Source organism: Lithobates pipiens, unplaced genomic scaffold, assembly GCF_037356315.1.
Source record: "Lithobates pipiens isolate NorthernLeopardFrog02 unplaced genomic scaffold, aLitPip1_a1.2 Scaffold_25, whole genome shotgun sequence".
Lineage (NCBI taxonomy): Eukaryota > Metazoa > Chordata > Amphibia > Anura > Ranidae > Lithobates > Lithobates pipiens.
This window is the reverse complement of record NW_027507787.1, coordinates 140482609-140626787: the sequence shown is the minus strand read 5'-3', so window position 1 is coordinate 140626787 and position 144179 is coordinate 140482609.

The following is a 144179-nucleotide window of genomic DNA, read 5'->3' as shown; positions in this document are numbered from 1 at the left end:
AGAAGGCGTTCTGCTAGTCTCTGCGTGATGGATTATGTTTATCAATCTCCTTGAAGCGTCATAAGTTTGTCTACCCTTCGTGAAGCCTGATTGGTCAGGGTGTATCAAAGTAGGCATAATTTGGACTAAACGATTGGCTATGAGTTTAGCGAAGATTTTGGTGTTGGTATTAAGAAGTGAAATTGGCCTAAAGTTTTGTGGTGTGTTGGGCTCTTTCCCTGGCTTCGGTAAAGTAATTATCAGAGCATTAAGCATTTCATTGGGAAGAGAAGAGGAGGAGGCAGCGTCATTACACACTTAGGATAGGTAGGGAGCCAAGGTAGTACTGAATTGTTTATAATACTCATTAGTTAAGCCGTCAGGCCCTGGTGATTTATTGGAAGGCAAAGTTGATACAATGTTTTGAACTTCTAATTGGGTGAAAGGGGTGTTCAGGTCAGACAAGTGTTGTTGTGATAATGTTGGCAGGTCGATCGTTTGCAGAAAGGTATTGATGTCAGCAAGAGAGGGTTGAGTTGTGTTGGGGTCGTCTTTCAAATTGTACAGAGTATGGTAGTAGTGGCTAAAGGCATCTGCAATAGCTTGAGGGTCAAAAAGTTTCTGCTTTGTGGTTGGGTGAAAGAGGTGATGTATTCTAGATTTAGCACAGTGACCCTTGATCCTAAGAGCAAGTGCTTTCCCCGCCTTGTTGCCTGTAGTATAATAGTGTGCTTTGAATTTCGTGTTAGTGCGAGTGTGATATTCTAGGAGTAAATTTCTAAGTTCATGTCTGAGGAGGACTAACTGGTCTTTTAATTTAGGGTCTGGTGTGGTTTGGTTTTGAACATCGAGTGCATGTATTTTGGCTATTAAGGTGTCTAGACGCTGTGATCTCCTCCTCTTCTTTTGTGCAGAGAGTTGCATTATAGTCCCTCTGACGAGTGCCTTATGTGCATTCCAGAGGACAGTATTACTGGAGACTGAGCCAGTATTTAGAGTAAAAAACTCTTCAAGCTGGGTACGTATGTACAAGGAGTGTTCTGAGGAGTGAATGATGTCCGCATTCGCTCTCCATACCGTATGCCGTGGAGAATTCAGATGATCGGTGACAGTGAGTGAGATTGGAGCGTGGTCCGACCAAGTGATCGTACCAATGTCTGATTCGGTGGATTTGGTCAGCGTCCATTTATCTACAAGGAAGTAGTCGATTCTCGTGTAGCAGTTATGCCTGTGGGAGAAAAAGGAGTAGTCTCTTTCGGTGGTATGTTGGCATCTCCAGATGTCGTATAAATTGTTGTTCCTTATGAAGGAAGTCATAGGGGAGGATAACCTGGAGGAACGTGAGGAGGCATCCGTTGAATTATCTGGAACTATATTAAAGTCCCCGCATATAATGAGGCACCCCTGTCGAAATTTGTTAAGCTTTTTCATCAGTCTGGAGAGGAATTTAATTTGGCCAGTATTGGGAGATTAGACGTTTACGATAGTGTATCTGGTTTTGTTGAGAGTACAGTCCAGGGCTAGATATCTTCCATCCTCGTCCCCCATGCTATCGTGGAGGGTGAAGGTGACAGTGTCTTTCACTGCTATCAGAACCCCATTACGTTTGTCTGGTCCTGAGGATTTAAAGATGTGGGGAAAGTGGCGATTGGAACAGCGGGGGCTGTCTAGCTTTTTGAAGTGGGTCTCCTGGAGACATAGGACATCACATTTGGATTGAAGAGCGGTCCTCCACATGGAGGACCTTTTCGCTGGGTGGTTAAGTCCTTTAGTGTTAAGGGAGAGGAATTTCGGCATTGTGTGGGTCAGGTGCGGATGTCAGGCGTGGTAGTAGGTACTTACAGTAAGCGAGAGTCTCTTTAAGATGTCAGATGGTTTCCGGATGCGGGATCCTGTAGCAGGAGCAGGTGCAGTGCTCAAGGTGGAGGCAAACCGGGGGAAGAGAAAAAGAAGGGAAGGTGGAAGGAAAGGGTAGAAATTAACACTTCATTAGTGGTAGGCAGAGCAATAAAGAGGTAAGTAATACGGTAGCGTAGAACAGCCGAAAAACACTAGGCTGTGTGAACTGAGCGGGGTAGAAGTTTATGGTTAACACAGCCCAAGCAGGGCACCAACCGGAGTGATGTGGTACTTAATATGAATTGAAGCAGATGAGCATCGCCTGTAGGAAGGTTTCAGCGGACATTAGGCGGTTGTTTGGGGTAGAGGGGCTGGGAAGGCCCTCTGCGGGTGTTGGACTGTGCGGTAGACTCTTCCGGGATAATATCCCATTGTTGTAGAAGCTTTATGCCTTCAGGGACTGATGTAATAATGTGTTTAGACCCATTCCTGGTGACAATGAGTTTAGTCGGATAACCCCACTGGTAGGGGATTTTGTGGTTGAACAGTGGTTTGGTAATCATTATCAGCTGTTTGCGCAGTTGTCTGGTGTGTTGAGACAGATCCGCAAATAGTTGGAGGTCAGAGAACGGTTCCGGTAATTTGTTCAGATGCCGGGACTTGAACATTAGTTGATCTTTAGCATGAAAAAAGTGCACCCTCATCAAGACATCCCTGAGTATGGTTGCTGCCAAGTGTGACGGCTTGGGGATGCGGTGTATGCGGTCAATAATGGTCTCCATCGGTGACAGGTCAGGTAGCAGTGTTGAGATCATTTTCCTGGCGTAAGTGTTAAGGTCATGAGGCAAGACCGATTCGGGGATACCCCTGATCTTGACGTTATTATGTCTAGAGCGGTCTTCGAGGTCCGCCATTTTGGATTTCATCCATTTTTGCTTGTCATGTGTGTGGTCTTGGGCATCCACAAGGTCATTAACCGTAATAGTTAGGTCACTCATATGGTGTTCAATACGCTGAATTTTTTGCCCCATATGCAGCATATGAGAGGAAAATTTAGTAAACATGGATGATAGTTCATTATGTATAGAGGATTGTAAGGAGATGAGCATCTCCTTCATAGTAGTGTCCAGGACGGGCTGGTCTGATGTGGGGAAGGCCGCAATAGCTGAGGGCTGGTGTGTGGGTAAGATGGATGCAGGGCTTACCTCTGAGTTAGGCCCCGCAGAATCCATTCGCATCCGCGCTTTGGCTGGGCTGTTACTGGCTGAGGAAGGAGAATTCTGTGGAGATGCGTCAGGAGAGTGCTGCTGGAAGGATATTGCAGATTCGTCCGCATCAGGGAGGTCAGTGTAAGCAGATGATTCTCTGACAGGGCCGCGGGCGCCATCTTGGATGTCTGTGTCTGGCGGTTGATTAAAATAGTCTGTCAGTTTCTTCGGCGGCCGGTAATCCTTTCGCTTGCGGTTTGTCTGGGGCATAGCTGGGCCCTGTGGTAGTCTCCCTGTGTGGTAACGAGTTTGTACGGGTACGCTGAGCGGCGATGCTCCGGGTGATAGTCCGGTCGGTGCGGGAGCTGAGGAGTCAGACGTCCATCCTGCTCGGCGGTTAGCCACGCCCCCCCTCAGTGGAGTTCTTTTTCATCCCGTATGTTCATCTCTGGGACTTTGACCTGTTCTGTGATCGGAGGATACTGGTTCTGTGTGTATTTTTGTCCTGGAAGAGATCTTCACTATTGGGTTCCAGGTTCCAGTGCTCGTTGGCTTGAGTGATCCAGAGTTGCCTCAGTCAAAGCGTGATTGACCCTTGGAATATATGTTCTTTTGGGTCAGAGATATTCGGTAAGCCTACATCCGTCTAAGGTGGTGGTACTGGCACGAAGGTGTTTGCACTATTTAACCCTGAGGATTGGAGGACATAAATACTTCTTTATTGCACCAAGGGGGATCTTGATCATTCTTTGTGAAAGAACTGTATTGAGTTCAATGAAGGACACTTATTTTCCTTTTTTTTCTTTTTTCATATACATGTTCACAATGAAATGGTTTAAGAATTATTTGTGTTATTTGTCAATAATTATGATAATTTATGTCACGTAAATTATACAGGACACATAAGTGACAGACAGATTTGGTTACGGATTTGTACACACATGTTTTTTTCATTTTAGCGCAACACTTTTCCATTATAGAAGGTTGCAGATTAGTATTCTCATGTGTTTCATAAACTGACAGGCGCTCAAGGGTTTGACAGGAAAAGGAAGAAGGGGGCTGGAGTCTGGTTGTTCGGGCAGTAGTGATAATAGTTGATTGAGTGGAGCAACTGGACATCAGCTATTACTGGTTCTGTAAAGATGGATGTCTATCCCTGAGCCCACTTGCTGGGTTTTAGAGACCGCTAGGTGCAGCATGAAGTGATCTATGTAGCAGACCATGTGGCGTTTACGTAGGCCTTGGCCTGAAGAGTTGTTGCATGTGAATTCTCCAGGTCGCAAGAACCCGTAGTAGGCCAAGTACATGGCTGCTTGTAGGACCATACTGGGGAGGAGACCAAATGTCTCCTGTTATGGGTGAGTATTTGGCAGTGACCACCGGTTGGAGTTTGTGAATGCCACGTAGAATGGCTCGTTTAGCATGGTATGAGAACAAGCAGGGTTTTGTGGGGTCCTGTAGGGACAAGAAATGTAAGCGAATAGTGTTGTGTGAAAGGGTCAGCTGGGTATGACAGTACGAAATGAAGGCCAGAATCTGTTTGATGCTTGAGATTTCCCTGGAGTGATGTGGCAGGAATTTGTTGAAGGCCCTCCAGGCTGTTTGGTAGGCCTTGAGGGTGTTGTGGGAGAGTGAGGTGTTGACGAGTTGAGTCGCTGTTTGCAGGTGTTGAGTTATTACAGGGTCAGTTGAGACCAGGCAGGGATAATAACTCATACTGGGTCGGCTCCGGGGCACCGGTTCAAAAAAGGAGGTGTAAATAAAATGGGAGAGCACATCTGCTGCAAGGTTGCGCTTGCTCAGAACAAATGAGCAATAAATGTTAAACTGAAATTGTAAAGATAGTTGTAGCAGCGTACGCAGGAAGGGACTGCAAGGGATTTGGACCTACCATTATTAATGATCTGCACTGTGGCTTGGTTGTTGGTGGTGAAGGCCACAGTTTGCCTAGTCCAGCAATGACCCCAAAGCTGTGCGGCTGGCACTATGGGATAAAGCTCAAAGAGGGAAGATGTTCTGGTGAAGCCGGGTATTGCTAGTATCTGTGGTGGCCAGAGTCCTGCAAACCAGAGATGGCCAAAAATTGCCACAAAGCCTGTGGATGCCATAGCATCTGTCACAACCTGGGGCGACAGGGAAGATACGGTGGGAATGAATAAGGATATGCCGTTCCAGGTGGAAAGGAACTCCTCTCACGTGGAGAGGTCTGCTACTGCTGCAGTGTCAAGACTGAGGACCTGGTCAGGATCTTGCGTATGGGAAGGGAACACCAGTAGGCAGGACACGAAGGAGCGGCCCTGTGGGATGATGCGCATGGCAAAGTTAAGCATCCCTAGGAGGGATCGCAGCTGCTTCTTGATGCACCCTCTGGTGTGGGTGAAGTCTTGGAGGACCGCCCTAATGCGGGTCAGTTTGTCTGGGGGGAGGCTGACCTGCATGGTGCAGGTGTCAAAATTGATTCCAAGGAATGTGATCATATGTGCTGGACCATCAACTTTGCATTCAGCGAATGGAACGTTAAGGTTTTTAAACACAACCCTTAGTCTGTCGAGGTCCCCTGGGGACAAGCCGGGCGGTTATTTTAGTAAAAAGTCATCCAGATAATGTATGACCTTCTGACACTGGGCAACAGAATCCAGAGACTGCACAAATGTATCAAATAGCCAGGGGCTACTCTTCGACCTGAAGGTCATCATGGTGGTGAAATAGTATGCCTCCTTCCATTTGATGCCATGCCAGCACCAAAGGGACGGGTGGATGGGTAGGAGTTTAAAGGCTTCCGAGGTATCGGCTTTGGAGAGCCAGGTACCTGTGCCTGCTGCAAGTATCGCTTGGATTGCCATATCCACGGAGGTGTACTTGAGGGAGAATTCTTCGGAGGGGATGAGGGAATTAAGACTGGGGATGGGGGAAAAATGAGGTGCAGACGAATCGTACACCAGACGTAGTTTATTGGAAATCTTTCCCTTGACAAGTCCAATATGGCTGATTCTCCAGATATTGAACGGGGGGTTGAGTGAAAGGGCCTATCATAATGTCCCAGTCTAATTCGGTCTGTAGGAGCTGGTCTATGGCCTGCGCATCGGTGGCCACTGAACGAAGATTCCTGCACTTGTAGGTAGTGTGGGGCAGAGAAATGAGGCCAGTGTGGAACCCTTCTGTGAAACCTTGGATAAGGTAGGTGGCCAGGGATGGGGTGGGGTGTGCGGAAAGGTAGAAGCCAAGCCATGTGACATTGACCCGGCTTAGTCATGCCTTTTTCAGCTGCTTGACTTCGCACAGGATGCTAGGATGTGCCCTCTGGCATAAGGTGCAGATGTGGAGCAGGCGACACTGGCTGAAATTGCAGGAACCATAATTGAAATTATTGCAGATGGCTGCTCCTCCCATGGTCCAGACTGGGCGTCCGAGTTTGTTCATCTGGGGCACACATGCAGGGGCCTGCTGGCCCTGAACTGCACCGGAGGTAGAGGGACTATCGAAAGGGCGACTGGTTGTCGCACCAAGTGGCAGTATGGGTAGCAGATTGGCAAGTTGCACACAACGGTGAGCTCAAGCCAGCAAAGTGGCAACAGAAGAGCTCCGTGTCCATCAGACTCCAATTTGTGGTCGTCTGAAACTGTAACCTTGCTGCTGCTTTGGCGGAGAAAGAGTGGTGGTAGTCATAAAAACCAAACCCTCCATACTTGTAGCCCAAGTCTACCACAGTATGGAGGTATTGATCCAGCTCTTCCCTTCTGCCGGGAGAGGCTGAACATATAACACCCCTCATCATGCCGAAGGCCAGTGTGAACTCCGGTACTGATAACTTCGGATCGAGCCTAGGGTTCTTGGCCTTAAGGACTACTGATACGTCTCCCCAAGTGTAGGCTATATTCTCTGCCAAATCTTGCACGGAAATGAGCAGGGAGACAAGGTTGAAATCCCTGCCGTCCAGGATGTCCTTCCTGATGTTGGCTGGAACCAAATGGGATGGGTACACAACAGGACTCCATCCTGTGGTACATGTAGACAGGTTGTTACAGCCTGGACTACGGTAGGGTCGGGGACAGCAATGGTCGGGCGGGTCTCCAGGAGTGCCACTCTGGTCTAAACCTCTGAAAGTGAAGTGGTCAAAGATGACACTAAGGTGTGCAGCTGAGATATGGCAGATGAAATGGAATCAAGGGACGCCTGCTGGGTCCTACTGGACTGGTGGAGTTATGAGAAGCTTGAAGAGCTCGGCTTCCCTAGCTGTAGCGGGAAAGGGCACCCCTCTACGCCTCAGCTCTGCGGTAAACTTTGAGATGATCCATCCCCTGAGCGACTGTACACTGTCACTCTCTACAACTGGAGAGGGGGACAGAGGGGCCGTGAGATCTTCACTGCGAGCCTGGGACATGGTCCTGGTGTTCTTATGCCCTAGGTGCGATGACTTGTCCTCGGAGTTGATTCTTGATTGACCGGAAACCCATTAAGGTTGACACGAATTTCAAGTTTCGCTTGCACTCCCTAACGGCATACTTACCTAAGCAGTGCATATACTTTTTTACCTGGGGGAACACCATCCAACCTGGTGCAGGGTGGACCTAATGAACCCGACTGACCTGAAGAAAGATGAGAGGTGAAAACTCGTGAAGGACTTTGTATACCGATCTTGACAGAGTGACTAGAATGGTGACTTTAACAAGCGGCAGGGAGTTGAAAGAAATTAAATTAATGAAAGGTTTGCCTTGATCGTAAATTAAATGAAAATATCTGCCATGACAGAGGCACGACTCGGTCATGCCGCAGTTGCAACTGACAGTGAAACGGACTCTGGAGCATGTACTGAAATGAGGCAAATCGGTGAAATGAGGCCAGATAGCTGGGGCACACCGGGACGAATCGGCGCATCACAGATGCAACTGGATTAGAATCGGAGCCCGGTATGTGACAGTGAAATGATTTGTATGCTATGAGAGAGGCACGAATTGACCAGGCTACTGTTGCGACTGACCCCGAATTGGACTTTGGAGCATGTACTGAGGCTATGTGGCTTAATACATGGGCACGCCGAGACAAATTAGTGCGTAGAAGTGACTAGATTCGTGTCGGAGCGTGATACGTGACAAGAAAAGATATGCCATGACAAAGACAAGACTCAGTGACTGAGCCCACGACTGACAAGTGAATCTGTCTCTGGAGCATGTACTGAAATGAGGCCGAAAAAAACTGGGCACACTGAAGCCAATCGGTGCATTAAAGATGCGTCTGGATTTGAATCGGAGCGCGATATGTGACGGAAATTAATGAAATGATTTGAAATGATTAAAAATAATTCAAAATGCTTTGAAATGGTTAGAAATTATTTGAAATGCTTTGAAATGGTTAGAACTAATTTGAAACTATTGAAAAGATTGAAATGTTTATGAAATGAATGCATAATGTGGCATCAACTGGTGTATCACAAGCGAGTGACAGCGATTTTTTTGTGACGCATGGTAACAACGTTATGCAAACACTATGGTGCAAAATGAAAAGTATAGGTTACGTTTTACACAAAATGTTGTGAGCAATTCGTGAGTTTCAATATCACAGTTTAGTGACATGGTAATTTGCAAAGCGCAAAAAGAAAATGTAAGCCCTACCTGCGACAGCCAAACCAGATACGATGTACAACAGCGTCTGGATAACGAATGTTTCGAAATCTCATAAGATGGCAACTTACGAACACGGAACTCATGGACACGGAACTTACAAATATAGAACTCAAGAACACAAAACTCACGAAGACGGGACTAACGAATACGGAACACACGAATACGGGAACTCACCAATGCTTAGTCTTGAATAGTCAGCCTAGTGACATAATAGATATCGCACACAGGAAACTGACACAGACCACAGGCGAGGGGGCTGGTTAAATAACCCCCCGGCTCCTCTCATAAATTCAGGGCACCATGCTGGCCTTCTTATGCATCTCCAAAAAAGTCCAGATATGGAAGAACTCATTAACTTGGCAAACAATTCCCCATCCAAATTCTCAGCCAATTGGGCCAATTGGTTTCACTATCACACAACTGATCAATACAAAAGCCTGATCAACCCCCAAGTCTAACCAGCAAATGGGCGAGCAATTTGTTTGCCCCATGGGCAACATTCATCTAAAAAGCAAGGCAGGTCTGAACAACCCCCACTGTCCCCACCAGAAAAATCTTGTGACAGACTACACATCTTCCCTTACTTCCTCCAACATGTCCTCCACCCCTCATCTTCTCTCTCCTGTTACATTGATATTTATTAACCTAAAGCGTCACAAACCCGATCATTCCTTACAGATTTTTTTTTTTTTAATTAAAAAAAAAAAAAATTATTTTTTTTCCCCCTTCAGCAAAATTTCCAGAGAGACTTATTTTAACTTTCCCCATTCAAATTTTAGTCGTGTCTCGTTTTTACATCATCGTGGGTTGAGTTTTTATACTTTAATATATTTACTTATCGGCATTTTTTTAAATCTACTTACAAAACAGGGGTCTTTCCTCCCTTATTTAACCCCCTGCCCCTCCCATCCCTTACCCTCCCCCCGCCCATCCCTGTTCGTTGTGTTCTCTCCTAAGTTACCTTCCTCTGCCTGCTATCTTCTCTATACACTTTTCTGAGGATTTGAATTTTTCCCAAATTTCCCATTTTTCAATGTAGGTCCGAGATCGTCCTTTATTTCTGTTCTCAAGCTGTGCCATTTTATTATGATACTCAAACCAGTCTCTCAAGTCTGGTTTTTCACTGTTTAACCAATTCTTCGGGATCAGCCCTTTTGCAGCATTAAGGAGTGTCAGAATAATTGTTTTCCTTATCTGGTTCCTTGGTTTTTTAAAGTCCTGAAACAGACACGTCTGATAATTATATTCTATGTTATCCTTTGTTATTTCTTTTATAGTGCTCACTATCTCTTGCCAATACTCCTTTAACTTCGGGCACTCCCACCAAATATGCACCATTGTTGCCCTTTGATTGCATTTCCTCCGGCATAATGGGGAGCTCTCCGTTTGATTTTGGTTTATTCTTAACGGTGTCCAGTACCATCTGGCCAGAAGTTTACAATTCATCTCGATAGTAATCATATCTCGAGCACTGTCGTGGACTGCTCTAATCATCCTCTTAACTTGTTCATCATTGAGTTTTGAGTCCAATTCCTTTTCCCATTGGTCTATATAGGCCGGTTTCTTCTTGTCCTAACTCTGAAAGTATTTTGTATACTTTGGATATTCCTTTCCATAATGGTTGTTGTGTGTAACAGAGCTTTTCCAAAGGCCTGTTTTCTCCTTCATCTCTTATTGGCTGTGGGAGTGTTTTTACAAAATGTGCCAATTGCAGTTGATTCCATTCATTTAGTTTCCATCCAGTACCTTTTTCCATTTCTTGTCGTGTTTTGATTTTTCCCTTCGTGACCACGTCTTTCAATTGTGGGTTTTTTATTTTCCGTGCGGTAACTATCTCGTTCCCTGGTACAAAAAAATTAGTTACCCGTAAGTGCCATTAACAGGGAATCGTGTTCCCAATTTTCTTTCCGACTTATTGGGTCCCAAATTTTAAACACATTTTTAGTCCGAGCATGTGTGTCTTGATCCAGTGTCCTGTATTTTTGTGATACCCATATGTGTTGTGTAGTGTACTCCTACTTAATGTGTTTTCTGTCAACCCATCAACCCATTTTTTTTCGCTATTTTATTTCGTCCATTCTATCAACCGTGTCAATATTACTGCTTTGTAGTATCTGTGTATATCTGGGGTTGCCAATCCACCATTTTCCCTTTTCCTAGTGATAAGTGCGTCATTTATTCTAGGCTTCCTATTCTGCCATATGAATTTTATCAACATTTTTTTAATATAATCTGGACCTCCTTTTCCTCCACTCCTATATTTAATATTTCTGTTTTGATAGGATTTATTTTAAAGTTTGAGAGTTCTCCACATTTTGTTATTTCTTTCAGTATGTTTGGCAAAGTCACCTTTGGGTTTGTCACATACAACACATCATCTGCGTATGCCGCTATTTTATATACCTTTCCTCCCACTCTCACCCCTCCTACATCCTGGTTGTTTCTTAGGGTCGCCAAAAAGGGTTCCATTGATAGAACATATAGGAGAGGTGAGAGTGGGCAGCCCTGGCGTGTACCATTACCCATCTCAAAGCCGGGAGATAAGGATGAGCCGAACACCCCCCTGTTCGTTTCGCACCAGAACCTGCGAACAGACCTAAACTTCGTGTGAACTTTAGAACCCTATTAAAGTCTATGGGACTCGGACGTTCAAACTCTAAAGTGCTAATTTTAAAGGCTAATATGCAAGTTACTGTCCTAAAAAGTGTTTGGGGACCCGGGCCCTGGGTCCCGGATCAATGCAAAAAAAGTTTTAAAAACGGCAGTTTTTTCAGGAGCAGTGATTTTAATAATGATTTAAGTGAAACAATAAAAGTGTAATATTCCTTTAAATTTCGTACCTGGGGGGTGTCTATAGTATGCCTGTGAAGGGGCGCATGTTTCCCATGCTTAGAACTGTCCCTGCACAAAGTGTCATTTCGCAAGGAAAAAAAGTCTTTTAAAATCACTTTGAATTGTCGGCTCCCGTAATACAGAGAACACTCAATGAGTATTCTCTGAATTTAGGGGAACCCCACGCTTTTTTTTTTTTATCAATGAATGAATTGTCCCGTAATACAATTACCAGGCCCTTCAGGTCTGGTATGGATATTAAGGGGAACCCCACGTCAAATTTAAAAAAAAAATTGATGTGGCGGTTTCCGAGCACGCAACCTGGCAGGTCACAGGAAAAGAGGGGGGGACAAGAGAGCGCCCCCCCTCCTGAACCATACCAGGCCACATGCCCTCAACAATGGGAGGATGTGGCCCCTCAAAGCACCATGTCCCCATGTTGATGGGGACAAGGGCCTCATCCCCACAACCCTGGTCGGTGGTTGTGGGGGTCTGCGGGCGTGGGTCTTATCAGGAATTGGAAGCCCCCTTTAACAAGGGGACCCCCAGATCCCCCCCCCCAGTTTGTGAAATGGTAGGGGTACTTTTGTACCCCCTTACCATTTCAAAGAAAGTGTAAAAAATGGTTAAATAAGACAAACACACTTTTGAAAAATTACTTCATTAAAAAAAAAAAAAAAAAAAAAAGATTCCAGCGGTGCTAGTCCACTCTTGCTATCCTGCGATGCGAAGAATGATCATCTCTCCGAGGTCCAGCGATGGGTGATTTTCAGTCCAGCGCAGTCCATGCACCTGTCTTCTGTCTTCATTGAGGAGACACTCCGGCGGATCCCAGCGCGGACGTTTCTTATATTAGGAGGGCGGGGCCACCCGTCACCTGACCCCGCCCACTCTGACGCTGGTGAGGGAAGCCAGGGGTTTCCCAATGATGTATGAGTGACCCCGCCCCCCTCTGATGTAATGCAGGTTTCCGTTACATCAGAGGGGGCGGGGTCACCCATACGTCATTGGGAAACCCCTGGCTTCCCTCACCAGCAACGGAGGGGGCGGGGTCAGGTGACGGGTGGCCCCACCCTTCTAATATAAGAAACGTCAACGCTGGGATCCCCGCAGTGTCTCCTCAGTGGACACACTAGACAGATGCATGGAATGCGCTGGACTGAAAATCACCCGTCGCTGGACCCCAGAGAGATTATCATCCATCGCTGGATAGCAAGAGTGGATTAGCACCGCTGGAATCTTTTTTTTTTATTATTTTTTTTTTTAATAAAGAAATTTTTCAAAAGGGTGTTTGTCTCATTTAACCATTTTTGACACTTTCTTTGTGAAATGGTAGGGGTAATTTTGTACCCCCTTACCATTTCAAACAGGGGGGCCAGGATCTGGGGGTCCCCTTGTTAAAGGGGGATTCCAGATTCTGATAAGCCCCCCACCCGCAGACCCCCACAACCCCGGCCAGGGTTGTGGGGATGAGGCCCTTGTCCCCATCAACATGGGGACATAGTGCTTTGAGGGGTCACAGACCCCCAAAGCATCCTCCCAATGTTGAGGGCATGTGGCCTGGTATGGTTCAGGAGGGGGGGCAGCTCTCTCGTCCCCCCTCTTTTCCTGCAGCCTGCCAGGTTGCGTGCTCGGATAAAGGGTCTGGTATGAATTTTTAGGGGGACCCCACGTCAATTTTTTTTTAATTTCAAGCAGGGTTCCCCTTAATATCCATGCCAGACCTGAAGGGCCTGGTAATTGAATTTAGGGTAACCCCACGCTTTTTTTTTTTTATCAATGAATGAATTGTCTCATTGAGTGTTCTCTGTAGTACGGGAGCCGACAATTCAAAGTGATTTTAAAAGACTTGTTTTCCTTGCGAAATGACACTTTGTGCAGGGACAGTCCTAAGCATGGGAACACATGCGCCCCTTCACAGGCATATTATAGACACCCCCCAGTACGAAATGTAATTACACTTTTATTGTTTCACTTTAATCATTATTAAAATCACTGCTCCTGAAAAAAACTGCAGTTTTTAAAACTTTTTTTTGCATTGATCCATGTCCCCTGGGGCAGGACCCAGGTCCCCAAACACTTTTTAGGACAGTAACTTGCATATTAGCCTTTAAAATTAGCACTTTAGATTTCTCCCACAGACTTGTACAGGGTGTTCCAGCTGCGAACAGCCAAAATTGTTTACTGTTCGCTGAACAGGCGAAAAGGCAATGTTCGAGTCGAACATGAGTTTGACTCGAACATGAAGCTCATCCCTATCGGGAGACAATCTCCCGCTGACCCTTACCATAGCAGTTGGACCATTGTAGAAGTTCTTTATCCATTGCATATACCTAGGTCCTATTGCCAGATATCTTAATGTTTCCATCATGAATCCCCAGTCTACCCCGTCAAATGCCTTTGCCACGTCTAATGACAGGAGTAGAAATGGGCACTCATTCATCCTTTGTTTCCCTAACATCAGGATTGTTTTTAAGCCATTGTCTATGCCCTCTCTTCCCGGAACAAACACGGTCTGATCTGGGTTTATACAATATGGTAATAACTTTTTTAATCTGGTAGCTAGAATCTTTGCGTAAATTTTTGTGTCCACATTTTGGAGGTCGATGGGTCTGTAGCTGGAGCAGTTTGTTTTAGCTTTCCCTTCTTTAGGTATTATTGTTATGTATGCCAGTAGTGATTCTTTTCTGTTTTTTTCCTTTTCCTTTCTCTCCCAAATTATTTAGATATTCACATAGTTTCGGAATCAGTAGCTCTTGAAATTTTTTATAATATTTAATTGTGAACCTGTCTGGTCATGGGCTCTTTCCAGATGGGGTATCTTTTATTTCTTGTTTAATCTCTTCCTCAGTTATTCTTTTTTCTAGTTCTGTTAGTTGCTCCATTTGAATTCTGGGTAATTTTGGTTCCTTCAAGTAGGCTTGGATCTTCCTTCTTCTGACTTCTTTTTCATGGGCCGATTCCTCCTTTTTTATTGAGTATAGTACACTATAATAGCAATGAAATGCTGCTGCAATCTCTGTGGTATTATTAGCTATTTCACCCTTTTCATTTTTAATCTTTTCTATAAAGTTTATTGACTTATTTTTTCTTACCAAGTTTGCTAAGTATTTTCCTGGTTTGTTACCCCACTTATATCTCTCCTCTGCTATTATGTAATAATTACTTTTTTCTTCTTCCTCCAAATCTATCTTCAGTTGTTCTCGTTTTTTAATCAGTTCCCGGTAAATATTTTTTTTTGCTTGCTTTTTGTGCTTTTGTTCCAGTTCATGAATTTCTTTGATAATTCTCGTCTTGGCCATTTTCCGGTCCCGTTTTTTCCTCGATCCTAAAGCAATCAATTTACCTCTGATTACAGACTCCCAAATAGTTACTTTTGCTAGATCCGGGGTATAATTTTCCTGGAAATATCTTTCGATCTCCTCCTTAATAATTTTTTGGTTTTCATCATCTTCCAGCAGAACTTCATTTATTCTCCATATCCCTCCGCCTGTGGGTTCTCCTTGCAGGTTCATCTTTAACATTACTGGTGCATTATCTGAGACAAGTGGGCGAGCGGTTTGTTTGCCCCATGGGCAACATTCATCTAAAAAGCAAGGCAGGTCTGAACAACCCCCACTGTCCCCACCAGAAAAATCTTGCGACAGACAACACATCTTCCCTCTCTTCCTTCAACATGTCCTCCACCCCTCATCTTCTCTCTCCCGTTACATTGATATTTATTAACCTAAAGCGTCACCAACCCTGAATATTCCTTACAGATTTAACCCTAATTAGGAGGGTTTCATTGGCCATTCTATAAAACTTATTTGCATTTGTTTCCCTCAACCAACCCTCCTAACCCAACCAAATATATTTTATGCTTATTCCAGAATGCCTTTTTCTCCCCCTCTTAGATTCCCTATTTTTTCCCCATTCTTCTGTCCTTTAAAATACTCTCTTTATTACTTACTGGTTTGGGTTTAACCCAATTATTTGATGTTCATTATCATTTGCTTGATACTTGCACCCTTCCTTGATGTTAGGCAGTGACAGCCCCTGGGTGGGCTAACTGTTTGTACTTCTTACATGTATCCAACAGTCTGTCACAGCACATTGCTTGCATAACAATATGCTTGACATATTTTACTTTTTGTACGGTATGTTTGAAAATTATATTCTAAAAAATCTTGTTTGGAAAAAAAATAAAAATAAAAATATATAGGCAATAAAAGTGTAAAATGCAGCTATAGGAGGCTGTTCACATGCTGTGGATAGGATGCCTTGACAAATTGAACAAGGTATTCTGAGTTGAGAGGTAGCCCCACCTGTCAAACTCAGCCATTCAATGGGGCCACACTGCTGGTGTGAGGCAAATGCTTAGCTCATGGTTGTGGTGCATTAGTCCTATCATATACTGCTGCTAGGCAAAAGGAAAAAAGGAAAAATTATTCAAAATTAATGAGTTCCCTCAGGAGAAAACAAGAAAAAGAGTCCAATAATTCCTTTAACTAATCTGTAGTGAATAATGCAACCAGAGAATTGAACTCAGTTTTTGCTGTAACCCTTAATACCCGTGAAATATGGAAACATTTTTGCTACAATTAATAGAAGGGAATAATCTGCTCATAAATCAAAGCTTCTTTAATAAACACATTTTTAATCTATATAGTACACTATCAATGACTGTTTCTCTTTCTATTTTTTTTGTTTGTTCTTGAAATAATTGTGATGCTGGGGTGAAGCAATAAGATGCATAAGAGGACTTTCTTACTTAAAAAGTTTGCACCTTCTCTGGTGCATTGTTTTAAGGAATGGGGAGCACAGTGATGGCAACCACAGTCACTGGAATTAATGAACTGGCACCAATGATTGATAGCACAAATGAGCTGATTCCACGGTTGCTTCTTTTTCCAAATGAAACTTCTCAAACTGTCAAAATTCATGACATCTCAGGTTCTAAACCACAGTACTTATCTTGACTGTTTCATGGGCCCTGACAATCTAATCAGTGACCTCAAGAATATTAACAGTTTACCTGTTTACCATGCAACCGGACTGTGGAAAACGTCTTTGTTTATTAAACCGCACAGTATGTGTTTAGCATTTCATGCTTACAAGCAGTTCAAAGAGCCTAGAAAAAATTATTGCAAGCATCAAAAACATAAGGACTGCTTGTGCAGTGAATCCACAATATTGCTAAAAATGTATCTGCTGACAAGATGAACCAGACCAACCCATGCACATACCGGATAGATGAAGTGGCTTTTAAAAAAAAAAAAAAGTATTATTTATTTTCTTAATACACCAGAACACCACATCATACACATTGTGTCAAAACATTAATGCAGATTCAAGATCCAATCACATTTCATAGTAGCCACCATATAAAAAATAGAGATTAAAAAGAGTAAAGTAATTTACAAAAAAATATTTTAACTGGGCTGTGGGCTTACTCTAAGCCACACTATTTGTCAAGTTAGATATCAATCCACACCTAGTATAGGAAAAATGTTAGTCCTTTCTATCCACAGTGGCTCTTAGTATCACATATATATATATATATATATATATATATATATATATATTTTTTTTTTTTTACTTGTTTATCTCAATAACCAATGATCGTTGTCTTTTTTTAATTGAACCTGTGACATGAATTTGCCTAGTTTGCAGGGTGTGGTTTAAATGCATCAACCATACTGCTACCCATCCCGGATGCGGCAAAAAATATACATATTTTAGACATACAGCGTTGTCAGAAAACGAAATGTAAAAATGTAAAGGCTTACTTTTTTAAAGTCCCCAGAGTCTGGCGTGACCTCAACAACATACAACCACAATCAAAAGAACAGCACTAAAAAGGCTACCACAGGAAACAAAAACAAACAAAAAAATTAAATTGAATTGGCTCCTCTTATTATAAAAAGAAATCAATAAAATTACCATGGTACATTAAAACTCAAGAAAACCATATCCAGGGGAATAAATAATGGAGGGGTCCAGGGCATCCAAATTCCCTCCAGAGCATTATGCCAAAATGCTGCATGTCCCTGCCCTGCTGTCACACACAGCTCCAACAACGCTCAAAGGACAGCAAAGCCGTCAGAATGAGTGGAAAAGTGATAACTGCAGGTGTAGGCAGGCAGTAAATAATGCTGCTGTACATGCCTGGGTGGAGCTGCCAGGTCACAGTGATATTCTCAGCACAGCAGGCAGTTTCTGAAATTCCACCCACTGTATTCTACACTAAGGTCTCTTTCACATGACCGATCCGTTCAGGTCTGCCAGTCAGTTTTTTAGGCAGAACTGAACGGATGCTCCATAGAGGTCTATGGAGCGTCGGATGTCAGCGGTGACATGTCCGCTGACATTCGACCTGCTCCGATCCGAAAAAGTGGGACGGAGGAAAAACCTACTTTTCCATCCATCATCGGATCGGGCGACAACAAATTCTGCGGTCCATCGTAATCCGATCTCCCATAGGGGAGAGTGGTGCTCTGACTGGTCCGTCCCTGCACAGTGTGCAGAGACAGGCCTGTCCTCTTCCTGCTCAGCGGGGATCAACGAAGCGATCCCCACTGAGCAAGCGGATGTCCACGGGGTGGATCAGCAAGGATCCGCCCCGTGTGAAAGAGCCCTAAATTTTCATGTAATCGCTTCATGCCTTTAGGAGAAGCCTGGTGGACAGAAAGATCAAGGTGGGTAGTCAATAGTGACGTGTGCCCACAAATTGCTGCTCAGCCTCTATGCCTCACGTTAGCCTTACTCATTGTCACTGTCAGAGACCACTTACCGCTGCTGTGTTAGCATATTTCTAAATAGATAAGCGAGACTGTGGGAAAGTTATTGACTGGCTTTTCCTCGGTTTGGTACATTACCCCTCAGCCTTGAAAAGGATTGTTTTGAGCTAAAACCATAATGGCCTTAAGGATACATTTAGATACAAGTCTAAATCTCCCCGGCCTCTGAAGCTTTATAAGTGTTCCGATTGCACTCCAGAGACTACTGACAGGTGGTGAAGAAGTGTTGCGATGTCTCCTCACCACTTGTTTTAATCCCGTTTTTGCCGACAAGTGCACTGCAACCCCATGCATTGCATGCAGTTGCGAGGTATTTGCTGTGCAAAGTATGTGTTTTTCTGTATGTATATACTCTGCACAGTATCACTTCTCTTGTCCTGTGTTCTGGGTGTAATTTTCAGTATTCTGTATGCATGGACTCTGCACAGTAGCACACACAACTGTAAAAAATACAGCATTTTTATTGACTGCGTGGCCAGGCTTGGACATCCATTCCTAACCACAGGTCATCACTTTGTGTGGCTTCATGCAAACAATGGTGGCCGCTATCAGCCTGTCATTAGTTTAGATCATCTGGCCACTGCTATTTGCATGCCCTGGTCATTCCAACCATAAGATTCTACTGCTTCTTGCCAGTGGAATCCAGTGGCTGCATCTAAATGGTGTTAAGGAGGCCTTAAAGCAGAGGTTCACACAAAAATGGAACCTCCACTTTTCGGACCCCCCCCCCCCCCGGTGTCATATTTGGCACCTTTCGGGGGGGGGGGGGGTACAGATACCTGTATAATATAGGTATTTGCACCCACTTCCAGGCATAGACTCCCACGGGAGTTTACACCTCTCCCCCCCCCCCCCCCGCGCTGTCTGCTGAGAAACACACGGGGCCCAGAGACAGCAGGGACCATCCACATTGTGCAGTGCAACTCGCGCATGCTCAGTGGGGAACCACGAGGCTTCAGTTCCTGATTCCCTTACCAAAGATGGCAGCGACAGCACCCTAGAGCCAAGTGACAGATCGGCTTAGGGGGTTCCGACATTGCGGGCTCCCTGGACAGGTAAGTGTCCATATTTTAAAAGTCATCAGCTGCAGTATTTGTATTTGTAAATAAAAATTGGCCGCCCTCCGCTTTAATTTGAATGTGTTATAAAAAGCTGTGAGTATATTGCGCGCTACAGTATGGCGGCCTTTGCAATGCTCAGATAAGATTGCACAGTAATGTGCTCACTAAGGAAAAAAAATTAACTGGACATGTCATTATAGCTTTGGTGAGAGATATATACAGTATATATATTAATATCCTCATGCTTTGTACTTTCTGTGCTGGTCCACATGCATAAAAACTGGGAGGAAGGAAAAACTTATTTTTGGCAATAGCAGCCAGATTCAGTTTTTAACCGCTTAAGGACCGCCTCCTGCACATGTACATCGGCGGAATGGCATGGCTGGGCACAATCACATACGTGTACGTTGCTCTTTAAGTGCCGCCAGAGGCGTGCTCGCGACCCGGTCCTGATCACCTTGGCCGCGGGACCCGTGGCCCTGATCTATGCTGGTGTCCCGTGATCTGAAGCTGAAGAACGAGGAGAGGTATGTGTAAAAAAACCTCTCCCCATGCTTCCTAGTGTGGCTGTTACTGATCGTCTGTTCCCTGTTATAGGGAAAGATGATCAGTGACGTCACATGTCAAGCCACACCCCCAACAGTAAAAAAAAAAACACATACACATCACACTTAACCCCTCCCCACCCCCTAGTGGTTAACTCCTGTACTGCCACTCATTTTCACCCCCTATCCCTAACTCACAATAGAGCACCCAGTCAATAACTCCATTGAAACGCTGTTACATCAAGGTTATGGGCTGACCAGAAAGAGTAAGGCTGGCAACAGATGGAACTGGCTGGCACTGGCAGTTGACACTGGTTTGGAACTGGCAGGTGACACTGGTTTGGAACTGGCAGGTGACACTGGTTTGGAACTGGCAGGTGGCACTGGCGGTGGCACCGATTGGCAGGTGGCACTGGTTTGGAAGTGGCAGGTGGCCCTGGTTGGTGATGGCAGGTGGCCCTGGTTGGTGGTGGCACTAGTTGTCACTGGCAGATGGAACTGATTGGCGGTGGAACTGGCAGGTGGCACTGATTGGTGGCACTGGCAGGTGGCACTGGTTGGTGGTGGCAGATTGCACTGGTTGGCGGTGTCACTGATTGGCGGTGGCAGGTGGCACTGATTGGCGGTGGCATATGGCACTGGCAGGTTGCACTGACGGTGACACTAGGCACTGGCAGGTGGCACTGACTGACGGTGGCACTGGCAGGTGGCACTGATTGGCACTGCTTGTCACTGGTAGGTGGCACTGATTGTCACTGGTAGGTGGCACCGATTGCCATTGGCACTGGTTGGTGGTGGCAGGTGCCACTGGTTGGTGGTTGCAGGTGGTATTGATTGGTAGTGGCACCGGTTGGCACTAGCAGGTGGCACTGGTGGTGGCAGGTGGCACTAATGGCGGTGGCAGGTGGCACTGATTGGTGGTGGCAGATGGCACTGATTGGCGGTGGCACTGGTTGGCATTGGCAGATGCCACTGGTTGGCGCTGGCAGGTGGCACTGGCAGGTTTCACACTGAGCACTCTGTTACTGAAATGTTACAGAGGAGCTGTCAGAATTGAGCTTAATGTCGGAATGGGCGGGACCCAGCCGGGGTGTGAAACTGACAAGTAACAGAGAGGCGGATATGTCAGATTTGAACTTGATGTCGGGGTGGGCGGGACTCAGCAGCTATCAAACCCCGGCCAACGATTGGGCTGCTTAAAAGGGGCGGGCCACATACACGTAGCTGCCCGCCCAGATTCCATTGGCTGGTGTTTGATAGCTGCTGGGTCCCACCCACCCCGGTCGGGTCCTGCCCACCCTGACATCAAGCTGAAATCTGACAGATCCTCCTCTCTCCATTGCTTGTCAGTTTCACACACTTAGCGCGGCATCGCTGAGTGTGGAGGAGGGAGGAGGACGGCAGTCACTGTTCATGCTGCTGCATGTCTGGGGCATCAATAGTGAGTGGGCTGGTGGCAGCTTAGGGGTTTGTCGAGCCCTGATGTAAAAGAATACATATCGGCCTAAACTCAGGAAAAATTGTTTTTTTATATATTTTTGGGGCATATTCTAGCAAAAAGTAAAAAATATTAAATTTTTTTCAAAATTGTCGCTCTATTTTTGTTTATAGCACAAATAATAAAAACCATAGGGGTAATCAAATACCACCAAAAGAAAGCTCTATTTGTGGGGAAAAAAAGGACACCAATTTTGTTAGGGAGCCACGTTGCACGACTGCACAATTGTCAGTTAAAGCGACGCAGTGCTGAATCGCAAAAAGGGGCCTGGTCCTTTGGCTGCAAATTGGTCCGGGGCTTAAGTGGTTAAGAGGACCTGAGAAAATAGAATTAAAAGAGGTTATTGAATTCTCTAAGCAAAACATAGTTTTTCCTTTTTTCCAGTGTTTGTGATTTGGCACAGAACAAAAAATATTTACAGCCCTGCCTATTTTTCACAGGAGACCCTCATAAATCGCACACGTCCAAAAGTCCTATCAAGATTAGTAGTAAGAATGTCAGTACTATCAATATATAATATTCATAGATTAAGCAAGTTGGAACAATCAACATAAACATCAATAAATGTCCAAGCATTTAGTGGTTTCCTATCACCTGCAAAGTTGTAATATATAGAATATTGTGATTTTTTTTTTTTTTTTTTACCAAAAATATGTTTTAGAATACATATAGGCCTAAACTGAGGAAGAAAGTTTTTTGGGGGTTTTGGGAGATATTTATTATAGCAAAACATAATATATGTTTTTTTTCAAAATTGTGTCTTTTTTTGTTTATAGCGCACAAAATAAAAACCGCAGGAGGTGATCAAATACCACCAAAAGAAATCTCTATTTGTGGGGAAAAAGGACATTTTGTTTGGGAACAATGGCGCACGACCACACAATTGTCAGTTGAAGCGGAGCTCCACCCTAAAGTGGAACTTCCGCTCATTGGAACCCCCCCCCCCCTCCCAGAATTGGCACCTTTCAAGGGGGAAGGGGGCGCAGATACCTGTATAATACAGGTATTTGCACCCACTTCCGGGCATAGAATCTGTGGGTATTTACGTCACTTCCTGTCCCTTCCCCGCTGTCTGCTGGGAAACACACGGGTCCCAGAGACAGCAGGGACCATCCATATTGCACAGCGTGACTCGTGCATGCGCAGTAGGAAACTGGGAAGTGAAGCCACAAGGCTTCCCTTCCCGATTCCCATACTGAAGATGGCAGCTGCAGCACCCGAGAGCCGAGCGACAGATCGGCTTCAGGTGCCGACATCGCGGGCGCGCTGGACAGGTGAGTGTCCACATTTTAAAAGTCAGCAGCTGCAGTATTTGTAGCTACTGACTTGGCTACCCTTTCAATGCTGGGACACATAGCATCCATATAAGGAGACTGATTTACTAAAGAAGTTAAGAAAAGCAATTTCCTATTAAGTACCCAATCACGTGTAGATGCTTTTTAAATCATTGGATAATTAAGCAAATTTTCACACACATTTTTGAGTTAAGATTCTTAACTCCTTTAGTTAATAAGGCCAATGATAAGTTAATAAGGCCAAATATGGATGGACTAGTTTTTCACATTTGGTACAAAAAGATGGAAGTTTTCTTTCTCATTTACATTAACACAGACATATCATGCTATGCATTTATGTTAACAACCAAATTAAAGTATTTAAGGCTGTTAGTTCCTTTGTGCCTGTTCAGCTATTTTGAAGTTCTGACCAAAAAGTGCTTTACTTCAGTCTTCAAACATATCAAGCAATTTAAAATTGTAAAGGAGGAAAATATGCATTCCAGACACAAGCAATTTTCTTCAAACACAAGTCTTCAAACAAAATACACTGTACTTCACAACAAGGTTTTCAAAAACAAAGTAATAAACAGAAATAAATTGAATTCTTATATGGTGGCAAATGTTAAGTATATAAGAAAATAATTTAAAAATACTTTTTGTTTTTATTAGTGTTACATATTGTACTGTTTACCATTGAGCTTGTGTTACATTGCTTGAAATAATTCTAAGAAGTCTTAACCACTTGAGCTCTGGTAGATTTTTCCTCTTTCATGACCAGGTCAGTTTTTGCTATTCAGCACTGCGCTACTTTAACTGGTGATTGTACGGTCATGCAACACTGTACCTAAAACAAAATGTATATATTTTATTCACCCAAATAGATCTTGCTTTTGGTGGTATTTGATCACCACTGTGTTTTACTTTCTTCGATATAAAATAAAAATGATGGCAACTTTTGAAAAATAATATAGTTTTCCTTTCTTTCTCCTACAAAACATATCCAATAAAATAAAAAATAAAAAAAATGGATTTCTTCATACATTTTGGCCTAAATGTATTCTGCTATATGTCTGATTTAAAGAGGAAGTAATGATGGGTTTTACTTCCTATTTGTTTCCCTGCAAAGGTAAAGCATAATGGGCTACTATGCATCCGATAGTAGCCCATTATGTGTCACTTACCTGACACAGGAGCCATCGATTTCACTGCTGTCCCCTCTTCCTCGAAGCGTCCATCTTCCTTCCGGGTATCGCGGCTCCAGCGCTGGAGCCACGATGACGTCCCTTCCACGCATGCGCGTGGGTGCTGCTGCTAACGCCATTATCGCAGTTAACAATGGCACACTCAGTGCACCTGCTCGCTGCTGTCTATGGCGCGGTGCCGGTCTTTTTCAAATACCTACTAAACCGTGTAGGTTTAGGATATATTTCTTGCACCTACAGGTAAGCCTCAATCTAGGCTTACCTATAGGTCAAAGTGGTCTGTAAGTGTTTACAACCACTTTAAAGACATGTAGCAGACATGATTGGTTTACATGAAAGTTATAGCACCTACAAACTATGATATATAGAATATATGCACACAGATTTTATTTATACTACTAATGGCAGTGATCAGCGACTTATAACAGGGCTATGAGAGTGCAGTAGACTATCTGACACTAACTGACGGGGGGGGGGGGGACTGACTAAGTGTTCCTGACATCACCAGTGAAATTAATTCAGTGATCAGCGATACTACCATCACTGTGTCAAAGACACTGGCTGTGAAAGAGTAAACATCTAGGGCAAAGGATTAAATGTGTGCCTAACTATGTGTAATGTGTGTAACATGTGCTGTTTTTACCAATAGATCTCTTTTCATTCCCTCTGTACAGATCTCTGTGTGGATTGTCAACACAGAGCTCTGGGCTGTGATTGTACACCGCCGATCAGCAGGCCCTGGCTGCAAATCATTAGCTGGGACCTGCTGACAGACTCCCGCTGTGTACAATCACAGCAGGTGCCGACGGCAGTGGGGGGACACTCATGTATGCTCCCTAAACCCGGAAGCAGGCAGCAACATACAAGTACATCGCTTTGCCTGTGCAGGCCACCCATCCACAGTACACTGCAGGCACAACTGGTCAGAACTGTGAGACGTTAGATGTGTAACTTAGAGTGTATCTGATGACAAAGTATTTATTTTAGTCTTGGAGAGACTATAGAGGGGTTAATATCCCTTCCAGATTATTATTGCCTTTGTTATAAATCTTTTCAGCACCAGACCTATAGGGTTCTGGAGTACCTGGTCCATGGTGACATCATCTACAGTCATTCAATAAAGACTGCAACACTCAGCCAATGCACTTCACAATTTTAATTATGTCAAAGTGCAAAAGCCATTTACAAAAGCAAAGTCAATAAAAAATATTGCCAATGTTTCGGGGCCACGAAGGACCCCACTCTCAAGGTAACAGGGAAAGACAGCAGCGGTAAATAAAAAGAAAAATCTATTTATACTAATGATTAATGAAAAAATCATTGCAACTGTGCGAATGCAGTTACCAGAAACACTCCTCAGGGCATGACAGGGCAGAACTTGTATAGCCAAATCTCCATACTGAAAATTTACGTTGAGCAGCTATAAATTAAAAATGAGCCTTGTATACTAGTCTCTGCAGCACCACATGATGAACCAACAGGGAAAGAGACAAAAGGAAGAGCTAACGTGAAATTACTTCTTGTACAGATGAAAAGCATTCCAAAACCACAAAGTGATCCTTCTCTTGTGTTCTAAAAAGACTGAGTGTCCCAAAGGCTCATCGATCCTAGCACCCTATTAAAAAAAAAACAAAAAAAAAAATATATATATATATGTTTGGTTTGCAGATCTCCGGAACGACGGAACCCCTAACCCGAACAACAAAATCCATTGGAGTCTATGGAAGCCGAGCAGAAAAAAAAAAAGTGTGTCCATTTTATGGCTGATTATACAGCCATAAAAGGAGTGTGGGGAATGGGTACTGCCCTGGAGGGCCACCCGGCCACTGCACATAACAGCCGAGTGGCCCTTTCCTCGTTCTGAGTGGACGTTCAGGAACATCCCTCAGAGCAAGCGCTCGCAGTGTGGCCACAAGGTGCGCTGCGGCTCAATCCTGTGATCAGAATGATCACAGGATCCAGCTGAACAGAGATTGGGATATGGGAACTGTGATTGGCCCTCCCAATCCCCTGACGCCTGTGTCCAATCACAGCCGTCACAATGTAAACAAAGACATGTGTCTCTGACAGGTCTCCCCGCTCCCCGCCGAGCTCAGAAAGAGCTCACTGGGGGGTGGGGGGGAGGGAAATTCTGCAGATCAGTGACAGCTCTCTGTGCGAGGACAATTTTACACAGACAGCTGTTACGGATCACCATACAAAAAGTGCACCAAGCACCATTGATATACCCCTGTCCCTATACACATTTATTGTCCCAATAAAAAAAGCGGTCAGTCCCCCATCACTGCCAACACCAAATAAAAACCAATTCAGGTTATTTTTACCAAATAAAGGGAGCAGCATAATTTTTGCTCAAAATTTATCAAGAGAAATTACTTATTTGCAAAATGTTATAACCAGAAAAATGCATTTTTATGGAAAATTTTCATTTTTTTTTGTAGCATGAAAAATACAAACCCCAGCACTGATTAAATACCACCAAAAAAGCTATATTTGTGTGAAAAAAGATACAAATTCAATCTGAGTGGAGGGTTACATGACCGCGCAATTGTCATTCAAAGTGTGACAGCTCTGAAAGCTGAAAATTGGTCTGGGAAGGAAGAGGGTGAAAGTGCCCAGTATTGATGTGGTTAATGATGCTTAAAGTGCAACAATAAAAATGAAAAAAAAATCCTTTAAATACAGTGCCTGGGGGATCCCGTTAGCTATCCTGTAAATTGGTACATCTGTAGCATGCATAGAGCATTCTGCAGCAAAAAAATGAATTTCTAAAGAAACAAAAAACAATTCAAATGACATTTAAAGTGGCTATAAAGCCGCATATTTAGCAAAATACAATCCTGTTTATTAATGATATGTGCCTCAGTATCTGTGCTATAGAAAAAAAATGACCATGTCTACTTTATATCAGAGCATCTCCCAGCACTCACGTGACTGTTCGGCTCTCTCCTTTCCCAGTCTGACAGCTACAGCGGGAGGGGCCAAGAAGTCCCGCTGACATCAGCCAGTAGGAGGGGATGAGAAGAGGAGAGAGCCAAGTAGTCAAGTGAGCACAAGGAAGCGCTGTGATAGAAGGAAGAAATCATATTTTTTTATATAGCACATACACTGGGGCACATATCCTTGTTAAAAAGATGGGATTGGATGATCATTTAATAATTATGATAGCAGCAAGAGGGGAAGAGGCAGGGAGTAGACGGAGCTGACAGCCAGAGGGGGGTTAGAGGAGGACAGAGGAGAGCAGAGGGACAGAGTGTACCACGGCCGACCGCTGAATGCCTCCTCTGCTGTTTGACAGTTCTTACATAGGTATTTTTGTTGAGAAGATGAGCGAAATGCTAGGAGAAAATTTTTAAGACTTCTTTGAATGTTTTAAAATATTGTAGCGGGAGACTGTCTGGACTGAGTGCTTTGCCTACTTTCATATCTTTGAGAGCCTTTTCAAATTCCTCCTTGGAGAAGGGGACTTCAAGTTTGTGGGAAACATCCAAAGAGATTGGTGCAGAGCAATATTTTGGAAGAAACTCTTGGATGATTTGGGCTCTTGTTTACGTACCATAGGGGCATTTGGGTTTTGGAAGGGATGTTGTATGGCTCTTGTCAATATTTTACAAATTGATTTGCTATCACTTCATTGGAGGAGCGTAAAGTCCCTTGGTTATCTTTTATGTGGTGGATTGTAGCGCTGCTCTTCTTATTTTGTATTGCCCTGGTGAGGAGCCCACCACGTGTTTCCTTGTTCATAATAAATTTTGTGTCATAGAATGTGTTGTCTTTTGGCTCTCATGTTTTGTTCCTGAAGGAGGAGATGCCTTGTTTGGGCAAGTTCTTGGTGAGTTGCAGATGCTATGTTTCATTTAGGAGACACTTCCAGTATATGGATACATGACATATGGTATGAAATTTTGGACTTTCCTTTTTGTTTTTGGAGGCAGTTTTTAGAAACTCTCCACATATGACACACTTGTGTGCTTCGCACTGGGTGTGGTGGGAAGTTTGTGTTATCGTTGAGTGAGAAGTAATCTTGAAATGTTGCGTGTCTACTGGATTTTTGAGAAGGAAGGTATTGAGTCTCCGTGGAAAACCAGCTGGATAGTAATTGGGTGATGGTCTGAGAGTGTCATTGGTTCTATTGTGTTTTTGTAAGTAGGGAACGTCTGGTTGGGATATAAAAAAAATAGTCAATTTGAGAGTATTTCTGATGTACGGATGAGAAGTATGTGTGGTCTTTATTTTAGGGATGTAATATTCATGTATCATGTGGCAAAAGTCCTTGGAGTTGCAATTTAATTTGTTTATAAGTTTAGAGATGACTCCCTTTGTTTTAAAATCTTTATTGCATGGAATGCCAGTGGAAATTCTTTGTCTGGAAGTATGGGAATTTTGTTTGCTGAATGCAGACAATATTATCTCTAATGCCGCATACAGATGACCAGACTTTGACATACTAGGCCTGACGGTCTACCCGATTGACTTTCAGCGGAGGTCCAATGGACTTTCCGAACTAATGAACTTGGAATACACACGAACGGACTAAGTCTGTTCAAAAGTCAGTTCGGTTTGAACGTGATGATGTAAGACAGGACTAAACAAGGAAGTTCAATAGCTAGTAGCCAATAGCTGTCCTTGAGTCGTATTTGGTCCTGTATGCTAGTTCGTATGAACTAGCATACATACGAGCGGATTTTTCAACCGAACTCAAGCCCGTCAGAAAGAATTGAAACATGTTTTATTTCTAGGTCCATCAGATTTTTTCCCCTGGTCTGCCAGGAAATCTGGTCGTGTGTACGTGGCATTCGTTTATGAGATTCACAAAGAAGTTCAGATCCTTTTTCAGGTATGTTCAAACCTTTGGCATTTATGGATACAATTTTTAATGAAAAAGGAGCAGACTGGGAGTGTTGCAGAGTCATGATAAGTATTGGTAAGTTGGTGAGCTTGGGGTGATAAGCAAGTATTCGAGTGTGTGATGTTCCTAGGGTACCAATATATGAGAGTATCGCTAGCTCTGTTCAGCTAAGAGAGATGAGCACCGGGTAGAGGGGAAAGAGGGGAAAGAGCAAGGAGGAGAGAAGGAAAACAAAACACAGAAAGGGGGGTTAGAAAGGTTTTTTGAGAAGAAATTTTGGGGTGGGGGGGGTTTATTGGGCAAGTTGAGGGAGGTGTAGTGGGAAGGAGTGTATGTGGTCCGGAGGCAGAAAATAGGCCAGCTAATCTACTTGGCTTAAGATGGGCAAGAAAAACTAAAGAGAAGGGTGGGATATCCGGATGGTTCACAGGAAATATTTAATCTCCTCTATATTGAGAACTCAGGAGGTATACTATATTGAGAGATGTATAGAGTATATAAGCCTCTTCCCTCATAGTATCAGATTGCATAATGCAGGGTCCAACATCCAGTCAAGATTTATTTTTTTCTTAACTTTATCAACAATTATTGGCCCATTTGAAGACAACGGATTCTGCAATATTGTAGGAATTTACAATTTTAGGATTTTGGTCAAGTGCGCTTAATAACACAGTGAGCCATCATTCTACTCTAAGCTTTGATTTAATTTTTAATTTTTTTGTTTTAAGAACAAAGCAAATAAGAAATTAAGAGCGATGTTTGAGGTAAACTGACTTTGCATGAGAGGTATTCCTCAAGCACTTTCTTTCCTCCCTTATGACTAGGCAACCCATTCAATCTGATAAGATATTGTGATTAAATGTTGATAAAGTACTCAACAAGTTGGTATACATGAAAAATAGGTTGAAGTGAGGTAAAAAGAGGATAAGTTGAATCATCTTGTCAGCATTGTTTGTGATGACCATAGGCATGGAGTCTATGATAGACCACAAGGTGTAAAAGAAACAAATGTCACATGCGAGTTGTATTCTGTAGCTAACATGAAATCTATTAGAACATAACAGTAAGTTCATATAGCATTATTGATAAAGGGCATTGAGAGTATGAATATGATATAACTATGTGGTAAATGGAAGTAAAACAAAAAAGGTATAAAGTGTATATGCTGTATATGATATGAACTCACTAATAGCCGTTTGATTTGATTAAGAGTTCTTCAAAACAAGACGGCTAGAATCCTTGTGTCTTTTTTGGAATGCAATCTTTGTGTTTTACTACAAAAAGAATAACTGGAGAAAAAAAAAATAATATCTGATATATGAAGAGGCTGGGAAAACAGTTTGACATGTCATCAGCTTGTTGATTGTAAGTTTGTAAGTAAAAGCTGAGAACTTTTATGTCTGTTGCAGTTGGTGGGGATTAGATTTGAGGATTGCAGAGGATTGTTGAGGGTCTTCAAGTGTCAATTCTCCTTGGCAGGGATAAACCTGGGCTGGGTGCATCAATTCTGCGGTATGGAGTGTGAACAGAAGATGAATTTCTGCGGCGTTGGTCACAGTGTCTTTGCATTCTTGGGGTGCAGTTGTAAGAAATTTCTATCCAGGCTTCTGAGATTAAGAAAGAGCTGTACCTATCCAGTACTTCTGTCAAGGGGAGGTTCATGGCATCGCAGAATGCTTGCAGGTCATCCGGGGTATGGAGAGGAGCTGTATGACCCCTCCACATGGCAGATAAGCAGAATGGAATTTCCAGTGATATGGAATTCCTCAGTATGAAGTTGGTCCAGCAGGGGTGCACTGCACATCTGTGCTGGAGGGTAATGGTGGATAGGTCTTGAAAAAGTTTAAATTCAGTCCCATTAAAGAGAACACGGTTCCACTCTCTTGCTTTTGTAAGAATTGCACCTTTTAGTTGGAAACTCACTAAGCAGCATAAAATGTCTCTTGGAGGGTCATTTTCGTGTCCCCTGGGTCGCAGTGCCCTATGTATTCTCCCCATCTCTATTGGAGAATCAGCAGGTCTTTCTAGCAGTTCATTAAATACCCCAGCAACTGTTTGCTCTATGAGCTGTTCTATAGAATCTAGGATCCCCCTAATATGCATGTTGTGGCAGCGGCCACAATTATCAAGATCCTTCAGGTGCCTATGGATCTCAAAGATATGCGAGAGATTCAGATTAGATGATCTATGTACTTGCCTGATGGCATCTGCATAGCGGGTGGTAGTCTGCTCCACTGTCCCCATCCGATTTGCGTTCGATTATTTGTCTGCCCACAAGTCTGTGATTGCTGCTGACAGGGTGGCTTTAATATTGGCTGCTACTGCTTGCAAGTCCGTGAGGCAAAGGGATTGTGTGGCCAAGGTAGGGTGTCCTCCATTTTCCTGGTGGGTCAGTGAGGATTTGTTTGTGGAGCATGGCTGCTCCGTCCCTGAGGCCGCATAGTCATCGCTGGATGCCATGCTAAACATCGCTGGTATGTTGCCCATGGAATGTGAGAGTGGGTCTTTGTGGCTGTGATAGGCAGGGGTGTTGTAGTCGATTTTCCCCATGGTTTTGGAGCTTGTTTTGTCCCATGTGTGCTAATAGCTCCATTGTGCAGAAGAGAACTATTTATGCAGCCATCACAGCCCAGCACTAGACCACGCTCCCTGATCACTGTGTTTTTATTTTTTGCTAAATAAACAAAGACTGAAAATTTAGAAAAAAAGACAAACTTTTTCATAATTGGTTATAAAATTTTGCAAACAGGTCATTTTTCTCCATTGATGTGCGCTGATGAGGCTGCACTGATGGGCACTGATGAGGTGGCACTGGTGGGCACTAATGAAGAAGAACTGATGTGGCTGCACTGATGGGCACTGATGGGTGGCATTGCTAGGCTGCACTAATGGGCACTGATAGACAGCACTGCTAGATGACACTGATGAGGAGGAACTCATGGGCACTGATTGGCAGCACTAGTGGAAAACGTTGAGACTGCACTAATCAGGCAACTGATAATTAGTGCCCTTATCAGTATACATGTCCCTTTTACATAACCTGGTTATCTGCTCTCTTCTCCTCACACTGTCAGCGTGAGGAAAGAAATGACGATAACTGCCTTCTGTTCACATCTGTAATCAGCTGTGTTTGGACACAGCGATTCATGTAGTGAAGAGCCGCTGATTGGCCCTTTACTTGAATTTGTGATCAGCATTGTCTGGAGGAGACTGATCACAGGACCTGTCAACCTCCCCACATCGGGATGCGGGAGGAAGGAAGCATGGGAGGCCATCATATTACAGCTTTCCATTAGCTGGCTGCGCTGTAGCCATCATTTGGCTATAGCGTGGTCAGCAAGTGGTTAAATAAATAAAATTGTGCCCTTAAATACCCACACTAAATAATATCTACTATATCAATGAAGTGAGGTAAAACAAAGATTCTTGAAGCATTGTCAAAGTTGGGCTTCTAGGCCTAAGGACACAATGTTGATGGACACTCTTCCACTTCTGTTGCTTTACTAGTGAAGATATTTACCAAAGGATATATATTAAAAGCCAGTCATAGAGAAATGATAGAATCATTGTAGCATTATTTTTAAACATAAATATAATATTCTGGTAACCATTTGTGATAATATTCAGCATATGACATTTAAAATTTTCCTTTCTTCCCATTTACATGAACATAAAGCTGTCAAACAAAAGTGACAGTTACAGGGCTTGAATCAAACCATATAACAATGCAAGAGCTGCTTACAACGGTCAGTTTTTTAAAAATAAAATGCTGGTGTAAATGCCTAAAAAGGTGGTCCCCTGTACTCATTTACCAAAAAAAGTGTCACTTAAAAAACAAAAAACACGAGGGGGGGCGTGGCGACCGAGCTCCAAGATGGACGCCTGAGCTAAGAGCTCCGCTCGGCCACCGGAGAGAACAACCCTATCGCAACTCCATCGGTGACATATACCTGCATAAAACTATCTGCGACGCAGCGCAGACACCGCCGCTTCCACTGAAGATGCCCAAAAATAAAAAGAATCCGCAGACGCCGCGGAAACTCCCGAACTTCTTCGGAGCGCGCGGGATCACACAAAATGGCGCCGGATCGCGCGAGACTGAGCATCAGGATAAGGCCTCGCAACAACACCACCTCCGGACGACTTCCCTCAGCGGATCCTCCTCGGGGACTGATAGCCCGACGACTAGAAGCCCAGCCAAACAAAGGCAGAGGATCTCTTCTCCGGACGCAAACCGAGCGGATCGGGACATGGAGGTAAGCGGATCCGCTCCTGTAGGCCATGCTCCACGTCCGCCAGCCTCTGACCTGATTGCGGCCTACCCCACCTCCGATCGACCGGTCTCAGATACGGTCCTTAAGGAGATGCTGATATCCCTCAAAGCCTCCATACAAGCTGACCTCACTGTGGAAGTCACTAACTGCCATAGAGAAGTATTGGCCCTGGGCAATAGAGTGGATCAAGTGGAACGCAGCATGGGGGAATGCACTACCTCCTTCAATGCTTTAGTAGAGGCCCACAAGTCCCATGATGAAGAGATAGCATGGCTAAAGAGTAAGGTAGCAGACCTCGAGGACCGCTCTAGGCGGTGCAATATTAAAATCAGAGGTGTTCCTGAAGCTGTACCTCCAAACCAATTGCTGCAGTATGTACACACGCTATTCTCCACCATTATCCCTACATTATCTTCTCAAGAACTGACCATTGACAGGATTCATAGAATCCCCAAGCCAGCATTCCTCCCTGAAGGTGCCCCTCGGGATGTTTTGCAATTGCGCCGAAACTTAGCGACCAGCACGAAGGCCTTGCGCAACCACAATATACCGCACAAGTGGCGTTACCCAGCAAAGTTGTCCATCTCACATGATGGTACCACGCACACAATTGCCACTTTAGCTGAAGGTATCGCACTCTTGCGACAATGGGGCATACTTCCACAACAAAGCCCTCTGGAACCACCCGCTACACAACTACGCTCCATTCCGGATGAGTGGCAAGTAGTTTCGCGCAGACGGGCCCCCAAAAATGTCACTGATGGTAGTATATGATCATACACCGCTAACCAATCTGTTCTCTCCCTGGACACAAGGGTTTCTTCATCTTTCCTTGTTCTTACCCCTGACATTTGTCATTTATGCAGCTTTGTCTGCATATGGATCGCTTCTATGATTCTATTTTTATTATTCTGTACGTTATTGTTTATTTTTGTGGTTACACCTTTTGTTTCAATAGCACCGGACCTACACATTATGGACCATCATCTCCTGCCCTACTGCATATCCAGCTACCACGGCAGTACTTCTTATACCGACCTTGTGGAGATCAGTTGACCCTAACAACTCTCAGAGGACACTGTAAGTACACTTACAAGTTTTCTCCTACCTGACAAATGACTATTACACTTGTTTCCATTAATGCCAGAGGCCTCAACCACCCCGTTAAACGCCACTCGCTGTGGACCGAAGCCCATAAACTAAAGGCGGATATTCTATGTGTGCAGGAAACCCATTTCCAAAAGGACAACCATCCCAAATGCGCACACAAGAATTACCCACATGTGTTTATAGCAACTACTCCAAACAAAAAAAGCGGAGGTGTTCTCCTTGCCGTCCGTGACACAGTCTCCTTCCACCTCAAGAACTCCGTCACAGCCGACAATGGTCGCTATATTATTGTCCAGGGTGATATCAACTCTAAACCTTACACCATTGTATCCATATATGCCCCAAACACCCGACAGGTCAGGTTTTTGAATAGACTACTCCGTAAAATACACTCGATCCAATACGGTAGTCTCATTATTGGTGGCGATTTCAACCTCATTGTCGATCCACAACTTGACACTTCTAATGTCACCCGTAGCAGCAACACCTACCTTAATAAGGTTCTACACTCAGAGAAACTGTACGACTCGTGGAGATGTACGCATGGCAACGAGAAAGACTTTACCTTCTTCTCCCATAGACATGGTTCTTATTCCAGAATAGACTTATTTTTAACAGATCAATGGACCCTACAAAATGTATCACCCTCTAAGATTTATGATATTACGTGGTCTGACCACGCCGCCATATCACTTTCTATTCATGAGAAGGGTGTCTCCCCCTCGTCACCCATCTGGCGCTGCAGTGTTAGATTACTACAAGACCCCGGCACTAGGGAACTGATCTCTCAAAACCTACAAACGTACTTCCAACAAAATGAACACTCAGTAGAGAGTCCTTTCACGCTCTGGAATGCCCATAAAGCGTTTATCAGAGGCATCCTTATCCAGCTAGAAGCTAGAGCTAAAAAGAAGTATACAGCAACCATAGACTCCATAACTTCCGACATCCACAACCTAGAAGCCATTAATAAGGCATCTCCCTCCCACTAGCGGACTACTCAACTAACTTCGCTTAGAGAAAAATTAAGAGATCACCTGGCCCAAAAATATGATTTTTACCTTTGTCGCTTGCAGCTGCGTACCTACACCAGTGCAAATAGAGCAGGCAAATATCTCACCAATAGGATCAGAGCAATACGCTCCAAAACTAGGATTTCCCATTTGATACACCCTACATCCCATCACAAAATCATTAATCCTCAGGACATCGCGAACCACTTTGCACAATACTACAGTGAGCTTTATAACCTCAACACTGACCCCCACACTACTCAACCCACTGTTCCTAAAATACAGCATTTCCTCAAAGATTTAGATCTCCCTAGACTCTCCGAAACACAGCTTGAATTGCTGAATTCACCCTTCACAACTCATGAGATAACATCAGTTATTACTTCACTTCCCCATGGGAAATCCCCCGGTCCTGATGGACTAAATAATGAATATTTCAAAACCTTCTCCACTACTCTCTCCCCATATCTCCAAAAAATGTTCACACAAGCAGCAGACTCAGCGTCCTTTCCAAGTGAAATGTTAAAAGCCTACGTGACCACCATACCCAAACCTGGCAAAGATCCCACTACCCCTAGTAATTTTAGACCTATTTCCCTCCTAAACACGGATATACAGATTTACGCCAAACTTATCACCCTTAGACTAGAGAGTTTATGCCTTCCTTAATTAAGAGCGACCAGATGGGCTTCATCAGGGGGGAGACAAACTTCTGATGCTACAAGACGTATTATCAATATTGTTCATTATGCTAGTATATCTAAAACGCCTTCTCTGCTGCTCTCCATAGACGCAGAGAAGGCGTTTGATAGGGTAGAATGGTGTTATATGAAAGAAGTCCTCCAGAGATTTGGCTTCCACGGTCTCATCTCCAACGCAATGTTAGCTTTATATTCCAGTCCATCTGCCCAAGTCTTGACAGCTGGTATGCTCTCCACACCCTTCCCTATCTCTAATGGCACCCGTCAGGGGTGTCCGCTATCCCCAACTATTTTTAACCTTATGATTGAACCCCTGGTGGAGGCCATTAGATCCCAGGTCGATATTACTGGACACGTGTTAGGATCCCGTAACCACGTTATCAATTTGTTCGCAGATGACGTTGTCCTGATGCTGACAAACCCATCCCGGTCTCTCCCCTTAGTTCATGAAACTTTGAAAAGCTTTGGTGAGATATCGTACTACAAAGTTAATTTTGCTAAATCCTTGATTTTAGATTTAGGAATTGACAAATGTATCAGACTCCAACTTCAAAATACCCTCCCGTATACATGGAAGGATGATAGCATACCCTACTTAGGTATAAGAATCACCAACTCCACAAAAACCCTGGTCTCTACCAACATTAAGCCACTGCTTCTAAAGGTAGACAAAACGCTTAAATGCATAGCCAAGACTGAACTGTCCTGGATGGGTAGATTGGCAGCATGTAAGATGTTGGTTCTCCCTCTCATATTGTATATGTTCAGATCCATACCTTTACCTATCCCGACCCATTTCCTTAAGACCTTGTCTACCACTCTGTGGAAATTCTTGTGGAATGGGAAAAAAGCTCGCTGCTCTCCTAGCAACCTGATCCTGCATAACCGAGTAGGTGGAGTAGGGCTAATTGACGTTTCTGATTACTTGTGGGCATCTAGACTAGACCAACTCCAACACTGGTTCAAAACTGTAGATATACCACTTTGGGTTGAGCTGGAAAAACATATGGCCCCAATGCCAGATCTAGTAGCACTACTCATGAGTGATGTCTGGAAGCCCTGGGCTCTCCACTCCATGGCCCCCACCCTCCTAGCCTCCCTACAAGCATGGAGGTTCTTCTTACATCATGCCCATAAATCTCAAAATGCCGTGGACTACAAATTTCCGCTTAGCCTACTCGAGACTAGAATTCCTATGCTGTCCCTAAGGCAGTTCCCCAACCACGGTATCCATACCATCCAGGACCTACTGTCTAATGGTACAGCTCTCACCAGCACACAGATCATGGCTCAATACGATCTCCCCAACAAATACCAATTTGCGTGCATCCAGGTGGCACACTTTCTGAAACACAACCCTCCCCCCACGCTAACAATGCCATCTAGTGCATGGAACTTCTTAACTCGCGAGCGCCCCACAAGGAAAGGCATCTCGCTTTTCTACTCCCTTCTACAGGATAAACAATCCTTTGTGAAGACAAAATCGATTAATAAATGGGAGGCAGATTTAGGGAAAACATTCACGGATGACCAGTGGACAACTGCATTCCGAGAAATCCAAAAAGCCTCACATTCTATTAATCACTGGGCAATGACCATTAGAATCATCAACAGATGGCAATACACACCGTGTAGACTGGCAACATTTTCCCCATCTGCCCAGAGTGCATGTTGGAGAAACTGTGGACAGCCAGGACACCTAATGCATATGTTTTGGGAGTGCCCCAATCTGGTTAGTTACTGGAACCAAGTGTTCCAACTAATAACATCACTCACGGGTATCGTCACCCACCCCAATCCATCCCTAGCGATCCTGCATATAGGTATTGAACAATTTCCACATGACATGAGGATTGTTATCTCCAACATCCTTCTTTCTGCTAGATCCATGATATTACAACACTGGAAAACTGCCATGACGGTAAACATCTCTGACCTGACCAGAAGAGTAAACCAACACCATACTGTAGAGCGTGCACTAGCCATGAATGCATTGAAGTGCGGTCTATTTGATACGCAATGGAAAATTTGGACCACCAAATATAAGAAATCTGTGACCTAGATCTTAATCCTGATAAGATAAATTCTGTGTAGTAACCAGTACTTGCATTGTTGTTTGTGTAACCACCTATTTATTTATTTCTTCCTCGTTCCTTTCTTTTTTGTTTTTGTTTTTCCCCTCTCTTTCTCTCCCCTCTTCCCTTCCTGAATTGCATCGACTATTGATTACTATTGTAAAATCAACATGTCATGTAACATCTACCTTTGTATCATCTTTGCAAAAACAATAAAAATCTATTGAAATAATAAAAAAAAAAAAAACACCACAACAGTTTTTGACAATTATTATTAAAAATGTAAAAATAATGTCCCCCGATGTAGATCCATCATCAACCATGCCGCTCGCCAGACCCAAAAAAATAAAATAAAAATAAAAGTGAGCGATGACAAAAGGAGGCGGGGTCACCAAATGTCACGGCAGCTGGCGGTTAGCCTTCAACAAGTGTGGGGCTTTTTTTGCTCGTTTTTTTTTTTCTTGATGGTGCTTTGGGGTGGGGGGGTGCATGCTTGGATATGGGTCTGGTATTGATTTGGGGGACCCCATGTCTTATTTTTATTTTGGTGTGGGGTCCCCCTCCAAATCCATACAGAATGGATTTTCAAATTTTTTTTTCACACTTTTTTTTTGTCGGGAAATCCGGGGAACCTTGCTGACAGCTGATGACTCATCAGTTAACCACTTGCTTACTGGGCACCTCTAAACCCCCCTCCTACCCAGACCAATTTTCAGCTTTCAGCTCTGTCACTCTGACAATTGCATGGTCATACAACACCGTACCCAAATTACATTTTTATAATTTTTTTCCCCACAAATAGAGCTTTTTTTGGTGGTATTTGATCACCTCTGGGTTTTTTATATTTTGTTAAGAAAAGTTAAAAAAATAATAAATAAAAAAAATACAAAACCGTATTTTGTTAATACATTTTATAAACCGGTCATTTTTCTCCTTCATTGATGTACGCTGATGAGGCTACACCGATGGGCACCGATAGGCTGCACTGGTGGGCACTGATAAGGCGGCAATCATGGGCACTAATAGGTGGAACTGGTGGGCACTGAGATGGCACTGAGAGGTGGCACTGAAGGGCACTAATAAGTAGCACTGATAGGTGGCATTGATGGGTGACAGTGATGAGCACTGGTAGGCTGCAATGATGGGCACCAATAGGCGGAACTGGTGAGCACTGATAGGTGGCATTGGTGGGCACTGAGGGGGGTGGCACTGATGGGCGGCACTGAAGGGCATTGATAGGTGGCACTGAAGGGCACTGTGATGGGCACTGATCAGCACTTGTGACACCGATAGGCAACACTGCTAGGTGTCACTAATGAAGCACCACTGGTGGGGACTGATAGGTGGCACTTGTGAGCACTGATAGGTGGCACTGACTGCTGGCACTTTTGTACTATGGGCACTGATTTGTGGCACCGTGGGCACCGATTTGTGGCACTAGCTATAATGGTGTGCACTTAACAGGCTGTTCCTCTTTGGGACTGATGTCCCTTCAAACAGAAGCCAATGTTTGTCTTTTTTTTCTCCTCACGCTGTCGGCACCAAGATTGGCCCCTTACTCAGATCTGTGATCACCAGAGTCTCATTGACTCGGGTGATCACATCACGGACCACGCACCACCTTCAGGCTGACAGACGATTTTCCGACCCTCTCCTTAGCAACCAGCTATATACAGTGTGTTTAACCACTTGCTTACTGGGCACATATACCACCTTCCTGCCCGGGCCAATTTTCAGCTTTCAGCTCTGTCACACTTTGAATGTCAATTGCACGGTCATTCTACACTGTACCCACATGACATTTTTATCATTTATTTCCACACAGAGATTTAGTTTGGTGGTATTTATTTACTGAAGTGTTTGGCAAAAAATAAAAAATGATAACGGCTTCTGTAACAACAAAAACACTTGTCCAGCATTATAACAGCATATAGGGGAGGGAATCCCTGCTGTCCTGGAGGACTCCTAGAAACAGAGTTACCAGTAAGTCTAACTGTAGTTTTCTCTAGTCTGTCCACGACAGCACTAGAGAGGATCAACGAGAACTTAGCAGATTAGGGAGAGGGGGGGGACGACTACCGCTTCAAGAACCTTTCTCCCAAACGCCTGGTCTTGAACTGAGATAAGGTCCAATCTGTAATGCTTTATAAACATTGAGTAGTTTGACCAAGTTGCTGCTCGACAAATTTGTTCTGGTGTCGCTCCAGCTCACTCTGCCCAAGAGGTTGATAGTGCCCGTATAGAGCGAGCCATGGGGGAAAAGGCACATTCCATTTTCATCACTTTGTAAGCTTCTACAATAGCTTGTTTGATCCGCCGTGCAATTGTATTCTTTGAAGCTTGTGACCCCAATTTTTTTACCCGCATGTAAAACAAATAATGCATTTGATTTTCTAATGCTTTTCAACATCTCCAGATACTTTAAGACACAGGCTCTCACATACAGTTGGTGAAACTCTACCTCCTTAGGATTAGTGAGGGACGCACAGAATGAAGCTAAAACCATTTCCTGTGTTCTGTGAAACTTTGTCACTACTTTGGATAAAAACCCAGGGTCCGTGTGCAACACCAGCCTGTCTTCAAAAATTTGTACAACACGGCTCTTTCACCGAAAGTGCCTGAAGCTAGCGAATGCGTCGAGCTGTGGAAATAGCCACTAGGAACACTGTTTTGAGCGTGATCCATTTCAAGGAGAGCTCTTCTTCCTGTGACCTTTTTACCCATCCCTGTAAAACAATTGACAGGTCCGATTTGGGTAAAATTTTGAAAGGAACAGGTTTAATCCTGGTCAACCCCTTAAAGAACCTGCTAACTAACGAGTCTGCTGCCAGAGGTTGCTCCAAAAAAAAACAGATAGGGCCGCAACTTGTACTTTTAAGGTACTAATGGCCAGTTCCTTATCCTCACTGTCTTGTAAAAACTCCAAGACTGTCGGGATACTTACAGACACCTTTTTAGTGTCTAACCATGAACAAAAAACCTTCCAAAACATAAATTGCTTGGGTTACCTTCTTTCTACTAGAAAGGAGTGTTCTAATCACCCTATCTTTAGACTTCAAGAGGCTCTCTTCAGATGCCAGGCCGATAACTTCGGGGTCTGTATTTCTGGCAACAGAACTGGGCCCTGGGACAGCAGATCCTCCCTCTCGGGCAGCATGAGGGGAGGCTCATCTGTCAGGCCTAGCAGCATTGAGAACCACGGTCTGTTCGGCCAATACGGAACCACCAATATTAATGTGGTCGGTTCCTGCAGAAATTTCCTCAGGACTAGAGGAATTGGCTTGAATGGAAGGGGGGGGGGGGGGGGCGTAGCAAGTGCAAAATGCCCAGTTTTGTGCCAAAGCGTCTATCCCTTTTGCCCCTGCCTCCCTCTCTAGGGAGAAGTATACTGGGACCTGGGTGTTCGCTTTCCTGGCGAACAGCTGTAAACTTTCCCTGTTCAGGGACCAATCTGATTTGTACACCCGGTGTCGACTCAGAAAATCTGCCAGGTGGTTGTCCACCCCCTTTAGATGGACTGCCGAAACTGACTCTAGGTTTTCCTCAGCCCAGTGCAGGATCGTCCTTGTTAGTCTGACCAAGGACGGGCATCTCATTCCTCCCTGTTTGTTTAGGTAGAAAACCGCCACCACGCTGTCCGAGAGGACCTGTACATGGTGGCCCCTCAGATCCCTGCCAAACGCCCTTAAGGCTTCCCAGATTGCCTGAAACTCTCTCCAATTGGCCGACCTCTGGGACTGTGCCTTCCCCCAGAGCCCTTGGGCTACTTTCGACCCCAAATGGGCCCCCAAGCACTGGCATCCATAGTGATGCGGACAGACACTGGAGGAGACCCCCATAGACCCGTACTAGGTTCTCCGCTCTCTTCCACCACCATAGAGACCTTCTGGTCTTTGAGGATAGATGGATAATCCCATCCAGGGATTCTTGTGCTCCGTCCCAGCTGCTCAGAATATTGGCCTGAAGGCACCTGAAATGAGCCCTTGCCCAAGGAACCGCAGGGATTGTTGCCACTAATAGGACCAATTCAGCCATAGCTGAGCAGAGGGAAATTGCCGGATTGTTGTGCAAAAAGGTTACTGTCGCCTTCACCTTTTCTACTTTTTCCTCTGTGTGGAAGACTTTCTGTTACACCGAGTCTACCAGGAAACCTAGTTACTGTATGGCCTGTATCAAGTGCGACTTTTCTTCGTTTATTAACCACCCCATTCTTTTTAGACAAGAGATGGCTACCCTCAGGTCTCCCTGCAGTCAGTTTTGAGGGGTGAAGAATAAAAGGTCATCCAAGAATGGTATGACAGCGACCCCTTTCAGTCTCAGGGAAGCCAATGCTTCCACCAGGACCTTGGTGAATATCCTGGGGGAGAAAGATAGACCGAATGGCAGAGCCCTGAATTGGAAATATTAGGTGTGCCTTGCCCATCGAATCACTATCCTCAAATACTTTTGAGAGTTCTCGTGAATGGGGATGTGTAGGTAAGCGTCCCTCAGATCGAGGAAGGCCATGAAACAATTTGGAGGGAGTATTGACCTCACTGTAAAAATTGTTTCCATCTGAATTTTTTCTAAGTTACCCACTTGTTTAGTAACTTTAGATTCAAAATTAACCGGAATTTGCCTGAGGTTTCTTCACTACAAACACATGCGAGTAGAAACCATAGTTTATTTCCTGTGTTGGAACTGGCACTGGAACCCTCTGGTCTATTAAATGGTCAGACACATCCTTGTAGGTGGGCTGTGTTTGAACTGTATTTTGTAACCCTCCCTGATGGTCTTCAGAATAAAAGTATTTGGGGTAGTTTTTTCCCATTGTGGGAGGAACTGCCCCAGTCTTCCTCCCACAGGAACCAAGTCACTGGGATTTAGAGGAAAAAAGATTGCTTTTCTGTTTTCCTCCCATGCACTGTTTTTTAAGGGTTGACTCCTTAGAGGTCTATCCTTGTGACTGTCCCTGCCTTTGGGAATGAAAAAAGCATTTACCTGTAGTCTTTTTGGTTTTAACAGGAAAGGCCTTCTTGTCTGCAGTACGGTCCAGGACATTCTCAAGATCCTGCTCGAACAAGAGGTCTCCTTCAAAGGGGATGCCACATGACCTCACTTTTGAGGCCGAGTCTCCTGACCAAGACTTCAACCAAAGTGCCCCGAGAGATGTATTAACGAGGACAGCGGTCCTAGCTGACAATTTGACCGACTCCGCAGAGGCGTCTGCAATGTAACCTGCTGCTTTATGTAGCATAGGAAGGGAATCCAGAATTTCCTTTCTGGAGGTTCCTCCTTCCAAATGGCCTTGCAATTGTTCCAGCCAGACCTCCAAATTGCGAGACACTATTGCTGTGGCCATTGCAGGTTTTAAATTAGTCATGGTTACTTCCCATGACCTCTTCAGCAGTACCTCCATCCTCATATCCATGGGTTCCTTAAGGACACCCATGTCCTCAAAGGTGAGGTCTGTTGATTTTGCACACTGGGAAAAAGCTGCGTCTACCTTAGGTACTTTGTTCCAGATGCAAGTGGGGTCCTCACTGAAGGGGAATCTCTGCTTTTTACTGGTAGGAAAAAAGAGCTTTTTCTCTGGCTCCTCCCACTCTCTTGATTGAATCTACCAGTGTGCTATGAACTGGAAAAACCCTGGCTAAATCCTCGTTTTTGATTCACTCACTTGGGCCACCCAGTGAATCAAATTCCTCTTCCCCGGATTCATCACCTTCTTCTGGGGTGGAAGCAGGGGGGGAACTAAGGCTGGTTTTGGGGGTCTCAAGGTTCGCTAGCATTGTCTTGATGGATTGCATTTCTTTCTGTACCCCAGAAATCAAATTCTTACAAGCCCCCGTAGCTTCCTTATAGACTAATTTGTTTATGCAGGGTTTACAAAGGGGTTTAACCCATCCATTGATTTTATTCATACACGAACGACATCTCTTCTTCCCCCCTGACCTCTCTGGTTCTTTGGGCAGAGACAAGAGAAGGAGAGAATAAAAGGAAGGGAAAACATAGACAAGCTAACATCAGCAAAACCTTAGCAAAAATAGAATGCCTTCACCAAACACCTATATGCACCAACCAACCGCTAACAAGATTCGCAAGACACTTGAGTCCGGATCCTGTTTGAGATAGGAAGGGAGGAGAAACACACCTGGACCATTTCATAATGCATTTGCATTGATTAGTCCATAACTCCCCCCTCTCTCCCAGTCCTGTAGGTACAAGACACCTCTGTGTTTGCCAAGGTTGCGATCGTCCACGCTTGCCACGTGACCCTGAACTAGAAGTGGATTGCCGGAAGTCCTCTGTCCTCCTCCTGCGTTCCACAGGCCAGAACTCGATGCCTGTGCCCACCCCCCCACCTGACTTCACTCCCAAATTCGAACCTATCATCAGGCGAGGGAACGCCAGCCCTCCCCGGGCTTCCAGAAGGAGAACGTCGGTTTGCAGCTGCTGTCAACCCGACTGGAGGACCTCAGATGTCTGCTACCTAAACAGCTCCTTCCCCATCTCTTATGGGCTCTCCCACCATCAGGGGAAGGAGAGCGCCTGATCCAGCCTCCTCCTCCGGTGGAGGAAACACAAAGACTGAAGGGGAAGGGACGGAGACCGCCCTTTAAAGATCTGGATTGTGTTTCCTGCCTCTGGAGGTGGAGCCCATCTCTCTAGTGCAGTCCTGGACAGACGACTAGAGAAAAAAAAAATAGATGACATTGATAGGCAACACCAAAGGGCTCTAAAAAGCAGAAATAAAAAACGACCTGCTTCCGTTTCGATCATGTGATCAGCTGTCATTGGCTGACAGCCGATAACGTGGTAAAGGGCAGTAATCGGCCCTTTACTCCGATCTGTGATCAGCCGAGTCCCAAGGACTTGGCAATCACAAAGCAGGGAGAGAAGGAAGCATGAGCACGGGAGGACTTCCATGTATGCCCTACTGCCATTTTAAGCCCACGTCGTTCGCCAATAGCACAGGCACAAAGTAGTCAAAGAGAAACAAAAACACAACATGCATTAAAACTACATGCAAAATGCATCAAAAACACAGGTTTTAAAAACACAAAAACTCACCTGAAAAACTAATCAACCACAACCGCATAGATTAAAAAGTCCCTGACCCTTTCCAAAAATGCACCGGCTGAAAAAACCCAGATGGAAACATGTACTATAAGAAACCATGTTAAATGGATTGTAGTGCAAACTACAAACCACACAAAAAAAAAAAAACACCTAGCATGAAGAAAAAAAAGCCTAAACAAAGAGAACAAATACAACCACCACAACTAAGAATTGGTAAGCTGAAATATAATACATATTCATGTTTCATTGAACATGCCTGTATGTAGTCAGTTAATGAAAGTTCCCTTCATCACATATATGAACGTGGGTTAAATCAATGACAAATTATTAACATGTCTTACAAAGGTTATTAGCTTGGTTGAGAGAGCAGATTTCACACTGTTCATTGTTTTGGTAAAAGGCTTGCTTATATATAGCTAGCCTTATCAGCAACATAGCAGAAAGCAAAAGATCCTTATCCAACACTGCTGTTAGAACTGTAATGCCACATACACACTATCGGATTATCCAGCGGAACAGAGTCTGACGGACAATCCGCCCATGTGTGGGGTCCGGCGGACTTTGTTCCCAAAAGTCAGACGGAGTTTTGGCTCAAAAAATTGTCTTTTCAAATGAACGGACTTGCCCACTCATGGAGAAAAGTCTGTTTGTTTTGAACACGGCTCCAGGTAGATGGGACTAGCGAAGGTCCAGATTGGTGAGATTGACACCTCATGAGCCCCGCCACCTGGTATGGATTTAAAGGGGAAGTTCTATGCCAGAAAAACAGCGTGGGGGTCCCCCAAAGTCCATAGCAGAACCTTTTCCGAGCACGCAGCCTGGCCGGTCAGGAAAGGGGGTGGGGACGAGCGAGTGCCCCCCCTCCTGAGCCATACCAGGCCACATGCCCTCAACATGGGGGTGCTTTGGGGAAGGGGGGCCCCAGATTACGGCCTCCCACCCTGGGGAAAAAAGTACATAAAAAAAACAAAAAAACACAACACTGGTTAAAATACTTTATTAGACAGCTCCGGGGGTCTTCTTCCATCTTCAGGGGTAATCTCGTCAGACTCCTCTGCTATCTTCTGCTAGCTCTTTTACTAGAGGAGGAGCCCGGTTTTCTCCTGCGTTGCCGCCGCCCGAGGGGCTTCTTCCGACTTCGGGGTCTTGTCCCGCTCTTCGGGGGTGTTGTCCCGCTCTTCGGTTCTTCTTGTCGGGCCTTCGCTTCCTTCTTACAGCTCTTTAACTAGCATTGGCCTGGTCTTCTATCACTGTTGCCGTCGCCGCCTTCTGCTTCTTTCTTCCGATGTTGACACGATGTTCTCTTCAGCCTTAATGGCAGGCACACGTTGTGCGGCGACTTATATAGGGACAAGAGGTGGGGTCAGCGGGTGATTTCACATGGTGACCCTGCCCCTTATGATGTCACAGTCCCAGTATCCTCCAATGTGATGATATAAAAAACTGCCAACAGAGACCTGTTAGTCCTGTTAATCCGGAACTCAGAAAAAAGAAAGCTCAAATCTTTGAAAATCTTGCTTCATTGTGAACATTAAATCAAGTGATTTTAGATTACCAATATCATTACCTCCCACATGAAGTATAATTATTGAAGGTGGAGGCCAGTGTACACAAAGCTGAGACAGCTGAAAAGATACCTGACACCAGCGCAAACCTATAATACCTTTCCTGTAAAGTGAAAGAGAGTCTGTGGGAAGAGATAGGTTTTTGCGTAGCAACGTTAAGATGCTCTCCTACGTGCTCAGAAAAGAATGGAGTGACATAGGATCCATGCGGTTCTGTGTAAACCTTAGAGAGTCAAAGAGAAAGGTTAGGCCGAACGTATACCTAAAATCTTTCACACTCCCACCTACCCATTTTTCTTATTACCTCATCTAGGCCCCTCCTAGCCACCTCTGTGACAGCACCGATGCAGAAAGAATGGGTTGAGAATAAGACATCAGATAAACCAATGACCCGTAAACACCGAGGAGAACTGATATTTGGCAAGTGGTAAACCTTCTGAATGTATTAAGAAATTACCCAACAAGGGAGGCCTGAGGGCCAGTTTATAGGATCCCTGCATGGATAAAGCTGAACCAAACACCTTTTTTCCCAGCTGATATGTCTCTGAGTGACAGATAAACAAACAATTGTTAAAACCTGAAACTGAAACATCCTTGAACCTCAACCCAACCTGACTTATTAAGGGGTAACAATTCTGACACTCGGAGTGCAGCAAAAAAGGCCAGACAAAAATCTGATTGAAACAGAAATGCCTCAAATCGATTATGGCACACTAGATGCCACACCATAGATAAGCAAAGCTTTTTGAGCTTTTCAATGGAGATGGGCCTATGCTTTTTAGGGGCAAAAGTGCTCTCTCTGTATCCTTTCAAGGCTTGCTTGACCAAATAGAATATATTCAGTTGAGGCAGGCTATGAAGTTTGAAAAAGAAAGAAATTCAATCCAAAATCTTAGTTATGTGGCTGTGGGATGGTTGTGCATTACAATGCATAAAAAAGACAAAACTGCACCCTCCGAGTGTTGGTAACAATGAAAATCGAAAGTTTTACAGAAGGCCAACAATCTATTCCAAGCAGCCGAATAGTCCAACCATGTGTGAGGGGAGAGAGAATTCCTAATCAACGTGGATAAGGCATTTATGTCAAATTCCACAGGTGGGCTGGACATCCCTCGCGATCAGCTTGAGGAAAAAGCTGCCGGAAAAGTGCAATCTGCAAACGGGATAAAGCATCTGCAATTATGTTAGATTTCCCAGGAATGTGCTGAGCTTTAACCCATATATGTTTTCTACACAGTAAAATGAAATACTGAATTAACTTAATTACAGAGAGGGACTTGGAAGATGAACAATTTATGGCAAAAAGCACTCCTTTGTTATCAGTTTGAACAATTGTTTGTTAGCAAAATGAGCACTCCAAGTTTAAAAGCCACAATAATAGGAAAAAATTCTAAAAAAACAATGTTCTTGGTAGCATTCTGAGGAATTTGGCGCACAGCCAAATGGTCGCAAACCCTTGTGAGCCAGCCACATCAGTGGAGAGCTCCAGGTTGACTGCGAAAACAGGGTCATCTTGAAAGATCCATCGCCTGTTAGATTGGTATACATTTTTTGACCAATCTGGGAAGTCTTCCTTCTGGTCTGACAAAAGGATGTGGGAAAAAGGCGATTTAAGCCCAGCCATCATCAGGGACAAGTGATGGGAGAAGACATGACCCTTGATGCAAAGGCTAGAAGACCAAGCAGGGATTGAAGTTGCCTCAACAACACTTTGCGCCTGCAAAGCATGACTTCAATCTAACAATCTTGGCTGCAGGCAGCCTGAACTCCATGGCTAAGGTGTCAATTGTGATGCCTAGAAATTCAAGAGAAATGGATGAAAGAATGGTCTTTTCAACTGCCAAGAGGATGCTAAAAAAACGCAGAGATACTAGAAAAGAGCTACAAAAAGATAAAAGCAAAAGGGGGAACTTGCCAAACCAATAAGAGGAAGTAGTCAAGGTAATGTATAATATTATCAAAGCCAGACTCAAAAGGACCCCACCCATTGTAGAAAGGATGCAAATGATTCAAAATAGGAGCATGATAAGGAACAACCCATAGGAAGACACATATCAAAAAAATAAAGATCACCAAAACAGAAAATCAAGCGAGTTAAAAGATAATGGGGAAATCAGCGGCAATCTAAACTAGGATTCAACATCTGCCTTAGACAGAAGAGCGCCTTTCCTAAGGCGCAGGATAAAATTAACTGCATCCTTAAAGGTCAAATAGGAAACCGAAGAGAGATTAGAGTCTAGATCATCATTCAAGGAGTTACCTTCGGGGAAAGACAATTGGTGTATTAATATGAAAGAATTGGGGGAAACTTGGAAATTATCAAAAGGCGGAGACAGGAAGGAGTCAGCCACCAGCCCTTCCCTAATCTTTTTGGATTTTTTCCCAGACAATATCTGAAAATCTATTTTTAGGGAAAACTGTCCCTAAAACCTTTAGCTAAGAGGCTGGCCATCTCCTTGTTTGGGTAGATTGATAGCCAACAGAGCATATTTTCCAGCCTCACTGGAGTGTATGCTCTTGGAAAAATAACCCTCTGTGAGCTATTGGGACTGGATTTTTTTTGGAGCACCTAGTCAAGGGGTGAGAGCCAGAACAAAAAGAGCATTCATGTTTGTAACGGCAAGAACTACCCCATTAAAAGCATAGCAATACCCTTTTTTGTAAGGTGATTGGAGGCCAGAAGCTGAAGGCGATTGCTTAGGAGGAAAAGATTTTTGAGGAACAATCAAGTTCAGCCAAAGGCCTACGTCTTTCATGCCCCACTGCAAGTTAGGGTAAACTGCTAATTTTTGCTGAAAGGATTCATAATAAACTCAAACCCCCCAAATTTTTATATGCCTCAAGGATGATTTCCAATTGCTGAAAAAGTAAATTACGCCGCCCAGCCCTAAACTACTGGAGAGCGGCTGGCAAAATATGCCTGGGGCTCCCAAAATGGCTCCAATCTGCAGCATGAGGAAGATGAATGGCCACCGCTACAGAGAGCTGACAATACCCAGCAATAGGTGTCTCCTCCACTGGAATGGGCGAGTCCCAAGCCACAGAGGGCTGAGGTGCTAAGAAGGGGAAGATGAGCCATCCTTGACACAGATCATGGCTGCAATACCGGGATGTCAGACTAAGCTGATTACTTTGATGAGCTCAAGGTGGAAATCTTTTAAGAAACATGACATGCAGAAGCTGAGGAAGAGGGCTCATGCTACAGACTGCCGAGTTGCTACCTTAGAGGACTTTGTCCGGCCGCTAACTACTGCTGTGCAGGTGACAAAGAAGACCCTGCTGAGCACACTTTAAAGATTGCTGACATGGAAGATTGCATGAGAAGAAATATAAGGCTGGTGGGGTTCCCAGAAGGGGTGGAAGGCAGACACCCAGAGAAATTTTTTGAAAAGTGGCTAAAAACATGGCTCCTGACACTTTTACAAGCCTGTTTGCCATTGAATACACATATTATATACACATACAGGGATTATGTGAGGATTCAGTGTTTGGCTTACCATCTTCCTTTGTCATTTATATTTATATTTATATTTGTATCCATTTGTGTATTTAGGTTCATTTTAATTTTTAAGTTTATATCTCTGTCTTTCATGTATTGCTTCTGGCGCAATGTTCGCTGTGCTTGTATGATGATTAGGTCGCTTCTAGTCCGGCGATCGTTTGTGCTCATACATGCATCTCTCCCCTGCACTGAGAATCAGGCTGATTGTGTCCGGTTACCATGGCGATGTGCAGCGTCATGTGGGCCGGACATTGCATTGTTGTACGATTGGCTGACAGGGTGTGAGATTGTTGAATATATATTGGCCGCTGGCATCGTGTAGCCATGCCCTCGGTTGAAGTCGGAAGTGACGAAACGCGTCAGGGCGTGGCCTACACTACACTACCGGAAGTGAGGTGTGCGCTCCACCACTATCCACAGACCAGGAAGTTATGCACAGTGTACACAGCGGAACACTGGTGGATGGCTTTGAGATCTGAAAATCCGGTGAAGTACACATTTTTGAAATGCTGACGATGTTTTAGACAATGTACGCAGATATTTAAATGGGGGATTTTATTGTTTTGTGTGAACCTTTTAAAAAATAAAACAGTATTATGCTATGTGCACACTTTGTTTTATTTTTATGATAAACTTGGAGGACTGCTTGGAACTGCAACGCTAAGGTGATATATAGGGATTTTGCTATACTCAAAGAAGTGACTACTCCTTAAGGCTTGTTTTATCAGCAGTGTCTGGTGAGTTTAACCCCCCAAAGGGGGTACGCATCGCATGTGGTGAAGCACTCCCGGTTTATGGTGGAAGAAAGGTTGACAGCACTTTGATCACCTTGCAACGCTGATTAGATCACTATAAACACCCTATCTGCACACTAAGAACTTTCTAGTGATTTCTCGTACATTGTTGCTTCTGTAAAGGACATTTTATAAAGCGCTGTTTTAATGCGGATATTCTCAGATATATATTGACGAATTGTTTGTATTACTTTTTTATATATTTTTGAATTTGGCGACAAGAATGGCAGTCTTCTGGCATATTTGGCGTGACCGGAATATGGACCGGTCTATATTAAGTCAGTATACGATAATTCCAGAGTTGAAGTATGGGACTCAGCAGACATCCTGAAAGTGTTTGCTCAATTCTATGAGGAACTGTATAGGTCTTGTGCTCCTATGGGGACAGAAGAATTAGGAAAATACATGGCAGACAGATTTACCTAGCTTGTCAGAGAAGGACAGTAATACTTTGGAAACAGGTATCACGGTGGAGGAGGTGGAGGAGAAGGTGATTGCCTCTTTTCCCCCTAGAAAATCTCCTGGTTTAGATGGCCTCCACTCGGAATGGTACAACACTTTTAGGTTTGATTTGGCCCCACGTCTACTGAAAGTATTCAATGCAGCCAGGTCGGATGGTAGACTTTCCCCCTCAATGAGGGAAGCTTTGGTTGTCATGATCCCTAAAGGGGGTAAAGACTCTCGAGAACGTGACTCCTATTGTCCAATCTCGCTTATGAATGTTGACACAAAAATTCTGGTAAAAATATTGTCAGGAAGGCTACAGATATCCTAAAATTAGTAGATGCTGATCAAACAGGTTTTATCAAAGGCAGATGTGCACAGATGATCATTAGGAAACTCTTTGTAAACCTCCAGACTACTCATGACAACTCTGGGACTAGAATAGTGGCCTCCTTGGATACAAAATAAGGCCTCCGACTCTGTTGAGTGGCCATTTTTGTTCCACCTTCTAGAGTCTTATGGATTTGGCCCTGTCTGTCACGTACCTGGTGATGGAGCCCGGAATGCAGGGAGCGGCCCCTCGTATCCCCTGGCTATTGAACCCCTGGAGATGGGAACAGGTACTTCAACAGTTCAGGGGGCACAAGTGCCTGGCAGGTGGTAAAGGTCCAGATGGTCAGCTGGCACAGACAACAGGCTGGAACAGAGAACGACACTTGACAGTAGCAGGTAAGCACTTGTGCGGAGACTGGCTGGTGAATAGACGTCCCGTAGAACAGGAACTCAGGTAGGTAGCAGGAACTGCGGTAGTCAGATACAGGCCGGGTCAGCAGGATACGATCAGCGTGGTACAGAGGGATAAGGCAAAAGCGTAGTCGAACAAGCAGGAGTCGTGGGCAGGCAGCAGTCAATCAGAATCAGAGAACAAGCCGGAAGTCAGGAATCAGGTAACAGGTTCAGGTTTACGAATAGTATGGATCACGGACACGCTGTAGACCGGACAGCACGGGTGGAAGGGAACTGGTGACTTAAATAGGCCTTAGGGCGCCAAGCGGACGTACGACGGGTCAGCGCGCCCTCACACGTAGACGTGCCCCCGTTCGAGACCTACGTGCGTGTGCGCGTGCGTTCGTGTTGACGCGGATGCGCTCGTTGGCTTTAGCGCGCGTCAACGGAAAACGACGAGTTCTCCACGACGGATCTCTACAGGTGAGTCCCTTGAATACGATCGGAGTGCCCGAGTGGTCGTGACATTGCCCCCCCCCAAGGGGCAGCCTCCGGATGCCTAAACGAGCCCACTTATTCGGATAGGACCTCTTGAAGGCGTGGATAAGTCTTTTGGCGTGGATATTGGTCTCCGGCTCCCAGGAGTTTTCCTCAGGTCCATACCCTTTCCATTTGACTAAGAATTGCGTCTGGTTTTGCCTCTTCCTGCAATCCAGGATAGCCTCTACCTCGAACTCCATTTCCCCATTGACCAGTACGGGTTCCGGAGGGTTAGAGATTCTGTCGGTGAAGAGGTCCGTGACGGTGGGTTTGAGGAGAGAGGCATGGAAAACTGGGTGGATTCGGAAGGACTCCGGGAGTTTGAGTTCGAAGGCCACATCGTTGAGTTTCCTCTTGATTGGAAAAGGACCTATGAACTTGGGGCCCAGCTTTTTAGAAGGGCAGGAGAGTTTAAGGTTCCGGGTAGACAGCCAGACCCGATCTCCAACCTTAAGGTCCAGCTCCCCTCTTCTTTTGCGATCAAATACAACCTTATTATGTTCCTGTGACTTGGCCAGGGTTTCCTGCAGAAGCTTATTGTTCTCCTCGAAGAAGTTCAGGTTTCTCTGGACCGCTGGTACGGAACACTCGGGAAGGTCACCAGACAGGAACAACGGGTGAAACCCAAAGTTCGCGTAGAACGGGGATTGCTGGGTAGCTGAATGAACAGTATTATTGTATGCGAACTCCGCCATTGGTAATAGAGAAGCCCAGTCGTCTTGGGAGAAGGACGAAAAGCAGCGAAGATATTGTTCCAATGTTTGGTTTGTTCGCTCAGTCTGACCGTTGGTCTGTGGGTGGTAGGCTGAGGATAGGCGGAGGTCAATCTTCAGAGCTTCGCAGAGTGCCTTCCAAAATCTTGAGGTAAACTGCACCCCCCTGTCGGAAGTGATGTTGGCAGGAATGCCGTGAAGCCTCACAATTTCTTTTATAAAAATGTTGGCTGTCTCCGCGGCTGAAGGGGTGCCCTTCATGGGCAAGAAGTGCGCCATCTTGGTGAGTCGGTCGACCACAACGAAAATCGTGGAATGGTTCTCTGAAGGGGGGAGTTCCACAATGAAGTCCATGGAGATCATTCTCCATGGTCTGTCGGGGACGGGTAGTGGTTTCAGAAGGCCCCAGGTCTTTAGTTTATCGCCCTTACTTCGGATGCAAGTGGTGCAGGCTTGTACGTACTTTTTACAGTCGTCCTTCATCCGCGGCCACCAGAAGGTGCGTCTAAGTAGTTCCAGGGTCTTGAATGATCCGAAGTGGCCAGCCAAGGGGTGGTCATGACAGGAGGCCAGAACCAGAGTTCGGGCTGTCTGGGGGACGAAAATCTTGCTTTCATGCCAAAGAAGGCCATCACTGGAAGATAACGGAATGCCAGCCGGAGGAATGGTGCCTAGGGACGCCTGCTTGAGCTGAGAGATCACATCTCCTTGAAGAAGAAGGAAGTTCCCCGCCGGGAGAATGGTGTCAGAAGAAGGTGAGTTCTCCGGTTGACTGAACATACGGGACAAAGCGTCCGGCTTAGTGTTTTTGGATCCTGGACGGTACGTTATGTGGAATACGAATCGGGAAAAGAAGAGTGCCCACCTGGCCTGACGAGGCTTGAGTCTCTTGGCTGACTTCAGATACTCCAGGTTTTTATGATCAGTGTAGATCAAAATTGGATGAGTAGCCCCTTCTAGTAAATAACGCCACTCTTCAAGGGCGGACTTGATAGCTAAGAGCTCACGGTCTCCAACATCATAGTTTCTCTCAGCCTCAGATAATTTGCGGGAGAAAAAGGCGACTGGGTGAAGTAAGGACTTGGGTCCCTGCCTTTGGGACAGTATTGCTCCTACTGCTATTTCCGAGGCGTCCACCTCAAGAGTATATGGCAGAGCAGGATCGGGATGTTTCAAGACCGGTGCAGAGACGAATAGGTCCTTCAGTGACTGGAAGGCTCTTTGTGCCTCAGGGGTCCACTGGAACCTTTGGTTCTGTTTAGTCAGTCCAGTGATGGGAGCAATGATGGCAGAAAAATCCTTAATGAATTTGCGGTAAAAATTAGCAAAGCCTATGAAACGCTGGACTCCCTTTTTATCTGAGGGGGCAGGCCAATCTTGGATGGCTGAGATCTTCTGGGAGTCCATCTCTACTCCCCTTACTGAGATGACCAAGCCAAGGAACTGAATGCTCTGCTGTTCAAAGGTACATTTTTCTGGTTTGGCATACAGACCGTGGAGACGGAGACGGGTCAGTACCTTCTTCACGTGTTCCCGATGAATGGCTAGAGTGGAGGAGAAAATTAGAATATCATCCAAGTAAATTATAACAAACAAATCTAGATAGTCCCTAAAAATATCATTAACGAAATGTTGGAAGGTGGCCGGGGCATTGCATAAACCAAAAGGCATCACCAAATATTCGTAATGCCCAAAGCGGGTACGGAAGGCAGTCTTCCACTCGTCACCCTTCCGGATGCGTACAAGATTATAGGCCCCCCGAAGATCTAACTTCGAGAAAAACCTAGCGGATCCCAGTCTTTGGAAGAGTTCAGGTACCAATGGCAGGGGATAGCGGTTTTTGATGGTAATCTTATTCAGAGCCCGGTAGTCCACACAAGGGCGTAGCGAGTGGTCTTTCTTTTCGACAAAGAAGATGCCAGCGCCTGCCGGAGAGGTGGAAGGCCGAATAAACCCCTTCTCCAAACTGTCATCTAGGTAAGATTTTAGGGCACTCAGCTCAGTCTCTGACAGAGGGAAGATTCTTCCGAAGGGGATCTCTGCCCCCGGGAGTAGTTCTATAGGACAATCATATGACCTATGAGGAGGAAGGGTCTCTGCACCCTTTTTACTGAAAACATCTAGGAAGGCGTGGTATTCCTTGGGTACCGCTAGTCGAATATCATCATCATCAGATTCGGAACAGAGGAGAATTGAGGAGTCCCCGACAGGATTCTGGCAGCAATGCAGATGACAGTAGTCCGAGAGGAACTCGATGGTCCCGGTGGTCCAATCAATCCGCGGATTGTGTGCCTTCAACCAGGGCATGCCGAGGATGATTGGAAATAGCGGGGACTGAATAACATCCAGGCACAGAAGTTCTTGATGAGTCCCGGCTATGACAGCAGATAGAGGACTAGTTTCCAAAGTCACTGGTCCTGAGCCTAAGGTAGATCCGTCAGCCAAGTATACGGAGAGTCCCTTTTCCCTTGGTCTGAGGGGAATCCTATGTCTTCGGGCGAAAGAAGAGTCGAGGAAGCCACTGCAAGCACCGGAATCAATAACCGCGTGGGTTTGGATAGTCCTTCCTGGGAGCTGCAAAAGGACGGGAACAGCTAGATGAGAAGTGTTATCAGGCAGCATGGGTGCGGGAACAGGAGGAACAGGAAGACACTTACGTATCTTGGCTGGGCAGGCATGAACAAAATGTCCTGGTTCTCCGCAATACAGGCACAGGTTATTGGTCCGGCGACGTTGGCGCTCTTCTGGTGTCAAAGACGGGCGCAGGAGGCCCAGTTGCATGGGCTCTGGGGTGTCCAACGTGGATGCAGATGGAACGGGAGGAGTAGGGTGACTAGGCACCCGTGGTAGCATCCAGATTGGACGGGTAGCCGAAGAAGAGCGTTCCTGGCGGCGTTCTCTCAGGCGTCTGTCGATCTGGATAGAGGTGTCTATTAGGGCTTCTAATGTCCCGGGGATGCCTACACGGGCCAACTCGTCTTTCAAGGCCTCGGAAAGGCCCAAGCGGAACTGAAAACGCAGGGCCGCGTTGTTCCATTCCGTGTCTGCACTCCAACGCCGGAATTCCGAGACGTAGTCCTCTACTGGTCTACGACCCTGCTGCAGGGCACGTAGGGCTGCTTCTGCGGTAGCAGCTAATTGGGGGTCCTCATAGAGCTTAGACATGGCCTGAAAGAAGGTGTCCATGGAGTCAAGAGAAGGGTCTTTACGCTCTAACAGACGGTGTGCCCAGGTCTGAGGTTCATCTGTCAGCAAGGAAATGATGAATCCCACCTTTGTCGCTTCCAGAGAAAAGGTCCGGGGTTGCAAAGCAAAATACAGCTCGCAGGAATTGCGGAAGGCCCTAAACTTGCTTCGGACTCCCGTAAATCGTTCCGGAGTTGGCACCCTGGGTTCCGGAGGTAACATAATTACCGAGGGCGAAGCATGGGCCCCTGGAGCGGCCGGTGCTGAAGCAGATAGTGCCTGGACTTGTTCCTCCAGTCTTCCGTAGCCCTCCTGCAAACTCTTAACTGCTTGCGTAAGGCCGGCCAGATGATGGCAGAGCTCGTCCATGGGGGAGGCTCCCTGCGCGGGCTCGGACATGGCTGTCCGGTACTGTCACGTACCTGGTGATGGAGCCCGGAATGCAGGGAGCGGCCCCTCGTATCCCCTGGCTATTGAACCCCTGGAGATGGGAACAGGTACTTCAACAGTTCAGGGGGCACAAGTGCCTGGCAGGTGGTAAAGGTCCAGATGGTCAGCTGGCACAGACAACAGGCTGGAACAGAGAACGACACTTGACAGTAGCAGGTAAGCACTTGTGCGGAGACTGGCTGGTGAATAGACGTCCCGTAGAACAGGAACTCAGGTAGGTAGCAGGAACTGCGGTAGTCAGATACAGGCCGGGTCAGCAGGATACGATCAGCGTGGTACAGAGGGATAAGGCAAAAGCGTAGTCGAACAAGCAGGAGTCGTGGGCAGGCAGCAGTCAATCAGAATCAGAGAACAAGCCGGAAGTCAGGAATCAGGTAACAGGTTCAGGTTTACGAATAGTATGGATCACGGACACGCTGTAGACCGGACAGCACGGGTGGAAGGGAACTGGTGACTTAAATAGGCCTTAGGGCGCCAAGCGGACGTACGACGGGTCAGCGCGCCCTCACACGTAGACGTGCCCCCGTTCGAGACCTACGTGCGTGTGCGCGTGCGTTCGTGTTGACGCGGATGCGCTCGTTGGCTTTAGCGCGCGTCAACGGAAAACGACGAGTTCTCCACGACGGATCTCTACAGGTGAGTCCCTTGAATACGATCGGAGTGCCCGAGTGGTCGTGACACTGTCTTTATCTCTTGGATGCGGCTTCTCTATACAGATCCGTTAGACTGAGGGTTAATGGCATTGTTTCAGATGCATTTCCTATATTTTGGGGCACCAGGCAGGGGTGCCCACTTTCACCCTTCCTGTTTGCCCTGGCTATAGAGCATCTAACGGTTAGGTTGAGGACTACTCCAGATCTGACGGGACTGCGACTTGGGAAATTTGAGGAGAGAGTGTCCTTATATGCAGACCATATGCTTTCATACTTGCAGGATCCGGGGCCCTCGCTGCTGGAGGCTTTTCGATTGATTCAGGAGTTTGGGGATTACTCCGCATTTCGAATTAATTGGACTAAATCTTCCCTCTTCCCTATTGATGAAGCTGTGGCAGTCTCGTCAGATTACCCTATTCCTCTGTCCACCTCTTTTAGGTATTTGGGGGTTGAGGTACAGCTCCCCATATCTACATTATTGACATAAACCTGGTACCAGTAATTGCGAACTTTAGAGAGGAGGCACAGAGGTGGCAGAATTTGCCGATTACCTTGATGAGACAGATAAATCTGTTTAAGATGATTTTTCTTCCTAAGTTCCTGTACATTCTCTTGAACTCGCCAGTCTTTGTAACTCTTAAAGTTTTTAAGCAACTTGACTCCATCATTGTGGGTTTTCTGTGGGGCTCCAGGGCGCCCAGGGTATCATTGGCAGTCCTGAAGATGCCAGTTAGGATGGATGGAATGGCCCTTACTGATTTGAGGTCCTACTTTATGGCCTTTCAGCTTATCTTTTTGCATTGGCGACTTTTTCCAAAAACACCCAATGCTACAACCCTGTTGGAGACAGCAGTTGCCACCTCACAGGAAACCCTGAAAAACATGCTATATAGGAAGGGGATCCCGGGGAGTAAGATGGGTACGGTCATGGCACTTACTGGGAAGGTGTTCCACATATGCTTTCAATGGAGGAAAGATGACCCTTTGTGGTTGTCCCCTAATAGTCCCCTGTGGTATAATAAAACCCTACAGGAATTCCTTAAACTACCTGATGGGCATAGCACCTGGGCTGAATATGGTATAAAGTATCTGCACCAAATCTACCAAAACAACCATCTTTGTACCTTTGATCAATTAAGAGAACAATTTGGAGTGCCCAGGACCTGGGTCTTCCGCTATGCGCAGCTGCGGCATGCAGCGACCACACAGTTTGGGAAGGGGGACATTTTGGTACAGAATACAGAGCTGGAGAAGGTTTTAATTGATCCGGATCCAGCTAAGCGAATTTCCAGATATTATGCGGCAGTGGGTCCGGGAGTGATGGTTACAACTTCTAGACCCATGGAGAGGTGGGTGAAGATTGTCCCCGAGCTCTCGAGAAAAATGCAGCAGGAGGTACTTGACATGCATTTGGGATCTGTTGTCTCCTCCACTGACAAAACGATCCAGTTCCGCTACTTACTTCAGCAATATTATACACCAGCTAGACTTAATCTAATGCAGCGGAGGGACTCAGCTAACTGCCATAAATGCAAAGGGGCGGAGAGTACTTTCCTACATAGGGTATGGGAATGTGAAAAAGTGCGGCCATTATGGTCCCAGGTGACTGAGTTTATTTTGGATAATTTTGATCTCCCCAACATTTGTTCTCCTCTGAGATGTCTCCTAGAAATCTTCGAGGAAGAAGAGATGAAGGCCCACACAAAACTATTTCTCAGAATCCTATTTTTTGGGGTAAGGAAACTCATTGCCAGGTGATGGATACACGATGAGCAGTTGACACTAGGGATGTGGATAAAAATTATAAATGCAGTTGTGTTGATGTATAGAATGACCTATGAGGCTAGGGGAGCCCCCAAGAAGTTTAGGAAAGTATGGTTTAGATGGGTTGATCCCGAAGAAACATTGGAGGAGGAGAGAGAATAGGGCGTTTGATTGCGTAGATTTTCTTAAAACTAAGACAGAGGGAAGAAAGTGTTTTTCTAGTATGAGCAGAGGTGGGATATTTTCATCCTATCTAAAGTGACACTGAAGGCGGACATCCCTTGGGCTGGGAGTTTCTTTTCCTATTCAACTAGTTTTAGGTTAAAAAAATGGAAAGCGCATATCTGGGAGAATGGCAGGGTTGGAAACATATTTGGTTCAGATATGCCATGGTTGATATGTACAATGTTACTATTCTTAAAGCATCTCAGTTGTGTTTTTTTTCTCTCTCCATTGTTGTGGATGTAACCCATGTCGGATGTATTGTCTGTAAAATACTTAAGTGCACATTAAAAAATATAGGCACTACTAGTTTGAGTCCCATAGACTTCCGTGGGGTTTGTTGATCAGCTCCAAACTTTTGCAATGTTTAAAAGTTCTGGTGCGAACTGAATAAGGGGGTGTTCAGCCCATCTCTAAGAGGTTGAATCTTTGTAGTTCTATAAAGCTGTAAATTGAAGCCCACATTCCAACACTAATACATACTCTATTCTCCATCTATTCTCCTGACCCAAATCCAGATGCTCTGCACTACTTTTTGGAAAACCTGAGAAATTGGAAGAGTGGGCTTTTGGTTGGTGTTATACAAGGCTTTTATATTATAAATTTATTTTTTGTATCCAAGTTCATTGATGGACACTAATCTTTTTTTCTGTCACTGCCCAAGTCAAGCCCTGAAGACCTTAAGACCCCTTTCACACTGGGGCTTTTTTCCAGGCGTTTTTCATGAGCTTTAGCGTTAAAAAAAGCGCCTGAAAGAAGCCGCAACTGCAATCCCAATGTAAAAGCCCAAGTGCTTTCACACCGAGATTCCTTTCACACTGGGGCATTTTTCATGCGCTTTAGCGTTTAAAAAAGCGCCTGAAAGAAGCTGCAACTGCAATCCCAATGTAAAAGCCTGAGTGCTTTCACACTGAGGCGTTGCGCTGGCAGGGCGTCAAAAAAAGTCCTGCAAGCAGCTTCTTTGAAGCGCTTTTGGAGCGGTGAATACAACGCTCCTAAAGCTCCCCTTCCCATTGAAATCAATGGGAAGCGCCTGTAAAACGCCTGAAAAACACTATTGGCAGCAGCGTTTTGTGGGAGCTTTTAACCCTTTATTTGGCCACTAGCGGGGGTTAAAAGCGCCCCAATAACGCTCGAAAAACGCTGGTAAAGCGCTGCTAGTTTAAGCGCCGCTTTACAATCGTTTTTCGGGCGCTGACATTGTGAAAGAGCTCTTAAAGCACTTGGGCTTTCACATTGGGACTGCAGATGAGGCTTCTTTCAGGCTCTTTTTTTAACGCTAAATCGCTTGAAAAACGCATAAAAAATGCCCCAGTGTGAAAGGGGTCTAAGAGAGGGGCTTAGAAAAAGAGAATCCCCCAGGGGACCCTTGAGAGGGTGCCTGCCATTATGGCAGTCACCATACAGGTTGCATCCAGAAAGTACCCCTAAAATCCTCAGCTGAGGCTGGTAGAAGTAATGAAAGTCCCTGAGGAACATGTGCTATGGCACATCTTCTATAGCAACTCAACATTGTACTAACAAGAGGGGGGAGCAAAACAAAGTTATATACATAGGTGATGGCTTACCTTTTTTTTGGGAGAGGAGGTTTGTTCATACAACTTCCCTGCAGCTGCCATTGTTGTGTGTGTTTTTTTAATAATTGACAAATTATGATTTTATTAGATAGTGGGTTTTGTATTGTTTACATATTTGTGTTAAATAAAGCTATTTTCTACGTTACTATGTGTGTCAGATTACTAGGTCCTTTTACATTATATTTGCTTATGGATACAGCACAGAGTATGTACATTTGAGGTTGAGGTCAGTCAGGTTTTTACATCTCCTTTTCTCTGATCTTACAATACCACTACCTTCAAAATACATATGTCCCGCATGGAAGAAGAGCAGAAAGTCACTTGTCCCAACTGGGGTGCTGCTCTTTCCTTACAGCATATCCAAAGGACAACAGGTCATAGGGATCTACTGGGAGTGAAACTCTGCAAGATGCCCTTGAGGTACTGCGCTAGCACAGTCAAAACTCCTCAGAGGAACTGCATGTGCTCAATAACTGTACTGAGGTAATTGCAAGCATCTATATTAATCCAGCCTGTCACCTTCAAGTAGAACTTCACTCTCTCAATTCACATGGACTGTTTTAAATCTTTATGCTGCTAGCATTAGTAAAATAGATAGGGAAAATATATAATAATATTTACTTGTTTTAAACTTTTTTCTTTAGTTACTTTCTAGTTTCAATGCCTAGGCAAATTATGTCATATATCCCAGGAGTCTTCATGAGGGGAGGAGGGGTTTTCTTGGCTAAGCATACCTTCCTCTTAGCATGCCCGAGCTGGGCAGATAGATTCCAGGATGTAATTTCTACATGAACCATCTGCCCTTACTGAAGATGGCCACCGCCAGGAATTCTAGGGGATGTTTTTGTAAGGGATCTCACAGCAAAATAATGCATGGAGACATGAATGGAGGGGTGAGATTTAATTGAAAGATAAAAAATAATTAAAATACAGTTTTTGTATTGTGGTTTGAGGATACAGTGTAGTTCCACTTAAAAGGTTCTTCTGAATGAAAAAAGGAACCTAAATACCAGTAAGAAAACTGAGGCACTAATTCCTTGATACTATAAGAAGAGGAGTTGTGTCTGTTAATGAACATAAGAGAAGGTACTTTTACGCACAGAACTCTTTTGTTATCTTAATCAGGTTTGGCTTTTACCATTATCTTGAAGTTCCCTACATGGGTGGGGTTTGAAACACATAGGCCAAGTAGCCAGGAACAGACTCTTTCTCCCTAGCAGAAACAGCACTGGACAAGAAATGGTGGGAGTAGAGAGCTACCATTTATAGTGGATACGATCACTATACTTTGGAAAGATTTATGAGTTTGTAAAAACATAACCTCAGCTATAACTCTAAAGTAACAAAGCCAGATATGGTTTTAATAAAAGTATCTTGTATTTATACAGTACACCTTAGTTTCAATAATTACATGTGAAATCTTTATTTAAATAACAATTAAATAAGAAGCAAAACTCCTACTTTAGTTTTCTCGCCTTTTCGTTTTTTACTGCGTTTCTCAGATTTTTTAGGATAAACAATAAAGACTGAATACCTCTGACATTTTGTACAGTTAAGATGTATGAAAAGGCTTAAATCTTTTGTAAGATTATTGAAAGGATCTTCTTTCCTTTGTGTTTCCTACCCAGAGGAAGACCTTAATTAGCTAAACTCACTGGCTTTTTTGTATCCTAGTACAATATGAATAATTACTATAAAATATATATAGTGTTATACCACGCTAATGTTCAAAAATGGTGAAATATGAATTGTAAAACAGCAGCCAGCACCACAATGGACAGCTTGTGCAAAAGTAACTGATAAAAAAAAAAACATTGCAGCACTAATCATGAATACATGGATGTGCAAAAATAGTGCTAGGAGGTGAATCATATAAACCATATATGGCACAAATACAAATCTGTACAGAAAATAAATAAATATCACAGTCATTAGTGAACTAAAAAAGTCCAAAAATAAAGTCCGTGAAGGCGTATATGATAATTGCGTGATCCAAATTGTGATGATCAGTCACCCAGAGAGGAAGAGTTACCACCATGAAGAAATTTGCACCCAAATGGAATATAAGGAAGCTTACCAGAACATATTCAACTTAGGCCAAATGGGTCAATAAAGACAATGGTGTCTCAACATCTGGATATAGATGCTCCACTCCAATCGTCTCCAAATTCACTGTATGTTGCTAGGTAGATTGACAACCATCACTGAAACCGATGTAGCAATATTTGTTAATATACAGGGCCTTTCAAATTCAGGAGGTGGGGTCCTCTCATTAGACATGTGCATTCGTTTTCGTCCGAAAGCATTTTCATCCGAATTTCAGGTATTTTCGTTTTGACAAACGATAATGAAAGCACAAAATCCGAAAAACGAAAGATCCAACATAAATAAATGCTTTATTTTCGTTTTCATTGTTACAACAGTTCGGTATAGAATAGGAGATTCGACGTGACTCTGACAATAACAATATGTGTGTATAAAACCTGTGGTTGAATGTGCCTAACCTTACCTCTATTAGTCCAAGATTATATAGAGAAAATATTCGACAGAGAAAAAAGATTTGACAGAGAAAAGATTCTGCAAGTTACTGTCCTAAAAAGTGTTTGGGGACCCGGGTCCTGCCCCAGGAGACATGTATTAATCCAAAAAAAAGTTTTAAAAACTGCAGTTTTTTCGGGAGCAGTGATTTTAATAATGATTAAAGTGAAACAATAAAAGTGTAATATTTCTCTAAATTTCGTACCTGGGGGGTGTCTAAAGTATGCCTGTGAAGGGGCACATGTTCCCCGTGTTTAGAACTGTCCCTGCACAAAGTGTCATTTATGCAGAAAAAAAAGTCCTAAAATCACTCGCAGCTAATATGAATTGTCGGCTCCATAATACAGAGAACACTCATTGAAAGTCATTGATAAAAATAAATAAATAAATAAATAAAAAAGCGTGGGGGTCCCCCAAATTCAATTACCAGGCCCTTCAGGTCTGGTATGGATATTAAGGGGAACCCTGCGTCAAATCTGAAATTTTTTTTTACGTGGTGGTCCCCCTAAAAATCCATACCAGACCCTTTATCCGAGCACGCAACCTGGCAGGCCGCAGGAAAAGAGGGGGGACGAGAGAGCGGCCCCCCTCCCTCCTGAACCGTACCAGGCCACATGCCCTCAACATTGGGAGGATGCTTTGGGGGTCTGTGACCTTGCATAAGGCGTTTATGCAGGGACTTTTTATTCAGCTTGGGGCTAGAGATAATAGGCAGAGGAGGCAGCGAATGGACACCCTTCCGATGCGCATCCAAAATTTTGATTTACTTAATATGCAACAACCCACCCAAGCACTTAGATCTGAATATCGCTAAGACTAGAACTTAGAGCTCTTCTACTAGAGAACCCCAACAAACTCCAAAGGAGACACAAAATTAAATTTTACGCTGCAGGTAACAAATCGGGAAAATTACTCTCCCACCAAATCAAGGGCCATGTCACTAAATCTCCCATCCCTTATATCCACCATCCTGACTGATTCCAAACTGACGAATCCGCAAGACATTGCAGATGCCTTTAGTGCATATTACGACAAACTGTATAATCTGAAAAACGTTCCACACCAAACCAAGCCCACTCATTTGCAGATACAAGCCTTCTTAGACTCAGTGCACCTTCCCCACCTGACCTCACAGCAACTGGAGGAACTCAATGCCCCATTCACACAAACAGAAATTCAGTCCGCTATCCAAACACTTCTCAATGGCAAGGCGCCTGGCCCAGGTGGTTTTGTGGGAGAGTACTATAAACAATTCAGCCCAATCCTCACTGAGCATATGATGCCTTTGTTCAATTCTGCTGCCTCCTCAGCCTCTTTCCCCCCCAAGAGATGTTAAAATCTTTAATTGTAACAATACCGAAGCCAGGTATCCCATCTCACTACTAAACCATGATGTGAAGCTCTACGCTAAGGTCATAGCAAGAAGATTGAATAACATATTGCCACTGTTGATCCATCCTGGCCAATCGGGTTTTGTCAAAGGACGCCAAACCTCAGACGCTACCTGGCGGATGATTAATCTTGTCCATCACGCGGTGACCCATCGAATGCCTTCTCTGTTTCTCTCATTGGACGTGGAGAAGGCATTTGATAGGGTTCACTGGCAGTATTTAAAATTGACCTTAGAGAAATTTGGATTTCAAGATCATATCCTCTCAGCTATTCTAGCCCTTTACTCTAACCCTTCGGCCCAGGTTTACTACTCGTCCATGTTATCGACTTCATTTAATATCACAAACTGCACACGCCAAGGCTGTCCCCTTTCACCCTTTATCTTTGATTTAATGATCGAACCCCTGGCTGCTAAAATCCCATTCCAACATTTTTGATATCAACATTGGCAATACAGACCACAAAATCAGCCTTTTTTGCTGATGATGTCATCTTTTCTTTGACTAACCCTACATCCTCCCTGGCTTCGGTACAACAGGTACTTAAGGAATTCAGTCTCGTTTCATATTACAAAGTGAATGTTTCTAAATCTTATGTACTTCCCCTAACTTTACCAGAACAATATCATCTGTCCCTGAAAGGTAATTACCAATATGCGTGGGCCGCAGAATCTCTGACCTATCTAGGTATCACTCTCACCTCTCATCCTAAAGATCTGTTCAAGGCCAATTTCACCCCTTTTCTAAATAATCTCCCTTTAGAACTAGACAAAATGTCCAAACTAATGCTGAAAAGCTCAGGTAGGCTAGCAGCATTTAAAATGCTCAAACGTCCCCAACTGCTGTATTTGTTTAGGGCAGTACCTATCCCCATACCCACACCCTTCTTTACGCAAACTCAAACGGTACTCAATATCCTCATAAAACATGGTATGGGATATGTTAATGTTAGAGACTACTACAACGTGGCCATATTAGCACAAATCAGAGCATGGTTCAACCCTGACCCTACCAACCATTGGAGCTCCATAGAAGCCTGCCAAATACTTGGTAAGAACCTACAAACGTGGCTCCTCTCTGTACATAAGATAAGAGTGAATGATACCCTTCTTTCCCCACCCATAAGAGCATCAGTGATGGCGTTCGCCTATTTGCTCAAACACACACACACAAACACCAATACCTGCAAGACTCCCCTCCCAATTGACATAATTAAGCTACTGATTCCTGACATGCATATACGTTCTTGGAAAGACAATGGAATTACACATATAGCAGACCTTTATGAGGACGGTTTCCTGAAACCCTTTACCTCCTTGCAGCGAGACTTTAAACTCCCCCCCCCCCACGACTACTTCAAATACTTTCAAATAACCCACTGCCTACTACAGAATCCCCATCTCCACATACATGTACCACTGGTAGCTTGGCAGCACATCACAGGTAACAACGTATTAGCCAAAAGGTATCTCTTTGTTTTATGCCACACTTAAAGACAAGAGGTCCTTTGCCAAACTACCCCCCATGGTGAAATGGGAACAAGATACAGGAACCTCGTACTCACCGCACCAATGGCTACTTGCCATAAAAGCTACTAACTCAGCGACCAAATCGCCTAATCTCTGGGAGCTCACATACAAAATTAATCTTAGGTAGTACCTCACCCCAACCCAACTCCACACATACTATAGAACTGCAGACTCTACCTGCTGGAGACAATGTGGCCTCCCAGGGACCCTTTACCACATCCTTTGGTCCTGTCCCAAACTGGCTCCTTTCTGGAAAGAGGTATTTAACCTCATATCAGAGATCACACACATTGTTACCCTACCAAACCCTGCTCTGGCTCTATTCAACATTGGAGTCGAGCACTTCCCAAACAGACTTAGATACAGTACATAGTAATGCACATTTGCCTAGCGGCAAGATTAACACTGACCCAAAATTGGAAATCCTTCACCTTGATTTCCTGTGCTGAAGTTATAAGAGTGACACCTACACGGAATGTATGAACGCATGTATGCCACGGCAGAAGGACACCTACCCAAAACTGCGAAACTGTGGGAAGCGTTGATAGAGTGGTTCAATAATTCCCAACCCTTACTCTGATAATTAAGATCTAGCATAGGCTCTCCTCCCCACCCCTACATCTGTCACTCTCCCATCTTCCAAACCCCCTCCCCCCCCCCTTTTTTTTTTCTGTCATCCACTACCATGACCGTAGCTCAAAGTATTTATTGCTCGCCCAGACCCGGGTGCAGTTAAGACATCTGTTGCCTGGTGTTGCGTTTTGCTCCACCCTCTGTGGTTGGAGCATTATATCTGTTTTTTTAAGTAATTTTTGTACGATTTGAAGCGTCAAACTATAACCTCAGAAAAAAATTTCACTACTACCCTCATAACTCTGTGATGACCAGGGACTGCTCCTCAGTCCAGGAAACAGTGAGATCCGGAATGGGGTGTCTGGAAGGAGGACAGTCCCTGAAGACTGATGTTAATTTTCTCTACTGTTGTGCCTTTGGAATATATCCAGTCCTAAACTTTGTCAGTCAGTAAACGTACCTACTATGGACTGTATAGCTACTGAATGTAGTGCTGTTATTGTTTTTTTTTTTTTTTTTTACTTTGTTCTTTTGTTTCTTTTATTTCTAAAAGCCTCAATAAAAACGATTGAAATATAAAAAAACATTACACGCAAAGATTATAATTCCAATATATCATATCAAGTAAACCAAGCATGTGAAATGGATCAGCCAGTAAGTAACATCAATCTGATTGCTTTTCCTAGCATGATAACACACTTTGCCTAAAGTGCATTTTTGGTTTCAAATTCTCAACAAAATAGATTGTCTCAGACAGTCAATTCTGCCAACTGTACTGCTGTGTGCCAAGCATTTGTTATACTATTACACACAAAACCCACTGCCAAAGCAACAAGTCCCATGGATAAAAAAAAAGAAAAAATAAAAAGAAATGATGTGTAGAGCTACCACCAGAAGAGCCACCAATGTTTTTTGTTATTTCTCTGCAGGTGACACTCCTTGCTCACCCAGCAGTTTCTGACACACCCTGAGGTACTTAATCCTTTTTTGAGGCCCAATAGAAAAAAGGATTAGCAAGTGTACTTATGCAATCAATAAAACAATAACACTACTTTGAGTCATGCGACTGAACACAGCAATATTCCGACCCTTGAGAAAAGCATGGTTTCCAGCAGACAACAGATTAATGTGTAAAAAATAGCTCAGAGCCGTGGGTGGGAGAAGACCACACAGGGAGAGATGACACCTGGAGAAAAGACGGCTCTGAGCTATTTTTTACACGTTAATCTGTTGTCTGCTGTTTTAGCGGGTAACCAGTGGCAAAGAAGGAGACAACACCAGGAGAGACAGTGGCGGGAGAAGACAGCTCGGGGAGAAGATGGCTCAGAGCTATTTTTAATAATAAATCAGCTCGTTTTTTTTTTTTACATTTCACTACTTTTTTGGTGAATGAGTAGCCGATATTCATTCACATGGGGGGGGGGGAGGGATCTAGGGGTCCCCCTGTTGAGGGCATGCGGCCTGGTATAGTTTAAGATGGGGAGGTTGCTTGCCTGTCCCCTCCTGTTCCTGACCTACTGGGCGCCATGCTCGGATAAGGAGTTTGGTATGGATTTGGGGGGGGGGGGGGCACGCCATTTCTTTTCCATGAATATTTTTAGCCCGTAATTATTTTGTTTTACATTAAGTTGTCAGCAGGAAACCCCACTGACCGCTGATAAATCATTGGTTGTTAAGGCCACCACGGCTGGCTTCCCGAGACCCGCTCCTTAGACAAGTTACAAAAATGCAGAAAGCACAGAAAAAAAAGCACTCTAGAAATGCTCAAAAGCAACATACATAGATGTGATTGAGCCTCAGTGAAGTTTAAATCCTCCTCGTCTTAGATGATGGAAGTATTGTCAGTCTATTGTGCCAAAATATTTGATTGGTGCCTTTACAAACTATTTAGCTGGTTGAAGGATCTAAGCCATGCAATATCAAATAGTGCCAGTGTTAACTTTGGCCCACGTACGCTGTACTTCAAACAGTAGACATATACTATAAAAGCAAAATTACCTAAAGAGTAGAGGAAGAACATCATTCCACTAACAGGATTACATAGGCAGGTATAGAACCTCCTTGAGACCTAGCCAGAAGAAAAATGGAATTGTGCGATTGTCAGTAGTCCAATGGCCCCTCTGAGAGGCATCTTACCCCTATTTATATGCGGTGTTAGTTGGGAAAAATTTTAATATTAAGCTAAAAGCTACAAATACTTACCATAAACCTGAAGCAGGGGCAGACTGACCATTCGTGCACGCATACCAAGGGGCCCCACCAGGGTTGCCAGCCTCAATAAAACCAGGGACAGTGTATAAAAATCTGTGTTTTTAAAAAAGTCCCAAGATTATAGGGTGTGTGCGTGTTCTATTCCCCGGGAGCCCCATGAGTTTTCAGTCAGCCCCTGACCTGAAGGCACTTGATTTGCCACTTCACGTGTCCAATTTGTTGCATGGGTGTGAGGTGGACACTTCCTATTGTCTGTCAGTGGCAGAGTTCCTTTAGGCTAACTTTAGACAAACTGGATAACCGGGCGGTCTTTAATTAGTACCAGCAAATGAGCACAGATGGTGCACTCAGGTAAGGGAAAAACAGTGTTGGATTATTTTCTTTGGTTTTAAAGGGGGGGGGGGGGGGGGTTCCTGCATGCTCACAGGTAGGCTTTAAAGGATAAGTATGAAAGCATTGCACCAGCGATCAGTAGATCCTGGATGCCATGCAGACTGTCATTGTATCTGTCTGATTATATTGTACAGGCAGGCAATTACACACCAACTAGAAGAATCAATGGACTACTAGAGCGCTCAACTGTGCCCTGGTAATGTATCTGGCAGCCGCAAAAGATGTGGGTACTTGTAATTTTCACAGAGCTCTTTTTTTTATTTCCCTACTTATGCTACCCCACTCGCTGTCACAGTGAAATGTTAACTTATCATTTAAAATGTGTGTAAACCCTAGCAGTGACTTAATTATTTGTTCAGTTTTGAATATACACTATTGAAAATGTCATGTTATATCTATTAGATAACTGCAATAAATGCTTTTGATCATGTCAGAAATCAAAGGCACTCATAACTTACTGTGCTTCTGCTGCACTAAAATCTCAAGCATCCCTGCCCAGTTCCTCTCTGTGAACTACAGACCCCCCCTCCCCATTTCATGGAAATAAGGAAAGGGGATGTGTTCTGTAGTCCATGTAAGTTGCAGACAGCCCTGGGTTACAATGCTGTTCTGGCAATAATGTCAGTCTGTCACCCTAGGGCAGAATGTTCTTCGGTCTAGATACACTGTAAGGCTCAACTCATATCTATGCATGTTGCTTTTGAGAGTTTCTGCAGTGCTTTTTTGGTGCTTGCCGCGTTTTTGGACACACATTTTTAGCGTGATTTAGCCACGATTTGCTTTTTGCATTTTTTTTTTTACATTGTATATAGCTGGTTGCTAAGGAGGGGCCGGAAAGCCAGCCTCTGCATCCTTTACAACCAATGAGTCATCAGTTGTCAGTGGGCTGAATGTAAAAAAAAATAAAAAATGGCGTAGGGTCACCCCCCCAGGTCCATACCAGGTTCTTGGGTCTAGTATGGATTCGGAGGGGACCCCCACGCCAAAAAAAAAGCCGCGGGGGTCCCCCCAAAATTCATGCCAGACCCTTATCCGAGCATGCAGCCTGGCAGGTCAGGAAAGGGAGGGGACAAGCGAGTGGCCTCCCCCCTCCTGAACCATACCAGGCCGCATGCCCTCAACATGGAGTATGGGTGCTTTGGGGCAGGGGGGGCTCTGCGCCCCCCCACCCCAAAGCACCTTGCCCCCATGTTGATGGGGACAAGGGCCTATTCCCGACAACCCTTGCCCGGTGGTTGTTGGGGTCTGCATGTGGGGGGGCTTATCGTTATCTGGAAGCCCCCTTCAACAAGGGAGCCCCCAGATCCCCCCCCCCCCATGTGAATGAGTATGGCTTACATTGTACCCCTACCCATTCCCCTGGAAAAAAGTTGTGTAGTGTTAAAAATTACCTGCCGAGGGGGCGTGGCTTGGCGCGCGACGGAGATGGCAGCTTAACAGAGGAGCTCCGTCGATAAAGTGGCCCAAGCCCGTCTGTTTTCACCGACGAACGCTGGAAAATGAACAGGCAGAACAGGCAACTGCTCCAGACTCGCTCGCGCCGTTCCCAGGCTACCAACACCGGGAGAAACATCTCGGATCTTTTCAAATCCCAGGCCTCAACATTGAAGGTGGTGGAGGGAGGCAAGATGGCGCCGGGCCATGCGGAGGAGGACTGCAGTGAGGATTCACAGTCGGCCGCGGAGGATAATGGTAGGAGAGACACCCGTTCCACCCATCCCCTTACCTATGAGGATATGTCGGGCTTCGCTGCAGATATTAAGGCTTCGTTTTCCGCTGCTATCACTGACCTAAAGACTAGCTTCCTTGTCCTACAGGAGAAGATGGCAGCCACAGAGGCTGCGGGAAAGCAGAGGGACAGATCCATTAACAGGCTAGACGAATCGGTAACCACACACTCCCTCCACTTCATTGAAATAAACAGGCATTTGGAGGACCTGGACAACAGGGGGAGACGTAACAATATTAGGGTACGCGGCATACCGGAATCGGTAATGGCGGATCAGATTACCTCAGTCCTGCAGAGGGTTTTTAATTCCCTCCTGGAGAGGCCAGAAGAGACTGCCATAGACTTTGTCAGAGCACACAGGGCACTCAGGATGAGAGGCCTGGACACTATGCCCCCTCGTGATATCGTATGCTGTCTCCAGAGCTTTGCCCTTAAAGAGGACATCATGTCACGGGCGAGCAGAGATGACCAGATCGTTTTCAATGGAGAAAGCATTAAACTTTTCCAGGACCTCTCCCAAATTACCCTGAAAAACCGCAGGGTGTTGCGGCCCTTGCTGGACAAATTAAGAGAGAAAGAGCTGCGTTATTCCTGGCGTTTCCCCTTCGCCCTTCTGGTCAATCATGGCGGCAAGCAGCTTATTCTACGCACACCTGCAGACCTCCCGGAGTTCTGCACGGCCCTCCAGATTGAATTGATTGCCTTACCTGACTGGTAACGGGAGTTCTCACTACCACCCAAGGATAGGACCCCACCTTTCTCCCCGCTGGCATCTCCTGAGAAACACTCCACCAAGAAGCGGAGACAAGGCCGTACCGACGCCTCACCGAGGGGCACCCCCCGAAGTCGCCCTCACTCCTCCAGGATTCTGATGGACGCTTAGGCACACTGTGGTATCTTTGGGTTTACGGTGGTTTTGTATATGACTTTTTTTTCCCACCCCTTTTTTTTTTTTTTTTTGCCCACACGTTCCCCCGTTTTCTTGCCTCTACTTGTGCATATGAAACATTCCCAGCTTCCTCACCATTCTATCTCGGACCTTCTCATTGACTGGGGGATGAGGTTGTTTGTTCATGCTTTTTCATTTTATTTGCTCCTTTGTTTTTCCCCCTCCCCATTATCCGAGAGGTCAGAGGAGGCCCGATCTGTTATAACTACACTGGAGCAAAAGACTGTTGGTTACATCCTGCCCTTTACTTACTAAGGACTCTTGGGATGCCTGTTTGGGTGACCCCAAGTACTTATCCATACACCCAACCTATGGCAAGGGCAGGGAGTGAAATGCCCTTCGGAGGCTCCTGTGTTTATCACCCACGTGCCCTGCTTTCCTGCTCCATTAACTGCTCATCTGATTTATTTTTATTTTTACTTTATCTTAACTTTTTGGTTATTGCAAGGGGACGTGGGGCGGTGGGGATGCTATGCTGGTAGAGTTCTGGGAGTCTACCTGCCCAGTATCCCGAGGGGTTGCTGATGTTAGGATGTTTTGCATGTACCTCACTTTGGCTGTTTATAGCTGTTTATTCAGATTCTTTGTTATAATTTCTTAGTTCGTTGGTGTACAACAGACTGTTCAGCACTTATCATAGATATGTATTGGGCCACGCTCGACGACCCCTACTTGGTTAATCGAGTATTAGCTCTAGCTTGGTTGATTGTTGTTATTTCTTTTTTCATTTTTTCCTCTGCACGGCGTGGACACCTGGACTTTTAGACTGGTGTGTTCTACGTGGTGGTTGCTGCCATCTCTGGGGTGGGCCTCCCTGACCCCCCCAATAGTGTCTAGTACGGACCCGGTTGCGGCCCGTCCTTACACACTAACTTAAACAGCCGGGACGGCTTAACCGTCTGAAGGGAGAGTAACCTGTACTTTATCTTCTTTATACTCCTCTTCTACTTTCTGCTACTTCTTTATTCTACTCCCTACCTTACCTTAGCCTATATCAATTTAGAGACTTTATACTGCCTTAAATATACTCATATAACTGCTGAGCTATTTTTACAGGTTCTGACATCCGAGCCTCCCTGAGTCTGGGCCATGGCATATTCTGATGTTGGTCGGGGTCCCACGGTCATCTCCCACAACATTAAGGGGCTCAACATCCCTGAGAAGAGAACCACTTTATTGAGGGAGCTTAGGAAAGGTAGGCCCGGTTTTGTATTCCTCCAGGAGACCCATTTTAAAATCGATCACATACCAAAACTTACTGACTCTTACTTTGTTGAGGCCCACCATGCTGCCAGTCCCGAGACCAAGTCCAAGGGGGTCTCGATACTGGTGAGCAGGGACGCTGCCTTTACGGTGACGGGCAAACTGGTAGACCCTGAGGGGAGATTTCTTTTCCTTACGGGGTTGTGCCGGGGAGTCCCCCTGACACTGGCGAACGTTTATTTCCCCAACTCGGCCCAGCTCGCTTTCTGCCGGAGGGTGGTTGATGAGCTGTTGAGCTTTACTTCCGGTAGACTGATACTGGGGGGAGATTTTAATATTCCTCTTATACCGACTGAGGACACATCCACTGGCAGATCAGCTATCTCATAGAAAGTCCTAAAGAGTATTAAGAAGCTTCTACATTCACTGAACCTAGTGGACACCTGGCGCCACTTAAATCCGGATGGTCGGGATTATTCCTTCTTCTCGGTCCCACACAATCGACACTCGAGAATCGATTACATTTTTATAGCCCAGAGAGACCTCCCATTGCTACATGATGCTCGCATCGGTCTACAAACCATTTCAGACCACGCACCTGTTTCCATCTCCTTAGATTTGTCAGATACCCCTACCAGACACAACACATGGAGACTAAACTCATCGCTGCTGACGGACCCGACGCTCCTACCTGACTTGGTCTCCTCACTGACTGAATATTTCCGGCTGAACGATACGCCTGGGATGAACCCCCTTACGCTTTGGGAAGCCCACAAATGCCACATTAGGGGCGAGCTGATCCGTATGGGGGCCAGAAAAAAAAGGGAGAGGGACAAAGCAATCTCTGACCTGACTGTCAAGATCCGTACCTTAGAATCCCTCCACAAACATTCCCTTACCGTTGACTCGGCGACTGAACTCCTTGAAGCAAGAAAGACCCTGAAACAAATTTTTGATAATACCGCCAGGAGATTTTTATATTTCAAAAAGAAAATATATTACGAACATGGGGATAAGACGGGCAAGCTCCTAGCAAGAGCCCTGAGGTCCCAGACAAATCACAACCACATTATGGGTATAAAAGGCAAAGGGGGGAAGGTTGATTGTGACACGGGGAACATTGCCCGACATTTCCATAATTACTATACAGCTCTTTACAATCTCCCATGTATGCATAAACCTCCCGACATGCAGAGCGACCGTGCCCAGGCGATACAGGCTTACTTAGAAGCAGCTAACCTCCCCACATTAAAAGTTGATGATCGTATCCAGCTGGATAGGCCTATAGGGGACGCGGAAATTAAAATTGCTGTTAGAGATCTGAAGCCAGGTAAATCCCCTGGTCCCGACGGTTTTAGTGCTATATACTATAAGACCTTCCTAGACGTTTTACTCACCCCCTTTAAGAACGCCATGAATTCCCTGACAACTCAGGGACTGGTCTCCAATGACTTCTTGTCGGCTTTTATCACAGTCCTACCCAAGGAGGGGAAAGATCCTCTAAACTGCTCCAGTTACAGGCCGATTTCCCTTTTAAATATTGATGTCAAACTTCTAACGAAGATCTTAGCCAATAGATTGAGGCCCTTGCTCCATGACTTGATAGGACCCACCCAGGCCGGATTTATGCCCGGTAGAGAGGCCAAAGATAATGTTACGAAGTCCCTGAACCTAATCCACCTGGCGCACCAGCGAAAGATCGAGGGCTTTCTCCTGTCGACCGATGCGGAGAAGGCCTTCGATCGAGTAGCTTGGGACTATATGCTACAGACATGTAAACATACAGGACTGGGACCGAATATGATGGCCTGGATTTCAGCAATGTACCAGAACCCCTCAGCCAGGCTCAGGGTGAATGGGACGTTGTCAGACACAGTGCATATCAAAAATGGTACCAGACAGGGTTGCCCTCTGTCGCCCCTGCTCTTCATTATTTCCCTTGAACCCTTTCTAAGACACGTACTCGCGAACCCAACCATTAGAGGATTCCACCTCAGTGGCCGAGACTACAAAATTGTGGCTTTTGCCGATGATTTGTTGTTTTTCCTGACAGACCCTCATGTTTCCATCCCCTCTCTTTTGAAAGAATTTGCTGGCTATGGATATTTATCTAATCTCAAAATAAATTATTCTAAATCGGAGGCGATGAATATCTCACTTCCCCAAAACTCAGTAACCAGAATTCAGGTTAATAGTCCCTTCCATTGGGTTGAGTCGGCCATTAAATACCTGGGAATCTGGCTAACACCAAGACTGTCAACGACGTTTGTGCAGAATTTTCCCCCCTCCTTAAGACTCTAACGCAGGACTTGCAGAGGTGGGTTTCGGGGTTCTTCTCATGGTTTGGCAGGGCTGCCATCTGTAAGATGGTCGTCCTGCCAAAGGTATTATATCTACTGCGAACTTTGCCAATTAAGATACCCTTGAGTTTCTTTAAAGCTCTTCACTCGCTTCAGATGAAATTTATATGGGGTCACAAACCGCCCCGACTGAAGATGACGCTACTGACCAGACCCAAGGACAGGGGGGGCCTAGGCGTTCCTGACTACAAAAAGTACTACTACGCCACACACATTGCATGCATTATCGACTGGCATTGTCATTCTCACCTCAAAGACTGGGTCCTCTTGGAGGAAAACTCTGGCACAAGCCCCCTCAGGTTTTTACCCTGGATCCCGTGTGCAAAATGCCCCGCAGCCATGTTGGCACATCCCATCATTGGAACTACCCTTTCCATATTTCATAAACTAACAAGGGATTCCAAGTTCTCCTCACCCTTGAGCCCACTTACCCCGATGCGAGACAACCCGGATTTTCCCCCGGGTTTGGGTAACCCCTTGCTCACACTGTCCAATCCGAGTAGGCCACTATTGGGGACTGATTGCTTCCTCAACAACAAGATGAAAGACTTTGCTCAACTTAAGTTGGACTGTGCTATCCCACATTTGCCTATGTGGACGTACTTTCAACTACGCAGCTATGTCAATGCCACTAGTCGTAAGCCTTATTTTTCGAGAGACCTAACAAACTTTGAATCAGTGTGTGCGAGGGGAGAACCAACTCCAAAGACCACATCGCTTTCCTATGCTTGGCTACAATCATTGGGTCCACGGGAAGACCTTAGACTCAGGGAGCGTTGGATCCAAGAACTGGGAATGTCGATCTCTGAAGATCAATGGTATAGGGCCTGTGTCCTTTCTCACAAATGTTCTCTGAGCACAAAAATGCAGGAAACGGCATACAAGGTCCTCACTCATTGGTATGCCACCCCAGTGAAAATCCACAAGTGGTCCCCGAGCTCATCAGATAGGTGCTGGAGGTGTGGCACTGAGAGGGGCTCTCTGTTTCACATATGGTGGAACTGTGAGTTGTTGAAGCCATTCTGGACAGGGGTTCGGAAACTGATAGTCCAGATCACGGAGACCAGACTTGGGTTGGACGCTGCTTGCTGTCTGCTTCATGTGTCCACTATGTCTTTTAAACGGTACAAACATTCTCTTACGAGGCACATGTTGAATGCAGCAAACTCTCTTATCCCAATTTTCTGGAAATCCACGGCCATCCCTACTCTGAAGGACTGGTTGGGTAGAGTCTCCTTCATCTGTGAGATGGAGGACATGGCTGCACAATCCAACGAAAGAGTGGAGCGCTACCATAAGACCTGGACTCCGTGGTTTGTCTTTAGATACTCCCAGACTTTTCGGGACATGATGACTTAGGTGGATCTGCCAGCATGGAGATCGGTCGCTTAAGTTAGTCCTGTGTCTCGACAGATTCCTCCAGACATATCTGTTCTGACCTAGGGATTACAGTTTGTGCATTATATCTACTACTTGATCAGTGATATGCTACCTTACGATTACTCTTGATATAGGTACCCTTCCCCCCCCCCCTCTCTCTCTTACTTCCTCTTTTCCCTTTCTCTGGATGTTGACTATATCCTGCTTCTTCTATAGTCTATTACTTTTCTTCCTTTGTTTTCTTTTCATTCCTCAGATATATGTGGGATTAGCTTACATCGAGGTGTTTCTTGATGAGCCAACCTCCAAGGGCTTTTTGGGTCCATTTTGGAGGCATTTGATTCTCCGAAGGCAATACCTCTGTGGTTGTTCATGTACACAATGTTGACATGTCTATGTTTTATCCTGGCTTGTAATAACTCATTGGTGTCAATTATGTGCCCACGTTTATGTTTTTGTATTTTGTTCATGCAAATAAACTTTCTCTTTAATGAAAAAAAAAAAAAAAATTACCTGCCGAACTGCATGCTCGGATAAGGGTCTGGTATGGATTTTGAGGGGACCTCCATGCCATTTGTTTGTTAAATGTTGGCGTGGACGTCCCCTCTGAATCCATACTAGACCCAAGGGCCTGGTATCGAACTGGGGGGACCCCACACAGTTTTCTTTCACAATTCTTTTTTTTTTAGCCAGCATTTTTTTTTTTTTTTACCATTCAGCGGGAAGCCAGCTGCCAGCTGATGACTCATCGGTTGTTGAGGAAGCGGCGGCCGGCTTCCCGGCCCCCTCCTTAGCAATCAGCTATATACAGTGTAAAAAAAAAAAGAGAAAAAAAAAAACGCACATCGCAAATTGCGGCAAAATCCCGTTAAAATTACAGTAAAAACGTTGTACTTGTGTTTTAGATGTAGGTCCGTTGAATTCTATTACATGCAAAACGCTGCATTTTGTGGGGAAAAAAAAGTCCCCGGACCTTTACAAAAACACAGAGGGACAAAAATGCATTGATGTGAACATTTTCATAGGAACCTATGTTAAAAAATTTCCCTGTATTTCTGCAAAATGCATAAAAAAAAACACATTAGTGTGAATTAAGCCTAAGGCTGGATTCACACCTACAGTATGCAGTTTTAGTGCTTTTTGCAGATTTGCACTGCAGTCCATTAAATATGGTTTCCTATGGAACACATTCTGTAGAGCAAATTTGCAAAATGCAAAAAGCACAAAAAATGCATAGGTGTGAATCCAGCCTAAAAGTGGAAATGCGTGTTGCGGTGCTGCCAAGTCTCCTCAACCACAGTTATTGTTTATACGCCTTGTAGAAATCTAGTATAACTACTTATCTTATAAAGTAGGCATAGGCCTGTAATGTACCATGTTCTATACTTTATCTGCAGCAACTACAGAGAGTCCACAACAATAAAGCTCCTTTTTAAAAGAATAATTAGACTTAGGCCGCGTACACACGGGCAGATTGTCTGTCCAACTTAGTCCACTGAACCGTGTTTCAGCGGACAATCCGCTCGTGTGTGGGCTTCAGCAGACTTTTTCAGCAGACAATCTGACGAACAAAGTCTTACGGAATTTCCGTAAGACAGTCCGTTCAAACTTGGTTTTGTCCGTCCAAACTTGGTTTCAGCGGACAATCCGCCCGTGTGTACGCGGCCTTAATTTACCAGTCATCTCTGGTACCATAAAATTGTAGTATATGTGCTTTACATTTCTGGTAAGGCCAGTATGTAATGTAATATTATATATATAAATATATATATATATATATATATATATATATATATATATATATATATATATATATATATATATATATTATCTCTTCAGATATTGCATATGATGAGAGTTGGTGAAATGCACTAGGACATGGGAAAGAGCCCTTTCACACTGCCGAACAATGCTGGTAAAGCGTGCTTAATCCAGCGCCACTTTACCAGCATTTTTGGAGCGTTAGCGGGGCGCTTTTAACCCCCGCTAGTGGCCATATAAAGGGTTAAAAGCACTGCTACCAAAAGCGCTTTGCAGGCGCTTCACATTGATTTCAATTGGAAGGGGAGCTTTAGGAGCGGTGTATTCATCGCTCCAAAAGCACTGCAAAGAAGCTGCTTGCAGGCCTTTTTTGACGCCCTGCCAGTGCAGCGCCTCAGTGTGAAAGCGCTCGGGCTTTCACATTGGGATTACAGATGAGGCTTCTTTCAGGCGCTTTTCTTAACGCTAAAGCGTCTGAAAAACGCCCCAGTGTGAAAGGGGTCTCAGTTTGAAAGCACTTGGGCTTTCACATTGGGATTGCAGATGAGGCTTTTTTCAAGCGCTTTACAGGCACTGTTTTTAACGCTAAAGCACTTGAAAAACGCCTGAAAAACGCCCCAGTGTGAAAGGGGTCTAAGCGGCGCTTTACCAGCATTTTGCAGGCGCTGGCAGTGTGAAATGGCTCTTAAAGCATGTGGGCTTTCACATTGGGATTGCAGATAAGGCTTCTTTAAATGCTAAAGTGCCTGAAAAATGCCCCAGTGCGAAAGGGGCCTAATGCTGCAATATCTCTGACACCCACAGATTCACCAACAGTGAACAGACATCCTGGTAAATATGCCAAAGCTGGTACGCTGTAAACATAGTAAATATCTTACCTTGCAACTGTGGATCATCTGCATTTTCTGAGTTACACTGCTTGAAATGTTCTTCCTTCTGTGTGTCTTTTTCATTGTATTTTTTTTTTTAAGACTGGTGTAGCCATAAACGTAAACTTTTAGAACTTCTCTCTTTTTGTTCAAATAAATCGGTTATTATTGTTGTTTGCAAAGTGACTCTCGATGTGGGCTTGTTCTAGCAGCTCTGTCTGGCTCATCTGTGTTCTAATTATCCTAAATAGAAACCAATAGAGGTGGATGAAATCATGCATGGCTAATAGTATAACATTAAAGCGGGAGTCCACCGGGATGTCGGCACCCGAAGCCGATTGCTAGGTCGTCTGTCGGGTCCTGCCGCCGCCATCTTGGGTATGGGAATCAGGAAATGGAGCCTTTCGGCTTCATTTCCCGGTTCCCTACTGCGCATGCGCGAGCCGCGCGGCGCAATCCGGACGGTCCCCGCTGCCTCTGGGAACTGTGTGTTTCCCAGCAGGCAGCGGGGCACTTGCGCAAAGGGGCGGGCAGTTGCGTAAAGGGGCGTAATCTACGCCCCTTTCCGCAGACAGCTATCCCGGAAGTGGGTGCAATTACCTGGATTATCCAGGTAACTGCACCCCCCTTCCCCCCTGAAAGGTGACAATTGTGGCGCCGGAGAGGGGGGGGATTCCGATGAGCGGAGGTCCATTTTAGGGTGGACCTCCGCTTTAACCATGATGCCACACGTGATTTTTTTATTTATGTATTGCCGGAAATACCTCATATATCAGTTGGGATTTGTCAGGTACATATTATCAAGTAAAATAACCTCATGATCGATGTGACTTACATTGTAGAACATTATTTTGTAATTGTTTTGCATACTTTCAATCAATTAAAGGCTTTTGACAAAGAGAAAAGCAAGGGGGCGGGACTTCATATAGAGTAAAAAGTAATTGTAAAATTAGTTGGTAAATGTATAAACTTAATTGATTATAACAGTAATACATAATAAAAAGCAGATACAAGAATGTAACATGAATAATAAAAGATAAGGGTTTTTAGGGACTTTGCTGAAATCATGTCCTGGTAAAGGTACATGTAATTCCATCCCTAGGGACTTTGAGTGAAACCATGACCTGGTAAGGTCGTGCGTTTCCATCCCAATTCATTGAGAAAAAGTAGAACAAGGGGGCGGGACTTAATATGAAATAAGAGGTAGCTGTAAAGTTGATTGGTGAGTATATAGGAATTTAATTGATTGTAACAGTAAAACATACATAAAAAGCAGATACAAGGATGTAGTATTAATATCATAAAGTCAATATTTAAGCTTGTTGATAACATCAATTACTCATAATAAATTAACAATCAAATTCCAAAATTCACCATGAAAGGATTAAATAGAATGTTTAGCACAATAAGACCTGCAAGACCTATTGCCTCCCTGGGTCAATAATTGGAGATAATATAATAATAACTTGAGACTCAAATAAATGATGGTAGGAATATGGCAGTTTGTAGCTCTACGCGTTTCGTGGCTTTTGAGCCACTCATCAGGAGCAAGGCGTGATGAATCTATGATAGAATAATAAAAAATAAATGATCTGATAAAAATAAACGACATGAGTGTGGAAAGGGTAAATAAGCCTTACCCCAAGTATATGTCTACTTGCCCAGATACACAAATTGGTAATCGGATGACCGGGTGACGCAAACCGTCCAGGGGCACCCCTGGCCGGGAGCTGTGGCAGGCAACCCCGGAGATATAACCCACACAGGCTTCACCCAGGGCGGGCATGGAGCTAGCGAGGCACTCCTGAGAGGGAACAGACAAGTGATAGATTGAATAGAAATAAAAATTAGCAAAAAAGTGCCCAAAGGAAAAGGTGAAAAGAAAAAAAGAAAAAAAAAAAAAAAAAAAATTAAGGGCGAAGAGCCCGTGCTGTTACGAGATACACAGAGTGGGATGGTGAAAGTATCCTAAAACAAAAAAAAAAAAAAAAAAAATAATAAAAAAAAATAAAGAAGTGACAAAGTAAAGTAACATGCATGAGGAAGATGGATAAAAAACTTGTTATCCATGGAAGACCATATAGTAATGAATGTGTGGGCCGTGTACAGAAAGTAAAGAGTGCACCAATACCTGTATTCAGGAAGATGTATAGGAGAAAAGACAGGAAGAAGCCCTGACTACGTGTGGACCCAAATACAGGCAGCCTCGAATGCCAGCCACTTCCCAGGGAAATACCTGCAAGTGCATCACCAGGGATATCCTTGTATCTGCTTTTTATGTAGGTTTTACTGTTACAATCAATTAAATTCCTATATACTCACCAATCAACTTTACAGCTACCTCTTATTTCATATTAAGTCCCGCCCCCTTGTTCTACTTTTTCTCAATGAATTGGGATGGAAACGCACGACCTTACCAGGTCATGGTTTCACTCAAAGTCCCTAGGGATGGAATTACATGTACCTTTACCAGGACATGATTTCAGCAAAGTCCCTAAAAACCCTTATCTTTTATTATTCATGTTACATTCTTGTATCTGCTTTTTATTATGTATTACTGTTATAATCAATTAAGTTTATACATTTACCAACTAATTTTACAATTACTTTTTACTCTATATGAAGTCCCGCCCCCTTGCTTTTCTCTTTGTCAATGAATTGGGATGGAAACGCATGACCTTACCAGGTCATGGTTTCACTCAAAGTCCCTAGGGATAGAAGTACATGACCTTTACCAGGACATGATTTCGTTAAAGTCCCTAAAAACCCTTTATTTTTTGCCATTTAACTAATCAGGAATTATTTAGTTATGTTTTGTTCGCTTACCTTTATTATATTCTTGCAATTTATTGACCTTTGGTTTAGCCTCCCTTTTTTTTTTTTTATTATCCAATTATATTATTTTATCTTAAGCAACCTCTCAAAATCTCCATAACTTATACTTTATATAATTATTTTTACATAATTAAGTCCATTGTGGACATGGGGTCTCGGTCTATTTACACCGTTGGTGTGCGGTATGATTGGGTTGCCGCGCCGCCCGGCTTTGTCCTCACTTCCGGGAGTTGCGTCGCGCTCTGCGGACCTCCCCCTGCCCCCGCGTCATCCTATGCCTGGGGGGGTGGAGATTCCGCACAGCGTGTCGACGTCACGGTCCCACGCTGAACGCGCGACGTCAGCCTGACGCCGATGCGTCCCTGCACGTGGAGCCTACATCTGCGGGCGGATTGGGGGATGTGTAGCTAGTCGGCCGGTGACTTGGTCAGTGCGGCTGCGTACCCGTCCTCCCTGTTTTTTCCGCCATGCGTCGTGGCGTTGGTGGGCTATCCCTGGTGATGCACTTGCAGGTATTTCCCTGGGAAGTGGCTGGCATTCGAGGCTGCCTGTATTTGGGTCCACACGTAGTCAGGGCTTCTTCCTGTCTTTTCTCCTATACATCTTCCTGAATACAGGTATTGGTGCACTCTTTACTTTCTGTACACGGCCCACACATTCATTACTATATGGTCTTCCATGGATAACAAGTTTTTTATCCATCTTCCTCATGCATGTTACTTTACTTTGTCACTTCTCTATTTTTTTTTATTATTTATTTTTTTTTTTTTTTTGTTTTAGGATACTTTCACCATCCCACTCTGTGTATCTCGTAACAGCACGGGCTCTTTGCCCTTAATTTTTTTTTTTTTTCTTTTTTTCTTTTCACCTTTTCCTTTGGGCACTTTTTTGCTAATTTTTATTTCTATTCAATCTATCACTTGTCTGTTCCCTCTCAGGAGTGCCTCGCTAGCTCCATGCCCGCCCTGGGTGAAGCCTGTGTGGGTTATATCTCCGGGGTTGCCTGCCACAGCTCCCGGCCAGGGGTGCCCCTGGACGGTTTGCGTCACCCGGTCATCCGATTACCAATTTGTGTATCTGGGCAAGTAGACATATACTTGGGGTAAGGCTTATTTACCCTTTCCACACTCATGTCGTTTATTTTTATCAGATCATTTATTTTTTATTATTCTATCATAGATTCATCACGCCTTGCTCCTGATGAGTGGCTCAAAAGCCACGAAACGCGTAGAGCTACAAACTGCCATATTCCTACCATCATTTATTTGAGTCTCAAATTATTATTATATTATCTCCAATTATTGACCCAGGGAGGCAATAGGTCTTGCAGGTCTTATTGTGCTAAACATTCTATTTAATCCTTTCATGGTGAATTTTGGAATTTGATTGTTAATTTATTATGAGTAATTGATGTTATCAACAAGCTTAAATATTGACTTTATGATATTAATACTACATCCTTGTATCTGCTTTTTATGTATGTTTTACTGTTACAATCAATTAAATTCCTATATACTCACCAATCAACTTTACAGCTACCTCTTATTTCATATTAAGTCCCGCCCCCTTGTTCTAAAGGCTTTTGTCATGTGTCTGCTTGCCAATAAGGATGAGCTCAGGCGTGTTCGCATGCTCCACATGCAGAGCCCGCCAGGAAGTCGGCGCAGCGCTGCGCTAATCACAGGCAGTGAGACATTGCCTGATCTCTGCAGCCGTGCATCGGGGCAATGTCTCACTGCCTGTGATTAGCTTCCTGGAAGGCTCTGCACGTGGAGTGTGCGAACACGCCTGAGCTCATCCTCACTTGCCAATTTAAATTTTTCCATGAAAGCATTAAAAGGGGTCTTATGTACTTAGTAATATTTTGTGTTGGGGGTGTTGCACAGATAAATTGGTTCCCTGGTTTCAAAGTGGTATTCCAGAATCTATCTTGTCATATTTCTGTGTAGCGCTATTCTTTTTTCATATACATGTATTCTTCCTTTTTTGTGTGGGTTATTCCTATTTAATATTGTGAGGCTTTGTCCCTCCATAATAGAGCCATTATGACATTTGTTTGGCCTGTGTTTTGATCTTCACTATAATCTATTGCAGCGATCTGCAATTAACAGACCTCCAGCTTTTGCAAAACTACAAGTCCCATCATGCTCTGCCTCTGGGTGTCATGGTTTTGGCTGTCAGAGTCTTGCTATGCCTCATGGGAATTGTAGTTCTGCAACTGCTGGAGGTCCACTAATTGCAGATCCCTGATCTATGGCTAGTTCCATAGCTGCCATTAATATAGTAGATCCTATACATGTATTTTCCCTTTTTCAAGATGGAGCCGGACAGGAAGTGATGTTCTGAACTTGTCTTGACTCCAGAAATGAATTTAAAAATGCACTTGGGAATTTCCTATGCTACTGTACATGGGCTATATAAATCACTGTTCCTTTATGCCTGCAAAACTTTTTATACTCCTGATTAGGGATGAGCCGAACACCCCCGGTTCGGTTGGCACCAGAACTTGGGAACAGACAAAAAATTTGTGCGAACATGCAAACACCATTAAAACCTATGGGACACAAACGTTAAAAAACAAAAGTGCTCATTTTAAAGGCTTGTATGCAAGTTATTGCCATAAAACGTGTTTGGGGACCTGGGTCCTGCCCCAGGGGACATGTATCAATAAAAATGAAATATTCCTTTAAATTCTCATGTCTGGGGGGTCTCCTTAGTATGCCTGTAAAGTAGGATATTTTCACCATGTTTAGAAAAGTACTGCAGCAAAATGACGTTTCTAAAAGAAAAAAGTTCATTCAAAATTGCTCATGTCTGTAATGTATTGCCTTATCCCAGCAATATACATAAAAAATAATTGAAAAAAACAGCATGGTTCCCCGGCCTCAGTCCATACCAGGCCTTTGGGTCTGGTATGGCTATTAACCGCATGCCGACCAGCCACCACAGTTGTACTCAAGTGCCCGGAGGTCTTAATTGCCGCTGGGCTCCCGCGATCACTCGGTAAACACACAGTTTCCAGTTCTCTAAGCAGTGAACTGAGAGATCGTCTGTTCATACAGAGTATGAACAGCAATCTGTTAGTTTCCCTGCAGAGTCTCGCCCCCTTCAGTTATAACACATACTAGGATACATATTAACCCCTTCATTGCCCCCTAGTGTTAACCCTTTCACAGCCAGTGACATTTTTATAGTAATTAATGCAATTTTAATCATACTGATTACTGTATTAATGCCAATGGTCCCAAAAATTTGTCAAAATTGTCCGACGTGTCCGCCATAATGTCGCAGTCACAATAAAAATTGCTGATTGCCGCCATTACTAGTTAAAAAAAAAACGATTAATAAAAATGCCATAAAATTATCCCCTATTTTGTAGACGCTATAACTTTTGCGCAAACCAATCAATATACGCTTATTACGATTTTTTTACCAAAAATATGTAGAAGAATACGTACTGGCCTAAACTGAGGAAAATATGTTTTTTATATATTTTTTGGGGATATTTATTATAGCAAAAAGTTAAAAATAATGTGTTTTTTTTTCAAAATTGTCGCTCTTTTTTTGTTTATAGCGCAAAAAATAAAAACGCAGAAGTTATCAAATACCACCAAAAGAAAGCTCTATTTGTAGGGAAAAAAAAGATGCCAATTGTGTTTGGGAGCCACATCGCATGACCATGTAATTGTAAGGTAAATTGATGCAGTGCCGAATTGAAAAAAGTGTTCTGGTCTTTGGCCAGCCAAATGATCCGAGGCTTAAGTGGTTAAGGTGAACTCCATGTCAATTTCTTTTTTTTTTAATGATGTGGGGGTCCCCCCTCCAAAAAATCCTTTCCAGACTCAAAGGGACAGGGCAAACCCATGCCTTTTCTTTCTTAATTCTGTTATAGGGTTCCCTTTAACCACTTCAATACACTATATTATATATTGTACACTGCACTATATACCCTGTACTGTATTATATATCATACACTGACGGCATATATACTATATGAACTGCACTATATACTCTGCTGAAAAATTGTGCCTTGTGTGTTGGTGGTGGCAGAACACAGTAACCCGTTCACAGTTAGGCCGCGTACACACGCGCGGACTGTTGGCCCAACCTTGTCCGCTGAACAGTGTTTGGGCGGACAGTCCGCTCGTGTGTGGGCTTTCAGCGGACAGTTTCAGCGGACAGTTGGACGGACAAGGTTTTACGGAAATTCCGAAAAACTGTCCGCTGAAACCTTGTTTCAACGAACAGTCCGCCCGTGTGTAGGCTTGTTCGTCAAACTAAGTTCCGCGCATGCTCAGAAAGGATTTTCAAGCCGAAAGTTATAATGCAGTGTATAGGACGTCGTATTTTGCGTCCCGTCGTACGTGCCGTGCACGTCATCGCGCACGGTTTCAGCAAACTGTTCGTTCGTCGTGTGTGGCCATGTCCGTCCATGCTAAGTTTGAGCGGACTGTTCGCTCAAACTGTTGGACGGACAAAGTTGGGCCAACAGTCCGCGCGTGTGTACGCGGCCTTACTCTTGTTGGGTGAAGGAACGGTCCCTGCTGTTAAATATTATTTCATGCTTGCCCTCTTTTAGTGACCTGTGAGCATCTGCCTCTCCTTGGAGGCCTTCCAGACATGATGGGTATTTTTTTTAACACTGCACTACACTGTATTATATACTGTGTACACCGCCTGAAGTATATTATCTACTGTACACTGCCGAATGCACTGTATATATAGTCTACGCTGAGTACATATATATCTATCTAGATAGATAGATAGATAGATAGATAGATAGATAGATAGATAGATAGATAGATAGATATCATATATAATTAGATATATCTAATACACTGCCACTAACTAACCTGCCTGCCTAATCTAGCTCAATCTCTCTATCTCCGTCCACTATAACACACTATACCGGAGCTGTGTAAGCAGCCTTATATAGTGTGGGGCGTGGACTTAATCTCCCTGAGCCACAATTGGCCCAAGGCATCCTGCCTTGGGCCAATTATGGCTCTGGCGGAGGAGCATGCTGTAATTGGCCAAAGCATGCAGGTCAGGTGTATGCTTTGGCCAATCATCATACAGAACTGCACTGCGATCTTGCATTCTAATTTGCCGTGAATGGCCCAAAAAATTTGCTGTTTGGCGAATGAGAGAACATCCGATGTTCAAGTCGAACTTACGTTCGACTCCAACTCGAAGCTCATCACTACTCCTGATGATGCATGTGTGCGCAAAACAGCTGTATTTGTTTATTACTATAAACCTCTACTACTGTATATTACTATTAATTAAGGATGAGCCGAACAACCCCCGGTTCGGTTCACACCAGAACCTTTGAATGGACCTAAAATTCGTACGAACTTTAGAACCCTATTAAAGTCTATGGGACTCGAACGTTCAAAATCAAAAGTGCTAAATTTAAAGGCTAATATGCAAGATATGCAACAGACAACCCCAGCAATAAGGGGTATCTTCAGGTGTATACTGTGCTGGAGGCACAAAACACCCACTTTAACTCCTGCAGATGCCTGAATTAGAGAACACCAGCAATAAAGGGTAGATGCAGGTGTATACTGTGCTGGAGGCACACCGCACCCACTAACTCCTGCAGATGCCTTCATTCGAGAAAAACAGCAATAAAGGGTAGATACAAGTGTATACTGTGCTGGAGGCACACAATACCACTTTAACTTTAAGATGCCTGAGAAAAGAACACACTGCCTATATAGCTCTTTCCCTGCATGCCGGAACACACTACACAAGGCCGCCGCACTGGAAGCCTTATATAGTGTGGGACGTGTACTAAACCCCCTGCCTGTGGCCAATTATGGCTTTCCTCTCTGCCGGCGCTGTGATTGGCCAAGCATGCGGGGTCACAGTGCATGCTTGGCCAATCATGAGCCAGCAATTCACTGTGATGGCATAGTGCATTGTGGACTGTTCGTGCCACACAAATTTGGTGTGAACGGTCCACAAACTTCAGAATTCGCCGAACAGACGAACGGCCAAAGTTCGAGTCGAACATGTGTTCGAGTCAAACACCGAGCTCATCCCTACTTTTAATCAAGGGCTGGTACATTTCACCCTATGAGGGACCTTGTGTACCAATATTGGGGTGAAATCTCCCTTGTCCTTTTCTTTTTATCAGTTAATATAATTATATTGAAATTAGCCATATGTGCTAATCAACTATGTGATTCACTTTTGTTTTACTTATGTTACCTTATTAGCTGTTCATTTTAGATATTGTTACATTAGGTGTTACATGTGACTATATATCTTTATACAATAACTAGATCAATATTTGTTTATGTTCTTGTTACTAGACATGTGCATTCGTTTTCGTCCGAATGCATTTTTGAAAGATTCAACATAAATAAATGCTTTATTTTCGTTCAGATTCGACTTGACTCTAATGCCACGTACACACGATCGAATTGTCCTGCGTACTTAGTCCGGCAAACAATCCAGCAGATAGTCTGGTGGACTTTCTACCGAACGGTCATAACAGTCCATTCATTCACACAGGGGCAACACGACTTCCAGCACGACTTTGGGAGGCAACTTGGACATGACTTGAGTGTGAGTCACAGCGCGACTTACAACACGACTTTAATGTAAAAAAAAAAAAAAACGGCATGGGTTCCCTTTCAAGCGCATACCAAGCCCTTCTGGTCTTCTTCCTTCTTCCTTTCTTCATCCTTCAGTTTCTTCCTCCATCTTCTTCTTCCTCTGATCCGCTTCTTCTTGCTCCGGTGTTCTTGTCCGGCATCTTCCTCAGCGCAATGGGAGGCTCCCGCTGTGTGAAGCTTCTCTTCTTCTGACAGTTCTTTTATAATGGAGGGCAGGGCCATCCGGTGACTCCGCCCCCTCTGACATATGGGACCGTGCATCAGAGGGGTGGAGTCACCGGATGGCCCCGCCCTCTGTTATATAAGAACTGTCAGAAGAAGAGAAGCGTCACACAGCGGGAGCCTCCCATTGCGTGGATCGGCCCGAGAATGAAGAAGAGACGCCGTGGAGGAAGATGCCGGACGAAAAAACCAGAGCAAGAAGAAACTGATCGGAAGAAGAAGAGGATCGGAGGAAGAAGAAGATGGAGGAAGAAACCGAAGGACGAAGAAAAGAAGAAGGAAGAAGACCAGAAGAAAGAAGATGAAAGAAGACTTTAATAAAGGAACTGTCAAAGACCGTCTCCTGTCATTTTTAACACTTTTTTGGCACTTTTTTTGGTGAAATGGTAGGGGTACTTTTGTACCCCCTTACCATTTCACACAGGAGAGGCCGAGATCTGGGGGTCCCCTTGTTAAAGGGGGCTTCCAGATTCCGATAAGCCCCCGCCGCAGACCCCCACAACCACCGGCGAGGGTTGTGGGGATGAGGCCCTTGTCTTCATCAACATGGGGACAAGGTGCTTTGAGGGGCTACCTCAAAGTACCCTTCCAATGTTGAGGACATATGGCCTGGTATGGTTCAGGAGGGGGGCGCTCACTCGTCCCCCCCTCTTTTCCTGTGGCCTGCCAGGTTGCGTGCTCAGATAAGGGTCTGGTATAGATTTTGGGGGGACCACCACACCATTTTCTTTTGGCATGGGGTTCCCCTTAAAATCCATGCCAGACCTGAAGGGCCTGGTATGGATTTTGAGGGAACCCCCATGCATTTTTTTTCTTAATGCTATGACCTGTGTGCAATGCAAATAGCCTTAAAAAAACCCATAGAAGATGTACAACATTAGAATCCTACTATAGCTTGTAGTGAAAATATTTGACCGGGAATGTATGATTGCAGCATCATAAGTGAGTTTTGCTGCTCCGTCAAATCTTGCTTTGGCAATAAAAAGAATATTTAATGTATCATTTTTTTTTCTAAAAATGCAACCATTTTTGAGCAGCGCAACTGTTTTTTTTCCACACTCAAAGTAGGCACTAGGGATGAGCTTGGTGTTCGAGTCAAACGCATGTTCGACTCAAACACCGGCTGTTCGCCGGTTCGGCGAAGCCAGAACTCTGTGGGCCGCTCTTGCCAAATTCACGTGGCGCTCACGGCCCACAATGCACTGCGCCATCACAGTGCATTGCTGGCTCATGATTGGCCAAGCATGCACTGTGATCCCGCATGCATGGCCAATCACAGCGACGGCAGCAAGGAGAGCCATGATTGGCCACAGGCAGGATGCCTGTGGCCAATTATAGCTCAGGCTGTGTAGTACACGCCCCACACTATATAAGTCCGCTAGCTCGGCAGCCTTGTGTAGTGTTCCGGCGTCTGCAGGAGTTCGTGGATTTTGTGTGCGTGCCTTCATCCCACAATAGATCTGTATCTACCCTTCATTGCTGTTCTGAGTGTTCTCTAATTTAGCCATCTGCAGGAGCTAGTGGGTGACTAGGTGTTGTCTGTGTGCCAGCACAGAAGAATACACCTGTATCTACCCATTGTTGCTGTTCTCTAATTGAGCCATCTGCCATCTGCAGGAGTTAGTGGGCGACTGGGTGTTGTCTGTGTGCCAGCACTGCAGAATACACCTGTATCTATCCTTTGTTGCTGTTCTCAAATTGAGCCATCTGCCATCTGCAGGAGTTAGTGGGCGACTGGGTGTTGTCTGTGTGCCAGCACCGCAGAATACACCTGTATCTACCCTTTGTTGCTCTTCTCTAATTGAGCCATCTGCAGGAGTTAGTTGGTGTTGTGTGCCTCCAGCACAGCACAGTATACACCTATGTCTACACTTTATTGGTGGTATTCTATAATAAAGGCATCTGCAGGAGTTATTGGGTGTTGTTTGCCCACAGCACAGCACAATATACACCTGTATCTGGCCTTTATTGCTGGTGTTCTATAATAAAGGCATCTGCAGGAGTTACTGGGTGTTGTGTGCCTCCAGCACAGCACAATATACACCTGTATCTGCCCTTTATTGCTTGTGTTCTATAATAAAGGCATCTGCAGGAGTTAGTGGTTGTTGTGTGCCTCCAGCACAATATACACTACCCAATTGCTGGTTTTCCCATCTCCCTGCAGGCCATTACCATGTCTGGAAGGCCAACAAGGAGAGGCAGACAGGCACGAGCCAATAAAAGAGGGCAAGCAGGCTCTGTGTCTAGAGACAACAGTGCTGGTCGTGGATGCGGTGCATCATCATCAGCACGTGGCCATGGGACACGCTTGTCCTTATTTTCAGCAGCTGGACGTGTTGAGCCGCATCATGCCGAAGACTTGGTAGAGTGGATGACCAAGCCCTCTTCATCCTCTCTCACCCAGGCTCAGGGTACTAGCAAAGCAGCTGCCAATGCATCCTCTTCCCTTGTCTCAATGTCATCATCAGTGACTCCTTCCCTAGACCCACCACGTCCTCCTGAGGAGTCCCCTGAACACTTTGAGCACAGTGTTGGGTACATGCTCCAGGAGGATGCCCAGTGTTTTGTAGGCTCTGATGATGACACTCAGCTAGAGGAAGGCAGTAGTGTGAGTGCAGAGAGAGGGGATGCTCAAGAAGGACAGCAATCTGGCAGTCATGTTCACAAGCTGCAGCATACTGCCAGGTTTGCTTCAGTGAAGAAGAGGTAGCGGATGATGAGGGCACTGACTCCACGTGGGTGCCTGGTAGGAGAGAGGAGGAGGAGGCACATCTCCAATGAGGCAGGATGCCCTCCGGGGGCCAGCTTAGGGGCAGCACACCGACTGAATCACACCGCAGAGCTCCGCCTGTGCAGGGTGCTGCCTCTGCGCGATATTCTAAAAGTTCTTTGGTGTGGGCCTTTTTTGAGATGAGTGCATCAGATCTCAATGCTGCTATTTGCACCATATGTCTCAAGCGTATCTCGCGTGGCCAAAACATCAGCCGCTTGGGCACCACATGCTTGACCAGACATATGTTGACCTGCCATGCAGCTCGTTGGCAAGCTTACCTCAAAGACCCACACCAAAGAACAAAGCGGACCTCTCCTTGCTCCTCATCAGCTGGGATCTCCAACCCCACTAGACCTTCAGTCCTCTCTGAAACCTGTGCTGAGAAGAATGAATGTGTAGAATTAGGTGTGTCACAGCCAAGTGCTTGTGGGCACTCTGCTAGCAGTACACCCACGTCCGATTGTAGCAGGCAAATTTCCCTGCCCCAGCTGCTGGACCATAGAAAGAAGTTCACTCCCAGCCATCCACATGCCCAGCGGTTGAATGCTAGCTTGGCTAAATTGCTAGCACTTCAACTGCTGCCTTTTCAGTTGGTAGACTCGGCCCCCTTCCGTGAGTTTGTGCAATGTGTGGTTCCTCAGTGGCAGGTCACCAAATGCCACTTTTTCTCACGGAAGGTGATTCCGGCTCTCTACCGGCATGTGGAAGGCAATGTCCTTACCTCACTGGACAGGGTGGCCAGCGGTAAGGTGCATATTACCACTGACTCATGGTTCAGCAGGCATGGACAGGGATGTTACCTGTCTTTCACGGCCCATTGGGTCACTCTTCTGGCAGCTGGGAAGGATGCAGGACAAGGTGCAGTAGTGTTAGAGGTTGTTCCAGCACCACGCCTCCAAAATGCTACTACTGGTTGTGACACACCTCTCTCCTCCACCCCCTTCTCTTCTTCTTCTTCCTCCATGGCCTCTTCTAGTGCTCTGTCCTCGGAACCAGCGGTGCTCCGTAGGCGTTCAAGGGGCTAGGCAAATACGCAGGCAAAACAATGCCATGCCGTGCTTGCGTTGGTTTGTTTGGGGGACAGGAGCCACACTGGGGCAGATATTTTGTCAGCTCTGCAGGGGCAGGCCGAGAGGTGGTTGGCGCCACGCCAGCTTAAGCCAGGGTTGATGGTTTGCGACAATAGCACCAACCTCCTCTCCGCCCTCCGACAGGGACAACTGACCCATGTGCACTGTGTGGCTCACATCCTTAACTTGGTGGTGCAGCGGTTCTTGGGCAGGTACCCGGGCTTATAGGATGTCCTGAAGCAGGCCAGGAAAGTCTGTGTGCATTTCCACCGAACATTTAATGCCAGTGCTCAGCTGGCTGAGCTTCAAAAGGAGTTGAATCTGCCCAAGAACCGCCTTATATGTGACATGCCCACCAGGTGGAACTCAACGTTGGCCATGCTGCAGCGGCTGCACATGCAGCAGAGGGCCATTGATGAGTACCTGTGCGATTACGGCACCAGGACAGGGTCAGGGGAGCTCGGTTTTTTCTCACCACACCAGTGGGGCACGATCAGGGATGCATGCACTGACCTGTCACCGTTTGAGGAGGCCACAAGGATGGTGAGCAGTGACAGTACATGCATCAGTGACACTGTACCTCTTGTCCACCTGAGCATACGCTGCGTAGAATAATGGACAGGGCACTTGAGGCAAAACAGAGGCAGGAAGAGGAGGACTTCCTTGCCTCTCAAGGCCCCCTTTATCCAGACAGTGTTCCTGCGGTCCCACCAATCAAACAGGAAGAGCACGAGGAGGAGAAGGAGGAGGAGGAAGATTATTGTGTCAGCATAGAGGTGGAGTCTGGCACTCAGCAGCAGCAGTCTTGTAAGGATGTTTTACAGTCCCAAGAAACCCATGGACTTGTACGTGGCTGGGAGGAGGTAGCTGTGGATCATGTTGTCCTTAGTGACCCAGAGGACTCCGAACAAAATGCCTCAGTTAACCTATGCTGCATGGCCTCCCTGATTTTGCAAAGCCTGCGGAAGGATCCTGGTATTCTTCGGATCAAGGACTTCGGGTCATTACTGGCTGGCCAATCTCCTTGATCCACGGTACAACGGTAAGGTTGTCGACCTTATTTTGCCCTCACAGAAGGAGCAGAGGATGAGACATCTCCGGGAGGCCTTGCAGAAAGGTCTGTGCAACGCGTTCCCAGAGACTGGGTGGTTACAAATTCCTGGTCCTGGACAACGTGTTGTTGAGGCATCGGTCACAGAAGGAGCGGTGAAGAAGGTGGCCGTCTGACTGATGCGTTCAGACAATTTATTAGTCCGCAGCCCCAAGGTATGATCGGTTCCAGCAGCCATCGCCAGCGTCTGATTTACATGGTGCAGGAATACCTAGGGGCAAGGTCAGACTTGGACACCCTTCCCACCAAAAATCCTCTGGCTTACTGGGTCTTGAGGATGGATCACTGGCCAGAGCTTGCACAGTATGCAATTGAGCTACTGGCCTGTCCTGCATCCAGCGTTCTTTCGAAACGCACCATCAGTGCTGCTGGTGGCTTTGTAACCAATCACAGGGTGCGCATGTCCACCGACTCGGTTGATCGACTGACCTTCATAAAGATTAATCAGTCTTGGATCACCACCAGCTACCAAGCACCTGAAGCTGATGTAACTGAATATTTTTTTTAAATATCACGTCCCTTCAAGACTGCATATGCTGATGCTGAATGACTGTCTATCCTCTTCCTCCTCCGCTGATATCTTGGAAGAACATTTTTGGTTCTGGGTGATGCTTACAGCCCAATTTTTCAGCCCCTGTTTAACAGGGGCATGTAATTACAATTTTTGATGCAATGCTTTGCAGCAGGGCTCATTCCTGCACTCCAAATAGAGTATATGGGAGAGGTTGCAGTGTCGTGGCACCAGCACCAGTGCCTAAGGCCCAATTTTTAATCCCCTGTTTAACAGGGGCATGTAATTACAATTTTTGATGCAAGGCTTTGCAGCAGGGCTCATTCCTGCACTCCAACTAGAGTATATAGTAGAGGTTGCAGTGTATACGCCCAATTTTTTAGCCCCTGTTTAACAGGGGCGTGTAATTACAATTTTTGAGGCAATGCTTTGCAGCAGGGCTCATTCCTGCACTCCAACTAGAGTATCTGGGAGAGGTTGCAGTGTGGTGGCACCAGCAAGCAGTGCCCAAGGCCCAATATTTCATCCCCTGTTTAACCACTAGAGATCCGCGCTATAGCCAAATGACGGCTACAGCGCGGACCTCCTTTGCTGGGACTACGTCTATTGACGTCGTCCCGTGCACGAGCGGCCTGCGCATTCCCTGAGGGGCGCACGGCGCACTCTGTGATCGGCGAGTTTATGGGCCAATGACAGCTGATCATGTGATACAATGGAGCCGGTAATCGGCTATTATTCCTCCTCGCGCTGACAGCACGAGGAGAAAAAAAAAGAGACGATCACCGGCGGCCGTGATCGGGACTTCAGTCCCGATCATGGCCAGCCCTGCCAGTGCCCACCTGCACCCTGCCAGTGCCACCTCATTAATAAATGCCCCCCGTCAGTGCCACCCAGCAGTGCCCACAGTGCCACCCAGCAGTGCCCACAGTGCCACCCATCAGTGCCCACAATCTGCCTCAACAACGGTGCTGCACCCCAGTGCCACATATCCGTGCCCATCAGTGCTGCCCATCAGTGCCCAGCAGTGCCACCTATCAGTGCCCATCAGTCCCATCTATCAGTGGTACCTATCAGTGCCCCTTAGTGCCACCCATCCGTGCCACCCATCCGTGCCATCTTATCTGTGCCCATCTTTGCCCATCAGTACTGCCTTATCTGTGCCTATCGGTGCCACCTAATCTGTGCCTATTAGTGCCGCCTTAACTATGCCTATCAGTGCCCACCAGTGCAGCATATCAGTGCCCACCAGTGCAGCCTATCAGTGCTGCCTCATTAGCGCACTTCAATGAAGGAGAAAAATGACCTGCTTGCAAAATTTTATAACAAACTATTAAACATGATTTTTTATTTTTTGCATCTTTTTTTGTTTGTTTAGCAAAAAATAAAACTCCCAGCTGTAATTAAATACCACCAAAATAAAGCTCTATTTGTGGGAAAAAAACGATAAAAATTTCATTTGGGTACAGTGTTGTATGCCCATGCAATTGTCATTCAAAGTGCATCAGCGCTGAAAGCTGAAAATTGGTCTGGGCAGGAGGGGGGTTTAACTGCCCAGTAAGCAAGTGGTTAACAGGGGCATGTAATTACAATTCTTGATATAATATTTCACAGCAGGGCCCATTCCTGTGCCCCCGAGAGTAACTGTGAGGACTTATAGTGTTGTGGCACCAGCACCACCATCACAACCACCAAAGTCCCAATTTTTCTACCAATGTTCAACAATGGCATGTAATTACAATTCTTGATATAATCGTTCACAGCAGGGTGCTCCAGCGCCCACCAAGAGTCACTTTGAGAGCTTACAGTGTTGTGGCAACACCAACACCTTGTTCCGCCGTTTCTGCAAAGCATCTAGGGACGGTCCCTGCTTTCAAACATCCAACTTACAAACGTCTCCTACTTGCAAAAGGAAGGAGACAACAGGAAGTGAGATGAAAAAAGACGGACGGCAAAAAAAATTATACAGGGGTGATCACCCTTCCCTATGTTTTCCAAAAAGCTTAAAAATAGATTTTTTGACTGGAGCTACGCTTTAAAAATGTACCAGTTCAAAATTACAAACAGATTCTACTTAACACAACAAACCTACATAGTCCCTATCTTGTTTGCACTGCCTGTATACTCCTGTTCTGACTATATAGGGCCCGGGGGCCCCACACCTTTCCTTTTTTTAATATGGGTACGGGGTTCCCCTTAATATCTGTACAAGACCCAAAGGGGTTGGTTAATGGGCGGGGGGGGGGTGGCTATCTATGCCATTTTTCTCAATGATTTTCATTCATATTGCCGGAACCAGACATGACATTAAAACCACAGGCAGTTTTAAATTACTTTTTTTTACGTTAAATATCAATTTGTGTAGGGACTGTTCTAAACACGGGAAACATGTGGCACTTCACAGGCATACTACAGACAACCCCCAGGCCTGATATTTAAATTAATATTTCACTTTTTTTCACTTTAATCATCATTAAAATCAGTGATCCCGAAAAAAATGAAAAAACATTTTAGGCATTGACCCATGTCCCCTGGGGCAGTAGCCAGGTCCCCAACCCCTTTTTAGGACAATATCTTGCATATTAGTCATTAAAATTAGCACTTTTTATTTCAAACGTTCGAGTCCCATAGACTTCAATGGGGTTCTAAAGTTCGGACGAATTTTCGCTCCGTTCGAAATTTCTGGTGCGGGGGGTGTTCGGCTCATCCCTAGCGTCCAACCAGACTGTGTTCCAATGCCTGCCAAAAGTGGCACCTACACCCATGACCAGGCAGAACATAGTACAGTCTAACCAAACTGATGCCGAAATCATAATTTACTGAAATGAACCCTAAAACCCAACTATGGTCTTAGGAAAAACTAAATTTACAAAACATAGCGCATGCTCTTCAGGAGCCCGGCGCTACACACATAAAAAGGATGATGGGAATGGGATCTTTCAACAATTATCAGAAACAAAAATTTTGATGGCAGAGAAAGCTAATACGGTGAGAGGTAGGCAACAACAGTATAGATCAGAAGGAGAAGGAATTGATTGATGATCAAACTAGTTGAGACAGGTAATGAAAGTGGGTTCAAGACTGTTGCTGCGGCTTCCAAGGGTTATACAGTATTGTGGACTTTCAAGTTTGCCAAGCATTGAGGGTTATCAGCTTAAATAAGGTAAAGTGACATTTGTGGGAGTTCAAGGTAAGGAAAGAGTTCAGTTCCTGGCAACCAATGTATGATTTCAGATCACCTGTATACTGTAAATAGCAAAACGGAATCCAAAGCAGCCCTGTACACTCTGCAGAAGTGTATTTTTACATGTCAGCTGGAAGCGAAAGCTTTCAAATCTATTGACCTTTATGAAATTCAAGTTTTTTTGCTGGATCGTGTTCTCTACAAACAGATGTTATACACAAGTTATCATTACAGATTGATAATAACGTTCCTTTTACAGTTGAAGTGTCTTAATAACCCAGAATTATTTAAAATGTGCTCAGGAAAACCGCAGACCTTCAAGTCAATTATTTCACATGCAGTCCATTATGCATGCACTAAAGGATTTAGAAATGGTATATGGCAGACAAATAGGAGCTGACTACTATTTGGAGAAAAAAAAAAAACAACAACAAAGAGATTTGAGTGTTAAAATGCACTATGAAAAGAAAACACTTAGTACCCACAGGCAATGTTCTTTATTTATCCATATGCATAATGGCATAGTAGTGGACATGATAGAATAAAATATTGAAATGTATAGGTGACTTGGGTTGGGAACAACTATTTATAAACAAAATCATTTTATGTATGAAATTAGGTCAGGTTTAGTTCTTTTATTTTATATGCTGTTGTAATGGCTTGTGCGGCCACTTTATCAGCATGAAAAGACTCTTGAAGCTGCTATAAACTTGTTACATAGTTAGTAAAGTTGAATAAAGACACCAGTCCATCCAGTTCAACCTGAGTGAGTGTCTACAATTGTCCCTATCCCTGTACATTGCATACTCACATCGGTCCCTATCCTCAAGATGCCCACAATCCAAGGTCCCCATTCATATGCTAGGGCCAATTTTGGACAGAAGCCAATTAAGTTATGTCTTTGGAGTGTGGGCGGAAACCGGAGCACCTGGAAGAAACCCACGCAGGCACAGGGAGAACAAGCAAACTCCAGGCAGGTAGTGTCGTGGTTGGGATTCAAACCAGCGACCCTTCTTACTGCTTTTTAACCACTTCAATACAGGGTACTTTTACCCCCTTCCTAATCTTTTGGTGGTATTTAACCGCTTTCCGCCCGCCAACCGTCAGCACAACTCTTGTTCTGGGTGGGTGTCATATGATGTCCTTCCATTTAAACAGGGCATGTGCGCGATCGTGTGCACGCAGCCTTGTACTGTCGATGGTGGCATGTTACAGAAACATTGCTCGTCACCGAGGGGAGTGAACAGCCATTGGGCATGGCTGTTTACCACATGATTGGCCATGATGAAGTCATGGCCGATCACAGATGGTACCTCCCCACTTTGCATGGTGCATGTACATGATCGTGATCGCTCTGCTCATGCACGTCAGTGGCAGCATGTTCCTGGGAACACTGCTCGTCACCAATGCTGGTCATGTGTGAGAATTAGATTGTGGTAACACCTCGTTACCGCTTACAATGTACACCAATCACACTGATTGCCCCCCCCCAATAAAGAGGACCTGTCACCACCCATCAAATTACCTGTCACATTCCATCAGAGTACCCGAGTACCTGTTACCAGCCCATCAGAGTACACAAGGACCTGTCACCAGCCCATCAGAGTACCCGAGTACCTATCTACAGCTCTTCAAGTTACCCGAGTAACTGTCTCTAGCCCATCAGAGTACCCAAGTACCTATCTGCAGCCCATGCCTCATAGAATATACCTTGGGGTTTTTTGCTTTCCAAAATGGTGTCATTTTGTGGGTAATTCCACTGTCCTGGTGCTCAAGGATGAAAAGTGTGATAGGTAGGAATTAAATTAGATGTGTAATTTATGCTCCTAGAATGCCTGAAGGTACCACTTCAATTTTGGGCCTCTGTATATGGCCAGGCTGTGTAAAAGTCTCACACATGTGGTATCACCATACTCAGGATGAATAGCAGAATGTGTTTTGGGGTGTAATTTTTGCCATATACATGCTATGTGTTGGAAATATCTTATAAATTGACAACTTTGTGTAAAAGAAAAAAAAAGTTTTCATTTTTTTTCCCACATTTTCCAAAAACTTCTGGAAAAAAAAGAACTCAAAAGACTCATTATGCCTCATAGATTATACATTATACAAAATGGTGTAATTTTGTGGGCAATTCCATTGTCCTGGTGTCCAGGGCCTTCAAAAGTGTAATAGGTGGTTGGGAAATGAGATGTGTCATTTATGCTCGTAGAAGGCCTGAAGATGCTTCTTCAATGTTAGCCTTTTGTATGTGGCCAGGCTGTGTAAAAGTCTCACACATGGGGTATTGCCATACTCAGGAAGAGTAGCAGAATGTATTTTTGGGTGTAATCTGTTATATGCATATGCTCTGTGAGAGAAATAACCTGATAATATGACAATTTTGTAAAAAAAAAATATATATACCATATTTATCGGCGTATAACACGCACCCCAAGTTTAGGAGGGAATTTTAAGGAAAAAAACTTTTAGGAGGGAAGTTTAAGGGGAAAAAAAAACACATTACATTTATATGCCTATCAGTGTCATCTGCAGCCTTGTCCACCATTGCAGCCTTGTCCACCATTGCAGTCTTTTTTTTTTTTTTATTAGTTTTTATTGAGTTTTTAGCAAACATAGAAAAACAAGAAGTGTATACATTATACTGCATGTGCAATAGCAATACACAAAGTAGTGTAATGCCGCGTACACACGAGAGGACTTATGTCCGACAGACCTCCAAAGGAGTTCCGCCGGAGTTCCGCCGGAGTTCTGGCGGAGTTCTGGCGGACTTTTCGACCGAACGGACTTGGACACACACCATCACACCAAACTCCGACGGAGTCGAACGTGATGACGTACGACTGGATTCGAATAAGGAAGTTCATAGCCAGTAGCCAATAGCTGCCCTAGCGTCGGTTTTAGTCCGTCGGAGTAGCATACACACGAGCGGATTTTTCGAAGGGGACCGGGTCCGGCGGAGTTCCGTCGGGAAAATTTGAAGCATGCTTCATTTCTAAAGTCCGTCAGACTTTTGCGAAGCTAAAGTCCGTTGCAGCCCACACACGATCGAATAGTCTGACGGACTCAGTCCGTCGGACTTTGGATGTTGAAAAGTCCGCTCGTGTGTACGCGGCATAAGATGTAAATTACTAGCATAGCAAGTTTGCGTACATACATGTAAGTCTTATCACTGTATGGATAATATAATCTATCGCACAGAAAACGAAAAGAAAAAGGGAAAGGGAAATATAAAGGAAAAATAAGGGCAACATTTGGAGAAACAAAAGCAAGAAAAATACAGGGAACTCGGACCAATGGAGATACAGACAAGGAGGCTAGTAATGCGGTTCAATACCTTGAAAATTTCTGTTAAGCGAAAAGTAGCAAGGATATACTCGTAATCAAGAGCAACAAAGGACATCTAAACATCAATGATTCAATTCAAACCAGTCAACCCAAATTTTCCATTTACTGTCAAGGTTCTTTCGAGTCCCATTTCTACTGGCTATCAATGACTCGAAGATGTGATTCTGTCTAGTTATATCTAGTACATCAGAGAGATTGGGAGCTTTACTGGACTTCCAGTTTCTGGCAATCGATAGTCTAGCAGCTAATAGAACGTGTGTAATAACCGTGCGGCAGCTATGGGGGAAACGCTGAATGCCCAGGTTTAAAACTGCAAGTTCCAGGTTTAGTGGTGTTAGTATCCCTGTAATGCGTGAGATGCATCGGAACACAGTATTCCAGAAACTGGTAAGGTGTTTACAGAAGCAAAACATGTGCGAGATGGTGCCCATTTCTCCACATCCCCTCCAACACAGAGGGGAGTTGGACGATGAGAATTTTGCTATAAGAAATGGTGTCCAGTACCATCTCAGGGTTATTTTTTGTGAGAGTTCCCAGTGGTTCACGCACTTGGACGCTTTATGGATAGTTTGAATTGCGTCCTGCCAGTCTTGCGGGGCAAAGTGTTTATTAAAGTCTGATGACCACTTAGCGAAAGGACCAGAATTAGTGAACGTAAGTTTGTGTTGAAAAACATAGTAGAAAAGATATATCCCCTTGGGGGAAGGCGGGGACTTAGTATAAAATTGCCATATTTTATCTGGAATAGGAATGTAGGGGGAACTTAACGTTTTGAGAAGGTGTGTTGTTTGTAAATATCGGTAATATTCCGTAGGAGGTAAATCAAATTCTACTCTAAGTGAGTCGAATAGTTTAGGTGAGTCGTCTTGATATAGATTCTCAATGTGGGAGATACCCTGGGCTTTCCACCTCGAGAAATCTGTATGTGGAATCATGTGATATAAAATTTCTATAGGTACAGGGATATTCGTAACTGAGGATGACGTGTCAGCTAGGCTACACACATCTCTCCAAGCCAGCAAAGAGGCCTGAAGAGTCGGAGGAAGGCAACATAAGGAGAGGGGTCTCCATACGTCCAGGACTAAAAGCAGACGCAAATCCTTTGTTGGACTGAGAGATTGTTCTATTCCACACCAGAGAATATCCGGCGAGGGAGAGAACCAGTATTTAAGTGAAGTAAGTATGGCTGCTCTGTAGTAGTCTTTTAGATCTATCAGACCCATTCCCCCTACCGACCTATGTTTTTAATTAGAAGAGTTCGGGGGGATCTAGGTCGTTTACCCCCCCAGATGTATTGTCGAAAAATACGGTTAAGTGCTTTTAAATGGCTATTTTTAAGGGGTATGGGCAACGTACGGAACACGTATAATATCTGAGGTAGTAAGAGCATCTTGAAAGATGCTAGTCTACCTGACCAGGTAAGTTCTGCTTTTGTGAGCCTGTTCGCCTCTTTTTCTATCTTGGCAATTAGTGGAATATAGTTGGCATCAGCCAATTTTGATGAGTCAGATGTTATCTGTAAGCCTAGATAAGTAATACTTGTTTCTGCCCATGAGTAGGGGAATTTCTTTTGTAAACTAAGTTGTAGTGGAGGTGGGAGATTAAGGCCTAGGATGAGGGATTTTGTAAAATTGACTTTATAATATGATATACAACTAAAATCATTGAGAATGGAGTGGGCACTGGGCAAAGAAGTAGATGGGGAGGAGAGCAATAGGATGACGTCATCCGCAAAGAGGCTTATAGTATGGGATTTATCAGAGAACTTGAATCCTGATATATCAGGGTGAGTTCTAATTTTTTCAGCAAGGGGCTCTATCAGCAAGTTAAAAATGGAAGGGGACAGGGGACAGCCCTGCCTAGTGCCATTTGAGATGGAAAATGGGGAAGATAACATGTTGGAGGTATATACCTGGGCACAGGGGGAAGAATACAAAGCTAAAATTGCCGACAAGATGGGACCCAAAAACCCAAACCTACCCAGAGTCTGAGTCATATATCCCCAGTGGATCCTGTCGAACGCCTTCTCCGCATCCAAGGATAACAGCAGAGAAGGCATCCGACAGGATCCAGCATGGTAAACTACATCTACCACCCTCCTAGTGGCATCCGATGCCTGTCGACCCCTTGTGAAACCAGTTTGCTCCGGTCCAATCAGGGATGGCAGAATAGGAAGGAGCCTATGAGACAGGATTTTGGCGTATAACTTCACGTCAGTGTTTAATAGTGATATCGGCCTGAAGTTAGCTGGGGTAATAGGCTCCTTCCCAGGTTTCGGGATGGTAACAATAAATGCGTTAAGCATTTCAGGGGGGAATGAGGCAGAGGACACAGCGGCTGAAAAGACCGCTTCTAGAGCTGGGGACAAAATTTCTGAGAAGTTCTTGTAGTAACAGTTCGGGAGTCCATCAGGTCCCGGGGACTTTCCGTTAGGAAGAGTCCTTATAACCCGTCGGATCTCAGGCTCCGTGATCGGCGAATTAAGGGATTCTAACTGCTCCTGTGATAGAGTGGGAAGGGAAAGGTCGGTAAAGAATTTTTGAATGTCAGCTGTAGTAGGTTGTGGTGTGGCTGAATCATTCTTAAGGTTATATAAAGAGGAATAGTATTCTGCAAAAGAATTTGCTATGTCTAAGGGATTGTATATTTTACCATTATCAGAAGTGCGAATTAAAAATGGGATAGTAGTTTTGATTTTGCGATCTTTCAATCTCCGAGCCAATAGTTTACCGGCTCGGTTGCCAGAGGCATAATGAGATACCTTTAGTGAGTGGACATGTTTGTCATATTGTTCCAATAGGAGGAGCCTGAGATCCGAACGTAGTTTGGATAATTGGTGCATCACAGTGGTATTTGAATTGTTTGAAGTTTTGTTTTGGGCCTCTAATTGTTTGATTTCAGAGACAATGGAATCAAATTTTTGTGTCCTCTGCCTCCTTGCCCGCGAGCTGAGCTGAATAAGGATACCTCTAATGAAAGCCTTATGGGCACACCATACAGTAAACGGGCTAGTTACAGATGTAAAGTAATAAAAATAGTGTAGCGCTTCAATAGTGATAGATGTAGTCAACATAAATTATAAGGATAATCATATAACAGAGATCATATAAATGATATAGATGCCTAGAGAAAAAAAGTCCAAAATTGGGCACACATTCCACAATGTAGCTGGCACGGGGGTGACCGAACCGTCACAGAAGAGGAAGGAATCACACTAGGTGAATGTATTCATGTGAATCTGCTTGACTGTAAACATCAGGGAAAGTAGATAAATACTTCTTACCAACTCTGTTGGACTCACACAGTCGTATGACAGTTGAGTCTGAAAGGCTTGAGGTCACAATCTGGGACCAAGGAGTATAAGGAGGGAGGTCTGTTGAGCAGATGAGGGAACTCCAAACGGCTGTATGCCCGATAATATATTTCTCAGATGGAACGTCAAGGTTGTTTGTAGTCCGACTCAGACGCGGCCCGTTGCACTGATACTCCAATCTCCCCCGAATGGGGAGGAGGATATTTGAGGGTTTAAACCAGAGAAACGGAAAAAAAGACATATGTGTCGAAACGCGTTGGGCTAGCTGTTGGCACCCTACATTGCTTTTAATTTCATTTTACTCTATTTTGTGATCACAAAGTCATTAATTATCTTTTGACTTTAATAAATTACCATTTTTATACCGTTTGACCCGCACCATGTGGAGCCCTTTTTTCTTTTCCTTTTTTTCCGTTTCTCTGGTTTAAACCCTCAAATATCCTCCTCCCCATTCGGGGGAGATTGGAGTATCAGTGCAACGGGCCGCGTCTGAGTCGGACTACAAACAACCTTGACGTTCCATCTGAGAAATATATTATCGGGCATACAGCCGTTTGGAGTTCCCTCATCAGCTCAACAGACCTCCCTCCTTATACTCCTTGGTCCCAGATTGTGACCTCAAGCCTTTCAGACTCAACTGTCATACGACTGTGTGAGTCCAACAGAGTTGGTAAGAAGTATTTATCTACTTTCCCTGATGTTTACAGTCAAGCAGATTCACATGAATACATTCGCCTAGTGTGATTCCTTCCTCTTCTGTGACGGTTCGGTCACCCCCGTGCCAGCTACATTGTGGAATGTGTGCCCAATTTTGGACTTTTTTTCTCTAGGCATCTATATCATTTATATGATCTCTGTTATATGATTATCCTTATAATTTATGTTGACTACATCTATCACTATTGAAGCGCTACACTGTTTTTATTACTTTATTTGCTGAACTTTGTTTGTTTTTTGGTGTTGGCTGCTGTTTTGGCTGTTGAGGCCTTTACTTTACATATATCTAACAATAGCGCAGTGTTTTCCCCCTAATTGTAGTTACAGATGTAGTATTAAAAGAAAAATATTCTTTCAGTTGTTCAGAAATAAAGGCAACTTGCTGCGGTTGTTGAAGGATATGAGGATTAGCACGCCAGACACTAGCAGGTGTCCGAGCACACCCCCCATCCACTGTAATGGACACGGGGGCGTGATCCAACCAAGTAATGTCGTGGATAGTTGAAGATGAGATTTTCTGAAGTAAAAGTTTGTCAGTTAAAAATAAGTCAATACGGGAATATGAGTTGTGCCTGGAAGAATGGAAGGAGTAATCCCGTTCAGTGGAGTGTTGGCATCTCCATACATCGTATAGAGCTTCAGCATATAGCAAAGGTTGCAGAGTAGGTAGAGGACGCTGCGCTTTAGAAGTTGTGTCCACTTCGAAGTTAGGCGTAATATTAAAGTCCCCGCAGACTAACAGTTCGCCTCGTTTTAGTAATTCTACTTTACGCAGAAGCTTTTTCAAAAAGCGCAGCTGATGAGTATTGGGTGAGTATAGATTGACCAAGGTGACAAGTTTGTTGTTGAAGTGGCCAACTAGTACTATGTACCTTCCCTCGGGGTCGATGAGAGTATCCTGAAGAGTGAAAGCAAGTGAGTCTTTTATAGCAATGAGAACTCCTCTTTTTTTAGCAGGGGCAGAGGCTCTAAAAATATGTGGGAATCTGTTATGTTTAAAAGTAGGTTCACTGGAAGATGACCAATGTGTTTCCTGAACACACAGGGCCTCAGATCCTAGTTTTAGGGCTTCCTTCCACAGTGAGGCACGCTTGGCGGGGTGATTCAAACCCCGAACATTAAAAGAGGTTACCTTGAATTATATATTGTAGGTGTGAAGAAGTGCTATAGAAAGTACCTTGATGACTAAATTAGTCTCGTGGAAGTCCGGTTTAGAGGGCCAATGGTGAGGATGTCGAAGAAGTCGTCTCCTTGTGCGGTCCGACATGTCCATTTCCGAGTTTTGGGGAGAAGAAAGAAAGGGGGTAAATGTATAGAAAAAAGCAACAGTCAAGTAAAAACAGAACATCAACTTGTGAAGAGGTACAAATTTAGATTCCTTCAGGAATCCGGTGGCAGAGAAACTGCACATAATTGAAACTGGGGAGAAATATGGGCTGAGAGCTCCAGAGCACCAGGGATCTTGTCGGTCTAGTAACCATCCGGCCGGAGTGTTTACTTGTCAGACCTCTTACTATGTCTCTTGCGGGACACCACTTGCCATTCATCACTTATGGTCGGCAGTGAGGTAGCTGCTTGGTTGTCAGAGACCTGGGCTGGCAAAATATCCCACGATCGAAGCATGGCCAAGCCTTCATCCAGGTCAGAGATTATGAATGTCTTACCTTCCGGAGTGACAATAAGTTTGGTCGGGTACCCCCATCTGTACATGACATTGTGGTTCCTCAATGCTTTGGTGACTGATAGAAGGGACCTACGCATTTGCATAGTGTATTGTGAGAGGTCCGCATATAGTTGAAGATTTGAGTATTGTTCCGGGGGGTTAGAGTTCTTACGGTAGGCAGCCATAAGGTGTTCCTTCACATGGTAGAAATGCACCCTTATCAACACGTCTCGGGGTATGTTGTCTGAGAGGTGTGACGGCTTAGGGAGGCGGTGTATCCGGTCTATGACCAGTTCAATGGATGGGAGTGATGGTAGGAATGCCAATACAAGGTCTTTGGCGTATTGATGCAGGTGCGTGGGGAGAACGGTCTCAGGCACCCCACACAGTTTAATATTTTTACAGCGGGACCTATCCTCGAGGTCCGCCAGTTTAGCCTTAAGCCAGGCCACTTCATCCGCCTGATCGTTATGAGAGTCTACTAGTGTGTTGTATGATGTGGCATATTCCCCCATTTTTTTCTCAACGTGATCAACTCTGCATCCCAATTCAGTCACTTCCGATTTGAAATTCCTCATACACTCCATCATATCTGAATGTAGTGAGCCCCGCAGGGAAATCAGCATGTCTTTTAGGGTGGTATCAGATATAGGCTGATTCGTAGTAGGGAAAGAGTTGATAGTGTCAGCTAACTCCCTGGTGTCATCCAGAGATCCCATCTGCGTACTAACCTCTTCTCCCGGTGGGTCTGCTGTCAGGCGAGGTTTCGATTTAACCGGACTGCAGGACAGTGGCGTCGAGACAGCCGGAGAGCGCCGCTGCGATTCCCTGTCCGATCCCAGACTCGGCGTCGCTGATAGGGATGGAGAGAGGGGTCCGGCCGATGGGGAAGAGGAGCCGCCTCCGGCGCCATCTTGGGCCTCGCGGCCTTTAGGAGTGAAGAAGTCCCGGAGTTTTTTCGGCTGGGTGGCATTGCTCCATTTACGGGTCATCTCCGGTGGGTGAGTATGTGTTTAGGATCGATCCGGTGTAGTTAGAATGGAGATTCGCCGCCTCGGTCTGCTTTAGATCCCGTCGCTGGAGCGGAGCTCTCTTACTACACGTCCATGCCGCTGCGCGCTAGCCACGCCCAGGTCCACCATTGCAGTCTTATGCAGCCTTGTCCACCATTGCAGCCTTGTCCACCATTGCAGCCTTATGCAGCCTTGTCCACCATTGCAGCCTCATGCAGCCTTGTCCACCATTGCAGCCTTATGCAGCCTTGTCCACCAGTGCAGTCTTGTCCCCCATTGCAGCCTTATGCAGTCTTGTCCCCCATTGCAGCCTTATGCAGTCTTGTCCCCCATTGCAGTCTTGTCCCCCATTGCAGCCGTATCTATTTTTTTTTTTAAATGCCACCGCCGAGATACAGAGCCGGATGTGTATCTCGGCGGCGTGCGGTAGTTCTCGGCGGGCCTCCGCCCGCCTTTGGCTCTTCTCGGGAGCTTTCGGCCGCCTTCAGCCATTCTCGGAAGCTTTCGGCCGCCGAGAAGAGCCGAAGGCGACCAAAAGCTTCCGAGAGCTGCCGAAGGCGGCCGAAAGCTTCCGAGAACGGCCGAAAGCCGTTTTTTTAATACAACACTGTAATCTGTAAGATTACAGTACTGTGTGTTTTTTTGTCGTTTTACTTTTTTGAATTTGCAGCCGTTCTCCGCTCCTGTGTGCCATAACGTCACAGGGAACGGAGCTCGGCGGCATTCGGCACTGTTAATCGAGCGGAGGACAGCTTGATCACACAGCGCAGGGGACATCACTGGATCCAGGGGACAAGGTAAATAAGTCTCACTGTGTCCTCCCCTGCATCCAGCGAAGCGATCCCGAGTCTGGCTCGGGGTTACAGCTCCTGCTAGTAAATTCCCAACCCGAGCCAGACTCGGGATTACTGCTAGGGAGGTTAATATCCATACAAGACCCAAAGGGCCTGGTAATGGACTGGGGGGGTACCCATGCCGTTTGTCTCACTGATTTTCATACATATTGCAGGGACCAGACATTACATTAAAGCCGCAAGCAGTTTTAAATGACTTTTATTCCTTTAAAAATGTATTTTGTGCAGGGACTGTTCTAAGCACGGGAAACACATGCCACTTTACAGGCATACTATAGACAGTATTAGACACCCTCCAGGTATGATATTTAAAGGAACATTTCACTTTTATTTTGGACTGTTCGCAGGTTCTGGTGCAAACCAAAATGAAGGGGGGGAGGGGGGTGTTCGGCTCATCCTTAGTAGAGGTATGCTAAACTTCTCAGGTTGGATGAAGTACACTTTAAGATGTTAAACTTCATGGGTTTTAATATGAAAGGCACATGCTCCTGATCTGCTTGTTTTACACAAGAAAAAAAAGATTCTTCTAGTACGTATTCTAGTAGTATGTCTATTTCAGAGCTTTTGCATTTAAAATATCTCAATCAGGGTATGGTATCTATTGAATTTATTTCATTGCTATTAAATGCTTGTGAAAAATATTAAATTGCTTTGGCAAGTATTAAACTATGTATTTAAAAATAATTTATAGGGAACAGATGTATATTAATGTGAATTAGAAATGAGCTGCTAATACAAATTACACTGTGCTTACTAATGGTATTTTTAAGTTATTTTAAAATATAGCTTCTGATATGGGAGCTGTAATTAGTTTTAGTCTTCTTTTCTAATATAATTCTTCATTAAAGCCTGCTTACTGCAGTAGAATGGATTAGTACTATAAATTAATATAAAAAATTAAAATTGACTTTTCAAGTGCCAAATTGTTTGAAATACTTTATGCAACATCATGAAGTGTCAATAGACAGGACATGGTGCACAGATGGTCAGAACATTCATTTTTTTAATAGGTTTTGCTCAAAAATTCATGATTGTTTTGTTTAAGTTTAATGAGAATAAACCCAGCTACTTGTGTGGACCAGAAGCTGCCTGCAGAGAACACTAATACACTTCACACCGACTGTGCACATTGGGAAAAAAGGCCTGGGTGACCCTGCAGCATAAACATCATATGTTGTCTGCTTCAGTTGATATTTCATGAAAGAAAGTGATTATTCAAGTTTTTATGAGAGAGCTTTTCTGTGGTAATGAATGACTAGAACACAAGACTGGGCATTTTTTACACTGTAGGCTAGTTTTCTATCCAGTGCATGCACTTGCATGTAATGCTTTGTTGAAAGGTTGATATCAGACTTTATAATTGTTTTGCAACCTAGAACAATGAAGAAAATGTATATATGTTGGGTTTGTTTTTCTGTTCAACTTCCCTGCTTAGTGGGACCTGCAAATCAACTTTCAGAGCAATACATTTTCCGTAAACCTCTTCAGTTGGTCTTTTCTTGATATTATGCTGAAAATGATTAAGACAGTTTCATGCAATGAATTAAGTTTATTCATTATTAAGAAGCCAAGCCAGTAAACAACCACATTTTCACCTGAGTGTCAATAATAACAGAGAAGGTGATTCAATCAAAGCTGGACAAAAAACCCTGTTTGTGACATGCAGATGAGATAAATGCCCAGCTCAAACACTATTAGACATATATTTCTAAAATAGCTTTGTATATATATTATATATATTAGACATTTGCAATTTGAGATTCGTACGAATTTCCCTAAATTCGTACGTTCGGGAGGATCCAAAATACGAATTGCCATGCGTCCGAATTTTGTACGAAATATGAACTTTTGTTTACAAATCCCCAAGAGGAAGTCAGCACAGCACAGGGATGGTGGGAGCCCCTCATCTAATGAAAATTCGTATTTTGGACAGGAAATTCTTCAACGGAATTTCGTATTTCAGATAAAAACCAAACTTTCATCAGCATCGACTGTCATATTGAGGTATATTTTTGCCTTTAAATTCATCGTAAAGAACGTTCGTACAAATTAACGAACCTAACGACAATTCGTATTTCGTACGAATTGAAATTGAATTTCGGACACGAAATACGCCCGTGTGTAGCCTCTGGCGGACTTTTTTTTAGTCCCGGCGGACTAAGAAAGCATTTTTGCACTCCAATTTGTCCGCCGGACTCACTTTTCGGCGGACAGTACGGCCGTGTGTGTGCTAGTCCGCCGTACTTTCGAAATGAGCAGACTTTTCCCGCGTGGATAAAAGTCTGCTCATTTTGAGCGCGTCTCCAGGTAGCCGGGGCCAGCGAAGGAGGCGTCGCTGGCCCCGTCACCTGGTATGGACTTAAAGGGGAATCCCTATGCCAAAAAATAGGCGTGGGGGTCCCCCCCTAGGTCCACATCAGACCCTTATCTGAGCACGCTACCCGGCCCTCCAGGAAAGGGGGTGGGGATGAGCGAGTGCCCCCCCTCCTGAGCCGTGCCAGGCCACGTGCCCTCAACATGGGGGGTGCCTTGGGGAAGGGGGGGCCGCGCGGCCCCCCACCCCAAAGCACCTTGTCACCATGTTGATGAGGACAAGGGCCTCTTCCCAACAACCCTGGCCATTGGTTGTCGGGGTCTGCGGGTGGGGGGGCTTATCGGAATCCGGGAACCCCCTTTAATAAGTGGGCCCCCAGATCCTGCCCCCCACCCTATGTGAATGAGTATGGGGTAAAATGTACCCCTACCCATTCACCTGTAAAAAAAAGTTTAAAAAAACACACAAGGGTTAAAATAGTTTATTGCACAGCTCCGGGGGTCTTTTGTCCGTCTTCGGGGGTCTTCTCACCGGACTCCTCCGCTATCTTCTGCTCTTTTGCTAGCTCTTTCACTAGTGGAGGAGCACGGCTTTCTTCTTCGCCGCCTCCCTCTTCTTCCGACTTCGGGGGTCTTGTCCCCCTCTTCGGGGGTCTTCTGTTCTTCTTGCCAGGCCACCGCTTCCCCAAGGCACCTCCCCATGTTGAGGGCACGTGGCCTGGCATGGCTCAGGAGGGGGGGCGCTCGCTCATCCCCACCCCCTTTCCTGGCCGGCCGGGTAGCATGTTTGGATAAGGGTCTGATGTGGACCTAGGGGGGGACCCCCCACACAGATTTTTCGGAGTAGGGATTCCCCTTTAAGTCCATACCAGGTGACAGGGCCAGCGACGCCTCCTTCGCTGGACCTGGCTACCTGGAGACGTGCTCAAAATGAGCGGACTTTCCTCCACGTGTGTGGGCGAGTCCATTCATTTCATAAGTACGCCGTATTAGTCCGCTGAAAAGTGCCGTGCGTGGGCAAGTAGCTCGTTCGGAAAGTCCGGCGGACAGTCCGACGGGAAGTCCGCCAGACTAAGTCCGCCGGATAGTTGGCTACGTGTGTATGCGGCATTAGTTATGCAAAACTGCAATGTTTACTCAAAAATATTCTTCATACTTCATGGAGCATATTTTATTGTACTTAGTTAACTGGATTTAACAAGGTGCATAACAAGGATTGCACCAGGCTCAAGGTTAGGGAAAAATCGTCAACAGTGACACAGAAAGAAATATATTTATTTTTTCAATTTGGACATATGTTTCAGGGACAGCTGTAAAAGATGGATTTTCACCTTCCTATGGAGAGTTTTCAACAAAGGAAGTGAAATAAAATTATCCAGACAGAAAGTTATCCAGATAGAATATAAACATAAAATAAAAATCCTACTCTATCCAAAAAAAAAAAATCATTGGGCATAACAAAAATTTAAAAAGGTACTCAGAGGCTTACATACATCCGATGTATTTCACTAGTACCCTAAAGCCTACAGTGATCTAATAAAAAGAAACTGTGTAGCACCCTCTAATGTGTGTAGCATTGACCTCGAAGGAGTTGCTGGTTTTATTGGGCTTGCTGTTACCTTCATGAGTGCTTCTCCGTCTAAGCATGACTCCCACAGTCAGAGGCATGATGGGACTTGTAGTTTCACAACAGCTGGAGGGCTGCCAGTTTGAGACCCCTGGTCTAGGGTTTCCTGTGGTAGATGGCCCAAAGAAATGTGGAAAATGACACTGAATCTTCTTTTGGGTTATTTATTTGAAGCAGTAACAGAGTCTCACAGGTTAGGGTAGAGGGTTAGGAATAAGTTCAGGTACATTGGATTGAAAAAATAGAAAGTGTCTTATAGAAAAAAAAACTGAGAATAGCAACTGTTTCACAGCTGGATTTCACAACCCCCAGACAGACCTCCTCTCACTAGGCCTAGCAGCCGGCAGGGTGCTAAGAAAAGTCTCTGCCACAGACTTGAGCGTAGAATAACTGAGTAAAAGTCTCTGCCACAGGCTTGAGTGTAGAATACTTGAGTAACTGAGGGACATAGATAAATTTAAAGAGATATCATACGGTACCAGTATCTCTCAGCTGATCCGGCGATACCGTATGAGTATAGATCCATGTAGTGTCCTTCAACTGAGCCTCCAGGATCCTTCAGAGAAGCCAGCCTTGTGCACGGCCTTCTCCTGAAGAGTCCTCCCCTGGGGTTTCTCCAGTTGCTGGGCCTCGCCCTTAGATGGGACAGCACCGGACCACCATTGAATCAATAGGCCCTGAGATCCACTCAGGCCTGTCCCTGCAGTTGAGTTGCCTCAGGCTAGCCAGCCCCGAGACTAGGAAATGCATGGTTCCGCACCCCAGGCGAGGAAGGCCATGGGGCTGGTCAGGAGGACCAGAACCAAGCAGACAGAAAATATTCTCTGGAACCCCCTGGACATGTGATGTCGGTACCTTAAATACCACCTCCCAGAAGCAGGAGAACACTCCCACTGGGCTGGTTCCGAAAGAAATGTGGCATTCAATACGCCCAGCTAGACTGCATTCTTACCCTTGCCGGCGGTGACAGCGACACCTGCGGCCAAGGAGAAACCCAGTGCAACCCAGCTAGACTGGTACTGAAACCATAAATTCAGTAAATTAGCACCAAGACCAAACTGTGGTTTCAGCAAAGTTAACTTTGAAAAAACCATAGCGCCTACTCGTCAGAAGCCAGCGCTATATGTGTGCTACCAGAAGTGTGTGTAGGTAAAATCATATAGCTGGCCCTGAAATAAACCTGAGTCATTGTATCTGGGTCAGAGTTTTTAGAATTCAGGGCTGGATGACTCATCCTGGCAGCTCTCTGGTGCCCCCCTGTTTCTCAAAAGTTGGAGAACATTCTAGAAAATAGTGGGAGGAGGTTAGGAGGGACTGCCTTGAATATTTATGGGTTCTCAACCAATCCCCAGGAGTGGGTCTGCCAGGGGACTGAGATACCCATAAATAGACATGGGCCATGCAAGTAAGGGGAGTCGTGGGAGATATAGAAGCAATGCTGAGGGAGGCTGTTGGTGGTCCTTGAAGGACCCTCATCAGGGGGTGGGGTTTACCTCGGGCTGGAGCTTAGGAGGATGGCCTGGGAGGATCCCAGCACAGGAGGCAGTTGGAGGGATTCAAGTCTGAGAGAGCAAGGAGAAACAGTGAGTAGATCAGCATGGAGCAGGGCCCGACAAGGGGAGAGAGTGTAAGCTGTAGCAGTGCTCTTTTGAAGACAGTAGTGTGCCAAGTCGTCATCAACCTTGTCTTGGGGAATCTGCATGTGCGTGACAGCAAGGTGGCAGCCAGGTGGGCTAGCATTTTCTGCAAGCGGTGCAACTGGGATCAGTGGCCACAAGGAAGCAGCAGGAGAGGTTGTAGTCTATTTCACTCCACATGTGCTATTTTTCAATGGACTGAGGATTCCTGCCTGAATTGGGCTGTTACTGAACTGACGAGAAGCCTGTTAGTTCCTTTAGGAGTGAACCAGCAGAAGCTGTGCAAAAGAGGAACAAGGCTAAAGAGGAGTCCAAACAGGGAGGATGTGTCATAGCTGTCATAGCAGGCTCTCCCTTAAGTTAACACTTACACCAGGTAGATTCCATTGTTGTGGGGCCATTTGTTCATTCCTATGAATGTCTAAATATTACGATACAAGGTGGACTATTTTAAAGCCAGCATAGATGGTGCAATTTTCTTTCCTGCAAGCACAGATTTCAGGAAAGAATGACTCCATTCCCTTATCAACACAGTCAGTATTCATTGGGGAATCCCTCCCCTGGAGCTATTGTTTTTTCTCAGCGTGGAGGTGCTGGAAGCCAGCCCTGCCGGGAGAACACATAGTGATTACTGATAGCGGCTATAGCCTCTGGCAATAATCTCATGAAACATCTGATCGATCTATCAACTTGGGTATAATCAGCCTGCCCATACATAATTCTAAATTTGGCCAATCCCTGCTGAGGTTTGAACCATCTATGGCTGGCTTAAAGAGGAAGTAAACCCTGATGGGTTTACTTCCTCTTTGATTCCCTGCAAAGGTAAAGCATAGTGGACTACTATGCATTGCATACTAGTCCATTATGTGTCACTTACCTGACACAGGAGCCTGCGAAGCCACTACTGTCCCCTGTAGTTCCGAGCGTCCATCTTCTTGGCTTACCTGTAGGTCAAAGTGGTTTGTAAAGGTTTACAACCACTTTAAGACTTCACAGGTGACGTTTACTTTTAGGATAGTGTCCATGGACTTTTTTCCCTTTAGAACTGCTCCCTCTCCTGTATTAGTTTATTGGAATTCAAAAGCAGCTGAAGTGGGTCAAATTCAGGTCAACTTCACCTGCAATGAATCTGAATAATCTCATGAATGTCTCAAACTTATGCCAAAAGCATCACTGGCCCTTCAAAGCCGTTGAATGTACCTCTGTATTAAGCATGCATAATGCTTTAGGGAAGATGGGATTTGAGCAACTTTCCTAGGTTAATATGGTCTCTAACTTTTTTTTAAATTTCCAATAATTTTTATAACCCCACAACAAATTACAAAGAAAATACAAAGAACAGATGGCTAAAATACTATTCTAGAAGCTGTATTTTTTTTTTTTTTTATAGCTGTGGCATTTTATATTTGAGCCACTTCTCATACTGTTTTTTCATGTATGAAATAACAGGGAGAAATGTTGCTGTTAAAGCAAAATTTGTTCAAAAACATAACTGGCCACCGATCTAGATCTTATAACTCCCTTGGGTCGCTCAGTTGACACTTAAAGTGGTTGTAAAGGCAGAAGGTTTATCTTAATGCATTCTATACATTAAGATAAAATGCCTTCTGTGTGCAGCAGCCCCTGCTGCTGTCAATCAAAGTCAGTCAGCCAATGAGGAGAGACACAGCTCTGTATCTGAATGGACACAGGAAGCTGTGGGGGCACTCAACAGGAGGGAGGGGCCAGAAGCACTGAAGAGGGACCCAAGAAGATAGGATGTGTCCATCTCTGTGCAAAACCACTGCACAGAGCAGGTAAGTATAACATGTTTGTTATTTTTAACAAAAAAAAATAAAAAATCGAGACTTTAACATCACTTTAAGTGAAACAATGACAATTCACCTTGCTCATTATGGACCGGAGAAGACAGGATTAGTCTATCCTCTGCTCAATTTTTTTGAAACTTAAGTTTGGACAATGGAACTGGTCCCCCTCTCGACTCTACCTCACCTCGACCCAACTCCCTTTTTTTCCCCATTACTTTAATACTTTATTGAGAATCTCTACATGCACCTATGCTTTACTAAAGAATATTTTTTTGGCAGATGATGTCTCCTCACTCCTGTGGTCATCCAGGGTAATATGGTTCTTGTGTTTGCCCTGTTTGCTTTTGTGAAGTAATCTGGCTCCTTCTGTGAGTATTGGACTCATTTGTCAGAATTTTTTCTTTTTTTGGTCAATTGGATTTTATTCCCTGACCCCCAAGCTCTCATTTGGCATATAGGCAATTTTCTTTTCAAATATTTTATTGACAACAATCAAGAATAAGTAACAGGCACAGTTACAGATATTATAGACGTAAGAGAACATTCCAGCAGAGCATTGGAGTAATAAAAAAGTCACGACCATGCATTGAAATATAGGTTGTACATATGACTCCCCCTCAAAGTGAATCAAAAATCAACAAATAGCATCAGTGGGGGAGGTGAGTGATTGTGAAATTAAAAGCTATAACCAATACATAAAGCAGGGATACTCTGCCCAAGCAATCCGGGCAACAGTAATGGGTACATAACGTGTATTATATGCCATCATAGGCAGAACAGTTTGTGAAAGAAGAGAAAAGAGCAAGTCGAGGGAAAGAACAGGGGAAAGAGTGAGGAGGGAACTAAAAGTAAAGGGGAATAGAGACTAGAGGGAGAGAAAAGGAGGGAACTAGCATAGTTGGGAGAGAAATAGAACTGGCCGGGCCGCCCACAAACTCCATGTAAAAACGGAAAGCAGCCCTCCACTCCGAAAAAATGGGATCAGGGCTCCAGGAGGCGGCTATCAAAATCGGGAGGGAGAAAGTGATCTGCCCAGGGGCGCCAAATTTTAAGGTGTTGGGGAATCTTATCTAAAATTGTGGCTTCGATTTTACTGTGTATCATAGCCAAAGTGACTCTGTTTTTAACTTCCACAATATTCACAAAAGGGGACTTCCAGGCCTTCGCAATAGTCTGTTTGGCGGCAGTGGTGAGCTGGAGAAAAAGACGTAACTGTGCCCTAGTGAGGTCTTGTGGGGGGAAATTAAGCAGTGCATGGGCTGGGTCCGGAGCAAGGGTTATATTAAACAGGGTGGAGGCCATTTGGAAAATAAGTGCCCAAAAGTGTTCTACCACCGGGCATGTCCACCATATGTGAAGGTGGGTACCCCCTGCATCACATCCGCGAAAACAGTTGGGAGAAGAGGTTGGAGTGTATTTAGCAATCCTAACGGGGACCAGGTACCACCCCATAAGGACTTTGTAACTGGCTTCTAATGCCACCACATTCTGTGATGACATTTTAGTGGTTGACCATATCCCTGCCCAGTCCTCCGAGTCCCAATCTTTGGATAAATCTTTAGACCAAGCAGAGGCATAGGATGGTAGTGGGGAGGGGGGAGAAATGAGATGCATATAGAGGCTAGAAATGATACCCGGTGCATGGGGGTCCGAGTCGCAGATACTCTCAAATATGGAAAGGTTGTTCGATACTCCGTGGGAGCCCATAATTGTTTGAATAAAATGGGATATTTGAAGGTATCTAAAACACTCCCGTGAAGGGATGTGGGTCTGCGTCTGTAGAACTGGAAAAGGCGTGATGGCACCATTAGAAATAAAATCACGTATTCGAATCAAGCCAGCCTGAGTCCAGGCCTGAAAGGAAACTGAATGAGAGAAGGCTGGGTAAAATAAAGGTTGACCTATCAACGAGAGTAAGGGTAAGTAAGGCGAGAGTAGCTTAAAAGACTTACATAATTTGTCCCAGATGCGTAGAGAATGCTGGGTTAGGGGATTAGTGACATTGCCCCGAGCCGAAGCAGGGAGCCACAGAACGTTGGCAATGGAGATGGGGTGCAAATCTATAGCCTCCAAGGCGACCCAGAGTGGGATCTCCGTCTTCGCATGATACAAGGTTATGCCAGTTGGGCGGAGTGATAGTATTGAAGAAAGTTGGGAACTCCTAAGCCCCCATTGAGTTTACTGCGAAGTAAAGTGGTTCTAGAGATACGGGGGGTCTTAGTACCCCAGATATATTTATACACCCGACTCTGGATCGCCCTGTGGAAATAGGAAGGTACTGTAACTGGGAGCACTCTGTAAAGATACAGAAGCTTGGGTAATAGGGACATTTTTACAGCTGCAATTCGTCCTAGCCATGAGACGTGGAGGGGTAACCAATTATTGAGCAAGGAGGACAAGTGCTTTAACATAGGAAGGTAGTTGGATTGGAATAGATGGGTGGGATCACTAGTTAGTTTGATACCTAAATATGGAATTGATGAAGGGGACCATTGAAAGGGAAAGTTGCTCTGTATTCGTTTCATTTCATCTAGAGGGAGAGATACATTAAGGGCTTTGGACTTCGCCTGGTTAACCTCCAACCCTGAAATCCTAGCGAACTTTGTTAAGAGTAGGTGAAGGTTAGGTAGGGAAATGTGTGGGGAAGTAACAAATAAAAGAGCGTCGTCGGCAAATAGGCAAAGTTTATGGGTAGTGGAAGCTAAGTCTAGACCATGAATATTTGGATTAGATCTAATTAGTGCGGCGAGGGGTTCTATCACTAAAGCGAATATCAGTGGGGATAAGGGGCAGCCCTGTCTTGTACCTCTTCGAATGGGGAAGCATGCGGAACTATAGCCAGAGTATTTCACATAGGCTTGTGGATGGGCATACAGGGCGCTCACCCATTGTAGGAAATTGGGGCCAAAGCCCCAACGAGCCAGGATGTAGTGGAGATAAGGCCATGAGACAGTGTCAAAGGCTTTTCTGATGTCGAGTGATAAAAGGTGCATAGGGATCTTACGGGATTTAGCTATGTGTTGCAAGAGGATAATCCTACGAATATTATCACTGGCCTGTCTACGGGGAATAAAACCTACTTGGTCGTTATGGATCAAACCCCCAATAATTGGGTTAAGCCTAAGGGCAAGAATTTTAGCCAGGATTTTCACATCCAAATTTAAAAGAGAAATTGGCCTATAATTGGACCAAAGGGCATGATCCGTGTTGGGTTTTGGGAGCATGGCTATAATGGCTGTCAACGTATCACGACCTAGGGATTGTTGTTTTAGCAGGGCATTATATGATTTGGCAAGGAGTGGGGCCAGAGTGGTTGCGAATTTTTTGTAGTATATACTTGGAAGAAAATTTTATTGTAAATTCTCCTTGGGGTAGGAAGGAATACTTGGGACTGATGTCTCGCTGCTGTGCGATTCTGGGTCGCTAGTGTGTGAAGTGACACCATATAAAAAGATAATACAATTATTAAATGCGCACAAATAGGAATTATTATGAGTGAACAATAATAAAGGGCACTACATGGTAAATGACCAAACCAAGCACTAAATCACTAGTAAAATAATGTATAGATCAAAAAATGTGACTATATATATATATATATATATATATATATAGAATAGAAGCCAGAAATCAGACCACCCAGCTTCCTCTGGGACTGTGACATCGTAAGGGACGGGGACATCACATGGTGACCCCACCCATTGTCCCTATATAAGTCGCCACACAACGCATCCCTGTCATTACGGCCAGAGACAGCGTCGAGTCAACATCTCAAGGAAGAAGAAGAGAAGGCGGCAGCGACAACGACAGAAGATCGGGTCACCGCTAGTAAAAGAGCTGGAAGAAGGAGCGGAGGCCCGGCAAGAAGAACCGAAGAGGGGGACAAGACTCCCTGTCACGTACCTGGTTGGAGGCCGAAATGCCGAGAGGGCTCCCCTTGCGGCTGAGTGCAGTACACCCCTGAAGTTGGGTACAGAGGGTGTAGTGCCCAGAGAAGCACAGGTTGCCAGATGGATTCCGGAGATAAGAGCTGGTGGGCACCTGAAGGACACCAGGTAATGCAGGAAGCACAGCAGAGTTAAAGTCTATAAGAATCCTTGGTAATACTTGGCAAGGTGTGCATAAGGAGCAGTAGTGGAAGCCAGGCCAGGGGTCAAACACAGTAGATCCAGCAGGAGGATGAGGCAGGTTGCAGAAATGGGGACAAATCAAAGGTCTGGTATCAGGAAGCAGGCAGGAACAGGTAATTGTAGCGAAGTCCGTGATACTAGCTGGGATCAGGTATAGGAGAAGACAGCAAGTCGGTAAAGCAAGCCAGGGGGTTAAAACCAGAAGAGCAGATCAGACAGGTCAGGAACAAGCCGGGTCACAACAGGAATCCAAATAGTACTTTCACAGAGGTTCAGGAACACAGGAAGACTGACAAACCAGCAACTGCAGACACCAGCAGACTTCCTTATATAGGCCCATGTGACCTGCTGGTAGAGATACTGGGTCCTAAAGTCCTTCTCCTGTCAGAGATTCTGGGTCCTAGAGCCCTTCTTCTGCTGATGGCTCCCTGACAACTGACACTATAGCCTGTTCTCCTACGGCCATTTCCCTGACAGTGCCCCCCCCAAGGGGCAGCCTCCGGATGCCCCGACGGGCCAATGCTTCGGGATGTCTTCTGTGAAAGTCTCGCACAAGTCTAAGAGCATGCACATTGTTTTCAGGCTCCCAGGAATTGTCTTCGGGAGGGTACCCCTTCCATTTGATTGGGTACTGAACCTGCCTACCCCTCCTCCGGCAATCCGACCTCAAATTCTGTTTTCCCTTCTACCAAGACTGGAGGTGGAGGTGGCTCTTCTCTTCCAGGGAAGGGACTGGGTACAGCTGGTTTAAGCAGGGATATGTGGAACACTGGATGGATCTTGTAAGTATTGGGTAGTGCCAGCTCAAAAGCCACCGGGTTTATCTCTCTTTTGATTTCAAAGGGACCGATGAATTTGGGTCCGAGCTTCCGGGAGGGACATGAGAGCTTGAGGTTTACTGAAGAAAGCCTTACCTTGTCCCCAATCTTAAAGACAGGATTCCTTCTTCTTCTTTTATCATGGAACTTTTTATAGTCCTCTTGGGCTTTTCGCATGGCCTCCTGTAGCAACTTATAGTTGGATTGAATGAACCTTAATCGATCCTGGACAGCGGGAGCAGAAGTTTCAGGTATAGTATTTGGAAGGAAGGAGGGATGGAATCCATAGTTTTCCCAGAAAGGGGACTGATTGATTGCTGCATGCAAAGAATTATTGTATGCAAACTCAGCACAGGGAAGAAGGGAGATCCAGTCATCCTGCGAGCAAGTACAGAAACACCGAAGGTACTGTTCTAAGGTCTGGTTAGTCCTCTCTGTTTGACCATTGCTCTGAGGGTGGTAAGCTGAGGAAAGACACACTTCTATTGATAGAGATTTGCAGAGATCCCTCCAGAACCTGGAGGTGAACTGTACCCCTCTATCGGAGACAATACTATTGGGTAATCCATGTAATCTGACAATCTCTTTAATGAACATGTTTGCTGTGTCTGAGGCGGAGGGTGTGCCACTCATCGTAAGGAAGTGTGCCATTTTGGAAAGGCGGTCTACCACCACCATGATGGTGGTGCATCCCCCAGAGGGGGGCAGGTCTACTATAAAGTCCATGGATATTTCTTTCCAAGGTTGTTCAGGAATGGGTAATGGCCTCAAAAGTCCCCATGGCTTGGCATTGCAACCCTTGCTGCGCTGGCATATGGTGCAAGAGTTCACATACTTTCTGCAGTCCTGTCTTAGGCTGGCCCACCAAAATGAGCGCTGAACGAGTTCAGTGGTTCTTCGTATCTCAAAATGCCCAGCAAGTTTATGGTCATGTGACATTTTTAGAACCTGGAGTCTAACTGGCTGGGGAACAAAAATTGTATCCTGGTGCCACAAAAATCCATCTTGATTTCTCAGTGAGGACACTTCTGATCCAGAGCACTGGGTTGAGGCTTACTTGATTAAGGTCTTTAAGTCAGGTTGGATAGGCAAAAAATTCTGGGTAGATAGGATCGTACTTGGCTCTGTCATTTCAGGGGTGTCCGGAAACATTCGGGAGAGTGCATCTGCCTTCCCATTCTTGGAACCTGGCCTATATGTAATATGGAAATTGAACCTGGAGAAGAACAGAGCCCAGCGGGCTTGCCGAGGTCTTAAACGCTTGGCTGTCCTGAGGTACTCCAGGTTCTTATGGTCTGTAAAAATCATAATGGGATGAGCGGCGCCCTCCAATAAGTACCTCCATTCTTCTAGGGCAGATTTAATGGCCAGAAGTTCTCTATCTCCCACGTCATAATTTCTCTCTGGTGGGCTCATCTTTCAAGAGGAAAAAGGCTACGGGGTGAAGAAGAGCCTTAAGTCCCTGCCATTGGGACAGGATTGCCCCTGTAGCTACTTCAGAGGCATCCACTTCCAATACGTAAGGCAGGGTCGGATCTGGGTGCCGTAGGATTGGGGCGGAAGTGAACAGATTCTTTAATTTGTCAAAGGCTGTCTGGGCTTCTGGAGACCAGTGGAACCGGACCTTCTGGTGGGTCAGCTGAGTGATGGGTGCTATGGTGGTGGAGAAATCCTTCACAAACCTCCTGTAGAAGTTAGAGAACCCCACAAAGCACTGAACACCTTTCTTGTCTGAAGGAGCTGGCCAGTCTAGTATTGCTTTCACCTTCTTTGGGTCCATTGAAATTCCTTCTGTGGAGATAATGAGACCCAGGAATTGAATAGATGTTTTTTCAAAATCACATTTGTCTGCCTTAACATATAGTCCATGTTTTCTCAAGGTTGAGACTATCTTTTTTACGTGGATTCGATGAAGCTCCAAAGAGGCAGAAAAAATTATATCATCGAGGTATACGATTACAAAGTAATTCCCGAAAAATGACGTTCACTAGATGCTGGAACGTGGCTGGGGCGTTGCATAACCTGAACGGCATCACAAGGTATTCAAAGTGGCCGAACCGTGTCCGAAATGCTGTTTTCCACTCATCACCCTGGCGTATGCGGACAAGGTTATAAGCGCCCCTCAAATCCAATTTAGTGAAAATCCGGGCGGTTCGGAACCTTTGAAAGAGTTCAGGAATGAGAGGGAGTGGGTATCTGTTCTTTACAGTGATTTCATTGATTTCTCTGTAATCTACACACGGCCGCAATGTACCATCCTTCTTCTCCACGAAGAATATACCTGCCCCAGCAGGAGAAGAAGAGGGTCGGATAAACCCCTTTTCTAGGTTCTCGTGAATATATACTCATAGGGTCTCCAACTCGTTTTCAGATAGGGGGAAGATTCGTCCAAATGGGATCTCGGCCCCCGGGAGGAGTTCAGTTGGACAGTCATAAGGTCGGTGAGGTGGGAGGACATCGGCTTTTTTCTTGTCGAAAATGTCTATAAACTCATGATAAGCTGGAGGAACATACTGGAGATTACTGAGAGCAGGTTGCACCGCCAGACAGCTAACAGGCTTACTGGAGCTGGGAGTAAAGCAATGCTGCAGGCAATATACTGAAGAAAGAGAGATTTCCTTCTTGGCCCAATTGATCTGTGGGTTATGTGCCTGCAGCCATGGAATTCCCAAGATGATGGGAAACATGGGGGAACATAGGACATCAAATCGGACAAATTCTTGATGGCCGGTATCTGTGGTAGTGAAGATGGGCATGGTTTCCTGGGTGACAACTCCAGAACTGGGCAGGGAACCATCAGCCAACAGAACCTCAAGTCTTTGCTTTTTTTCATAGAGAGGCACACCAAGTTTCTTAGCCAGAGATAAGTCCATAAAACAGCTACATGCCCCAGAATCAATGATTGCTTGTACCCGAATCTCCCTTTCTGCCACTTGTAAGGAGATTGGAAGATCAAGGTAAGAATGTCAGGATCCAGAGACTTGGAAATATGTGGAAGTTGGTGGGTAGACCTTACTGGGTCTTATGGGGCAGCTGCGCAAAAAATGTCCGGCCCCTCCGCAGTACAGGCAGAGATTGGCCTGCTGGCGGTGTTGTCTCTCCTCAAGAGTAAGGGAGGAATGGGCCAGGCCAACTTGCTTTGGTTCCCTTTCAGAAATTGCAGGGCAAACAGATGTGGGTGCTACAGCAGGAGAAAACTTGGGTAACATCTGTGTAGGCTGGAAGGATTGAGCACGTTCAGACCGCCGCTCCCGCAGGCGCCTGTCAAGCTGAATGGCTAGGCGAATAAGTCCATCAAGAGAGTCAGGAATAGCAACTCGAGCCAGTTCATCCTTAAGGATCTCAGACAGTCCTTGGCGGTACTGGAACCTGAGTGCTGCCTCATTCCAGTTAGTGTCAGTGGACCATCTGCAGAAATCCACGGTATAATCTTCCATTGGGCGTTTTCCTTGCGTAGAGCAACAAAGGCAGATTCAGCGGAGGCCGCACGCTGGGGGTCATCGTACAACAGAGTCATGGCCTCAAAGAAAGTGTCCATAGTATTCAAAGCAGATTTTTTTTGTTCCAGCAGGTTATGAGCCCAGGCTTGGGGTCCCTCAGATAATAAAGAAATGACAAATCCTACTTTCACAAACTCAAAAGCAAAAGTTCTAGGTTGGAGGGCCAGGTACAGTAGGCAGGCATTCTTGAAGACCCTGAACTTTTTCCGGTCACCGGAGAATCGTTCGGGTGTAGGTATCCGTGGTTCAGGAGTAGGGATGAGCTTCGTGTTCGAGTCGAACATACGTTTGACTCGAACATCGGCTGTTCGCCCGTTCGGCGAAGTCCGAACGTTTTGGTCCGTTCACGCCAAATTCGTGTGGCGCTCACGGCCCACAATGCACTGCGATGGCGCAGTGCATTGCTGGCTCATGATTGGCCAAGCATGCACTGTGACCCCGCATGCTTGGCCAATCGCAGCGCCAGCAGCGAGGAGAGCCATGATTGGCCACAGGCAGGATGCCTGTGGCCAATCATAGCTCAGGCTGTGTAGTGCACGCCCCACACTATATAAGGCCGCCAGCGCGGAGGCCTTGTGTAGTGTGTTGGCGTCTGAAGCAGTGGGTGTTCTGTGTACCTTCAACACAGTACACACCGATCGTTTTCGGACGATTTTCGATCTTGCTGTTGTGTAGTGGTTGTTGTCTGCGTGCCCTGACCGCAGTATACACCGCTATATTCACCTCACCTATATAGCTAGTGATCTATCTTTTCTAATAGAGCTTGCAGTCAGTAGTGTTAGGAGCTTGTGCATGCTGTCTGCGTGCTCTATACCCAGTACATACCGCTATATCCACCTACATAGCTCTTCTCTATTTGAACCCACTTGCCATCTGCAGGAGTTATTGGAAGTTGTGTGTGCCTCCAGCACAGCACAGTATACATCTGTATATACCCCTTTATCTCTGGTGTTCTATAATAAAGGCATCTGCAGGAGTTAGTGGGTGTTGTGTGCCTCTAGCACAATATACACTACCCAACTGCTTTTTTACCCAACTCCCTTCAGGCCATTACCATGTCTGGAAGGCCAGCAAGGAGAGGCAGAGAGGCGCGAGCCGATAAAAGAAGGCAAGCAGGCTGTGTGTCTAGAGACAACAGTGCTGGTCGTGGACGAGGTGCATTGTCATCAGCACGTGGCCATGGGACACGCTTGTCCTTCTTTTCGGCAGCTGGACATGTTGAGCCACAACATGCCAACGACTTGGTAGAGTGGATGACCAAGCCCTCTTCATCCTCCTCACCCTCTCTCACCCAGTCTCAGGGTACTAGCAAAGCAGCTGCCAACGCATTGTCTTCCCTCCTCTCAATGTCATCATCAGTGACTCCTTCCCTAGACCCACCACGTCCTCCTGAGGAGTCTCCTGAACTCTTTGAGCACAGTGTTGGGTACACGCTTCAGGAGGATGCCCAGTGTTTTGTAGCCTCTGATGATGACACTCAGCTAGAGGAAGGCAGTAGCGTGAATGCAGAGAGAGGGGATGCTCAAGAAGGACAGCAATCTGGCAGTCATGTTCCACAAGCTGCAGCATACTGCCAGGTTTGCTACAGCGATGAAGAGGGAGGGGATGATGAGGGCACTGACTCCACGTGGGTGCCTGGTAGGAGAGAGGAGGAGGAGGAGGAGGAGGAGGCACATGTCCAACGAGGGAGGATGCCCTCCAGGGGCCAGCTTAGGGGCAGCACACCGACTGAATCACACCGCAGAGCTCCGCCTGTGCAGGGCGCTGCCTCTGCACGTTATTCTAAAAGTTCTTTGGTGTGGGCCTTTTTTGAGATGAGTGCATCAGATCGCACCGCTGCTATTTGCAACATATGTCTCAAGCGTGGCCAAAACATCAGCCGCTTGGGCACCACATGCTTGACCAGACATATGTTGACCTGCCATGCAGCTCGTTGGCAAGCGTACCTCAAAGACCCACACCAAAGAACAAAGCGGCCCTCTCCTTGCTCCTCATAAGCTGGCATCTCCAACCCCACTAGACCTTCAGTCCTCTCTGAAACCTGCTCTGAGAGGAATGAAGGTGTAGAATTAGGTGTGTCACAGCCAAGTGTTTCCGTGCACTCTGCTAGCAGTACACCCACGTCCGATTATAGCAGGCAAATGTCCGTGCCCCAGCTGCTGGACCGGGGAAAGAAGTTCACTCCCAGCCATCCACATGCCCAGTGGTTGAATGCTAGCTTGGCTAAATTGCTAGCACTTCAACTGCTGCCTTTTCAGTTGGTAGACTCTGGCCCCTTCCGTGAGTTTGTACAATGTGCGGTTCCTCAGTGGCAGGTCCCCAAACGCCACTTTTTCTCAAGGAAGGCAATTCCGGCTCTCTACCGGCATGTGGAAGGCAATGTCCTTGCCTCGCTGGACAGGGCGGTCAGCGGTAAGGTGCATATTACCGCTGACTTATGGTCCAGCAGGCATGGACAGGGATGTTACCTGTCTTTCACGGCCCATTGGGTCACTCTTCTGGCAGCTGGGAAGGATGCAGGACAAGGTGCAGTAGTGTTGGAGGTTGTTCCGCCACCACGCCTCCAAAATGCTACTATTGGTTGTGACACACCTCTCTCCTCCACCCCCTCCTCTTCTTCTTCCTCCATGGCCTCTTTCAGTGCTCTGTCCTCAGAACCAGCGGTGCTCCATAGGCGTTCCAGGGGCTACGCAAGTACGCAGGCAAAACAATGCCATGCCGTGCTTGCGCTGGTTTGTTTGGGGGACAGGAGCCACACTGGGGCGGATGTTTTGTCAGCTCTGCAGGGGCAGGCCGAGAGGTGGTTGACGCCACGCCAGCTTAAGCCAGGAATGGTGGTTTGCGACAATGGCACCAACCTCCTCTCCGCCCTCCGACAGGGACAACTGACCCATGTGCCCTGTGTGGCTCACGTCCTTAACCTGGTGGTGCAGCGGTTCTTGGGCAGGTACCCGGGCTTACAGGATGTCCTGAAGCAGGCCAGAAAAGTCTGTGTGCATTTCCGACGATCATTTAATGCCTGTGCTCGGCTGGCTGAGCTCCAAAAGGAGTTGAACCTGCCCAAGAACCGCCTTATATGTGACATGCCCACCAGGTGGAACTCAACGTTGGCCATGCTGCAGCGGCTGCACACGCAGCAGAGGGCCATCAATGAGTACCTGTGTGACTACGGCACCAGGACAGGGTCAGGGGAGCTCGGTTTTTTCTCACCACGCCAGTGGGGCATGATCAGGGATGCATGCACTGTCCTGTCACCGTTTGAGGAGGCCACAAGGATGGTGAGCAGTGACAGTGCATGCATCAGTGACACTGTACCTCTTGTCCACCTCTTGGAGCATACGCTGCGTGGAATAATGGACAGGACACTTGAGGCAGAACAGAGGCAGGAAGAGGAGGACTTCCTTGCCTCTCAAGGCCCCCTTTATCCAGACAGTGTTCCTGCTGTGCCACCCATCACACAGGAAGAGGATGAGGAGGAGGAAGAGGAGGAGGAGGAGGAGGAAGAGGAGGATGAGGATGATTGTGTCAGCATGGAGGTGGAGGCTGGCACTCAGCAGCAGCAGCAGCAGTCTTGTAGGGATGATTTACAGTCCCAAGAAACACATGGACTTGTACGTGGCTGGTAGGAAGTAGCTGCAGATCATGTTTTTCTTACTGACCCAGAGGACTCCGGACAGAATGCCTCAGCTAACCTATGCTGCATGGCTTCCCTGATCCTGCAAAGCCTGCAGAAGGATCCTCGTATTCTTCGGATCAAGGAGAGGGACCATTACTGGCTGGCCACTCTCCCTGATCCACGGTACAAGGGTAAGGTTGCCGACCTTATCTTGCCATCTCAGAGGGAGCAGAGGATGAGACATCTCCGGGAGGCCTTGCAGAAAGGTCTGTGCAACACGTTCCCAGAGACTGGGAGGTTACAAACTCCTTGTCCTGGACAACGTGTTGCTGAGGCATCGGTCAGAAGGAGCAATGGAGAAGGTGGCCGTCTGACTGATGCTTTCAGACAATTTTTTAGTCCGCAGCCCCAAGGTATGATCGGTTCCAGCAACCATCGCCAGCGTCTGATTTACATGGTGCAGGAATACCTAGGGGCAAGGTCAGACTTGGACACCTTTCCCACCGAAAATCCTCTGGCTTACTGGGTCTTGAGGATGGATCACTGGCCAGAGCTTGCACAGTATGCAATTGAGCTACTGGCCTGTCCTGCATCCAGCGTTCTTTCGGAACGCACCTTCAGTGCTGCTGGTGGCTTTGTTACCAATCACAGGGTGCGGCTGTCTACCGAATCAGTTGATCGACTGACCTTCATCAAGATGAATCAGTCTTGGATCACCCATAGCTACCGAGCACCTGAAGCTGATGTAACCGAATAATTCTTTTTGAAATATCACATCCCTTCAAGACTGCCTATGCTGATGCTGAGTGACTGTCCTGTTATGTTGATTGTCTATCCTCTTCCTCCTCCGATGATATGTTGGAAGAACATTTCTGGTTCTGGTTGATGCCATCAGCCCAATTTTTCTGCCCCTGTTTAACAGGGGCGTTTAAGTACAATTTTTGATGCAATGCTTTGCAGCAGGGCTAATTCCTGCAATAAAACTAGAGTATATTGGAGAGGTTGCAGTGTCGTGGCACCAGCACCAGTGCCTAAGGCACAATTTTTCTGCCCCTGTTTAACAGGGGCGTTTAAGTACAATTTTTGATGCAATGCTTTGCAGCAGGGCTAATTCCTGCAATAAAACAAGAGTAAATGGGAGAGGTTGCAGTGTCGCGGCACCAGCACCAGTGCCTAAGGCCCAATTTTTCTGCCCATGTTTAACAGGGGCGTTTAAGTACAATTTTTGATGCAATGCTTTGCAGCAGGGCTAATTCCTGCAATAAAACAAGAGTATATGGGAGAGGTTGCAGTGTCGTGGCACCAGCACCAGTGCCTAAGGCCCAATTTTTCTGCCCATGTTTAACAGGGGCGTTTAAGTACAATTTTTGATGCAATGCTTTGCAGCAGGGCTAATTCCTGCAATAAAACTAGAGTATATGGGAGAGGTTGCAGTGTGGTGGCAACAGCACCAGTGCCTAAGGCCCAATTTTTCTGCCCCTGTTTAACAGGGGTGTTTAAGTACAATTTTTGATGCAATGCTTTGCAGCAGGGCTAATTCCTGCAATAAAACTAGAGTATATGGGAGAGGTTGCAGTGTCGTGGCACCAGCACCAGTGCCTAAGGCCCAATTTTTCTGCCCCTGTTTAACAGGGACATGTAATTACAATTCTTGATATAATATTTCACAGGAGGGCCCCTTCCTGTGCCCACCCAGAGTAACTGTGAGGACTTATAGTGTTGTGGCACCAGCACCACAACCACCAAAGGTCAATTTTTCTACCATTGTTTCTGCAGAGCATATAGGGCAGGCCCCTACTTTCAAACATCCAACTTACAAACATCTCCTACTTGCAAACGGAAGGAGACAACAGCAAGTGAGATGAAAAAAGATGTACGACAAAACAAATTATAGGGAAGGGTTATCACCCCTGTATGTTTTCCAAAAAGCTTAAAAATAGTTTTTTTGACTGGAGCTACACTTTAAAAATGTACCATTTGAAAATTACAAACAGATTCAACTTAACACAACAAACCTACACAGTCCCTGTCTTGTTTGCACCGCCTGTATACTGCTGTTCTGAGTATATAGGGCCTGGGGGCCACGCGCATTTCCTTTTTTTAATATGGGTACGGGGTTCCCCTTAATATGCGTACAAGACCCAAAGGGGCTGGTAATGGGCAGGGAGGGCTACCCATGCCATTTTTCTCAATGATTTTCAACCATATTGCAGGAACCAGATATAACATTAAAACCGCAAGCAGCTTTAAATGACGTTATTTCCGTTAAATGTCATTTTGTGCAGGGATTGTTCTAAACACGGGAAACACGTGGCACTTCACAGGCATACTACAGACACCCCCCAGGCACCATATTTAAAGGAATATTTCACTTTTTTTCCACTTTAATCATCATTAAAATCAGTGCTCCCGCCAAATCGGCCGTTTTTAAAACTTTTTAGGCATTGACCCATGTCCCCTGGGGCAGGAGCCAGGTCCCCAAACCCTTTTTAGGACAGTATCTTGCATATTAGCCGTTAAAATTAGCACTTTTAATTTTGAACGTTCGAGTCCCATAGACTTCAATGGGGTTCTAACGTTCGTACGAATTTGGGGTCCGTTCGAAAGTTCTGGTGCGAACCGAACCGGGGGGTGTTCTGCTCATCCCTATTCAGGAGGAGGCAAGGAAACTGGAACCGTATTAGAGGAGGAAAAACTAGAGTCCACCAAGGCTGGAGCAACAGGCAAATGCTGCAGCCGATCCTCCAACTGGAAGTAGCCGTCCTGGAGCTTCTGTACAGCTTGTGTAAGGGTGGTGACTTGTTGACACATCATTTTGAGCGGGGAAGCACCTCCGTCGGCCTCGGTCATTGCTGGTTTGTACTGTCACGTACCTGGTTGGAGGCCGAAATGCCGAGAGGGCTCCCCTTGCGGCTGAGTGCAGTACACCCCTGAAGTTGGGTACAGAGGGTGTAGTGCCCAGAGAAGCACAGGTTGCCAGATGTATTCTGGAGATAAGAGCTGGTGGGCACCTGAAGGACACCAGGTAATGCAGGAAGCACAGCAGAGTTAAAGTCTATAAGAATCCTCGGTAATACTTGGCAAGGTGTGCGTAAGGAGCAGTAGTGGAACCCAGGCCAGGGGTCAAACACAGTAGATCCAGCAGGAGGATGAGGCAGGTTGCAGAAACTGGGACAAATCAAAGGTCTGGTATCAGGAAGCAGGCAGGAACAGGTAACTGTAGCGAAGTCCGTGATACTAGCCGGGATCAGGTATAGGAGAAGACAGCAAGTCGGTAAAGCAAGCCAGGGGGTCAAAACCAGAAGAGCAGATCAGACAGGTCAGGAACAAGCCGGGTCACAACAGGAATCCAAATAGTACTTTCACAGAGGTTCAGGAACACAGGAAGACTGACAAACCAGCAACTGCAGACACCAGCAGACTTCCTTATATAGGCCCATGTGACCTGCTGGTAGAGATACTGGATCCTAAAGTCCTTCTCCTGCCAGAGATTCTGGGTCCTAGAGCCCTTCTCCTGCTGATGGCTCCCTGACAACTGACACTATAGCCCGTTCTCCTACGGCCATTTCCCTAACACTCCCGAAGTCGGAAGAAGAGGCGGCAGTGACAGAAGACCAGGCCACCGCTAGCAAAAGAGCTATAGGAAGAAAGCGGAGGCCCGGCAAGAAGAACCGAAGAGGGGGACAAGACCCCCGAAGTCGGAATGTCATGGTTATACAATAGAGTTTGTCTGCTTACCTGTCTCCATGTGTTCATCTCTAGAGACCAGCCGACCCTCATCTGACTGCTTTTGTAATCCATCCTCTGGCATGGCTCCACCCTAGCTCCTTTCAGAGAACTCTATATTAACATGTGCACTGCAGGCCAACCCTGCTGATCAACCTTTGTGTGTTAGCTTCCTGTTACCTGCCGTGTGCTCTTCTGTTGTTCCATTACCGACTTTGGCGTGTCCTTGACTATCCCTGTTTGCCTGTGATCCTGACCTTTTGGCGTGTCCCTGGCTATTCCTGTCTGCTTGTAGCCCCGACCTTGGCTTTGTCCCTCACTATCCCCATCCTCCTGTTGCCTACTGTGGGTGCGAGCTGGGGGACCCTGGGGGTCGCGACCTGGAGCCAGTTGCAGCCAAGCCCATCATCACCACTGGAGGCTCTGGTGAACACCTGCTGGCTCTTAGACTCCGCGCCCCAGGGAATCTTGCGCTCTAACCCCGGTGGGATCCGTCTTGGTGTTCTGGCGGCCCTGCCTTCCTTATCATCTTGACCCCCGTCTGCAGCAGTCAGCCGTAGGGTCCACAACCTTGCGGTGCACTCCTGATCCCTACGGTGTGCATCTGTCACCTGGCCTCAAGGTGACCTGACAGTTTGATCAGCCATGGACCCGACTGACGTGCCGCTTCCTGCAGTCGATCCTTTGCAGGGCATAGTTCGGAGACTTGAGACCCAGGAATCTAATTAGCCTCAGGTGAAAGCGATTCCTTCAAGATCTGGCTTCCCACTTCGAGCAGCTACAGGCTTCCTTGGGAACCCCGAACCTGCAGCCTCAAGTACAGTCTGCAACTGCACCTATCACACCAGTCGCATCCACGCATTCTTTATTACTGCCAGCTCTGTCCCGTTTCTCTGGGGACTCCAAGGCCTGCAGGGGCTTCCTCAGCTAATGCACCATTAATTTTGAGCTCAAGCCTCAAAATCTCTAACTCCTTCCATGTTGCCCTTCTGAAGCCTTTAGTCCTCAATAAGTTCTCTCGTCCTCTCTCTACCGTAGCACCGGTCTCTGAGGATGATCAGGAGTACGAGGTTAGCCAAATTTTGAATTCCCGACTCTGTAGAGGCATTCTCCAGTACCTCGTGCACTGGAAAGGTTTTGTTCCTGAGGAGAGGTCATGAATTTTGGCTTCTGAGGTCTTTGCACCTTGTCTGTTGAGGAAGTTTCATTTGAAGTTCCCCTCTAAACCTGGTCCCAGGCGGGGAAGAGGGAGGCCTCGTAAGAGTGGGGGTACTGCCATGGTTATGCAATAGAGTTCGTCTGCTTACCTGTCTCCATGTGTTCATCTCTAGAGACCAGCCGACCCTCACCTGACTGCTTTTGTAATCCATCATTTATACCGTTACATGACCATATCCACTGTCACTACCGAATAAATCCAAATAGTGGCAGTGGGCCCCTCTGAAAGAAATAAGTCCTTATGTCACTCCTCAGAGTCTACAAGGCCGAAGCTGTAGCTAACATATAGTCAGAAAAAAAGAAAAAAGAGAGAGACTTTTCCCCTGCTGTTGTGTCCCACTTTTAACTTGCGTACCAACACCAGGAAAAAAGAAAAAGTAGCTACCTTAGGCTTCGGTGAACACATAGGACATTCGATTAATATCAAAAATATTTTTATTTCTTTCTATAAATAAAACAATAAACCTTGATTGAATTACATCAATCGATCCTAGGTGTTTACACAATTTTTTGTAATCCATCCTCTGGCATGGCTCCACCCTAACTCCTATCAGAGAACTCTATATTAACCTGTGCACTGCAGGCCAACCCTGCTGATCAACCTTTGTGTGTTAGCTTCCTGTTACCTGCCGTGTGCTCTTCTGTTGTTTCGTTACCGACTTTGGCGTGTCCTCGACTATCCCTGTTTGCCTGTGATCCTGACCTTTTAGCGTGTCCCTGACTTTTCCTGTCTGCTTGTGGCCCCGACCTTGGCTTTGTCCCTCACTATCCTTACCCTCCAGTTGCCTACTGTGGGTGCGAGCTGGGGGTCACGACCTGGAACCAGTTGCAGCCAAGTCCATCCTCACCACCAGAGGCTCTGGTGAACACCTGCTGGCTCTTAGACTCCGCGCCCCAGGGAATCTTACGCTCTAACCCCGGTGGGATCCGTCTTGGTGTTCTGGCGGCCCTGCCTTCCTTATCACCTTGATCCCCGTCTGCAGCAGTCAGCGGTAGGGTCCACAAACTTGCGGTGCTCTCCTGATCCATACGGTGTGCACCTGGCCTCAAGGTGACCTGACACGGAGGAAGACCCCCCAGATGGTGGCGGCGACAAAGAAGAAAGCTGGGCTCCTCCGCTAGTAAAAGAGCTAGCAGAAAATAGCGGAGGAGTCCGGTGAGAAGACTCCTCAAGATGGAAGAAGACCCCTGGAGCTGTGCAATAAATTATTTTAAAACCTTGTGTTGTGTTTTATTTAAATTTTTTTCACCAGGTGAATGGGTAGGGGTACATTGCACCTCATACTCATTCACATAGGGTGGGGGGCCGGTATTTGGGGGGCCCCCTTATTAAAGGGGGTTCCCGGATTCCGATAAGCCCCTGCCCGCAGACCCCGACAACCAACGGCCAGGGTTGTCGGAAAGAGGCCCTTGTGCTCATCAACATGGGGACAAGGTGCTTTGGGGCGGCACTCGCTCGTCCCCACCCCCTTTAATGACCGACCAGGCTGCGTGCTCGGATAAGGGTCTGATATTGACTTTGGAGGGGAGCCTCACACCGTTTTTTTGGCGTAGTGCTTCCCCTTTAAGTCCTTTCCAGGTGACGGGGCTAGCGAGGTGTCAATCTCGCCGCCGAAGGAGGCGACATTGACTTCCTTTGCTAGTCCCGTCTACCTGGAGCCGCGTTCAAAATGAACGGACTTTCCTCCATGTGTGGGCAAGTCCATTCATTTCAAAAGTCCGGCGGACTCCCGCCATAGTCTGGCGGTTTATGGGCAGGTCCGCTCATTCAGAAAGTCCGGAGGACCTCCACTTCAAAGTCCGGCGGTTTGTCCACCGGGCTAAGTCCGCTGGCTAGTCCGATCGTGTGTACGTGGCATAACTCTGTACTGCTTCTTAGCCTTGATATTCAGAAGGTGTTTGACAGTGTTAATTGGTTAGCTGGTCATATTTAGATCATTTGCTACTCAGGGACAGCATCACCGTGGATTTTCTCCATGGGTTTTGAGCTCTTTATCAGGCACCTCAGACTTATATCAAACTATCAGGCTACAACTCCCAATTTATTCCCCTCCAAAGTGGCACCAGACAAGGTTGTCCCCTATCCCCACTGCTCTTTGCTTTGGCGATAGAGCCACTTGCTAAAGCTAGTAAAGTAGATGTTAACATTAAGGGATATTGTAAAGGACCAGAAGAATTCAAACTGAATTTATATGTGAATGGTTTCTTGTTATTCCTAACTAACCCTTTAATATCACTACCCGATCTCATCTCCCCTTTAGACTCCTTCCATACTGTATCAGGACTAGGGATCATCCTTTCTAAATGCTCTGCCATGCCAATTAATCTTTCAACAGAAATGTCCAATACATCTCAAAATTTTCCATTCAGATGGTGAACCAAATCCTTGCGATACTTGGGAATACAACTTACCCCTACGTAACAAACTCTTTCAGTATAATTGATTATAACTAATTGGCCCGTATTTAGAGCGTATACATTTACAATAGTGAAGGTGGCATTATTCATTTTGCATATTAGGATAAGGTATCTCTGCTGGGGATCGTCAAAAGACCAGACCACTTTTGACGATTTCGGCACTGCGTCGCTTTAACTGACAATTGCGCGGTCATGCGACGTGGCTCCCAAACAAAATTGATGTCATTTTTTTGGTGGTATTTGATCACCCCTGCGGTTTTTATTTTTTGCGCTATAAACAAAAATAGAGCGACAATTTAAAAAAAAACACATTATTTTTTACTTTTTGTTATAAAAAATATCCCCCAAAAATGTATAAAAAAAAGTTTTTTCCCTCAGTTTAGGCCGATACATATTCTTCTACATATTTTTGGTAAAACAATCACAATAAGCGATTATTGATTGGTTTGCGCAAAAGTTATAGTGTTTACAAAATAGGGGATAGTTTTATGGCATTTTTATTAATTTTTTTTTACTAGTAATGGCGGCGATTGTGACTGCGACATTAAGGTGGACACATCGGACATTTTTGGGACCATTGTCATTTATACAGCAATCACTGCTATATACAGTACATGCAGTGATTCCTGTGTAAATGACACTGGCAGTGAAGGGGTTAACCAGTGGGTGGCAGTGTAGGGGTTAAGTGTTCCTAGGGGTGTGTTACTAACTGTTGGGGGCTGGGCTTTCAGATAGTGAACACCGATCTCTGCTCCAATCACATGGAGCAGAGATCAGCGTCACTAGTTGCTAGGCAGATCGGGGAAATGCTGTTTACAATGGCATCTCTCCGTTCAGCCGCCCAGTGAGATGATCGTGGGCATGCCCGCGGTGATCAAGACCGGCACGCGATGGCAGAGCGGTAAGTTTAAAGGGACGTACAGGTACCCCCATTTGCCTGCCCGTGCCATTCTGCTGACGTACATCGGCGCGCGCTGGTCAGGAACCGGTTAAGTGGCGTTATTTTGATCGGAATACTGGATGGTAGAGTTACCACTGAATTAGTTGAAGGTATATGTGTGGGTTCAGCTATATGGTTTAGAATGAAAGTAAATTAGTGGTGATATCTTGTGTATTAAAACAGGTATGCAGGTGCTGGTAGATGGTGGACTCACTGTTTGTGGAGAAGTTCTTATAGGAACCTTGTAGATCCGGAGGTCGTCAGACCCTGTAAGAAGAAGCTTGGCTGGTGGAGAAAGGGTGTTGGACTAAAGCCTGTAAAAAAAAATAAGAACAAGTCAGAATTTAAACAGTTAACTCTTGTATAAGGTTTCCAGGTGGTGAGTAAAATCTAAAAAGAAAAAAAATCAGAACTCTGCTTGAAAGGTCTGTGCCATGTAAGGATGAGCTTAGTGTTCGAGTCGAACATACGTTCGACTCGAACATCGGCTGTTCGCCCGTTCGGTGAATTCCGAACGTTATGGGCCGTTCGCGCCAAATTCGTGTGGCGCTCACGGCCCACAATGCACTGCGTCATCGCAGTGCATTGCTGGCTCATGATTGGCCAATCACAGCGCCAGCAGCGAGGAGAGCCATGATTGGCCACAGGCAGGATGCCTGTGGCCAATCATAGCTCAGGCTGTGTAGTACACGCCCCACACTATATAAGGCCGCCAGCGCGGCGGCCTTGTGTAGTGTGTTGGCGTCTGAAGCAGCTAGTGGGTGTTCTGTGTACCTTCAACACAGTACACACCGATCGTTATTGGCCGATTTTCGATCTTGCTCTTCTGTAGTGGTTGTTGTCTGCTTGCCCTGACCGCAGTATACACCGCTATATTCACCTCACCTATATAGCTAGTTATCTATCTTTTATAATAGAGCTTGCAGTCAGTAGTGTTAGGAGCTTGTGCGTGCTGTCTGCGTGCTCTGTACCCAGTACACACCGCTATATCCACCTACATAGCTCTTCTCTATTTGAGCCCACTTGCCATCTGCAGGAGTTATTGGAAGTTGTGTGTGCCCACAGCACAGTATACATCTGTATATACCCCTTTATCTCTGGTGTTCTATAATAAAGGCATCTGCAGGAGTTAGTGGGTTTTTTGTGCCTCCAGCACAATATACACCTGTATCTACCCTTTATTGCTGTTCTCTAATAGAGCCATCTGCAGGGCTTAGTGGGTGTTGTGTGACTCCATTACAGTATACCCCTTTATCTCTGGTGTTCTATAATAAAGGCATCTGCAGGAGTTAGTGGGTGTTGTGTGCCTCCAGCACAATATACACTACCCAACTGCTGTTTTACCCAACTCCCTTCAGGCCATTACCATGTCTGGAAGGCCAGCAAGGAGAGGCAGACAGGCGCGAGCCGATAAAAGAGGGCAAGCAGGCTGTGTGTCTAGAGACAACAGTGCTGGTCGTGGACGAGGTGCATTGTCATCAGCACGTGGCCATGGGACACGCTTGTCCTTATTTTCGGCAGCTGGACATGTTGAACCACAACATGACAACGACTTGGTAGAGTGGATGACCAAGCCCTCTTCATCCTCCTCATCCTCTCTCACCCAGTCTCGGGGTACTAGCAAAGCAGCTGCCAACGCATCGTCTTCCCTCCTCTCAATGTCATCATCAGTGACTCCTTCCCTAGACCCACCACGTCCTCCTGAGGAGTCTCCTGAACTCTTTGAGCACAGTGTTGGGTACATGCTCCCGGAGGATGCCCAGTGTTTTGTAGGCTCTGATGATGACACTCAGCTAGAGGAAGGCAGTAGCGTGAGCGCAGAGAGATGGGATGCTCAAGAAGAACAGCAATCTGGCAGTCATGTTCCACAAGCTGCAGCATACTGCCAGGTTTGCTACAGCGATGAAGAGGGAGGGGATGATGAGGGCACTGACTTCACGTGGGTGCCTGGTAGGAGAGAGGAGGAGGAGGAGGCACATGTCCTGGGGGACATGTCCTACAAGTGTGGGCCTTTTTTGAGATGAGTGCATCAGATCGCACCGTTGCTATTTGCAACATATGTCTCAAGCGTATCTCACGTGGCCAAAACATCAGCCGCTTGGGCACCACATGCTTGACCAGACACATGTTGACCTGCCATGCAGCTCGTTGGCAAGCGTACCTCAAAGACCCACACCAAAGAACAAAGCGGACCTCTCCTTGCTCCTCATCAGCTGGCATCTCCAACCCCACTAGACCTTCAGTCCTCTCTGAAACCTGCTCTGAGAGGAATGAAGGTGTAGAATTAGGTGTGTCACAGCCAAGTGCTTCCGGGCACTCTGCTAGCAGTACACCCACGTCCGATTATAGCAGGCAAATGTCCGTGCCCCAGCTGCTGGACCGGCGAAAGAAGTTCACTCCCAGCCATCCACATGCCCAGCGGTTGAATGCTAGCTTGGCTAAATTGCTAGCACTTCAACTGCTGCCTTTTCAGTTGGTAGACTCGGAGCCCTTCCGTGAGTTTGTACAATGTGCGGTTCCTCAGTGGCAGGTCCCCAAACTCCACTTTTTCTCACGGAAGGCGATTCCGGCTCTCTACCGGCATGTGGAAGGCAATGTCCTTGCCTCTCTGGACAGGGCGGTCAGCGGTAAGGTGCGGGAGGTTGTTCCGCCACCACGCCTCCAAAATGCTACTATTGGTTGTGACACACCTCTCTCCTCCACCCCCTCCTCTTCTTCTTCCTCCATGGCCTCTTCCAGTGCTCTGTCCTCAGAACCAGCGGTGCTCCGTAGGCGTTCCAGGGGCTACGCAAGTACGCAGGCAAAACAATGCCATTCCGTGCTTGCGCTGGATTGTTTGGGGGACAGGAGCCACACTGGGGCGGATGTTTTGTCAGCTCTGCAGGGGCAGGCCGAGAGGTGGTTGACGCCACGCCAGCTTAAGCCAGGAATGGTGGTTTGTGACAATGGCACCAACCTCCTCTCCGCCCTCCGACAGGGACAACTGACCCATGTGCCCTGTGTAGCTCACATCCTTAACCTGGTGGTGCAGCGGTTCTTGGGCAGGTACCATTTCCTTGTCCACCTCTTGGAGCATACGCTGCGTGGAATAATGGACAGGGCACTTGAGGCAGAACAGAGGCAGGAAGAGGAGGACTTCCTTGCCTTTCAAGGACCCCTTTATCCAGACAGTGTTCCTGCTGTGCCACCCATCACACAGGAAGAGGATGAGGAGGAGGAAGAGGAGGAGGAGGATTATTGTGTCAGCATGGAGGTGGAGGCTGGCACTCAGCATCAGCAGGGAGTCTTGTAGGGATGATTTACAGTCCCAAGAAACACGTGGACTTGTACGTGGCTGGGAGGAGGTAGCTGCGGATCATGTTGTCCTTAGTGACCCATAGAACTCCAGACCGAATGCCTCAGCTAACCTACGCTGCATGGCCTCCCTGATCCTGCAAAGCCTGCGGAAGGATCCTCGTATTCTTTGGATCAAGGAGAGGGACCATTACTGGCTGGCCACTCTCCTTGATCCACGGTACAAGGGTAAGGTAAGCAGAGGATGAGACATTTCCGGGAGGCCTTGCAGAAAGGTCTGTGCAACGCGTTCCCAGAGACTGGGAGGTTACAAACTCCTGGTCCTGGACAACGTGTTGCTGAGGCATCGGTCAGGAGCAGCGGTGGAGAAGGTGGCCGTCTGACTGATGCTTTCAGACAATTTTTTAGTCCGCAGCCCCAAGGTATGATCGGTTCCAGCAACCATCGCCAGCGTCTGATTTACATGGTGCAGGAATACCTAGGGGCAAGGTCAGACTTGGACACCTTTCCCACCGAAAATCCTCTGGCTTACTGGGTCTTGAGGATGGATCACTGGCCAGAGCTTGCACAGTATGCAATTGAGCTACTGGCCTGTCCTGCATCCAGCGTTCTTTCGGAACGCACCTTCAGTGCTGCTGGTGGCTTTGTTATCGATCACAGGGTGCGGCTGTCCACCGAATCAGTTGATTGACTGACCTACATCAAGATGAATCAGTCTTCATGAATCAGGCGGGTGGTGGTGGGGGGGGGGGGGGAGTGAGGGGGGGGATTATAGTGAAAATTCAAACTTTTTTTTTTTTTTTTCTCTTGTTTGTATATTTATCTATTTATTTCTCTGGGAGGGAAGGGTGAGGGAGGGGGGACATGGAATTGAGGTATGGATTGAAATATTATAAGACTGTTATAGCTGTTAAAGAAGTTGTAGATGTAAAACGAAATGTAATGTGAAATCTATGGAAAGAAAAGATGAAAAAATAAAGAATTTATAAAAAAAAAGATGAATCAGTCTTGGATCACCCACAGCTACCAAGCACCTGAAGCTGATGTAACCGAATAATTTTTTTTGAAATATCACATCCCTTCAAGACTGCCTATGCTGATACTGAGTGACTGTCCTGTTATGTCTATCCTCTTCCTCCTTCGCTGATATGTTGGAAGAACATTTCTGGCTCTGGGTGATGCCATCAGCCCAATTTTTCTGGCCCTGTTTAACAGGGGCGTTTAATTACAATTTTTGATGCAATGCTTTGCAGCAGGGCTAATTCCTGCAATAAAACAAGAGTATATGGGAGAGGTTGCAGTGTCGTGGCACCAGCACCAGTGCCTAAGGCCCAATTTTACTACCCCTGTTTAACAGGGGCGTTTAAGTACAATTTTTGATGCAATGCTTTTCAGCAGGGCTAATTCCTGCAATAAAACTAGAGTATATGGGAGAGGTTGCGGTGTGGTGGCACCAGCACCAGTGCCTAAGGCCCAATTTTTCTGCCCCTGTTTAACAGGGGCGTTTAATTACAATTTTTGATGCAATGCTTTGCAGCAGGGCTAATTCCTGCAATAAAACTAGAGTATATGGGAGAGGTTGCAGTGTCGTGGCACCAGCACCAGTGCCTAAGGCCCAATTTTTCTGCCCCTATTTAACAGGGACTAGTAATTACAATTCTTGATATAATATTTCACAGGAGGGCCCGTTCCTGTGCCCACCCATAGTAACTGTGAGGACTTATAGTGTTGTGGCACCAGCACCACAACCACCAAAGGTCAATTTTTCTACCACTGTTCAACAATGGCATGTAATTACAATTCTTGTTATAATCGTTCACAGCAGGGCGCTCCGGGCCTACCAAGAGTCACTTTGAGGGCTTACAATGTCGTGGCAAAACCAACACCTTGTTCCGCCATTTCTGCAGAGCATATAGGGCAGGCCCCTACTTTCAAACATCCAACTTACAAACATCTCCTACTTGCAAACGGAAGGAGACAACAGCAAGTGAGATGAAAAAAGATGGACAACAAAACAAATTATACAGGGATGATAACCCTTCCCTATGTTTTCCAAAAAGCTTAAAAATAGTTTTTTTGACTGGAGCTACACTTTAAAAATGTACCAGTTGAAAATTACAAACAGATCCAACTTAACACAACAAACCTACACAGTCCCTGTCTTGTTTGCACCGCCTGTATACTGCTGTTCTGAGTATATAGGGCCTGGGGGCCACACACATTTTCTTTTTTTAATATGGGTACTGGGTTTCCCTTAATATGCGTACAAGACCCAAAGGGGCTGGTAATGGGCAGGGAGGGCTACCCATGCCATTTTTCTCAATGATTTTCAACCATATTGCAGGAACCAGATATAACATTAAAACCGCAAACATTTTTAAAGGGTGTTATTTCCGTTTAATGTCATTTTGTGCAGGGACTGTTCTAAACACGGGAAACATGTGGCACTTCACAGGCATACTACAGACACCCCCCCAGGCACCAATTTTAAAGGAATATTTCACTTTTTTTTTCACTTTAATCATCATTAAATTCAGTGCTCCCACCAAATCGGCCATTTTTAAAAACATTTTAGCCATTGACCCATGTCCCCTGGGGCAGGAGCCAGGTCCCCAAACCCTTTTTAGGACAGTATCTTGCATATTAGCCGTTAAAATTAGCACTTTTAATTTTGAACGTTCGAGTCCCATAGACTTCAATGGGGTTCTAACATTCGTACGAATTTGGGGTCCGTTCGAAAGTTCTGGTGCGAACCGAACCGGGGGGGTGTTCGGCTCATCCCTAGTGCCATGACTAAAACTGGGAGTTTAGGCTGATGAGCTGGGCTCGGGCAAGCAATCTAGGCCTTACATATAAGCTATAAATAACTTTAGAGACTCAGGTGGTCATATCATCCAATGGATCAAAATCATCCCAGTCACCGGCGGTGCAGGAGCTTTGACTGCGATTCTACTGCCTTTGTTCCAGTGGTTCCAGGATGTGCCATTGTCGCAGCAGAGAAAGACCTTCATCCAGGGTATGGACATAGGGAGTTTTGTTGTCCTTAGTGATGATCAGCTTAACTGGATGACCCCACTTGTATGATATCTGATGGTTTTGCAGGGGTTTCGTAATAGTGGCTACGTTTTCACATTGCAGCATGGTATATTTAGATAGATCGGAGTAGAAAGCCAGATTGGCATATTGCTGGGGGCATTCAGCTTGCTTGCGTGCGACATGCATCAGATTTCCCTTCACGTGGAAAAAATGAATTCTAACAATAGTGTCTCTTGGGACATTTTCTGGCTGGGTTTGGCAACCGGTGTATGCGATCAATTATTAATTCACCCGGGGATGAAAAGCAGACATCAACTGTGTGAAATAATCTTTTAGTGCTGAAGGTTGAACTGTCTCTGGTATGCCTTTTTTTTTAAGTTGCTCCTTCTGGAACAGTCTTCTAAGTCAGAGATCTTAGCTTTCATCCACTTTATATCTTCAGCCCCTTCACTCTGAGCATCCACTCCAAGGCAGTGGTCATCAACCCTGTCCTCAGGGACCACTTACAGGCCAGGTTTTATGTATTACCTTGGGGAGGTGCAGACTAGAATACTGCAATCACTGAGCAGCAAATTATATTACCTGTGATGTATTCCAGTTATCTTGCAAACCTGGCCTGTTAGTGCAGTGGTCATCAACCCTGTCCTCAGGGCCCACTAAGTATTGAAGGAGGAGGTCACTTCCCCCATTTGGTTCTCAATGATAGTGACTCTCTCTCCCATACATGTAATTTCTGAGGTAAAATGATGCATCATTTTGGAGGTATCAGAGTGGATGGAGGCTTGCAGTGTGAGAAGCATGTCTCTCAATGTAGTGTCCAGCACAGGCTGATTAGTAGTGGGATATGCAGCAATGGAGTTATCTATAGCTGGGCGCATAGGGGGAGCTAATGAACTATGGCTTACCAC